Source organism: Indicator indicator, chromosome 13, assembly GCF_027791375.1.
Source record: "Indicator indicator isolate 239-I01 chromosome 13, UM_Iind_1.1, whole genome shotgun sequence".
Classification (NCBI taxonomy): domain Eukaryota; kingdom Metazoa; phylum Chordata; class Aves; order Piciformes; family Indicatoridae; genus Indicator; species Indicator indicator.
This window is the reverse complement of record NC_072022.1, coordinates 29,339,283-29,455,264: the sequence shown is the minus strand read 5'-3', so window position 1 is coordinate 29,455,264 and position 115,982 is coordinate 29,339,283. Positions and strand designations below refer to the sequence as shown.

The 115,982-nt window shown below is 54.9% G+C and overlaps 5 protein-coding genes across 25 annotated transcripts; 2 read left to right on the top strand and 3 right to left on the bottom strand.

The window, feature by feature from the left end:
• Positions 1-7,731: 7,731 nt before the first annotated feature.
• On the bottom strand, positions 7,732-24,199 carry PPP1R7 (protein phosphatase 1 regulatory subunit 7). 5 transcript variants are annotated; one of them, XM_054385830.1, is made up of 11 exons: positions 24,152-24,199; positions 23,121-23,243; positions 23,017-23,019; positions 18,800-18,855; positions 17,746-17,811; positions 16,657-16,787; positions 15,658-15,820; positions 13,109-13,225; positions 11,483-11,587; positions 9,307-9,393; positions 7,732-8,104 (listed from the first exon to the last, which is right to left on the bottom strand). In XM_054385830.1, the coding sequence occupies exons 1-11, from the start codon at positions 24,192-24,194 to the stop codon at positions 7,928-7,930; spliced, it is 1,071 nt and encodes a 356-aa protein (XP_054241805.1). In that variant the 5' UTR covers positions 24,195-24,199; the 3' UTR covers positions 7,732-7,927. The 5 variants fall into 5 exon arrangements, with proteins under 5 accessions (XP_054241805.1, XP_054241801.1, XP_054241803.1 ...); XM_054385826.1 differs by lacking the exon at positions 23,017-23,019 and adding an exon at positions 23,411-23,488 and having other exon boundaries at positions 24,152-24,189; XM_054385828.1 differs by lacking the exon at positions 23,017-23,019.
• Positions 24,200-29,472: 5,273 nt separating this feature from the next.
• Positions 29,473-30,600, top strand: MTERF4 (mitochondrial transcription termination factor 4). Its single transcript, XM_054386225.1, has 3 exons — positions 29,473-29,689; positions 29,764-29,948; positions 30,054-30,600. The coding sequence occupies exons 1-3, from the start codon at positions 29,473-29,475 to the stop codon at positions 30,408-30,410; spliced, it is 759 nt and encodes a 252-aa protein (XP_054242200.1). The 3' UTR covers positions 30,411-30,600.
• A 1,988-nt stretch (positions 30,601-32,588) lies between these two features.
• SNED1 (sushi, nidogen and EGF like domains 1) lies at positions 32,589-53,519 on the bottom strand. Its single transcript, XM_054385782.1, has 33 exons — positions 53,316-53,519; positions 50,189-50,476; positions 49,369-49,509; positions 48,429-48,591; positions 47,481-47,606; positions 47,229-47,342; positions 46,341-46,454; positions 45,969-46,082; positions 45,727-45,843; positions 45,341-45,466; positions 44,961-45,065; positions 44,414-44,527; positions 43,326-43,442; positions 42,771-42,887; positions 42,569-42,685; positions 42,175-42,288; positions 41,918-42,091; positions 41,603-41,716; positions 40,570-40,683; positions 40,083-40,196; positions 39,881-39,994; positions 38,955-39,251; positions 37,580-37,763; positions 37,377-37,489; positions 36,589-36,867; positions 36,054-36,201; positions 35,611-35,693; positions 34,776-34,862; positions 34,419-34,535; positions 33,892-33,982; positions 33,259-33,339; positions 32,990-33,027; positions 32,589-32,626 (listed from the first exon to the last, which is right to left on the bottom strand). The coding sequence occupies exons 1-33, from the start codon at positions 53,517-53,519 to the stop codon at positions 32,589-32,591; spliced, it is 4,377 nt and encodes a 1,458-aa protein (XP_054241757.1).
• A 14,930-nt stretch (positions 53,520-68,449) lies between these two features.
• Positions 68,450-72,316, bottom strand: AGXT (alanine--glyoxylate aminotransferase). The gene is made up of 11 exons (XM_054386048.1): positions 72,137-72,316; positions 71,832-72,024; positions 71,435-71,499; positions 71,256-71,356; positions 70,967-71,037; positions 70,573-70,657; positions 70,213-70,308; positions 69,875-69,944; positions 69,670-69,765; positions 69,333-69,461; positions 68,450-68,557 (listed from the first exon to the last, which is right to left on the bottom strand). Exons 1-11 carry the CDS (start codon positions 72,299-72,301, stop codon positions 68,450-68,452), a joined length of 1,179 nt encoding a protein of 392 aa, XP_054242023.1. The 5' UTR covers positions 72,302-72,316.
• An 8,666-nt stretch (positions 72,317-80,982) lies between these two features.
• On the top strand, positions 80,983-114,313 carry KIF1A (kinesin family member 1A). Of its 17 annotated transcripts, none has more exons than XM_054385811.1 (48): positions 80,983-81,088; positions 85,579-85,655; positions 85,760-85,939; positions 86,418-86,483; positions 86,661-86,839; positions 87,183-87,294; positions 87,653-87,730; positions 88,297-88,362; positions 88,617-88,634; positions 88,984-89,059; positions 89,174-89,252; positions 89,506-89,648; positions 91,457-91,590; positions 92,231-92,310; positions 92,917-92,992; positions 95,108-95,187; positions 95,476-95,582; positions 96,200-96,283; positions 96,407-96,587; positions 96,668-96,740; positions 96,986-97,079; positions 97,200-97,348; positions 97,505-97,683; positions 97,773-97,910; positions 98,859-99,089; positions 102,472-102,590; positions 102,672-102,757; positions 103,071-103,209; positions 103,372-103,540; positions 103,879-103,969; positions 104,332-104,450; positions 104,630-104,685; positions 105,361-105,469; positions 105,577-105,643; positions 105,732-105,816; positions 106,141-106,246; positions 108,127-108,153; positions 111,001-111,115; positions 111,354-111,487; positions 111,604-111,665; positions 111,757-111,902; positions 112,165-112,377; positions 112,520-112,597; positions 112,871-112,995; positions 113,141-113,284; positions 113,389-113,581; positions 113,656-113,774; positions 114,271-114,313. In XM_054385811.1, exons 1-48 carry the CDS (start codon positions 80,983-80,985, stop codon positions 114,311-114,313), a joined length of 5,331 nt encoding a protein of 1,776 aa, XP_054241786.1. The 17 variants fall into 17 exon arrangements, with proteins under 17 accessions (XP_054241786.1, XP_054241784.1, XP_054241796.1 ...); XM_054385809.1 differs by having other exon boundaries at positions 98,835-99,089; XM_054385821.1 differs by lacking the exons at positions 98,859-99,089; positions 108,127-108,153 and adding exons at positions 90,062-90,088; positions 109,594-109,617.
• The last annotated feature ends 1,669 nt before the right edge of the window (positions 114,314-115,982 follow it).

Genomic DNA, 115,982 nt, shown 5'->3' with positions numbered 1-115,982 from the left:
ACTTTTTTCCACCTGCTTAGACATGGCTGTAACTGGTGACAGGAAAGAGCTAGGCCAGAATTGCAAGCTCCATTTAGTCTCTCTCCTCAAAATACACCAAATGGAAAAAGACATTTGGTGCTAGGAGGTTCCCTTCATGTGTTAGCCCCCAATGCTTTCCTTTGTCTCTGTGCGGCTTGTAAAGCAACTTTTTTCCACATGCTTAGACATGGCTGTAACTGGTGACAGGAAAGAGCTAGGCCAGAATTGCAAGCTCCATTTAGTCTCTCTCCTCAAAATACACCAAATGGAAAAAGAAATTTGGTGCTAGGAGGTTCCCTTCATGTGTTAGCCCCCAATGCTTTCCTTTGTCTCTGTACGACTTGTAAAGCAACTTTTTTCCACATGCTTAGACATGGCTGTAAATGGTGACAGGAAAGAGCTAGGCCAGAATTGCAAGCTCCATTTAGTCTCTCTCCTCAAAATACACCAAATGGAAAAAGACATTTGGTGCTAGGAGGTTCCCTTCATGTGTTAGCCCCCAATGCTTTCCTTTGTCTCTGTGCGCCTTGTAAAGCAACTTTTTTCCACCTGCTTAGACATGGCTGTAAATGGGGACAGGAAAGAGCTAGGCCAGAATTGCAAGCTCCATTTAGTCTCTCTCCTCAAAATACACCAAATGGAAAAAGACATTTGGTGCTAGGAGGTTCCCTTCATGTGTTAGCCCCCAATGCTTTTCTTTGTCTCTGTGCGGCTTGTAAAGCAACTTTTTTCCACATGCTTAGACATGGCTGTAACTGGTGACAGGAAAGAGCTAGGCCAGAATTGCAAGCTCCATTTAGTCTCTCTCCTCAAAATACACCAAATGGAAAAAGACATTTGGTGCTAGGAGGTTCCCTTCATGTGTTAGCCTCCAATGCTTTCCTTTGTCTCTGTGCGGCTTGTAAAGCAACTTTTTTCCACCTGATTAGACATGGCTGTAAATGGTGACAGGAAAGAGCTAGGCCAGAATTGCAAGCTCCATTTAGTCTCTCTCCTCAAAATACACCAAATGGAAAAAGACATTTGGTGCTAGGAGGTTCCCTTCATGTGTTAGCCCCCAATGCTTTCTTTGTCTCTGTGCAGCTGGTAAAGCAGCTTTTTTCCACCTGCTTAGACATGGCTGTAACTGGTGACAGGAAAGAGCTAGGCCAGAATTGCAAGCTCCATTTAGTCTCTCTCCTCAAAATACACCAAATGGAAAAAGACATTTGGTGCTAGGAGGTTCCCTTCATGTGTTAGCCCCCAATGCTTTCCTTTGTCTCTGTGCTGCTTGTAAAGCAACTTTTTTCCACCTGCTTAGACATGGCTGTAACTGGTGACAGGAAAGAGCTAGGCCAGAATTGCAAGCTCCATTTAGTCTCTCTCCTCAAAATACACCAAATGGAAAAAGAAATTTGGTGCTAGGAGGTTCCCTTCATGTCCTAGCCTCCAATGCTTTCCTTTGTCTCTGTGCGACTTCTAAAGCAAATTTTTTCCACCTGATTAGACATGGCTGTAACTGGTGACAGGAAAGAGCTAGCCCAGAATTGCAAGCTCCATTTAGTCTCTCTCCTCAAAATACACCAAATGGAAAAAGACATTTGGTGCTAGGAGGTTCCCTTCATGTGTTAGCCCCCAATGCTTTCCTTTGTCTCTGTGCGGCTTGTAAAGCAACTTTTTTCCACCTGATTAGACATGGCTGTAAATGGGGACAGGAAAGAGCTAGGCCAGAATTGCAAGCTCCATTTAGTCTCTCTCCTCAAAATACACCAAATGGAAAAAGAAATTTGGTGCTAGGAGGTTCCCTTCATGTGTTAGCCCCCAATGCTTCTCTTTGTCTCTGTACGGCTTGTAAAGCAACTTTTTTCCACATGCTTAGACATGGCTGTAAATGGGGACAGGAAAGAGCTAGGCCAGAATTGCAAGCTCCATTTAGTCTCCCTCCTCAAAATACACCAAATGGAAAAAGACATTTGGTGCTAGGAGGTTCCCTTCATGTGTTAGCCCCCAATGCTTTCCTTTGTCTCTGTGCGGCTTGTAAAGCAGCTTTTTTCCACCTGCTTAGACATGGCTGTAACTGGTGACAGGAAAGAGCTAGAACGGATTTGCAAGCTCCATTTAGTCTCTCTCCTCAAAACACACGAAATGGCTAAAGAAATTTGGTGCTAGGAGGTTCCCTTCATGTGTTAGCCCCAAATGCTTTTCTTTGTCTCTGTGCGGCTTGGAAAGCAACTTTTTTCCACCTGCTTAGACATGGCTGTAACTGGTGATAGGAAAGAGCTAGGCCAGAATTGCAAGCTCCATTTAGTCTCTCTCCTCAAAATACACCAAATGGAAAAAGACATTTGGTGCTAGGAGGTTCCCTTCATGTGTTAGCCTCCAATGCTTTCCTTTGTCTCTGTGCAGCTTGTAAAGCAACTTTTTTCCACCTGCTTAGACATGGCTGTAACTGGTGACAGGAAAGAGCTAGGCCAGAATTGCAAGCTCCATTTAGTCTCTCTCCTCAAAATACACCAAATGGAAAAAGACATTTGGTGCTAGGAGGTTCCCTTCATGTGTTAGCCCCCAATGCTTTTCTTTGTCTCTGTGCGGCTTGTAAAGCAACTTTTTTCCACCTGCTTAGACATGGCTGTAACTGGTGACAGGAAAGAGCTAGCCCAGAATTGCAAGCTCCATTTAGTCTCTCTCCTCAAAATACACCAAATGGAAAAAGAAATTTGGTGCTAGGAGGTTCCCTTCATGTGTTAGCCCCCAATGCTTTTCTTTGTCTCTGTACGGCTTGTAAAGCAACTTTTTTCCACATGCTTAGACATGGCTGTAACTGGTGACAGGAAAGAGCTAGGCCAGAATTGCAAGCTCCATTTAGTCTCTCTCCTCAAAATACACCAAATGGAAAAAGAAATTTGGTGTGTCAGTGTTTGTGGTTGAGGCCCAATACAAATCTGCAACTCTTTGTCAGGCAAAGCAGGAAAGGGAAAAAAAGAAAGCGTGACACAATCTTCAAAACCAAACCAAAACAGAACCCCAAAGCCATTTTCTGGAAGCCTCCTCCATTAACCCATCCAATGCTGAGATTCCCTTCCCCTGTGGCTGTTGGCTGCCCCAGAGCTGTGGAACATGAAGCAAGGCACCAGCCTGCGGGTACCTGCTGCCTTCTAGCCACCAAAACCGGAGCGTCAAGTCACTACCAATCCCAGAGCATACCCCAGACATAATAGGCATCCCAGAGGACCCCAAAACCTCATGGAGAACCCCGCATCAACTCCTTCAGGGCCCCCCAGGGATTCTCCAATGCAGATGCCCACAAAACCCCTTTGCATGCACCCAAAACCCCATTTGATACACCCAGGTCCATTTCAGGTACCCCCACACGCTTTTAATGCCCCCAGACTCACTGCAGATGACCCCAGAACCCCCTAACACTGCCCCAGGATCTTTTAGGGGGCCCCAGACCCCTTCTAGGTGTCCACAAAACCCCTTTAAATGCCAAAATAAACCCTTTCCCTGCCTCCAAACCCCCTTTGGAGGCCATTCAGAGTCTAGTTCCTGGGAGCGCTGGGCTTCTGGGAGGGCACTGGGAGGATGCTAGGGCCATACTGGGAGCACTGGAACAGGGGGTCACTGGGTATTACTGTCAGCACTGAAACCTCTTTTGGGACAGTGAGGCAGTCTGTGAAGACACCGGGGCCACACTGGGAGAGGCTAGGATGACACAGGGATCACTGGCAGAACTGGGAATGGAATCTGGGGGTTCCTTGGAGCACCGGGAAGGACTGGGAGGACACAGGGTGGTACTGGGAGCGCTTGGGGGAGATTTTGGAGTTAGTGGGAGCACTCCTGGGTCTGGCAGGGTACTGAGAAGGGGATCTGGGCTTCACTGGGACCGCCGGCTGGATCGAGGAGTCCTGGAGAGGGATTTTGCAATTACTGGGAACACTGGGAGAGACTGCAGGGCATTGGGGTCACACTGTAAGCACAGGGAGAGACTAGGAGAACATTTAATGGTACGGGGAGCAGAGCCCTCCTTACCGCTGCACACCAATACTGAATCCCACCCCACCCCTCACCGCTGCCGCTGGCCCGCTGGCCCCCGCTTGCCCCTGCCCGCCCACCCTTGCCCCCCGCTGCCGCTTCTTGCCGGCCCCCCACCTGCCCATTCAAATGGTCCCGACTCCAGGAGCCTGCCGACAGCTCCAGGAACCCACCCACAAGCAGGGCCAGGGCGCAGTCCTGTAGCTGCCACACAACAAACCAGCAGAGGCTGGCACTGACCTGATGCACAGCAGAGAGAGCAGAGGCCACAGGGAACCCGGTGCCCAGGACGCCATGCTGCTGAGGGCGGAGCCGTCTGGGTGAGAACGAAGCCGACATGATGGGGGCGGAGCCGACGCCGGGAGGGGGAATGATGACATCACGGGGGCGGAGCCAACGTCATGGGGGTGGGGACTATGTCATGGGGCGGAGCCGACGTCACGGGGGCGGAGCGTCGTAATTGGGGCGGAGCCGACGTGGAGAGGGCCGGCACCATCCTGGGGAGGGCTGGCGCCATCTCCCGGAGGGCGGTGTCGTCTTGGTGAGGGCCCACGCAATCTTGGTGTCCCGAGACTCGTTTACATGTCCCCAGACCCTCTTTGTCACCCTCTAAACACTTTTAGATGCCCCCAGCTCGCCTTTAGATGCCAGGGCAGACGTGGCTGGGAGTCCCGGGGATGCAGGGACACCGAAAGCCAAAACGAAACCTCGCCAAATCCTGCGGGACCCCTTCTCCCTCGAAAGGATAGAGGCTGGAAGGAACCGTGGCCGCTCAGCACCCTGTCAGACGCCGAGTCGAGGGCAAGCCATGACAATTGCGGGATGGAACGCATCCCGCATATGGAACACAGCACCGCACTACACAGCACCTGCGCTGCATCCATGGCAACGCTCGAGCCTGTGGCGCACGCGCACTGACAAAGCTGTGCTATGGCGCATGTGCCGAATCCATAGCAACAATCGCCTCTTAGTCTCCCTCCTCCTTTCCCCTAACAATTTAAAAGGCATTTCAAGCCTTCAGCGCACTTAGAATCGAGGCAATCAGCACGGAGGACTGGCGGGGCGGCACACGCCGCTGCACTACCGACGAGTATACACGCGGTGGCAGCCCCGAGCACCGAGAGAGCGGCACACGCCGCTGCTCTGCTGCAGTACCGACAAGTGCACACGCGGTGGCAGCACGGAGCACCGATAGGGCAGGGCATGCTTCTGCACGGCCGCAGTGCCGACGATTGAACACACGGTGGCAGCACTGAGTACTGACGGGGCATCTGCGCGTGGGGAGCTGCTCAGCTTGGCTCTGTCCGGAGTTCTTTCCGTTTAAATTTAGGAAGAAGCCCAACACCACACACACAAAGGAATATCCACTATTTTTAATTAATGCACACCGTTTATATCTATATTTCAAAACCCTATGTGGCTCTGCTTAGGATTTGTTTTTATATTCTTGAAGCCTTTATCCATAATAGAGGACATACAGATTTAAAAATCTTTTTTACACATAAATTAATACAGTTCTTCAGTATCTAATACAATTCTTCAATAGCTAGATAAAAATGAGAGCTTTTCTCTCTTGGAATACCTCACACTAATACACCTGGGGCTGCCCATTTTAATAGCAATAAAATTCAGTTACTTGTCCTTTAAGGGGCTTTTTTGCTACCCACTTAACGAAAACTGCTACAATAATTTCTCTAAAGTAAAAAATTCCATGATGGAGGTCTTAGTTAAAGCAATACTGCTGATCAGTCTCATCAGGACCAAGGCTACTCCCCATATCTGAAAACTTCCTTGTAAGAGATTGGTTGCTTGTTATGGTTTGATGTTGCTGGAACATGAAGCTGACAACTGACATCATTACCATGGCCATGCAGCATCAATTGGACCACAAGACTAGATAGAGGCTTCCTGTTTTCTTTCACACCTGAATGTGGAGCTGATTCCAAGCAATTTGACCTAACCCCTGTGTATGTGCTCAAATCCATGGCCTAGGAGACAGAGTTGAGAGACCTCACAGACCACCAGAGCCCTTCCAGTGACAGTATTGGGCATGGACACCACTGCCGGGTGGTGGCTGTGGTTAAGCAAAACTACTCTCAGAACATGTTAAGTGATTCCCAGAAGAAAAGTAAATATATAATAAGGTGACCAAATGCAAGAGGAGAGACTGCCAACATTAGACCCACAGAGCTGGAAGATGAACCAGCCTTCAGGATGCTGCAGGCATCTCAACTGTGGCAACTATCTCAACTGACCCTTTCTTTCCTTTCTCTCTCTCCTTTGCACTTGCAAATTTGTTGTCAGGCAAATAAAAGTTACTTGGTGCTTGACTCTATTTTGAGTCTTAATTCTGTTCCCTGGTCTCTGACCAGTGTGCAACAGAGAGACACAAGGTGACATGAAAAGCAGGGTGATAAGATGCAGGGAAATGGGCAAAGGTGGCACAGAAAGGGATGGGAAAAGGTAGGAGATTGGGGGATAGGGAAAGGAAGAACAGAAGGGGACCTGAAAAGAAGGGGACCAGAGGACGGGAAAAGGAGAGGGGAGAAGGGGACTACAAAAGGTGTGACACAGGGGAACAGGGAACTGAGGGATACAAGGGGACAGCAAAAGGTGGGACAGGAGCAAGACGTGCAGTTTTGAACCAGAGCACTTACTCAGCTGAGTAGCACACAAAGCAAAACATTCCAGGTTATAAACTGAAGAGCCTAGCCCCAGATTGCCTTTGTTTTGTGAGGGAGTGAGAGTCCTTGACGGGGTGGTAATCTCCCCCTACATCCTGGAGGGTGCCTGGCACAAGGATTTTGGGGTGCCACATAAGTTTAAAACACCATGCTTATCTCATACCCGCAGAAGAAGAGTTTCTGCTGGGTTTTTTACAGCTTTGATTAAAGTCCAGCTCTGCCTCCAAGATGCTGCCCACCAAGGGGCAGGCTGCCAGGCAGCAGCCCAGAGGACAATATAGGGTGCAGCAGGGATGACCATTGGAGCAGCCAACCTGCTGCTGCTCTTACAGACCCCAAGAAGTCCTCCTGAAGCTATGAGGGGGCTCCAAGACCCCCAAAAACATGTACCGGCAGCAGGAGCAGGGGAATCACCCCTGCTCAGCAGCATGGTGGGGTGCAGCTTCTACCATCAAGCCCATGTCACCCCACCACCTCCAGCAGCTTCTGTGGTATCTCAATTCACAGCAGAGCTGGGCTGGGCACATAAAAGGAAAACAGCCCACAAATGGAACCTCCAAAAGTTTCCACAGGGTCACCTTGTCCTCTTCAATGCTACTGGTTCTCCTGCTGAAGACAAACGGATTCATTCCAGGCTTCCAAAGATTCATATGCACATCAGATCAGAATGAATCAAAGCACCACCAAGAGCAAATTTTCAATCACCCTTCCCATTTATTTCTTCTTGCAGTTTTCTATTGTTTGACAGAGCAGCAGGATAGGATGCAGCTCTGACAGTGACTTGGGTGTCTCTTTCAGGCTCTGCCCCACATCAACAGCGTCTGCATCTTTTCACGCTTTGACAGACCAAGACTGGATCTGGCAGTGATGTCTGAAAGGATGTCACTAACCCAAAGCTGTGTCACAGAGCCAAAGGAAATCAGCAAGTGGCTCCAGGTGACTTCTGTCTGTGACAAACATATGCTGGCCAAACCTCCCCCATCAGTAAGAGGCAGAAACGGAGAGAAGTCTCCATATTAAGATTTAATAATAATAACAACAACATCTCAAAAACAATGAGTGTATTGTACACAATATCTGGTACTCAGTGCTTTTTGTTGACCATCTGCTCTGTGTCAGTGTACTGAAGACTTGGGCTGTGTGGTTAAGTGGATAAAAAACCCAGCTGGGACATTCCTCCAAGGAGGGCAGGAAGGAGCACAGCAGGAGGTTTAGAATCGAACAAAGGTGGCATCAATCTGCCGGACAGTGGGGAGAGCCAGCATGATTTTGCGCCGGTACTGGGGATCCTTCTGCAAGGGGTTTCGCTCCAGATAGACAGTTTCCAAGTTTTTGGCTCCTTTCAGTTCGTCCAGGTCACTCCAGCTCTCCACCAGGTTGTCATTCATCTGCAGGGCACATACAGGACAGGCTCACGCCAACAGGTACTTGCAAGCTAAGCCTGGTTAGCAGCAACCTCACCACAGCACCACCGCACAGGAGGATTTCTACAACCCCAGGGCAGTGGCACTGTACAGCCTTCATGCATGTGTGAAATGGCTCTGGCTATGTGATCCTTTTCCCCCTGGAACCTCCCAGCTCTGCTTTCCTGTCAGACATTCCAGGCAGGCCTCACTAACCATCCCCACACTCTCCCAGGGTAGTGACCAAATGCTCCACCCTTCTGAGAGTGTATCCAGGCCTTCAGCAACTTGGTTTACTGGCAGGTGTTCCTGCCAACAGCAGAGGGCTGGAACTGGATATCTTTTAAAGTCCCTTCCAACCAAATCATTTTATGAATCTATGAACTGGGATAAAACACCCTGCAAGACACTGAGACCGTCTCTTTACAACAGTGTCCCAGATGATCCACTGCATATTTAAGGGCTAGAAATGTTTACTGTCAAGCTCCCTGAACCAGGGATCAAGCCCAGGAGGTGCCTCACTGTTGGCACTGAAGAGGAATTCCCATGCAAAGGGATGATGCTCCAACTGCTGGCAACTTGGATACTTCAGCCATCCTTTGCTTTTGGATGCAGAGGCAGTAACTAAAGCAGTATCACCTTTAAACACTAACAGCAACAACAAAAAATAATAATTAAAAATAAAAAAAAAAAATCAATGGATCAGCTCTGTCCCACACTCAAGAACAATTTTTCCTCACCTTGGGCATCCACAGTGAAGTGGAAACTTTGTGCACTGTTTGCTGTGTGGCAGATAATCATAGAATGGGTTGGTCGCGCTGGAAGGGACATTAAAGATCACCCATCTCCAACCCCCTGCCGTAGGCAGGGACACCTCCCACCAGACCAGGTTGCTCAAGGCCTCATCCAGTCTGGCCTTGAACACCTCCAGGGAGGGGGTATCCCTGAAGACATTCAAGATCAAATTCGATGTGGGCCTGCGCAGCCTGATCTAGTTGGAGGCATCCCTGCTGACTGCAAGGGGGTTAAACAAGATGACCTTTGAGGGTCCCTCCCAACCCAGTGCAATCTGTGAATGTGAGCTTACTTAAAGACATAGATGTACACCACCCTCCCATTGCTCCTCCCCAGAAGGGTTTGTTCACTGCTGTAGGGACATTCCAGGGACAGTTCCATCCCGTGCTTACCCAGAACTCCTGCAGCTCTGTTAGGTGACTGACGTTCTCAATCCTCTTGATTCTGTTGGATGCAATGTCCAGCATTGTGAGTTTGTTCTAGACAAGCAAACACAAAAACATTAGACCAAGTTTCTTCCCATCTTCTCTCTCCCACTTTTTTCAAGCAGAGAGTTGGAAGCTGTGGGAAGCAAAGACAAATTATTGCCAGCTGTTTACATGCAGCACAAGAAATCTCTACTTGTGTATAGCAAGGAAGATTACTTTTAATTAAGCTGGGTTACTGACATCCCAGAAGCCATATGACAAAAATGAAAGCAATCACTAGCCTGATGGCAATTGCCAGCCAAGGGCTCCTAAAGACTGAGCCTTTCATCAGAACACATGAAGAAGAGGGATCCGTTAAAAACCAGATCACAAATGTCCTCTTCAGCAGCAGACTTGAACAAACTTTTTGCAGCAGAAAACTCAAGAGTTCCAGAAAAAGGTTTTTTCTGCCTTGCACAGAGTCAGCTAAGTTCCAGACTGTCTCTGCTCTGTGACAATACCATCTACTGTTGGCTGAGAATGAAAATGTTACAGGCTTCTCCAAATGGATATTAACACAAAGGAAAGCAACATGCCACAGTATGTCCCTCCTACTTCCAGCTCCAGTAGATGTCCTATCAAAAAGAATTGAGAGTTACCTACAAACTGCTGTGTAAAAGGCTGCAGCAGAGGCAGCCAGGCAGCTGCGGCCATCAGTCTTTCCATGGCTGAAGATTAGAATCATGGAATGGTTTGGGTTGGAAGGGACCTTAAAGATCATTCAATTCCAACTCCCCTGTCAACACCTCCCACCAGCCCAGCTTGCTCAAGGTCTTATCCAACCTGGGCTTGAACACCTCCAGGGAAGGGACATCCAACCTTCTTGAGCAGCCCGTTCCAGTGCCTCCTCACCCTCACTGGAATTTTTTCCTTATCTCCAATCTAAACCTCCCCTGTTCCAGCTCAAAGCCATTCCCCCTCTTTTTGTCACTACAAGCCCTCATCAAAAGTCTCTCACCCGTGCAGTAGCAATCCCCAGGGGAGCAGGAAGCCAGCTGAGGGCACAGAGGGACTGAGCTGGGGGGGCTCAGGTGGGCAACCCATGTCCTGCTACTTGTCCTCCCCCATACTAGCCACCAGCTAGTTCAAGCAAACCCCTTAGGTGTTTATTAGCCTTCATTATAGTATGCTAGAAGGATAATTAGCTTAGGCTTTTCCTGGAGGAGGGGGCAAGATCAGCAGCATCTGAATATGCAGGTTCCTAGGGCAGGCATCACTTAGCCTGCTTTGTGTCTTTCTTCACCCCCCTACCCACCCTCCCCCACCTTTATCTCTTCCCTAAGCAAAACTGCTCCGTGCAAGACCTTGTGCCTGGGGAAACGCAGTCTGGGGTGCTCAGGTCCTCTGAAGGCAGTGGTTAGGGCATGGGGACGCATAGAATCCTAGAATGGCTCAGGTTGTAAGGGATCATCTAACTCCAGCCTCCCTGCCATAGGCAGGGACACCTCTCAATTAGACTTGGCTGCTCAAAGCCTCATCCAATCTGACCTTGAACATCCCCCAGGGGAGGAGGCACCTGCAACCTCCCTGGGCAGCCTCTTCCAGAGTCTCACCACCCTCACACTGAAGAACTTTCTTCCTCAGCTCCACCCTAACCCTGCTGTTCAGCTTCAAACCATCCCCCCTTGGCCTGTCTCCAGACACCCTGAGGAAAAGTCCCTCTGCAGCCTTCCTGCAGGATCCCTTCAGGTACTGGAAGGCTCTAAGGTCCCTCTGGAGCCTTCTCTTCTCCAGACTGAACACCCCCAGCTCCCTCAGCCTGTACTCATAGAAAAGGTGCTCCAGCCCTTGGATCATCCTTGTAGCCCTCCTCTGGACTTGCTCCAACACCTTTGTGTCCTGGCATGAGCCAGGCTGCTGCATTAAGTGCATCTTGTGCTTCACCTCATCAAAGAAACAATTTACAACACAAGGAGGAGCTTCACTTACACAAGTTACCGTAATATAGCAAATACTTGGATCTTTGAGGTTTCTTCAAGGGACCCAGAACCCTACATGTAAGTGGGGAAAGCTGAGGAACAAAACCTTCCAGAAAAGCACAGCTACTGATAGAAGCATCTTAGGGTAACAGGTCAGTCACAGCTAGCAAGAGCCTGCTCACGTTGTTCTCCAGTCCCTCGATGACTTCGATGCCATTGTGGCTGAGGTACAGCTCACGCAGATTCACCAAGCTCTGCAGCCCCTCGATCTTGGTCAGGCGGTTGTTCTGAAAGTACAACAGTGCTTTAAGGGCATCCAAATAAACCAAACCCCAAGTGACTCACTTGAGAAAAGGCTCTTCTCTGAAGTATGGCTGGGAAGGGAAAATGGTCTGCTTGGGTCCACGCTGATGAGCTCAACTCATTTGAGCTTTGTACCACCAATGTGCAAGGAACGTCTATGGAACTCAAGTCTCTAAGCATAGAAGAATCAGATTCTGATCTTCCCATCAAAAGTTGTAGCCTGAAAGTTGCTACTTGGTGTCCTTACAAACAACAGGCTTACAGGCTACTATAATTCATTTCATAGATTCATCAAATCGTTTCAGTTGAAAGGGACCTTCAAGATCATCCAGTTCCAACCCCCACTTCCACCAGCTCAGGTTGCTCAAGGCCTCATCCAACCTGACCTTGAACACCTCCAGAGAGGGGGCATCCACAACCTCCCCAGGAAACCTGCTCCAGTGTCTCACCACCCTCATTGCAAGAGAACTTCTTCCTCACACCTTGTAGATTTTTAATGGAATGGCCACATGGTAAAAATGAAGAAGCTTCCCCTAAGCTCATTAAGGACAGACTGCATTTCCTGATTTATTAGAACATCAAGTGAGTGATAGCAGAGAAGTCATGTTCACGGTACTGGGCTCAGTGCCTTTTTTGTGAGGAGGGAAGAACTGTGAACAAGGTGGTGCCAAACGCAGTCTCTGTCCTTACACCTCACCAAAAAAAAAAAAAAAAAAAAAAAAAAAAGTTATTGTTGCCCCCAAACAACAGGAGATGCACTTCCTCACACCTAGCCTAGGCACAGGTTACTCACACCCCAATAAAGCAATCAGAACCATAGAGAACTGCTATGTGAAGAAGCAAGAAAAGAATTAACAGATAAACAGAAAAAATGCTAAACATTAAGTCGTTTAAGAAGCTTGTGTTAGCCATACATATATTAGGAAATCTATTTCAAGAAGGAAATGGGGGACAACACTCATTTCATAGATACACAGAATAGTTTGGGTTGGAAGGGACCTTGAAGATCATCCAGTTCAACCCCCTGCCACAGGCAGGGACACCCCCCTCCAGACCAGGTTGCTCAAGGCCTCATCCAGCCTGGCCTTGAATACCTCCAGGGGCATCAACAACAGAGCAACCTGTTCCAGTGTCTTCCCCACTAATTTCCTGTTCTCTCTTTCACAAAAAAAAAAAAAAATCAAATATCAAATATTCACTTTTTTTCCTGTTTTCAGTGTCTGTCAATCTCATTTGGGATGAAAGGATAAGAATAGAGAGCACAGAGAACATCACACTATCTTCCAGCAGAGGAGTCTGACTCCAACACTGAAGACCTGCTGATTCAGCAGAGCTTATGATAAATTCACAGAATGGTTTGGGTTGGAAGGGACCTTAAAGATTATCTAGTTCCAACCCCCACCTTCCACTAGACCAGGTTGCTGAAGGCCTCAGCCAACATGGCCTTGAACACCTCCAGGGAGGTGGTAAAGAAGGCTGTTGCAAACGGGACAAAGAGTCAGTACCTGTACGCTGAGCACAGTCAGGTTTGTCAGCGCATCCAGGTTCTGCAGCTTGGCGATTTTGTTCTTCCCAAGGAACAGGCTGTCAAGATTTGCCAAGGTGTCGACGTTTTCAATTGCCTGCAACATGACAACAGGAGACATTCACTGCTGTGATACACAACTCCAAATGTGTATCCAATTGCCTGGCATTTTGTAGCCTTGACCCATGGAGCTGCACACCTCAAGCCTGGGAATCCAACACAAGGTGTGCACACAGCAGGGCCCCCACAGCTGGACACAGCACTGCAGGTGAGGTGTCCCCAGAGCATAGGGGCAGAATCACTTCTCTGTATCTGCTGGTCACACTTTTTCTTATGCAGTCCACAATGCTGGCTTTTCACCCATCAACATCTTCAAGTCCTTCTCTGCAGGGCTGCTCTCAATCTCACCATCCCCCAGACTGGACTGATATCAAGGGTTGCCCTGACCTAGGTGTAGGACCTTGCACTTGGCTTATTGAGCTTCATGATCCACCTCAGCCCACTTGTCCAGCCTGTCCAGGTCCTGGATGGATCCTGTCCTTCAGTCTCATCACCAACAACATTCAGCTTGGTGTCATCTGCAGATTTGCTGAGGCTGCAAGGTTTCCACTTCATAAATGCAGCACAAATTTCTGCTGTTTACAAAAGCTGAAGTTTCCTTCTTTTCTACAAAGAGAAGTGTGCTTCCACAAGGCTTCAAATCCAAACAGCTCTTCTCCTGATTTGCTATCTCAGCATAACTGTTTTCCAGAGACTGTAAATGAGGAGTGCAACTTAGAGTGAAATGTACTCATCTGCTACAAGTATTTTCTGAAGTGCATAGAACTGAAAAAGATTCTAAAAAATTAATTCTTGTCTCTGCACATTACAAGTCTTTTGTGGCATCTCTTTCACCAGTTCTCTTACAAACTAGGCAAAACACAGAAAGGCATAGGTGAAAGACAGGAGAGACTGCTCAGAACTGCTTCTTTTTAAAGTGACACAGATTTTAAATCACCTCAATTGAAAAAGTCACGAACTGCACTGTATATACTGGAGAGGGACTTTTTACGAGGCCTTGTAGTGACAGGACAAGGGTCAATGGCTTTGAGCTGGAAAAGGGGAGATTGAGACAGGTGATTAGGAAAGAATTCTTGACAGTGAGGACGGGGAGACACTGAAACAGGTTCACAAATTGCATTGGGTTGGAAGGGACCCTCAAAGGTCATTCTGTCAAACACTCCTGCAGTCAGCAGGGACACCTCCAACTAAGGCAGGTCGGTCAGGGCCACACTGAGTCTGATCTTGAACGTCTCCAGGGACAAGGCATCAACCACATCCTGGGCAGCCTGTTCCAGTGTCTCACCATACTCACTGTGCAGAACTTCCTCCTGATGTCCAACCTAAATCTCCCCTGCTCCTATTCCAAACCATTGCCCCTCGTCCCGTCCCTACGAGCCCTTCTAAGCAGCCCACATTGCCCAAGGAGGCTGTGGATCCTCCCTCCCTGGAGGTGTTCAAGGCCAGGTTGGATGAGGCCTTGAGCAACGTGGTCTAGAGGGAGATGTCCCTGCCCATGGCAGGGGGGCTGGAACTGGATGATTTTTAAAGTCCCTTCCAACCCAAAATATCCTGTGATTCTATGAAAAGCAGTCAGTATGGTACAGTGCAGTTCAGAGCAAAGGCTCAAGAAGATCCTGTTCTGATAGAGACTGATGCAGCAAGTTATCAATTACAGGATTAAATTTGCATTCACTAATTTGATGGACACAGTGCCTGGCTCCAAGAAGGGAAAACAGTAATTGCTGCTTTTGATAGGCTTGGCTCTCTAGCAGATGGAAACCACACTCTGCAAAAGGAAACACACAGGGGATGCAGGAGAGAATTCATCAACAGTGATATAGTAGCCAAGTACTACGTGCATACTTAATTCAAGGATCCAGGATGTGCAGCTGAAGGAATTGATTTAGGGACCAGAACTCCAGACACTGTCTTACTGATAGAAGGAGATGCTTTAACCCTGATGGGTGGTAAACAGAGTGCAGCTGTGTAGAAAGGAAAACATAGATAGGGTAACTCCCAGTGGTCACTGTGACCTGTGGGGATTACGCAGTTACCTGATAACAAGAACAAAGCAAAAGCGAGGATAGAGGAATGTAGAATTATGGAATCCTTTATCTCTTGCCTGACGCTTGCTTAAGCCTTGGAAAAATATATGCGTTCGCGTGATACTTTCTCTCTGCAGCCAATCATGAATTTACAACTGTTGCTTGGACATACTAATGACCAATTACAAGCTGCCTTCTGATATTATGTTAACCTATATAAAGAAAAAGCTTTGCACAATAAACTGACACCTTGCTTGCATCAAGGAGCGTCCTGTCTCTCGCATCGTGGCATGCAGCAATAAGCAATTACACACTAAATTATTAGAACAACAGAAAGAACAAAATCACCAATAAAGGTCAATGAACTGCACTTTCAGAAAAGGCTAATCCCAAGCCACAGAACTCAAAACTCTCCAGCTATTATCACATAGAACAAGCCTACCCGAATTCGATTGGATCCCAACTCTAACATCTGTAGCATCTGCAAGTTGCTCAAATTCTCTATTTTGCTGATTTTGTTGTTGACAAGGAAGAGTTTTTTAAGTTGAGTGAGCCGATCTAGTCCTTCGATGTGTCGCAGAATGTTAAAGGAGATGTCCAAGATCCTGAAGGAAAACAAACCAAAGGTTTCTTCAGTCCATCATGCACAGATGATTCTGGAAGAGTCACTTGTAAATTGATGGGGAACCTCACTATCTGCAGAGATCAAGCACTTTGCTAGGCCTTGAGGCTAAAGGTCCTAAGTGTCATTTCTTTTGATCAGAAATGACAACTAAAATGGCTTTCAAAATACTTCTATAGTGTGCCAGGGGAAAAAAAACAGTGATCTGTTATGCATGCAGATGACAGGCATTATTTTGTCCAGCAGTGGAGCTGCCAATGTGAGACGACGCTAATTCATATTCCTTGGGAAAGATCCCTGCCTACAAAATCTGCCTATGAGAGGACAACACCAAGGCCTTATGTAAGCATGAGAAGTAGATCAGATCTCCTCGCCCTAGTGGGAAAAGTTTTGCAACATATCTCCAGAGTGATACCACTCCCAGAAACTGGGAAAAAAGCCTGCCAGAAACTCCTTCCCTAACACCCTTCCAAAACAGTCCCTATTGTCACCTGAAATCTCCTGCCAGTTTTTGCAGGAATAGAAAGCTGTCATACAGAGCAATGGCTACCAAAAGCAAGGGGGTCCTGAGTGCTTCCACACCTGCACAGGAACTGCACCCACCTACCACACTTGCTGCTTTACACAGCACATTTCATTTCCAGCTCCCTGCTTACTGCAGAGGTTTAGTAACAGTGGAGAACAGATTTTCCTTCACAGAGCACCCAAATGAGTCACGAGGAAGGCCTGGGTGATAAGCACTGGAATAAGTACAGTATGAGTAATTCAATGAGTAGCAAACCACCCTCAATCTCATTTTAGTAATTCCCCCAGACTCACTCAAGTTCCACCAGAGACTCCAAGTTCTCAATCTTCCGAATCTGATTGTCATAAAGATCCAGTTCGCGCAAAGTCTGCAACTGGTCCAGGTTTTCAATGTGCTTAATCAAATTCTGGCGGAGACACAGAGTCTAAGAATTGGGGAGAAGGTTAAAAGCAAACAGGAAAATGCATGAGTGACAGCGTGGAATGTCTTTTGGCATAAAAGCAACAAGGTTGAGGTTCCCTCCCTTAAGTTTTGCTGGGTTTTGTTAGTATTTTAAAATAGAATCTTTCCTTATATATTTCAACTCTAACAAAGGAAAATATCTTAGCACAAAGATGGTCAGACACTGTAACAGCAGCCCAGAGAGGCTGGAAATACCCAGGAGCTTCACTAGAGAAGGCTTTAAGCAACATGTTTTGAGCAGAGGTTTACTACAGACCTCCAGAGGTCCTTTCCAATCTACATAAATCACAGAATGGCTTAGGTTGGAAGGGACCTCAGAGATCATCTACTCCAACCTCCCTGCCGTGGGCAGGAACATCTCTTAACTAGACTTGGCTGCTCTAGGCCTCATCGAGCCTGACCTTGAACACCTCCAGGGAGGGGGCATCCACAACCTCCCCAGGCAACTTATTCCAGAGTCTCACCACCCTCATATAGAAGAATTTCCTCTCCCTCAGCTTCAAACCATTTCCCCTTGTCCTATCTCTACACACCTTCAAGACAAGTCGCTCCCCAGCCTTCCTGTAGGTTACCTTCAGGTATTGGAAGGCAGCTATAAGGCCCTCCCAGAGTCTTCTCTTTTCCAGGCTGAACAAGTCCAGCTCCCTCAGTCGGCCCTCATAACAGTGCTCCAGCTATGTTAAACCTGAATGTACTTCTTAGGATGAGTCCTCACGCATTGTCTCTCATCCACTTCCAAAAAGTACTTGCACAACCCCAAGGTTTTTATTACTACTTGACAAACGGGTAAAGCTACCTTCTTCAGTTAAACATGAAGTAAACTCATTAGGATCTCAGCCAAAAAGAGTCCTCTATCTGTCCTCTTACAGGTTAGATATGCAAAATCTCCAGTTCCAATAGACATTGCTTAGGGCTGTTACCTTCACTTTCTTGAGCACCTCAAATCCTTCAATCTTGCCAATTCGAAAATGATTCAAATCAACATCCTGAAAGAGAAATGGTGGGATCCAGCAAGTGTTTCAAAACCAATGCTGTTCATTAAAACTTCACTTCAAAGAGCTTGTGAAGATTGGATTTGGCACAAGATTTTATAAACCTGTGGTCTAAGTTTGTCAACTGCAAACACAGCATCTGCAAAAAGGCCACAACTCGTTCCTGAGTCTGAGCACTCACCAAACTTAGAAATCTTCTGCAGTAAATTCTGAATTTACTGAAACAGACAAGTTCTGCTGTCTAGCATGAATAAAGTGTTGCATAAAATTCTCTTACTCACTTTGCTAGGGCTTAACAGGAACATACTTTGCTATTTCCAGTTTGAGGCCTCAGATGAACAGGAACCACTGACAGTTCAAATAGTCTGGTGGTTCTGTTAAAGTTAGGTGTGCAGTGGCTATGTGTTGATCTAGTTCACATTCATGCTGTCCAGCCCCAGATGTTTGTTCTGCTGGTCAGTCAATCCAAGAAAAACTGAGCACTTCCTCACCCAAGCTCAAAAACTCCCAGGTAACAGGCTCACGAGGTTGCAGGTGCCAAAGCACGAGGCTGGTTAAGGTGCTGTGCCTTCTACAGTTGTGTACAGGGAGATGCTAGGTTATGGTTGGACTCAATGATCTTAAGGTCTTTTCCAACCAGGTGATTCTAAGATTCTAACCCACAGGGCTGACAGCAGCAATCAGTTCAGTAGATACTGCCACAAAAGCTCCCAGCCCATCCAGAATGCCTGCAGCACAGTCTCACTTTCAGTGCCTGCAACCTTCATTTACAATTCTAAGTTACTGACAAGATGTTTCAGCTGCTGATTAAGAATAAAAAACTTCCATTTCACCTCTAAAGGCTCTGAACCAATTCTGGGGAAGATTGTGGTAGCCAGCACCTTTGGGAGAATTAGATCTTCTAATCAGGTTTCAATACTTACCTTTGCCTACCTCTTCTTCCCACCCTATAAAGCCCCTAAGGACAAAAATCTGCTTTTACCTCAGCTTCTGGGTCCAGGCTAATTGTCTCCATGTCCACTGGTGTCTCTGCTTCTCCTGCAGGAGAAGCAAAATACTTTATAAACTTCTGCTGCCTGCTAAAGGCAAGATAACAACGGCTACCATTCAGGAAGATAAAGGGAGCAAATGCTTCTCAGAAGAAGAAACACAAAACACACAGTTCAGATATCCTGCCACATTAAAAATACATTTTGCCTATTTCCACTCTCATTGTGACAGCTAGGCATGAAAAAAAGCTTTCTAAGCAACAGAATTTAATGCCTAGATGCAAAAGAAAGAACAGCACCTTCCTCAGCCTGCCTGTGTGGGGCTGCCGAGTGCTGATTGCTTAAGATTGATGTGGGCAGGATTGCTTTGCTTTACAGTTAGGGCCAGCATCCCTCTGAAGAGACACAATTCAAAACTGTTTCCACCCCTCCTCCAACCTAAGAAAACGTGGCCAAGGAGGGATCTAAACTGTCTAGTGATAGTGCCAGGAATGACCAACTACCTCAGCAACCCCACTCTTCTGCTTTCTTTAATTAACTGGCAGTATTTATATCAATGTTGTGCATATTTTTGCATCAATCTCCCTTCTTTTGTTTGCTTGAATTCACTAATATGCTAGAAAACATTTGCTATCATACTACACAGTGTTGGGAAATGCCTTTCCAGCTCTGGAAGACAGCCCAATATTTGTTATGCTTCTATCACAGCACAAGAGGGAGTGAAGTCTACAGGATAAAGTCATGCTGAATAATTCATATCTGATTCCCATTAACTGAAGGTTGTGAGCTGCTTGCATCAATTTCCAAAGGAAGCCTAATTCAACTTTGCAAACCAGATCTAGAACATGCAAGCACTTCACATGTGTACCTCTCTATGTACTGCCAAAACCCCCAAGAACTTTAATTACAGGCAGATCCCAAAGGCTTTGCATTAATTCTTGTGTTACTGTATGCAAGCTCATTCATTAACCCAGAAGTAACAATTATTTTTCTAGTCTAATACCATTACAACACCCTTGTGAATGCCAGCTGTCCCTTAACTTAATGAGGGTTTCCCCTACTGCTCCTTGGCACTGTGAGTACCAACTTAAGGATGGACAGCACAAGCATTACAATTTTTAATATTGCCATCAAACTCCTTTTGATAGCTCCATTCACCATTATTTCCCTTGCTGATTCTGCTCTTGCCTGGGCAATCCAACCTGAAAAAGCACTAACTGAAGTAACTCACACAAGACTGAAAAGCAATGCTTTGCCACTCCTCTTTTAATATTCTTCATAGCAACAATTAGCAGGGAGCATAAATTGTGTTTGGGGGATGCAAAATGAGCTGGTAGCCTTGGTGACATTAAATGACAGCACAGAAATACCACAAAAACTGACAAGCATAACAAACCACAGAATCACAGAATGTTGCCTGCCAGCATTCTAGCAATGGACAACACTTGAATTTTTACATCTTCCTTCTCCATCAGGAGCTATGCACTTTGTCAGGGAGTGGGATACTCTATGCTGTTGCTACCAAGGATAAATTTCTTTGACTTCGAGGGTGCAAAGGGACCTCAAAGCTTAGCCAGTTCCAAACCCCCTGCCCTAAACCAGCCCAGGTTGCTCAAGGCCTCATCCAGCCTGGCGCTGAACACCTCCAGGGAGCAGGCAGCCACAGCCTCCCTGGGCAACCTGTGCCAGTTTCTCCCCACCCTCACTCTCAAGAATTTCTTCCTCATCTCCAGTCTCAATCTCCCCTCTCCCAGCTCAAAGTCATTGTCCCTCATCCTACCACTCCCAGCCCTCACCCAAAGCCCCTCCCCAGCTCTCCTGGAGCCTCTTCAGCTACTGGAAGGCTGCTCTGAGGTTTCCCTGGCTCATTCTCTTCTCCAAGCTGAACAGCCTCAACTGTCAACCAATATTTTATTTATGAACCATAGACAGAACACACCCTACACTGACCTTTCTACAATCACTTCAGAAATAGAACCACAATTTCACTTGCATGCAGCAAGCAAGGACAGTGCTTTAGCCCACAGTTTTTAATGCAGTGGGTTTCTCAAGAGAACAAACACTGCTCTGGCAGTACAGTTACTTAAGTGAATTTTGTGCCTGCAAGCCATAGAGCTTTGCAGATGTGGGGAAAAAACCTCACAAAAAAAACCCCAAATTCTGTAGTTCATTACATAACTTCACAGCATCACAATCATTTACAGCCACTAAAGGCCCAGCTATGCTTTTTTAACTGAATATACATGAAAAACATTATCAATAGCTAAGTTCGAAGCCTTCTAAACAGAGGCACTTCCTTGAAGAATTCCATCCCTCAGAGATTAGAATTCACCATTAAATAATGAATTTGAAATTTCAGCTGCTTGAGCTCCTTCTACTCATGATCTTCTGATGAAATATGTGGAAATATGTCTTCTCTTCTCCAGGCTGCACACCCCCAGCTCCCTCAGCCTGGCCTCACAGCAGAGCTGCTCCAGCCCTTGGATCACCTCTGTGGCTGCCTCTGGACTCTCTCCAGCAGCTCTGTGTGCTTCTCATGCTGGGGACACCAGAAACAGAGGCAGGATTGAAGGTAGCAGTCTCAGCAGAGCAGAATCAAAGGGCAGAATGCCCTCTCCTGCCCTGCTGACCACACTCTTCTGGATACAGCCCAGCACACAGCTGCCTGTTGGGCTGTGTGAGGGCACTCATGGTGAGCTTCTCATTAATCAACATCCCCAAGTCCTTTTCTTTATGTCTACTGAACGTGTTTTTTTCTGCTTTCATTTGAATTGAAAGCACATCATCTGAGGTATTTTCTTTAATAATGTAATTTCTGGGGGAACAACATAACAACATACATGATACAACCTCAACCAACCAGCTAAATGACATCACCTGAATGAAGGCTCCAAGTTACAGGCATGCGAAGAAAAACTGTGACAGCCTGACCCGCACAGTCCTATTAATCAGGTAGTGTTTCAGATGTACAAGGTGTGTGCTTGACATTTTTACAGTCACACTTTTTTTTTTTATTTATAGGGGTTTCTTTACATTCAACAGTGAATTAGACTTAGATAACAGTTAATTTAATCAGGAATGAGATTTAATTTTCATAATAATTTTAGTAGTTTACAAATTACTCTTGCAAATTCTCATGGGCAAGGCTAAGATTAGGAAGGCTCAGTAGACGCAGAGTAAAAAAGGATAAAAATTTTCTGCATTATTTCATTTCCATATCCACACCAGCAATAGCAGTGTGGATGCTATCTCATTTCTGACTACTAGCTAGCACCAGAAGCCCAGACCACATCAGGTCTTCAGAAATAGATCTGCTCTAATTCTATGCAAGCTACTGAGAAGCAAACCCTTCACAGAATGCCTTAGGTTGGAAGGGACCTTAGAGATCATCTACTCCAACCTTCCCCTCAAAGGTCGTTTTGTTCAACCCCACTGCAGTGAGCAGGGACCCCTCCAACAAGATCAGGATCTTTGCCTTCCAAAAGAATCCGACAACTCTTTAGGTAAAAAAATAAATACATTAAAGCAGAATTCTGAAAAGCTGCTTATGTTTATTTCTAAAGAATGTTTCCAGCGTCCTTCCACAGAGAGTTACGGCATCCACTGAAAAACAGAATGAATAAATCTGGTCTGCATTTTGATAGGAAAGATTTTGAAGAGAAATGTCGATGGATAAATAAAGAAGAAAATAAACAAAAAGTTTGGTATCAGTGGCCCCATAAAAAGAAGTCAGCTTAATTTTATCAATGAGAACACTATAATTTATTTATTTATAAAGAATATTGCTCTAGGGCAGATCCACTTTGTTCACTAACACTGATACAACCATCAGGCTGAGAAACCCGGGGCTGTTCAATGTGGAGAAGAGAAGACCAAGAAGAGATCTTATTAATGTTTATAAATATTTGAAAGCTGGCTGTCAAGAAGAAGGGGCCAGGCTCTTTTCAGTGGTGTCCTGTGACGATAGGACAAGGGGCAATGGACAGAAACTGGAACCCAGGAAGCTCCACCTCAACATGAGGAGAAACTTCTTTGGTGTGAGGGTACTGGAGCCCTGGAGCAGGCTGCCCGGAGAGGCTGTGGAGTCTCCTTCTCTGGAGACTTTCCAAACCCACCTGGAAGTGTCCCTGTGACCTGTGGTTACTCTGCTCTGGCAGTGGGGTTGGACTCGATCTTCAAAGGTCCCTTCCAACCCCCACCATTCTATGACTCTCTGATCAGGCAGCCATAAGAAACACAAAGGGCTGGTATGCACATGCTACTGCACACACGAGAAAGACACTTCCTGAGCCCACAGGTAGGTGGGGAAGGTACCTGCAGAGTTCTCGCCGTTCTGCTCATCCCTCAGGCTCTGCTGGCTGAGGTCTGTCACTAAGCGCACTGCCTGCTTCTTCCCTTCTTCATCCCCCGACTCCTCCGACTCGAGACGCTTATCAACTGCGTAAGAGCCATAACAGCAGAATTAGGCTATTTCCAGCAGTGGGTTGACGGGAAGAAGTAGCAAGCAGGTATAGTAACCAGGGTTCATATTTACCACTATGCAGTTAGTAGAAATCCTAAGTTAACCAAATGAAAGGTTTAGTCTTAAGTAAAAGGCCTCTTACCCCTTGTTTCTACTTTGATTTTGGATGCACTTTTTCCTCCCATCACATCTTCCTAAAACCAACAATCTGGGAAGAAGACTGGAGGAAAAAGGAAATTTCTTAGATCAATGAAGTGTAATTCCAAAGAGTATGGAAATGGAATTAGAACTATTACATTTTTTAAACTTTCAGAAAAAAATCAGTATCATGTACAACAGTACCAATGACACAAAAAGTGAGGGCATTAAAAAAAAAAAAAATTTAAAAGACCTCTGCAGATAAAAGCCATTGCCTCCCCAGAACAACCTGTGAGACCCCTTCACCATTTACCGAGATACAACTCTGGTAGGTCACCCTGACCCTGAGGACCTGAAGCTCCTCACTCCTCCTTCCCCCCGCCACTCACTCCCCTTCCATTATTTACTCTCTTCTCAAGGGGCGACGTCACGCAAGGTATTTTTGACGTATTACCTTCAGCTTTTTGCGTCACGGTCACAAATCGACCTCTTCCTCCACCTGTCTGGCGTGAAGCCCCCGGGGAGGGGGAAGGCATCACGCCATGCCCCAGACAGCACACGTCCTACCCCCCCACAGCTCAATGGCCAGCCAGGGCCCCGCTTCCCCCGGGGCAGCCGCCCTCGGCGTGCACACCCGGGGGCTGATGGGCCGCGGAGGGCCCACAAACCCCACCTCCCGCAGCCATCCCGCCGAACGGCACTGCCGGGGCGGCGAGCCGATTCGATCTCCGTAGCGGGTTCTCACCCTCCATCATCTCCTGTGGTCGCTCTCCGCTCCCCGCCGCCATATTGCTTCTCCTCTCACCGCCTCCTGCCGGAAACCGCCTCGGCCGCCATCGTAGCCAATCAGAGCCCACTAGTGGTGACAGACCGCAGCCAATCAAGCCCTGCAGGCGCTGCGCCGGGGCGGTGGGGAACCATTCTGGCCCCTGTCCATTGGTGCGCATGCGCGTCCCATGGCCTCATGGGAGCTGTAGTGGCCCTTGGCGGGAGGGGCAGAGAGAGGTCGTCAACTGGATACGGAGGGGGAAAATCTAAATCTCAATGTAATCTAAATCTGATTCAGTGAAATCCAGGATTGAACCGAAATGTATGCTAAAAGATCTGATTCTAAACTCCATCCATTCCAAGGAATCACTGTATAATTCATAAACTCATTCTGTCAAGATCACATAACAATGATAAAAGGCTTGACATGAAGACTGCAGGTTATAAGTAAACATTCTGATTTGAGAATAGTCTCTTCCTCTAAGAAATTAAACTGCTATTTTTGCAGCGCTGCTTCTCATCTCCTCCCAGTGTAGACCAGCCTGTTCTGGCTCCCCTTTGCTTTCGCAATGAACGACTGTGGTCAGCAGAGTTAGGAAGAGCTCATCTGGAGATCAGCGTGATGCTGCAGAAGTGGAAAAAATGGTCGTTTTGCTTACATGTCTCTATTTCTACAGCCACAGACATATATGCTGTCATAGCTGATGGAATCACACCAAAACGTCCCTTTTTCCCAACCTGATCCAGAGAGACTGGAAGTAAATAACATTCAAGTTTATTCAATTTTTGAGCCAGCCCAGCTGCAGAATGTGATGGTGCGCTCACTGGTGAGAGGAGTAGAAAAAATGGAGCAGAGGATTTACAGAGTCATAGAATGGTTTGAGATGGAACAGACCTTTAGAGGTCATCTAGTTCAACCACACTTCAGTGAGCAGGCACATCTTCAACTAGGTCAGTTTATTCAAAGCCCCAAACAACCTGACCTTGAATGTTTCCAAGGATGGGGCATCTAGCACTTCTCTGGGCAACCTGGGCCAGTGTTTCGCCACCCTCAGTGTAAAAAAATCAACTATGTTTACTGAAGTGGAGCACCATGGGACATAAGTAACCTCTGAGAAGCACTTGTCACTGGATGCAAGAATTGGCACATTCATTGTGCTGAGAGAAAATGCCTTGAGTCTTCCTGAGGGAAGGAGACAAGACACAAAGGCAGCAAGGAAAACATGAGCAGGGATTGTTTGCAGACCTTTTTATATCTATATTAAGTTTCTTCCAATTAAAAACATGTATTAACTAGTCAAGAAATATTTTTCTAAACAAGGACAGGAAAATGTGGGAGGGATACAGATTTGAAGGGTGGACTGCCCAGTGGATAAGAAATTTGCTGGGTGGTCATATCCAGAGGGTAGTGATCAATGGCTTGAAGTCCACATGGAGATCAGTGACAAGTGGTGTCCCTTGGGGGTCCATACTGGGACCTGTACTGTTTAATATTTTTATCAGTGCTACAGACAATACTATCGGCTGGAGGATGAAGTGATAGAAAACAGCCCTGCAGAAAAGGACTTAGGGGTGCTGGTGGATAAGAAGCTGGACATGAGCCAACAGTGTGTGCTTGCAGCCCAGAAGGCCAATGGCATCCTGAGCTGCATCAAAAGAAGCACCCAGGAGGTCAAGAGAGGTGATTCTGCCTCTCTGCTCTGCTGAGACTTCACCTGGAGTACTGTGTCCATCTCTAGAGCCCTCAACACAATAAAGACATGGACCTGACGGAGTGGGTCCAGAGGAAGGGCATGAAAATGGTCAGGGTGCTGGAGAACCTCTGCTACAACAGGCTGAAGGAACTGGCGTTGTTCAGCCTGGAGAAGAGTAGGCTCCAGGGAGACCTTAGAGCAGCCTTCCAGTAGCTGAAGGGGCTCCAGGAGAGCTGGGGAGGGACTTGGGACAAGGGTGCCAGGATGAGGGGCAATGGCTTTGAGCTGGAAATTTAGACCTCCTTTGGCAACCTGTTCCAGTGTCTCTGCACCCTCACTGGAAATAATTTCTTCCTAATCTCCAATCTGAATCTCCCCTCTTCCAGATTCAAGCCATTCCCTCTTGTTCTCTCACTACAAGCCTTTGTAAAAAGTCCCTTCTTGGATTTCTTGTAGCCCCTTCAGGTGCTGGAAGGCTGCTCTAAGGTCTCCCTGGCACCTTCTCTTCTCCAGGCTGAACAGCCCCAACTCTCACAGCCATAGGGGAACAGGCTCCCCTCCTCTGTTATGGAAGGAAAGTACAGGAAAGTTGCTCGAGACCTCACTAAAAGCCACACTTATATCAGTGTTTGGTTTAGGTTGCTTGTAGGAGTACAAACCTCTCCTCTTTGTAAGGAATTTAAATAATTTTAATGTGGCATTGTGCAAAATAACTCGAGTTTACTGCGAGTCAGGAGCTCATCTGACAGCTGAACTATTCTTTGTTCACAGATTGCATTGGTTGGAAGGGATCTTCAAAGGTCATCTTGTCTAATCTCCCTGCAGTCAGCAGGAACACCCTCAACTAGAGCAGGCTGTCCAGGGCCCAGGGCCCCATCAAGTCTGATGGCTGAACAGTCCAGCCTCTCCCAGTCTGTCTTCACAGGAGAGGTTCTCTAGCCCTCTGATCATCTTTGTGGCCTCCTCTGGGCCCACTCCACCAGCTCTCTGTCTCTCTTGTGTTGGGGGCCCCACAGTTGGACACAGTAAACCACAACTGCAATTCCCCATTAAGTCCCCCTCGCATATTTTGGAGTAAATTCCTTGCTCTGAGGTATGCAGGAATTACTTTGTACTTGGTAAAGGCACCACTATGTCCACATTCCCCTTGCCTGGGGTGCTGATGGAAGATGGTAGCCAAAGTGCTGCACCTTCTCTATGTCTGCTTTGCAGTGAGCATTCACAAACTGCAGTCAACACTTCTTTTAGACTTCTGATGGAGAAGCCCTTTTCCTAAACCCACCTTGAGTGTGTAGAGGGGCTTCATTACTCCAAACCTGCACAGTAGTCTTCTGCAAAGGGAGCTTTGTGTTATAAATAGAAATTCTTCTCCCTCAGCCATCTGCTTTTCTTGCTCAAATGTATGGTGTCGGGGATCACAATTGTCTCCAAGGTGATATAATTCTGATGCTATTCTTAATTATGGCACTAGAGGATGAATCATGCAGAAAGAAGAAGGGAATTTAGAAATGGCTATATTATTTATATCAAACTTGACTCTTAAATTCTTTGTCATCCTGCAGTAGCAGAGACATAGCAATATCCTCTGGAGAAACCAAAGGACCCTCCAAGTGAAGCTGGGATAAAAATAGAGTCCTGCAGGATTATAGCAGTGAGCTCTGATGCTTCTAAACAAAAACTAAACCAAAAAAAAAAAAAAAAAAAACCCACAACACAGACCAAAAAAAAAAAAAAAAAACAACAAAAAAAAAAACCAAAACAAACCAAGTGCTTGCCATCTTCCTGCACATTTGGGAGAGGAAAGGAGACCTGAAGTCTCTCTCCCAAGAGCACTGTAACATCCAGTGCAGCAATGCTGCCAGGCAGACCTGGGTTCATTTCCAGTTATCAAAATTAGGATCTATGTCTTGTTTATCTCATGTCTGAACAAGCCAAAATGTGACTGTCGGGTTGCTGTGATGCCACAGAGATTACCCAGATTCACACCTCTGTGTAGTAACACCTAGTTCTTTCCTCCTCTTTCAGCTTGAGTCATAGAATCATAAAATCATTTTGCCTTCTATTTAAAGCCTACATCAATTGTTTTAAATTTAAATGAAGAAAGCAGGAAGCTGTTGGCATAAGCATTCAAAATCCTAACAAATTCCATCTTTTACCAAAGAAAAACAGGTGCACTCGAATGGCACTGCAAATGACTTCCTTCTCTAGCTTAATTTCTAAATATGTATTATAGATCATAGAATCATAGAATTGATTTTGTTGGAAAAGACCTCGATCTAGTCTCGCTGTCAATCTAACACCACCAGGGGCACAAAACCATGTCCCAAAGTGCCATGTCCACGGTTTTCCCAAGTATTTCCAGGGAAAGCACCTTTCACGGAGATATCAAGGATGAAAACATTGTAATTGCTAAAAATGTCTCAATTTTACATCTTTGTCAGTGACATGCACAGTGGGATCGAGGTACCCGTAGCAAGTCTGCAGATGACACCAAACTGTGTGGCCCAATTGACAGTGCAGGAGGGAAGGGATCCATCCAGAGGGACCTGAACAGGCTGGAGAGGTGAGCACAAGCCAACCTCACGAAGTTCAACAAGGCCAAGTGCAAGGTCCTGCAGCTGGGTCAGGGCAATGCCAAGCCTGTACAGATCCGGGCTGGGCGATGAGTGGCTGGAGAGCAGCCTGGAGGAGATCTTGGGGGTGTCAGTTGGTGATGAAGTCCGCAGGAGCCAGCCATGGTTACTGGCAGCCCAGAGCCAGCTGTGTGCTGAGCTGCAGCCAGAGCAGGGAGAGCAGCAGCACAGGGAGGGGATTCTGCCCTCTGCTCTGCTCAGATCCCACCTGCAGCACTGCCTCCAGTTCTGGAGCCCCAGCACAAGAAGGACCTGGAGTGGCTGGAAAGGGTCCAGAGGCCACCAAGATGATGAGGGGCTGGATAACCTCCCCTGTGGGGCAGGCTGAGGGAGCTGGGGCTGTTCAGCCTGGAGAAGAGAAGGCTCCAGGGAGACCTCAGAGCAGCCTTCCAGTACCTGAAGGGGCTCCAGGAGAGCTGGGGAGGGACTTTGGACAAGGGCTGGGAGTGCCGGGTCGAGGGACAATGGCTTTGAGCTGGGAGAGGGGAGACTGAGACTGGAGAGGAGGAAGAAATTCTTCAGAGTGAGGGTGGGGAGAGACTGGAACAGGGAGACTGTGGCTGCCCCCTCCCTGGAGGTGTTCAAGGCCAGGCTGGATGAAGCCTTGGGCAACTTCTGGGAAGTGTCCCTGCCCATGGCAGGGGGCTGGAAATAGATAATCTTTCGGGTCCCTTCCAACCTAGCCATTGTATGATTCCATGATAAAACGCATTCCATAGCTTCATCGTGGCTAAGCTTGCGCCTTGCACGGGGCCCGCCGCTGTGCCGTGACCCTTCCAAGGGCGGAGCGCGACGCGGCCCCATGCGGCTCCTCCCCGCGACGGCCACGCTTGCGCGAGGCCATGGCTGGGCGGATGCTGTGGTGCTGCGGTCGGGCGGGATGGGGCCCAGGGCCCCGCTGCCTCCCCGCAGCTGCCGGGCTGTGCCCCCGCCGCAGCTGTCGGGAGGCGGCGGGGCCGTGGCCCAGGCCCATGGGCTTCAGCGAGGAGCAGGCCCGGCGACTCCTGGGGCTACAGCCGCAGCTCTCCCCGGAGCGCCAGGAGGCGGCGGCGGCGCAGCTGCTGCTGCTGGGGCTCAGCACCGAGGCCGCCCTCGACCTGCTGGAGCGGAGCCCGGCACTGCTGAGGCTGCCGACGGAGCGGCTGCGGGCGCGGGCCGATGAGCTGCGGCGCCTGGGACTCGCTGGAGGTAGGGCGGCGCGTCGGCGGCGGGGTGGCGGCGGGGCCTGTCCCCGGCCGGCCCGCTCAGCTTGGTGCCCGCAGGTCAGCTGCAGCGGGCGGTGAGCCGCTGCCCCCAGCTCTTCACCGTGCCCCGGCGGCGGATGGCGGCTGCGGTGCGGCTGCTGCGGGAGCAGTGTCTCTTCACGGCGGAGCAGTTGAGGGAGGTGCTGGGGACCAGCCCCGCTGTGCTCCTGCAGGAGCCACGCCTGCTCCACCACCACTTCCAGGTGAGGGCTGCCCGTTGCGGGGACCGCACGCTGGGAACGCGTCCGGCGTGGCGGAGTGCGTCGCGGGGCCAGGGCCCCGCCTTAGCCGCCCTGTCCCGCCCGCAGTATGCCTACTTCAGGATGGGGGTTCAGCAGAAGGAGATGGTGAAAGCCCGGCTCTTCCAAATGCCGTTCACCGAGCTCAGGAACCGGCACAGCTTCCTGGAGCGGCGGGGGCTGTACCAGACCCCGTACAAAGGCCAGAGCCAAACCAGTAACCCAATACTGAAGAGCGTCCTTCAGCTACCAGAGAAAGAATTCTTGGAGAGCTTGGCTTGTGCCACCCCAGAGGAGTATGAGGTCTTCAAGAAGATGCTGGCTAGAGAAGAGGAGGGTGAAGAAGAGGAGGAGGACAGTGATGCACTATACACAGTGGAAACTGATGTCTTGGATAGCGAAAGAATTAAAACAGCCTGGAAGTGAGGAGGTGAAAGACCAAGGTGCCTGAACTCTGCCCTGCTAGTGTAGTCCCTTGCCCCATTGTGCTCATGGGTGCTCTGGGCCACCACTGCCCACCAAGAGCTGCAAGCCTTGGCAGCTGCAGGGCTCTGAGTGCAGGGCCCTGCTGAGGGGCAGCAACAGCTCTCATTTCTGAATATAACCACTTCTTTTCTCCTCATAAATCAATTACTTTAAAAATTATCCAGTTTTGATAAAGAGTTTTTATTAAAAAAAGAAATCAAATTCAAAGAGCTAATTTATTTCCAAGGCTAGGTCAGGACCTGAAAGCTCCATTCCATACTGTGCTTGTTGTGGGGTGAGAGGTGGAGGCTGCTGGGCTGGCTTGCAGAACCATGCTGTCCTCTGGCTGCAGGCCCAGAGAGGTGCTGAAAGTGGACTGTCCCATGGCGGGGCCATCTCTGCCTTCATGACTCATGGTGGTCTGGTGGCTGACGAGGTAGAGATGCAAAGGCATTTCTAACCACAGGCCCAAAACCTCACTCGCAGATAGCAGAAGCTATTCTGGCTTTCCCCTTGCCTCGCTCTCCCAGGCAAGGGCAGGCTTCTCATGCAGGGGGGAAGATAGGACACCTGTGCTCACCTTGCAGCAGGGGAGCTGGAGCAGGATTAGTCAGCCTTGGAAGAAAACAAGTCATGTCCATCCCTATTCTTGTCCAGGAGCAGAGCTAGAGCCCGTGGAGGAAGGGAGCATCACACTGACCAGCTGGTCATGGCTTTTTCTTCTTCCTGCTCCCAGGCTCCTGCTGGCTGCCTCAGCAGCCATTTCTGTGGGATGAGTGCTCTTACAGTGCTCCTGGGAGGGAGACAGTAGTGCCAGAAGCACCAAAACTCCCAGACCTCTTCCACTTCGAGAACATCTTCCAGGCTGCAGCTTGACACACATGGCTGAACAGCAAAGCACCATGGCAGTGCTGCTGGGAGGAGAGAGGGCTGCCATGCCACCATGCCCCCCAGGCTGCTGGGGGGAAAATGCTCTAACCCTAACTACAATATATCTCTGGTATGGATTCATTTAGAATATACGCTGTGTACCTGATACATAAATCTATGTTTAAACTAGCACTGTCCTACAAACTCACAAAAAACTAAGAATGTTTCTAGGCTATGTTTCTTCCTTCCTGTCCTGCTGCAGCTGGTAGGGCAGCCACTGTGTGCTGCTCTCTCTAAACAACACAGTGCTGGCCTCTAGGCAGCAGCTGGTGGCATGGGGAATGCAAACACTAGGAGCAGTTCAGGGGCATGGGACAAGGAGCTTGTTTTGTCACCAAGCCCATGCTGGGGATGATCCAGTCAGAACAAGCGCAATGTTGCACCTCAGCTGACAAATTTCACCCTACAGCTCACTTTTTAAATTCTATGTGCTCTATTGGTTTCAGAGCTGAAAATTTGGTTTAAATTCTTTACAGGGATTGTTTACAAAGCAAATTTAAAAAACGAACACACAAGCAAAACCCCAGGCAGTAGAAGCTCCCCCAGTTTCCCCCACTGGAGGAGAGGAGACGAGGATGTACATCTACTGCCCATGCTTGGCTCGCTGCTCAGTGGAGCTGCTCACCATTTCTTACTGGTTGGGTCAGTGTAATGGCCAACAGTGGGAGGCACTCCACCATAATTTCTTGCCCCTGTTTCGAACCGTCACACTGGTCTGCACAGGGAAGGTCTTCTCCTCCCTATTTCTGTGGGTCACATCTTAGGTGATAGCTAAAGCTTTTTGGTCTGCATTAAACTGCTTTATTTGGAGGTTATTGTTAATTTATAACCTTGGGTTATGGAAACAGGTTGGTGCAGATGCTTTTGGGAGAGCCAGGCTGCGACCTGCCAGTGCTTGAGCAGAGCTAGGAGCCCATCCGTCATGCAGAGTGACAGTGACAAGGGGGCGAGAGCAGGGCCGATGCTCTTGGGGGCAGACAGCCAGCTGCTGTGATACACTGGTGTCCAGTTCCTGGCGGGCCGAGAAGTGGCTGGAGTGAGGCAAGCCAGAGCGAGGGCAGAGCTGGTCTGGTAGAGGGAAGGGAGCGCTGCTCAGCACACCTATCCAGCTGTGAGTCTGGCAGGGAGAGGCTGATGCCAAGTGGAAAGGTTCCCCCACAGTGTTCAACCCAGTGGGCAGATATGATCCTCCTGGTGTTTCAAAAGCCCTTAGATGTGGAAAGATGAAGCTTCTACTGCTTTGAGCCCTGTGAAAGAGCAGGAAGAGAATAAGCTGGTGTGCAGAACCCCCAAAAGCCCCACAGCTGCCTCTTCCCACCCTGCACATCCATCTTGGGTGGGGAGAAAGGGGACATTGTCCCCTCCAAGGCTCCAGCCTTTGCCTTGCACTAGCAAGGCAGCACCCAGGCCCTTTCTATGCAGGACTCTGTTGGTGGGGCTGCAGGGAAGCAGAGCAAGCCATAGTCACGTATCCAGACTTGACCAGCACAGCAGCTAAAGAACCCTTGTACCCCCTTGCTGTGGCAGTGTGAGCCTGGGCTGCCGTCTCACCTCCATCCTTCGCCTCCCCAACACCCTGCAGCTGAGGAAGGCCTGGAGCAGATACTTACTCTGTGGCTTCTTCAGTGTGTGACTGTTGGTTGGTTTTCTGAAAGGGAGAAGAGTGCCATCAGTCCTGCAGCTGCTCACAGAGGGCAGGCAGAGCTGGCATCTGAGTCTTGGTTGTGTATTCCTCATACTCTGTTCTGCACAGGGTACCTGCTCCCCCCTCCCACGTCTATCCCTAGCTTGGGTACCCCACAAATGCTGTGTGGCACTGGCTGGCTGCATATTCCTGCCCCAGGCAGGCCAGTGCTCAGTGTGCTGCTGCCAGCTGTACCTGTTGGTGGTCTTAGAAGCAGTGCTCTCGCAGCTCTCCTTGTAACAGACATCCTGGTGTACCTTGTAGACTCTCCTGAAACTGCACACACAGAAGAGGGTGAGTTGTAGAGAACAATAGGGATAGATCTGCTTTTAGGAGTGCAAGGGGGGAGTCTTGAGTGCCTACTCCATTCCCTTTCAAGCTGCAGTAACTGGCCTTGGTAGGAAGAGGCCTGAGCTCACACAGCTGGGCCCTTCCATCACAGGAAGGCTGGGGGAACAGGGGGCAGAGCAGAGGCCCCCCTGCCATGACCTGGCATTACAGTAAGGCCTCAGCTTCCAGTGGAGAGGCAGCTAGGAGCTGGGGGTCATACACATGAAATACAACCTTGCTGCCACATAAGTGGCTAACACTGCTATAGGGCTGTCATTTCAGCATTTCACCCTGTGCTGAAATGCAGCTGGCAGGGCAGAACTGGAGGCTTGAGGGCACACAAGGCTTCTCAGCCTGTACTGGAGAAGAGGCAGCTGCAGCCATGGTCTGAGGCAGCCTCACACTCACTCTCCTTTCCCCAGGGCTGAGCTGCATGAAGAAATCCCTGGCTCTGAGCACAAGGGGCAAGGGGGAGCACAACCCACAGGCAGTACTCACAGGTAGTGGCAGGTGCCTCCTTCCCACACGGGGAATGACCTGGTTTCCAAGTACAGCCGTGTGCAGGAGTGTGGCACCTTCTTGCAGGCTGCTCGGGGAACAGGAGAGGGGAGCTATCAACAAGCCTACCTCTCACCCTGCCTGCCCCCATGGCAAGGGGCCAGTGAGGCCCCTCTGGCTTCTCCTGTGCTCTCTTGGAGGGTTGAGCTCAACAGAGCTGAGTTGTGAGGAGAAGCAGAGCCCCCAGCCTCATGGTGCCCAGAGGACTACATGGGCAGGGCAGAAGCCAGGCTCCCAGATGTACCTAAACTGGCAAAGGCTGAGCCCAGCCCCTCTCTCTGCTGTTGACACAGCACAGCCCTGTGTAGTCTGGGAATGGTCGGAGCCCCTCAGCTATGAGGGCCTAGGTGTTGGCATAGTGTGCTCAATGCCCTATGCAACCTGTGGCTGGGACTGCTGTCCCTGTGGGCACACGCCATCTGCCTGCGGGCCAGAGCGCAGGACTCGGGCAGCAGTGCAACACTCACCTAGCTCACAGAGCTGGCCCTTGAACCCCGGGGGGCAGTCACAATGGTAAGATTCAGCGTCCCTGGTGCAGGTGCCTCCATTCCTGCAGGGGCTCACAGAGCAGTTGCGCTCCTCACCTGCAAAATACACAGCTGTCACACCCCAGGGCCACAGTGGAGCCCTGCCCAGCCCCCTGGCATGTCCAGGTGCTCCAGGGGAAAGCTCAAGTGGGCAAGCAGGGATGGGAGAGCTAGTAGAGGCCCACTTGTGTACCTCCTGGCAGGGTAAGAGGAGAGCAGCTGGTGCCAAGCATTCCACCTACCTGCAGGGCCCAGATTGGACTCCTGCTGTTCATATGCCCCCCTCCCTGGACTTACTCTTGCTCTTTGCCTTGTGCAGCTGCAGCATCAGACTGCCCTGGTTGGACATCTCCACGTTCTCCAGCTTCACTGGAGCCTCTAGCTCTGGGCAACAAGAGGATCATGTCACCTGCAACCAGGGCCAGACCCAAAGACAGCCTCTCTAACAGGATCCAGTCTGCCTGCAGCATCAGAGGGCTGATCAGGCCTGAGGCAGTGGTTTAGCCCTTCCCACTTGGCACCCCTAGAGTTAGGGGGTGGACACCTTGCCCTTCCTGGAGGGCTGTGGGAACACTAGGGAGGCAGGGGCAGAGACAATGCATCCAGGCCTGCTGTCAGGAGTGCCAGGCCTCTTCGTCACCCCATGACAATGGGGCTTCCAGGCCTAATGGGGTATCTTGGGCTGGCACTTGTATCTCTGATGTTCCTGAGATGGCAAACAAGGGGCTGGTCCTGGGCTAGTGAGGTCTTCTTGCCCAGGTGCCCTCCTTGAGTGCAAGTGGCACTTGGCAGTAGGAGCTCAGACTGCTGGGTAGGCAGGGATTGGAGGGTCACTGCACTTGGAGGAGCTCTAAGGGCTGCTGGCAATGGAGAAAGCCAGCCCATGCTGCAGCCGGTACTGCCTTACATCAGCAAGGGTCCCTTCTGGGCCCCCCCAGCTGGCTGTGCACCATCTCTCTGCCTGGGCAGAGGTCTAGCAAATAGGGCTGATGTTTATCTGCCTAGAGAGAGATAAAAGGGCTCTGTGCTCCACTATCTCTCCCCCAGCCCTGCATCAGCCTGTCCTGGGCATGAGGCACAGGAGATGGCACTAGGTGACAGGAACAGGCCAGAAAGGCAGCAGAGGACTTACGTGTTTTCACAATGATGGATTTGTCCAGTGCAGTGCCAAACCTGGCACTGATCCTCCCTCTGCCATCCACCAGCTCAGTGAACCTGGCACAGGAGAATCATTAGGTATGGAGCACTGTAGGGACCCCAGGCCAGCCACCTCAAGCGCTAGGGCAGGAAGCAGCTGGATAAAGCACTCTGGTGGCATCTGGGTCAGTTTAAGTCGTGCAGGCAGTGTGGGGGGTAACCTGCTAGGAAGGCAACCTGCTCAGAAGGCAAAGGCCTTCCTGGCTCAGGATTCTAGTGGGTGGGCAAAACACACAACCCAGCAGGAACACGGCTTGACCACATGTGCAGGCTTGACCACATGTGCAGCGAGACAGGAGCTGGGAAAAGGGGCTGTGCTCAGCCCAACACTTGGGCCAAGTGCTGGTGGAGAGCCAGGAGCGCTGGAGCAATGCCTACCTGGGAGTTGGCGAGGGCTCCTCAGCTGTGCCACGATCCGCAAGCAAGCGGAGCTCGGGCAGGAAAGCTGGGGGCAGCCTGTTGCGCAGCATCCGGGGGTTAGGTTTAGCTTGGCTCCAGCGTCTCTCCAAAGACCCATCCCTCTGCACTGCAGAGCAAAGGGTTAGGCTCAGCAGGAGGCAGGCTGCAAGTCAGCACAGCAACCCAGCCACCAGTCCCCTTGTCCCCAGGCTGTCATTTAGGACTGTGTGCGCTCTCCACACACCTGGACTGTGAGTGACAATCCCAGTGAAGCATCACTGAGCTGTAACTCCACTAACAGAGGCAGCACACCACCACACACACCTCCCTCTGCAAGGGGGCCTGCTCCTGTCCCCACAGCTTGCTGCAGGCACCCAGTTTTAGAGCAGCAGGTCCCCATGCAATCATTACTCTGTTGATCAATTCATTTCCTACCCCCTGCCCTGCTTCCTTGTTACCCCATCCCCTCCCCTTGTGCTGAAGCAACCCCAGCTGTGCTGAGCTGGGCACTCACAGGTGGTGACGTAGAGGTGGATGGGCTCGCTGTGCACCTGGCCTTGCTCCGTGCTCTGCACAGCCGTCAGGGACAGGCGGTACCGCTGCCCAGGGAGCAGGTCCCGCACCGTGTAGGACACCAGCTTCCCATTGGGCACGTAGCGGCTCTTCACGCTCTGGCTGGTGGTGACATTGATGATGTAGCCCTCCACAGTGCCAGCAGGTGGCTGCTCCCACGTCATGGACACAGAAGTGACGGTGACACGGGAGGCAGTGAGATTTTGTGGGGGAAGAGGCCCTGGGGCAGGCAGAAGAGGAGAGAAAAGTGGTCAGCACTGGTGTCCCTGAATGATAATTGCCCTGCTTGCTCACACACCACCTTACAAGCATGCCAGGGCCCCAGCTTGCTTGGTCATGCCTCAGCTGCGCAAGACATCAAGAGATGCTCAGCACTGGGTCCCTGCCAAGGCAAGCAGAGCCCCATTGTGCTCTGCAATTCAGGTCTTGACCTCACCCCTCCAGCTGCTGCACAGCAGGGAATGGAATCAGGCCCACGTGAGCTCCACATGGGGCTGAGCTTGTACTGATCTTGAACAGTGAACAGCATCTGGCAAGGGAGGGTGTGTCTTGCCTGCCCTTGCTGAGCATGATCTGCACACCTACCCACCGTGCTGGCCAGACAGACTGACAGCTTTCGCACCTTCCTCTCCCTGCAGCTCCTGCTGGCTATGTGCCACGGCTGCCCTGTGCCTGCCAAGCCCCAGGGCCCCTGCAGTGGTGAGGGGTGGTGAAGGCAACCCCACTCACTAGTCCACACGTGAAAGGGGGCTGTAGCCAGACTCTCTGAGAGGTGGTCTTCCATCCCCAGGCCACTCAGTGTAGTGACGTGAACAACATACTTCTCTCCTGGCTGCAGGTCCCTGCAGAAGAGGAAGGCAAGGTGGGAAGAGATGAGCTGGGCAACCCAGGAGGGCCATCTGGCCTGGTGCCCACCTGCCAGCCCCACTCACAGGAAGGTGTACTTGGCCACGCTGCTGTTCAGCTCCACAGTGCGGCCCACCAGGTCTCCCGGCTGGCGTATGGAGACACGCACCCTACTGACAGTGGAGTGCTTGAGCCTGTGCAGAGCCCACTGCACCACGATGGTGCTGGCTGTCACGTTCACGATCTCAAAGCCTTCTACCGGACGCGGTCCTAGCCGGAGAAAGTTGGAGGGGGCTGCAGCCAGCTACTGGTCATCATGGGTTGCCTCATCCCTTCCTTGTGCCCCAGCAGGGGGGTTCCTGCTTGCTCCTCCAGACTAGCTCCCTCCAAGGGAGCAGCTCAGAGCCACCTGTCCTGCTGGACTTCACTTTCCCATCCTCACTTCCTGCAGACAGGTGGGAGGCACACCTGTCTGCCTGCCCACAAGGCCTTGTACCATCTCTGTGGCACCCATGGGGCTTCTCTACCCCCAGCCACCCATCACCAGCTCCAATGGGTCTGCAGTGCCTAGGCCTGGCCCTGAGCCCATCACACACCACAAGCTGCTATCCTGAGCCTTGTTCTTATGGCCCCTACGTCTGGCCCTGGCTCAAGACCTCTTGAATTGCTGTGGCCAGGGGCTCAGACCTGTTCTGTCCTGAGCACCACACCTGCCACCTTCTGTTCTGGGTTTCACTCAGTAGCAGCCTAGTGGAGGTGGATGTTGTGGGCTTTCCTGCCACCATCCCCCTCTTGTTAGAGGCAGCTTTTCTATATCTAATTCCCTCCATGATCAACGGATGCTGTTTCTACCCTCACCTGCCCTAGAAAGCAGGATCACAGTGACTGCACCTGCCCATGCCCCACAGAGGCACTAATGTGTCCTCTTCCCTCCACCAACAGTATAGAGATCCCAATAGCTTCTGCCCTCTCTAACACATCTGCATGCCAAGGAAATAGGAGGACAAGGCAACTCGCCCAGGGGCTTGTTAGCAGAGATCACCCAGCCCTGCTGCTTGACTGGCACAGGTGCTTCTCCAGTTCAGCCTAGCAGCGCTGGTGACCCACACTACCCTGGGCCCAGCCACAAAGAGTAACCAGTGCAGCAGCTGCAGCCTGGCCCTGATGAACAGGATCCCAGCGTGGGCCCTACTGCTATCTCCCTTATCAGACCCTGGGCAGGGGCCCGGTGAGCCACAGCAGGGGTTCCTTTTTACTCACAAAGAAAAAAAGCAATTCTCTGTGCCAAGCACTTTCCAAAGGCCCCCAGTTGGATTTTAGGACGTGTACCACCAAATCCGCCAGGTTTCAGCACGGGCCCAGGCTGCAGCTGGAGCTGGCGGCAGGGAGAAGGCACAAGCCCTGGTGCCTGCCAGGGCTATGCCTGCTCAAGCCCGCAATCCCCTTGGGGATGCTACTCACTAGTGCGTGTGGTGAGCATGATGGGCCTGCTGATATCATTCTTGTTGTTCACGTTGCGTTTGACTGAAAAGACAGAAATATTGTAGGCTCTGCCAGAGGCGAGTGCCCGCAATTGGTGGGCAGAACGACTTCGGTCCACAAAATCTGTCCTGCGGTAAGAGCCGTCGAGGGATACGTACGTCACGGCGTAGCCGTCAATCAGCTGCCTGGCGGCTGCGTCCTCAGGTGGATGCCAAGAAATCAACACACCAGTGTCCTCCACCCTTTCCACCTTTAATGAGGTTGGTGGCAGCAATTCTTCAGAGTGTGGGCAAAAGCAAACAGGAGAGGTAATGCCATGAATCTTTAGAGAACAGACCCTGGCAGCAAGAGACAGAGCAGCAGCAATGCAAGATGGAGCCCTTGCTCTCTCCCTCAGCGTGCCTGGTAGGGACCCTGTAGGCACCAGCCACCACTGGCCCAGCAGACATGGAAGGAACCAGACTGCCAGGGGCGTTCCCAACCACTGTGCCCTGGCAGCACCAGCAGCTGAGCACTTGCCACTAGCTACTGGGCCTATGACACCAGTGAGACACAACGAGGGGCTCCAAGGAGGCTGGTGCCAGCATCAAGAGGCTTTCCTCAGATGCTTGGGTCTCCCCTCCTAAGGGCTGCCAAAGGATTGCTGTCATTGCAGGGAGCCAGGTACCTGCCCCCAGAATACTTGTGCGGAGCCTGGCACCCACGGCAGCAGCTCAGCACACCACCACCCATCTGTGGCATCAGTGGGGCCCAGGCTACCCCCATGGAGATGAGGTCCCATTCCTGCCTGCTTCAAGAACAGCTGCTGGTCCCAGACAGCGTCAAGCCCCTTGTGGGCGATGGCCACCACTAGGCCAGCATCGAGCCACACACCATGTCCTGGTGCCACTGCTGAGGGCCTTTACCTTTTTCACAGCTCTTGCCTGTGTAGCTGACTTTGCAGGTGCAGCTGTGGGTGCCATTGCCAGCCAGGCAGTAGCCTCTGCTCCCACAGGGGCTGGAGAAGCATGGGTCACTAGCTGCGGGAGAGGTGCCAGGTCCGGCAGTGTCAGCAGTGCTGGATGGCCAAGTGGCCACTCTGCACCCAGCTACCCTGCCCCACCTCACCTGTCTCGCAGTGGTAGCCGAAGAAACCCTCTGGGCACAGGCAGAGGTAGGAGCCCCTGTAGCTTTCACACTCCCCTCCATTTTGACAGGGGCCTGACTCACAGGCATCCACTTCTGGAGGCAAGAGGAAACCAGTGATGAGCAGGGGCCTGGGCACGCTGGCAGCCAACTCCCACAGGTGAGCGACAGCAGTGACCCCCTCAATGGGCATGCAGCCCAGGGCTAGAATCCCACCCAAGCACTGTGGTAGCTGCAACCCCGGGCTTTCGAAAGAGGATCCATCACTGACAGACCTCTTGTTCCCTGCTGCCTCCCCACCCAAGCAGTTTCAGCTCCGATACTGAAATGGCAGGCAGGCATTCAGGGTGATGGCTTGGGGTCAAGGTGACCAAGAGAGCAACCACCTGCCTGGCTCAGTGCCAGGCTTCACCATGTCCCAGTCCCCACAATCCAGCCTCCCCCTGCCCTGGGAAAGGAGTGTCCTTACCTGTTTCACAATGGGTCCCCACAAAGCCCTCAGGACAGTAGCAAGTAAAGGACCCAGGGAGGTCCTGGCAGGTCCCACTGTTCTTACAGGGCTCTGACTGGCACTCGTTGACATCTGAGGAGCAGTGGGAGAACAGGTGCCAGCTCAGCACAGTAACAAGGCTGATGACAGGGGGCATAGAGGCGCAGCATTTCTCCCACAGAACACTACATCTTGCTGTTCCCAAAGTCTACCAGCCAGGAACAGCTCCTGAGGCCTTTGGGAGCCCAACTCCGCACACCTGCCCCTGCGCAGGTGCTGTGGCAAGAGACGGACATAGGGACATGTCTACAGGAACACTTGGGGATGGCTGACAGCATGGAGCTGTGCAAAGAGGTCCCATATGGTGCTAGAGGCACATACTCCCTCCTCTAACTTCAGCAGGCATCCCACCTTCTCCCACTACCATCCTTTGCTGGGCTCTGGGGAGCCAGGCTAGAGCCACCTGTCAGTCCCACCAGCCCCTGTGCTGCCTGCCCTCCCTCTCTCAACAAGCGCTCACATGTGCACACGCAGGAGCGCAGCACAACCAAAAATGTCACCTCAGGCTGCTTTTCCCCACTGCCTCCTGGCCAATAACTCTGGAGCCATACAGAGCACTTCCATCTAGATCCAGAGATTCAGAGCTTATCTGCACAGGCTTAACCCATCAGGAGAATTCACTGCCCCGTCAGTGATGTAGATGCCCACACAGCATCCATAAGGGACACAAGTAGCACACGTTCTGCACAGGTTTGCCCTTGCTGCCTGACTGGGAGCAGCGTCTCCCCACGGCCACATCCCACAGTTGGGCAGGGCTCTGGGACAGGAGCCCTAACCACAGGTGGATCTAAGGGCACAGACAGAAGACTGAAGCCAGCACACAGCCACGGGCAGCCCAGCTCCCAGCTGTGGGGCTTATGCCTGCTGTCATTCCACAGGGGCTGGGGGGCAAGGAAGAGTTTGCTATGGCTGCCTGCAGCAGCCCCAGAGCACAGGTGGCATGGTCTCTTACCCAGCTCACAGTGCTGGCCAGCATAGCCTGGCTCACACAGGCACAGGAACTCGGCGATGCGGTCCTTGCACTGCCCGCCATTCATACAGGGCTGGGACTGGCACTCATTGATTTCTGAAGGCATTTGAGAGACAAGGCGAGAGATGTGAGCACCAGGCAGGGGACAGAGGTCCCTGGGCAGGGACTGTGTCTGCAGATGTGGGCAGGGGAGAACTAGAGTATACACATCCTGGGGTCACCAAGCAACAGTAATAACCACAGCCCAGAGCTGTACCAGGGCAGTACCCCAGGGCTCAGCCACCCCATGGTGCTCACCATCACATTCAGGGGGGTCACTCCAGATGCCTGGCAGGTGGCAAACACGGGGGTGGTTGTGCTGGCTGAGGGTGTAGCCTGGCTCACACTGGTATTCAGCCAGTGAGCCCACCTTGGTGGAGTTAAAAGATGCCTGGGCATGTTTCACCTCGCTGGGGATACCACAATCAACCTCTGGGGAAAGACAAGGGGAGTGAGTGGGGCCCACAGAGACATCCTGAGCCCCAGGTGAGGCAGGGGCAGTACAAGGCCCTTACCAGACTGGCAGTGCTTCCCTACATAGCCCATAGGGCACATGCAAGTATAGTCCCCACCAAGGTCCTGGCAAGTAGCACCATTCTCACAGGGGCTAAGGAAGCACAGGGAGGGCACTAAAACAACAGCAGAGAAGAGTGACTGGTGGGGAGATGGCAGCACCCTGAAACAAAAGCCACGCCCCTCTTCTCCCTCCAGTAGCAATCCCATGCCCTCTGCTAGGGTGCAAGCTGGAGCACTTGGAACTACAGGGAAGGAGATTCAAAGCAGAGCCGAGAGCCTGGATGCCTTCCCAGGTGGCCCCGACACGTCCCCGGGCGTCCCCTGCAGCACCCCAGGCCGCCCCAACACCTCCCCAGGCAGCCCCTGGCACTGGGGGCTGCTGCTCACACCTACCAATCTCGCAGTGGCGGCCAGCATAGCCCAGGGGACAGTCGCACTTGTACTTGCCAATGTAGTGGAAGCAGGTGCCCCCGTTCTGACAGGGACCCGAGGCGCAGGGGTCCGGCTTACCTGGGGGCAGAGGGCAGATGAGGGGTGAGCAGCGCAGGGGACAAGTGCCAGCTCTCCTCCCCAGGCAGGGGCCAAGGGGCCATACCGATCTCGCAGTGCTTGCCAGTGAAGCGGTAGGGGCAGGTGCAGTGGTAGTCGCCATCCGCCTCCCTGCAGGTGCCCCCATTGCGGCAGGGCCCTGTGCTGCAGAGCTGTGGCTTGGCTGCGGAGAGAGCACCGAGTGGGCATCACCCACTGCTGCCACCTCCTGCCAGCACCCCACCAAACCCCTTGGCTGCAGGAAGCCAAGCAAGCCACATCTCAGTGGCCACAGTGAACAACATCTGTAAAGGCAGCTGCTGGGGCCTTGAGGGGCACAGGCACATGGTGCCACAGGACTGAGGGCTGCTCTTGAAGCCAGAAGCTCAGCAGTGTAACAGAACACCATTGCTGAGGCTGCTGTGCAGGAAACAGCTGGATTGGCTGATGTGGCTGTCAGGAGCTATGGAAGGAGCCATGCAACCCTCCCTGCTGCAGGATAACCTGCAATCACTTCTAGCTGCAGCTCAGCAATCAGCTGCTCACCTCCCACAATGGTCCAAACTCTTCTCCCACCCCCTGCCAGGTGCGCTAGGGTCAGCAGGTAGCCCTGTGCAGGTACCTTTCTCACAGTGCTTGCCAAGGAAGCCTTGAGGACACTCGCAGGTGTATGAGTCATCATGAACCTCACAGGACCCCCCATTCAGGCAGGGCTCCGAGTCACAGGGGGATGGCATTGCTGCAAAGCCAAACACAGGACTTTTTACAAGGGCTTGTTGTGATAGGACGAGAGGGAATGGATTTAAGATTGAGGAAGGTAGATTTAGATTGGATATTAGAAAGAAACTCTTTCCAAGGCGGGTGGGGAGACACTGGAACAGGTTGCCCAGGAAGGCTGTGGATGCCCTGTTCCTGGAGGTGTTCAAGGCCACACTGGATGAGGCCTTGAGCAAACTAGGCTAGTGCGAGGTGTCCCTGCCCATGGCAGGGACTTTGGAACTAGATGATCTTTAAGGTCCCTTCCAGCCCAAATCATCCTGTGAATTTATGTTGTTATGGTTTGGAGCTGAAGCTTTAGCCTAGTGTCTTAGTCATAAACAAGAAACTTTCTGGACATCTTTGATTAAAAGTTAAATAAATTACCATTGGATACAGAAGAAAAACTGATTTATCTACATCATTCCATTCCCTTGCTGACTAGAATAAAGTTTGCTGCACAAACTATCCTTTTCACTTCTCTCTGTGATTCTGCTTTGCATTGTTCCCTTACCCCTTTTCTGACCTTCTGCTGGCTGAACTGACTTGTGCTGTATCTCTGAAGGTACCAGGGAAAGGAGAAGGCTGCAAGCAGCCCTCTGTGCTACACAAGGGGGTGTGTAGTTCTGTACAAGGGAATCCTTGTATTTGTTTTTCTGAATTGTAAATATATGTAAATATATTTTGCACATATTCACTGCATTTTATACTTCTAGATTTCAGTTTACCTTTTGTAAATACAACTTTCATTTTGCTTCTGAGTTTCATTTTTTCAGGGAGTTTACTCTGGGGGTAAATTCCAGTTAGTGGGGGGGGTAATTTCAGCCCACCACAGATGTACAGCTGGAGTGCAAGGGCTGTTCCCCTGTTGATGACAGTGCTCCCTGTCCACCTGCCCAGCCCTGACATGCATCCCTCCCGGGCTGGTCATGCAGCTCTGCGGGGGACACTCACTGTGGTTGGTGCTGTAGTCAGTGTGGCAGACGCAGAGGTAACTCCCGCCATACTCCATGCAGTAGCCACCATCTGGGCACTGCGTGTTCATGCTGCATGGTGTGGTGGTGATTTCTGCAAACACATGGCCAGTGCCAGCCTCTGTCAGCTGGTGGTAAGACACCCAGCCAGCTGGCTGGCCAGAAACAGGGGTTTAACTTTGCAGGGTCTGATGAGACAGGAGAAACCCTCTGCACCACAGATTGTGTGAGGGGCAAGAGGCAGCCTGGATGCCCAACAAGCTTCATAGGGGGAGTACACAAAAGCTGTGGTTCTCTCCCCGCCCAGGGAAGCTGGCCTGGGCAAAGCACAGCTCTAGGAGTATTGAAGATGGAAGTGTTGCTTCCCCTCCAGAGGACACTATTTCCAGGCTCAGATTCAGTCTGTGCCCCTGGTACCAGGCTAGGCTCAGGAACAGGGAAAATGTCTCCTTGCTTGTCGACAGCCTGGCCTGGCTCAGACATTTCAGTGGGGGAACAAACACAGCAAAAAAGAAGTCTTCACCTACCAAATTCACAGAGGAGACCAAAAAACCCAGGTGGGCACTGGCAGACAGTGATGTTCCCCTCCAAGCAACTGCCCCCATTGCGACACTCGCAGCCATCCAAGAGCTCTGCAAGAGTGACCAGAGCTATCCAGGACCCTTCCTGCTTGCAGTGCTGGCAAACAGACTTGCCAGATGCCACCCATGGGAGGAGTTCAGGTGGGTGGCAGCCCTGAATCCTCCACTCCCCAAACAGCCAGGTACAGCCTCCAGCAGGATGAACCCTCTGCTCAGTCCAGGAGCCTTGAACAGGCTTTCCAGGGCTGCTGCTGCTCCCTTTCAGGAGTGCAAGGGCTGCCCCCAGAGATGCTACTATCCCACCAGAGAGACTCCCTAGTACTCACTGTCTCGACAGTCCTGCCCAGTGTAGCCCTCCTGGCACTCGCAGATGTAGCCCTGCTCCGTCTCCAGGCAGCTGCCTGCATTCTGGCATGGATGGGAGAGGCAGGCACTGGGCATGCGGGGCCCACCTGTAGGGAAGAAGGATGCTGAACCACAATCATCCCATCCCAGGGCTAGAACACTCTCCTGTTCTGGGGGATCTGGGGCAGAACTAGTCTAACCCAGAATCTTGAGAGACACCCCACCACAGCCAGGCAGTGCCACTGGAAGGAGCTCCCTCCTGGCAGCACCACATGCATGCCAGCTTATGGAGGCACCTATGGCTGACACAGCCTCTTTTTAGCCAACTAGCTCCTATGCCAGGCTGGTGAGGTGTGTGCCCACTCACCATACTGGCAGTTGCTGCCATAATAACCCGGGGAGCAAGTGCAGATGTATCGGCCGGGGCGGATGTAGTTGCAGGTCTGTCGGTTCCGGCAGCTCCGGTCCTCGCAGGAGGACAAGTCTGGTGGGGGAAAGCAAAGGGGGGATGAGCAGAGCCCAGGCCCAGGAGAGAAGCCACAATGGCCAGCAGAACACAGAGGGACAGTCTGTGACAGGGTCATCCAGGGTGCAGGCAGGAGCAGACACCTGTCTCGCAGCGCTGTCCCACGAAGGGCTCCAGGCACATGCAGGAGTAGTTATTGACCAGGTCGATGCAGTGCCCACCATTCAGGCATGGGCTGGACTCACACTCGTTGACCTCTGCAAGGGGAGGCCAGGAGGGGCGGTCAGGCCATGCACAAGCGCTGCTGGGCTGCTGGTTCACCCGCTGCCTCCCATCCTGGAGGATGCTCAGGAGGTGGGAGGTGAGTCAGGAAAAAAAACAAACAGTCAGCACCACTGGCAACACTAAGTGCTCCTCTCCCAGAACTATAGCCAGAGGTGAAGCAGGGTGGGAAAGCAGCTTGCCAGGGCATGAAGTGTCACCATCTCCCCCTCACACTTGCTTCTGCCACCCACCTGTCTGGCAGTCTGCTCCTGTGTACCCTGGCTGGCACAAGCATGCTGCTGTCCCATTTGCCACCTGGCACGTCCCATTGTTCTGGCACATCTTGCTCTCACATGACAACTCTTCTGCGGTGGAACACCAAAAAAAAAAAAAAAAAAAAAAAGGGAGAAGGGGAGTTGGGGAAGATCAACCCAGGCACAGGATTGGCACATGGCATACCCTGCACACATGGTGATGGCTGGGGCTGGGCAGAAAGCATAGCTCCAAGCCACCAAAGATCCCTCCGGCAGGAAACAGTGGCTGCAAGCCTGGCTGCACCTCTTCCCCAAATCCTTCCTTGGGCAGCTCAGCCCTTTCATCCTCCTGTGTATCTTGGACGCTAGCGTGATGTGCCAGGCATTTCTCTCTCCCCTCCTTGAGAATCAATTCCCTGCTTGCCTTCTCCACCAGTGCAGAGGCCCACTGAGAGCCAAATGCTTTGGTGGCACTTCCACCAGTGGGCAGAGGCCAGCAGTGGTGGAAGCCAGCTAACATGGCCCCTTTTGGGCACTGGGAGAGTCCCTGCTGGCTTTGAAAGGCTCAGGAGCAGGGCATCACCTGCAAAAGCAGGGCCTCTGAGGCTTCTGTTGAAGCACTAAGCGCCAGCCTTTCTCAGAGGAGCAGTTCTGGGGAAAGGCACTGGCAGCAGCACTGAGGCAAGCCCCCAGAGCGGTGGGCTGCCAGCAGCAGGAAGGGCTCATGGCCAGAACAAAGTTTCCTCTGCTTGCAGCAACGTGAAATCCCAGCTGGCTGTCCTAAATTGCTCCAGCCCAGCAGCTTCCACAGGAGCCCCAGTCTCTAAGAGCCCCAAGACTGGGGTAGCAGAGACAGCCCCACCGAGCCAGCAGCCCCACACTCACCAGTCTCACAGCTGGCACCTCTGAAGCCCAGTGGACACCTGCAGCTGAAGCTGCCAGCACCATTGAGGCAGGTGGCTCCGTTCTGACATGGGTGGGAGAGACATTCATCCACATCTGAAATAGAGTCCCAGGTGGGGCAAGAGCTCAGGGCTGGGACAGCTCAGGGGGCAGACTGTCAGCACACAGCAGCGGTAGCAGGAACAAGACATATTCCATGTGGCAAAGCACTGGGAGCACAAGGCCAGCACTCACCAACATGGCACCTCTTCCCAGTAAAGCCAGCCAGGCAGGAGCAAGTGTAGGAGGGGTTCCCTGTGATGCAGTCCTCAATACACTTCCCCCCATTCAGGCAGGGCCGAAGGGTCAGGCAGACAGAGGCTGTGGGGACAGGTGGTGTCCCCTCATTAGTCCCTGCCCCAACAGGGCTCACCTGCCACCCTCCAACCACACCAGTACCAGGGGCTGTTGTCACATACACCCAGCCCCCCAGTGTGCTTATGGGGGCTGCCTGCCTCACAGCACAGCAGGGTGTGGTCCTCATAGTGGAGACAGAAGGCTGTACAGCATCAGCCCTGCTGGCCAGGGGGGACAAGGGTACACTTCACTTATCACCCAGGGCAGAGGGCAAGGCAGACAGGAGAGTCCATGTACAGCAAACCCACCACTAACATGGGACACACACAGATCACAGGTGGGACAAGATGTCTGGGGGAGGAAGTTGGGATGAGGAATGGGAGGCCAACAGCTCTGCGTAAGATGTATCAGGACCCCCAGAGTGGGAAGCATGGCCCAGCCCTAGGGCCCCAGCCCCACAGGGCTCCTGTGATGCCTCCCCAGATGGTGCCAGCCCCTCATGCCCTGTCTGGAAGAAGACCAGGAAGTCCTTCCTGTGCACTGTCGTCTCCTTCCCAGCCTCCCTCATTGCTCCCCGCAGGCTCTTTTTGCCTCAGTCTTCCGTCTTCCTCCCCGTTTTCTCTCCCAGTCCCTTCCCAGCCCCAGGGCACCTGTGGGTGCCATCCCCAGCCACCACAGGCACTGAGGACAGTCCCCTGCCATGGCTGTTCTTCCCTCCCTCCCCAAGGCCTTCAAAGCCATATCCTCCACACCGCAGAGGTGGGGGTTGAGGCAAGGAAAGATGGGGCTGGAGAACAGTGTGGGGTTGGGTTGGGAGTTAAATAAACCTAACTGCTGTCCTCTTACTTGTGTTGCTGCAGCCCCCCACTTGCACCTGGGCATCATCGATTCTGAACACCCAGCGCCCGGGGATACCCACATTTGTCGTCATCTCCACGTCAGCGATGTCATCGGTGCGGGATCCGGGGATGTTGAAGTAGCGCTTTCCATCACCAGCATTAAACCCTGCCTGGGGAGAAGGGCAGAGGGCAAGCAGGCATCACTAGCACACAGGGCAATGTGGCTGCAGCACAAGGGCTCATCTTTCCTGCCACTCCACAGCAGCACCACCCAGACCAGCCGTTCCCTTCCACGTGCCACTGGCCAGCTCTCAGCATTGCCCACATGGCAGGAAGGCAGCTGACACAAGGGGCACCACAGCCACCCCTCCCTTGGGATCCAAAACCCATTGGGCCTCCTCTCCACCTACAGCACCCTGCCTGCTGCTGGCTAGCGAGCAGGGAGCCAAACACGGACCAGCTGCTGGGAAACGCACATATCCAAAGGGGCACTGGGGTTTTGTGGGTGTGGATATTGGCTTGTTTTCCCTTAAACACAACAACACACAGATGCAAATACAAGTACAAGTGAAAGCTGTGCTGGCTGCAGCAGCTGCTCTTAAAGGCTGAGGTTAGGAAAGAAAAGAGACTATGAGGCAGCAGCCAAGTCAAAGACTTGTGGTTTCAGGATAACAAAGTCCCCTGTATGGTCTTGGCTTTGGGAGCCAGAGCACACATATTTAACAGCTTTAAAAACAAAACAAAAACCCAACCCAAACCAACAAAAAAAAAAAAACCAAAAAAAAACAAAAAACAAACAAACACACACACAACGAAAAAAAACAACAAAACCACACAACAACAAAACCTGGCAAACCAATCCAGAAGGAGGCTTTCCACCTCCAAAAACCCAAAACAGGAGCTTCAAGCTTGCAGAGTAATCTCTGGGGGCCACGTTAACAGCTTACCTGTGCTGCGATGCCACCAAGCCCAGCCAAGTCCCCCCCACTGCTGGCATGCATACCCGTGGTCCAAGTAATGGACTCATAGTTGAAGATGGTGAAGGAGAGCCTGCCATCTGTGATAAGGATGATTTGGAAAGTGTTTACCTGCAGCAGGGAGGGCAAGAAAGCAGTGAGAGGGCAGGAGAGAGGCAGGCAAGTCAGCTAAACAACTGGTCAGAAAATAAATGATAGAGCATTTAGAAGTGTTTCTTTGAGCCCCAGTCTTCCTCTGCTAGGAAAGGCAGTTGGGCTTAATCATTTTTAACCCTAAGGTCAAAACCTTAAAACCGCAACCCAACCCAACACTGCACCGCACAGAGCAGAACAGCTTGCTTCTCCTACTAAGGGAGCAGGGAAAGTGAGGAGAACAGCATCCCAGCCTGTATCAGGAACAGTGTGACCAGCAGGACCAGGCCAGTGAATGTTCCCCTGTACTTGGCACTGGTAAGGCCACACCTCAAATGCTTGTTTTAGTTTTGGGACCTTCACTCCAAGGACTTTCAAGGGCCTGGAGAACAGGGCTGGTGAGGAGCAGCTGAGGAACCTGGGGGTGTTTGGTCTGCAGGAAGCTCAGGGGAGACCTCATTGCTCTCTACAGCTCCCCGAAAGGAGGCTGGAGTGAGGCGGGGTTTTTCCCTCTTTACCCCCACTGGCAGCACCTTGCTCCACGTGGCAGAAGTGCCACCACCATGGAAGGCACCAAAGCTCTGATGGGATACTCCTGCTGAAAGAGAAAAGATAACCCTGCCCCTAATCTGATGGCTGCTTTGTGCCAGCTACTCACAGGCGAGAAGGAATTGCCTCCGAAGAAGGTGACTCGGTACCAGGTGGCGATGAAAACCCACCGTGCAGAGAACTCCGGGAACTCAGGGAAGTACTGCACGATGTCCCTGCTGGCTCTCTCCAGGATGGGCTGCTCAGTGCTCTCCCGGTAATACACATCACCTGCCCGCCGGTTGTCAACATCTGCCCAGAAAGCAGCCACCACGCGACGGTCCTTGGAGATGGGGAAGGCCACCGGCGTGAACTGGGAAACCTCCTTCAGGAACGAGATGATCCCATTGTTGTTCACCTACGGAGAGGGAGGGAAAGAAATAGGCAGCCATGGCTGATTCCTGCTGCCAGCAGGAATCCATGTTTCAGAAGTGCTTTCCCTTTCACCTTCCTTCCCCCCACCTCCCCCCTTCCACAAATATTGGAGCACTTCTTCCTGCCCTTGGAAGCAGAGACTAACCCTGGCGCCGGCAGTCCCCCATCCCAGCCGCACGCTCGCTGGAGCCCAGCTGCAGGGAGGCAGCGCCTGAACAAACCCAGCCCTGTTCTGCGCTGCAGCCCGGCCAAGGAAAGGGAAAACAGCTGAGAAAACTGTGGTGGCCCCAGCGCTTTAAATAAACAGCGCCCAGCACGCTCGGCTAGCTCACACTGGTTCTCCTGGTGGAGACAGGAGGCTGTTTCCTTTGCTCCCTGCTCTCTTACGGCTCACAGGCAGCCTGCAGCGCTGGGGTCTAGAATGAGGTATTAGTGCCACCCTCCCAGCAGGGGGAAGGTCTTGCCTGAAAGCAGGCAACCACCAGCATTGGCCGGGTAGGGGAGTGGAGAACTCTGCCAGGCAGCAATCCATCCACCAGCGTGCGCTGTGCTCTGAGTGAGCTAAGGAGAGAAGTGGAGGTAAAAGGCTCACGAAACCAGGTGACCAAGTGGCACCATCCAATGCAAAGCACCCTGTGCTGGCTGGACCTCAGCAGGCTGCTTTCTTTAAAATCAAGGGATGCCAGACACATGAGGCAAGCTCTGAGCTCTTCCCCACCGCTAAATAAATGGGGCAGTTAGGGCCCTGGACACCCAACCCAAGCATATGCAGTGGAGGTGGCCATCAGCCCAGGGAAGGAAGCTGCAGATAGTGGATGCTGCTGCCTGGCTTGGGGATACAGTGGGAGCAAGAAAAGGCTGGAAAACCTCTGCCTGCACTGCTGTCTGAGCTTTCATCCTGAGCCCCCAAACTCCCCGGACGAATTCCAGCACCCTCACACAGTGGCAACCCCAGCAGGGCAGGTAGCTCCCCGTCACTATTCCTCTGCCCACAGTGCTGCCCCCAATTGATAGCAGGATAAGCAAGGAACAAACAGGTGCCCAGCTGTGTTCCCTGGTGTGCAAAGGTCAGCTCCAGCAGCACCAGCCTGGCAAGCCCCTGAACTGCAGGGTAGGAAAGGGGGAGCATGGCACAGTCAAAAGGCTCTTGAGTACAGAGAACAGCCTTGGTGTGCAGGAGCAGGCAGTAGCATCACTCACGTGCTGACAAGGAGCTGGGAGACAGCATCCTGCCAGGGGCCATTCTGAAGGCAGCATGCCTGCACACCAGCTGCCCACATGCCCAGGCAGGGGGTGACTCAGCTGCAACAGCCTTGTTCAGTGCTTGGGGAGGGTCCCTGGTCCCCGAGGAGGTTCTCCAGCCCTTCCATTTGAATATGGGGCAGCCCTTGCTGTGAATACGGGGAAGAGGATTCCAGTTTCCCAAAGCCTCCGTAACCCCGTGGTGTTTGTGGAGGAACATTCTTCCCATGATTAAAGCAAGATGGGAGAGAGCTGGAGCCAAGAAGGTTTTTTTGTTGTTGTTGTTGTTCCTGGTTTTTGCAAAAGAGAAGGCAGCTCTTGAGAATTAAGGTTTCCAGGTGAGTCCAGCCTCAAGCCAGCTCCCCCAAGTCAGTGGCTCCCTAGTGAGAAGCAGTCCTGGCACACAGACCCCCATACTGGTAACAGGTAAGAAGGCCCTGCAGAGCCAAGGGAGGTCTCAGTTCAGGGAGGACGATGCACTACCCTCTGACCCCTGCGGCCTCTTCCAGAGCTGTGCCATGAGTCCTATATGGGATGGCCATCAAATCACCTAGCTCTCCCAGTTTCTTCTATGCCCACTGTGGCTCAAGCCCCAAAGCCAGGTCCCTCCTGATGGCAAAGCTAGTGCTTTTATCAGGGAAAAAAAAAAAAAAACAACAGCAAGGTCCTCCTGCCCTCAGCCAAGGCAAGTTCAGCTCCAAAATGGCACCGAAGCAATGCCCATCCCATGTCTCACCAGCCAGCTCTGGACCATCAGGCAGTCCAGAGCAAACCAAGGAGAAGAAAAGGGACCAGGTTACCAGAGGATTCACTGCACCATGTGGGAACCAGCACGGGGAGCACAGATCCCCACCCTAGGCCACAACACTTGCATTTGGAGCCAGCACCACCGAAAATGCTCTGGGGACAACTGGGCACTCAGGGCTGCTCCTCTGCCAGATGGCCACAGCCATGGGGAACACGATGGGCCAGGCTCAAGCTCTCCAGCTGCAATCCCCTGTGAAGGGCTTGGGGGCTGCGAAAGAGCATGTCGGCAAAGGTCCCAGCAGCGCGGCCACGCCGGTGGGCACAGGGAGAAGAAAAGGAGTGGGATGCACCAAGTGGCCACCCAAGTCCGCTGCAGCAGAAGTCAACGGGCGGCTGTGTTTATTCTGCATCGCACCCAGTGCCCCATAGCTGCCTGCTCCTTGTTGAGGGCTGCCGTCCAGAGCCCACAGCACAGTCGCTCCGAGCTCTTGCCTTCCAGCTTTGCCCAGTTCCCCAGAACTGGGACCCCCACGTCAGGCTGCTGCCGGGGCCGGTCCCATGGGGCACGGGGATCTCTGGCTCTAGCGCCGCAGGGCCGGACCCCTCACTGCAGCACTCGGGGCAGCCCCGGCCCTTCCGACCCAGGGCCCCGTCAGCCCTCCGCCCGCCCGCCCTAGGCACGCCGTTATTCCTGACGCTCGCAGAGAAACGGGGACCGCCCGACGGCCCCTGGGGAAGTTCAGCCCCGTTCCGACCCGTCCGACCAGTGCCGCAGTTTACAAATACAATGACCGGCCCCAGGGGAGGCCGCCACGCCGCCTCCCGCTACTCACGTAGAGGCCGGTGTGCCCCGCGCCGAAGAATGGGAAGGGGACGGCGAGGGGCCGCAGCTCGGAGCCGCCGTCATCCTGCTTCCCCGTGGCGGCGTCGCCCTGCGCGGGCCCGAAGGGGTAGAAATCCGCCAGGGGCACCAGGCCGACCGCCCACAGCCACTCGCCCAGGGCCACCAGCACAGCCCAGCCCGCCAGGCCCCGCATGGCCGCTGGGACCCGTGGCTCGCCTCTCACGCCGAAGCCGGCCACCGCGGCATGGCAGCAGAAAGGCGGCGGGCACAGAGCGGAGCGTTCGGAGTGGCAGCCTCAGCCACAGGCGCCCCCCACAACCCCACACAGGACTGGCGCGCGCACCCCTCATCCAATTGGCTCCGCCCGCCGCTGCTTATTTGCATAGGCCCGGCTCGGCCAGCCAATGGGCGCTGGACGCGCCGGGAGGGGAGTCAAAGGGCGGTGTGTGCAAATGAGAAGGCGGGGCTTCAGAAGAAGCTCCGCTCTCAGGAGTGGGTGTTTTGTCCCTCTGCGGGGAGCTGTGGAGCGGAGAGGGGAGTGTACCCCTAACGCCTTTCTCATCCCAAGCCCCGCCTGGGGAGACCCCTCACCGTCCCCTCATCCCCCCAAGAGGAAGAAGCAGTCCACCGCAGGATACGCTGGCTTTGGAGCCCCCACTCTAGCACCAGCTGCTCTCCCCAGCTGCAGTGCAGCAGGTCCCCTCTGTTCTTTAAAATATGGGACTGGAGCGGGGCGGGGGAAGTCAGAGGGAAGGAAAAGATGTTATTTGCTGGGGCTTTTTTCCTTCCTCCCCTCCCCCTTTTTTTTTTCAGGTGCTAAAAATATTATCTGGAAATTCTTTTCAGGAATGCCGTGTTTTAAGTTACACTTTAGGCTCAAGGGCCTCTTTGTCTATGAAGGAAAAATAGCAACCTGCACCCACCCTACATTTGTCATCAACAGCTGGCTTTATATCAAGAGGTCCCAAGACTCCCAGAAAACTAGGGGGCCTGCCCCCGGGAGATCCCACTAAAACTCGTGACTGGTTTTGAAAGTTAATTGGACATTAACTGATAGTTAATGACAGGTGATGCCCACACTACCATGGGGTAGATGCTAGGGTGAGGCATCCAGCTGGCACCTGAGTGCATCTTGGGGGAAATGTGACAGGGATCCCCATCCAGCCTGGTCCAGGGTCCTGGCAAAAAGGGGAGGGCTGTTGCTTGCTCCTGGACATTGGGATGATGTGGGAATTCTGTCCCTGGCTCCAGGGGTTTTCCATGCTGTTCCACACCCCCACTGTATAAATATCTTCTGCTGCAACCATTGCGAGGTACATTTGAAAAGGGGACAAGGAACAAATTATATAAAGAGCCAAGCAGAGGAGCAAACAACAGTGGGTCTGGGCTAGGACTGGCCACGGACACTGCCATGGAAAGTTTGCCTCACTGGGGGACCAGCTCTGCCATCAGCGTGAGAGAGCTCTCAAAATCCTCATCCATGTGTTGCTGACTGCCCCAAGGGGTGGAGATCATCCAAGAGTCCAAGAGTGAGGTTGGGCAGAGGTCCAAGAGTGAGGTTGGGCATAGGGGGGACCTTGTGGACAGTAGAGATGCAACACTCAGAGCAAAGCTATGGGTCTCTGAAATGCCCTTGGGGCAGCATGACTCCCCTGGCTCCCTCAGCACTGGGACTCCCCCTCCCCCAGAGTGGCCCTAAAGCCAGACTTCGAGATCTTGCTCAACCCCTTGAGATGCCAGGGCACCTTGGCCAGCAGCGACACTCTAGGACCAAATGTCCTGCAGGCAACCAGTTCTCACTGAGCCCTGTTGCTGAACACAGCAAGGCATCCTTGTCCCTTTAAAAATCTCCTGCAAGAAAATGTTAAAAGGAAAAGAGAAGGGGGAAAAAAAAGAGGAAAATCCAAAATAAATAAACAGCCACATCCGGATTTCTCCCTTGAGACACTAATAAAGGTTTTATGAGTTTGATATGAATTACCCTCCTCAGCCATTTACAGCTGAGCTTCTGGAAGGCATTAGGCTGCTTACCCCCTCCCCAGCCTGGGGGTGTCAGGGTGCCGCGTGAGGGAGCACAGCAAGGCACTGTCACCCTCTCCACACAGCCCATCTGCGGCTCTGGGACGTGCCAGCTGAGAGCCATCTCTTCTGGGGAGCGAATGGAGGAGGAGGGTCTTCTGGCTGTCCCCATCTGCCACTCACACCCAGGAGAGTGAGCTCCTCACTCCCATGGCTGCGGCGGGCCCCGCCTTGTGTCATACGCTCCCAAATGTTCTGTCGCCTGTCTCTATGGTACCATGCCAGGCCCTGCTGCAAGTTCATATCCCAAGGGATATGGGGACACTGTGACATCAACCTGCCCAGCCCTGCACTGGGATAATCCCCGCAGGGGCCATCATGGATTCCTGCCGCGGGTTTTCTCTCCGGAGATGGGCAGGGCAGGCAGGAGGGAGCAGCCCTGCCAGCAGGCATCCCGAGCATGAGGAAAGGATTTTCTTCCAGGCAGGCTTCGCACGGGAAAGCACTGCAGCACTCCCCCTGCACCATCCCAGGCCAGCTCCCCAGCATGCTAAATTGAAAGCAGCAAGCTGAGCTGAGCAGGGAAAACAGCTGTGGGCCCCTGCCAGCAGCCATTTCCTCTGGGCCAGGAGCTGGAGCCGGTGCAAAGCCAGGCTCTGTGCTGGGAAGGCTGGGAGCAACCCTTTCCCCACACCATCCAGCCAAGCTCTGGTCACTGCAACCCACTCCCTCTCCAGGAGCAAATGCCCCTTTCCTCCTCCCACAGCTGTCTTTAGGGTGTCCAGCTTCTCAGTGGCCTCCAAAATAGGGCCAGGACCCCTTGTGCCCACTCTGAGGGGTGTGTTTGGTCATGCTGGAGTGGGAACTGTTCAGGTCCTGGGTGGCATCCTAAAGTGCTCATCCCAGGCTTCTCCTGCCTTTATTGGCCCCACTATGAAATGCCTTGGCACAGTTCCTAGCAGGGTCTGAACCTGATGTTTCCTCCTGGGCTCTGCAGGCACTTGGCAAGAGAGTAGAGGAGGCCACCAGGAGCCAGGCTGGCTGCAAGGCAAGCTTGCCCACTGCAAGGTTGCATCAGAAGGTGGATGCTCCAAGAGTGAGGGATGAAGACAGAGGTCTTTTGGTCAACCCCAAGCCTGACTCCCCAGCACCACAGCACTGAGATTGCCCCAAATTCATAGGCAGTCATTCCTCAGTTCCTCCTGGCTGCTTCTCACAGCCCTGGGATCACTCATCACTGCCCAGGAAAAGCAGCCCTGGAAAACCATTGGGGAAGAGCACAAAGCCCTCCCCACCCCCTCCCCACCAGGCTCTGAGCGTTTCAGGGTGGGAAGGGGTATGTGCAGAAAGGACCTGGGGAGCTATTAATGATCCAGAGAGCGTTGAGCATGGATTCTTTCGGGTGGAGGAGCCTGCAGGTCAGCACATGGTTTGGATTTGGATCCCTCTCCCTTCTAGCTAATTAGGTCAAGTGCAGAGATTGTTCCCTGTGCTTGTGAAACACGTGCACAGCACAAGCATCACCTCCTGTCCAGGGGAGCTGCCCCTGGGGACTCTCCCTCCCTGGGGCAGATGAGAGAGCCAGGTAGTGCAGGGAGGTGCATGGGCTTTTACAGGGGATCCAAGGTTTTAAGGAGGTGGTTTGAGCTGGTTGTCTGGCCTGAGTTCAAAGAATGCACACATAAATACTGGTGGTGGGATGGGGCTGGAGGGCAGCCAGTAGGAAGGAGGTTACTGCATGCAGCTCCCACACCCCCTGTGCTGCCTGAGCCCTCCACAGTGCCTAGCTCTGTCCTCCAGCTCTGCAGGGCCATGGGAACAGAGGAAACCCCTTCCCCTCTGCTGCTCACTCACCTCCCCTCACCACTCTGGCACCCCCTGAACCACGGGGTTGCAAGTCAGCTGAGCTTCAGGTGGCAGTGTCACTGCTTGGTGGCAATCTCATCCCCAACCTTGCCCCAGCCAGTGGAGCCCCAAGTGAGCAGAAGGAAATAGTGCTCAGGATCTCCAGGTTCCCCTAACCCTACCCCCTCCTCAGGGTGGCAGTTTAGGGATTATCAGTGGTGCCGGGGGAGCTAGGTGGTACCACGAGCATGCAGGAGAGGAGCTGCAGCCGTGCTCATGACCGGTGACACGGGTGCGAATGGGAACGTGGGACCATTGGCATGGGCACAAATCTCATTTCCTGGAGGAAAGCCCAAGGCTTTCTCCTCAACACTGCAAAGCCAAGCTTTTGAAATGCTGAGTGTTCTGCTGGCTCTAGAGGGATGGGGATGTCACCAGGGAGTACTCCTGCCACCGCGTGGCTTGAGGGGCCATCCTGCCAGCTCCCTCACACTAGTCCCTGGCCCTGTCATTCAGCCTGGGGGAGGACAGGCATGCAGTGCTTCACGCACAGATTCCTCTGGCTCCTGGTGCAGTCCCAGCACAGGGGACAGTGCTGAAACCAGGAGGCCAGGCTGAAACTGGTGCCTGGCAAAGTCCCATCTCTGTGTAGGGTTCCTGGCAGCAGGCAACTCAGGTGGACGCAAGACCTGAAACCTGCTGTGAACCCATGCCAGCAAGTTCAGCAGCTCCCAGGGCTGAGGCTGGCCATGAACGCCTCCAGCATCGCAGCGTGGCATCAGAAAGCAACACCAGATTTCCCAGTCCAGCTGAAAGCTCCTGGGACGTTCTGCTGCTTTGATTACTTGACAGATCATGTTTTTTAAATTATTGCTGTATAAATATTTACAAGCTTTTACAAGAGCCATGCTTTGAACAACAGGCCATAGCAGAGGAAGAAGAGGGGAGGAGGTTGGACGCTGGATTGCTCCATTCCTGCTTTGCAGGTCTGCTCAGGGTTGAGTGTGACCGATGGGGGATGCTGCGCTATACCCATGGCCAGAGCTCAGGGGTGATGCACACTGGGGGCTGACAACCCACCCAAATGAAAGGTGGGGGGTTGATGTGGTCTTGCCCCTTCTCCTCACTTCCTCAGCTTTTTTCTCCCTAGGGATCAGAGATCAGCCAAGGACTGGCCAGGGACAGAGCTGCCTGCTGCGGGTTGCTGGCCAGTACTGGCAGCCCCATGCCACTTTGCATACATTCCCAGTCTTGTCCCTGGCGTCCTTGCCTGGCCAGGTCTGAAACTACCTCCCATGGCCACCTTGAGCCGAGAAAGTCCCTTTGCCACCCTGCCACTGGGCAGCAAGGGGGGGATGTGGCTGCTCATGATTTGGAGACCACTCTTCTGTTACCTGCTCCTGCTCCGGGCACAGCTCCTCCACTCCCTGCTCCCAATCCATCACCTCACAGAGGCCTCCTACCCTTGCACCTCAGGCTGGGTCAGAGAGGAGGCGGTAGGTGCTGGAAGCCTTTGTCAGTCTTCCAGAGAGAGAAGGGGATGGGCTGGGGGGCTCTAAGGGCCACTGCAGCCTCTGCATTGGCTCCCGAAACGTGGGGAGCAAGGCTGTGGGCATAGTGGCTGCAGAAAAGACCCCTGCTGTCATGAGGATCTTCCTTGCTGGCCTTGGCCTCTTCCCCAGGACTGTTGCTGGGGCTTTTGAGAAGGGTGAGGGTGAGCTCCCCATGCTCCCCTCCCCCACCCACAGATGGGATTCGCAACCCAGTCTTTTGTTTTCCACTGAGCTCAGCAGAAATTCACCCAGAAGGTCAGTGACCAGAAAAAGGGACGATCCATCATTAAATAAATTGTTTTCATTTCCCAGGATAGAGGAGAGGAAAAGGAGGGGGAGGTGTTGTGTTGGAGCAGGACTGTAAAAAAATAAAGAGCACAAGGCAGGAGAACCACCTCTGTGCTCCCTGCTGTTAGCAGCCTCAGCTCCTTCCCTGCACTCTTGCAGGGTTTTCACAGCCAAAGTTCTTCCTGTCACTACAATAATTAATTATTTCTTTCCTAGCATTTTTTTTTCTCTCAATAAACAGCCTCTTTTGAAATGTCACTGGGGTAGCCAAGACTGCAGCTGAGCCCTGGCCCAGAGGGAGGAAGCAGGGCTGGGGGAGCATGCGGATGTGGGGGTGCTGCAGACCAGCATGTGTGTGCAGGAACAGCGGGCATCTGCGGGGCACTCAGGGGGGCACTCTGCGGGAGCATTCTGTGGGGGGCCCTCTGTGGGGGGCACTCCACTGGAGCCTGCACTCACCACTGGGACTCTGAAATCATCTCCTGGACAAACAGGCAGGAGGTTCCTCTCCACCTCCCTCCATCTGGGTGCCCCACTGAACTTCCCCTCACACTCCTGCTCTCCCACTCCTCTGTGTGGTCCCCTGCAGCCCCAGGGCTGGGCTTTGAAATCTTTTGCAAAGAGCCCCTTTTTGCCAAAATAAACAGCCTGTCATGTTACATTACTCTCCCTTCCTCTCTGTCTCCCCTTCCTGCCTCTCCACTCCACATCCCAACCTTTTGCCATGGACCATGCTGCTCCTGGTGACCTCCTGCCTGTGGCCAGAAGTGGTGCTGGGGCCAGTACAGAGCCCGTATGCTGTGGCAGTGCACCACCTACCTCCCTCTGCCCTGCCAGGTCCCAGCTCTGCCAGCTCAAACTCCTTATGTCTTTCTGCTGGCATCTTGCAGGCTTTGGGGCTCATCAGTAATGCTGTACACAGTGCCCTATGGAGTGGAGAACTGAGAGGGACTCTGGGCACTTGCTGCAGCTCCCTTGCCCACCCTGTGCTACATCAAGTGCTCCCATGCCCCTGGGTTTTTCCATCTCTTTTACTTGCCCTTGCTTTTCTTTTTGGGTTGTTTTCTTTCTCTTTTGCTCTTCTTTCTAACAGAGCAAAAACTCATAGAACCATAAAATACTGAGATGGAAAATGAGTGATTAGCTCATTCAGCTCAGCCCCTCTGCCAGTGCCAGGCTGTTCCCCACCAGCCTCCCAGTAACTGGGCCAGACAAACACCACACTCCAGCCATGCCTTCCATGGCCCAACAGACCTTCTTGCTAGGACATTTCCCTCCATGTTTTGCCTCCAACAGAGATGTGGCATGTTTGAGCCTGTGGTTGGGTTACGGGCTGCTGCCCTCACTACCCATCCCTGCACTGTGCCTGGCTGTGCTGCTCACCCTCACATGCAGTGCTGCTCCTCTGCACAAGATGGAGCTTCTGCTGTCTCCCCACCACCCCAGCGTGCACAAATCCCCCTCCATGGCAGCCCCTCTCCCTCCTGCTAGGGAGAGGTTGTCTGCCTTGGACTACCACGACGGCTCCCAGCTCAAACGCTCCTGGGGCAGCAGGCAGGGAAGCCAGTGGGCGCAAGGTAGCTTCATACTTCATGGTCCCTATGCACAGGTCACAGCATAAAGCAAGCATCCCCCAGCAGGTGGAGTGCAGGCAGGAACCAGACTTGCCACACTGAGCTGCCTGCTTGGCCCTGGTGGCCACCCTCCTGCTTTGGAGAGCAACCCACTTCTGCACCCCAACACCCCCCTGCTGATCTGCCTCCCCAGCATGGAGTGCCAGGCAACATCTGGCAGCACTTCTGGTTGCTCCAGCCTCTCTCAGCTGGCAATCTGTCTTGCCAGCTGTGCTCCCAGCCACCACCATGCTGCAGCCAGCTCTTCCTTCTTCTGCTGTACCTGTGGTAGGGCCACTGCCGGCACTGTCTGGTAGCAGTGGGCTGGCTGCTGTTCCAGAGCCTGTGTCCAGCCCCTGCCAGCAGCGGGGAGGAAGGGGAAAGGGTAGGAGGAAGGGGAGAGGGAAACAAGAGAGAAGAAGGGAGAAGAGGAAGGAGAAAGGGGAAATGAGAAAGAGGAAGAAGGAGAAGGTGGTTAGACACTGGAACAGGTTGCCCAAGGATGTTGTGGCTGCCCCCTCCCTGGAGGTGTCCAAGGCCAGGTTGGATGAAGCCTTGAGCAACCTGGGATCATAGAATCATAGAATCAGTCAGGGTTGGAAGGGACCCCAAGGCTCATCCAGTGCCAACCCCCTTGCCATGGGCAGGGACACCTCACACTACATCAGCCTGGCCAGAGCCTCATCCAGCCTGGCCTTAAACACCTCCAGGGATGGGGCCTCAACCACCTCCCTGGACAACCCATTCCAGCCTCTCACCACTCTCATGGGGAAGAACTTCTTCCTCACATCCAGCCTGAATCTCCCCAATTCCATCTTTATTCCACTCCCCGTAGTCCTATCACTACCTGATATCCTAAAAAGTCCCTCCCCAATTTTCTTGTAGGCCCCCTTCAGATACTGGAAAGCCACAATAAGGTCACCTCGGAGCCTTCTCTTCTCCAGACTGAACAGCCCCAACTCTTTCAGTCTCTCCTCATAGTGCTCCATGGTGCTCCAGCCCTCTGATCATCCTGGTGGCCCTCCTCTGGACACCTTCCAGCATGTCCATATCCCTCTTGTAATAGGGGCTCCAGAACTGGATACAGTACTCCAGGTGGGGTCTCACCAGAGCTGAGTAGAAGGGGAGAATCACCTCCCTTGACCTGCTGGCCACACTTCTCCTGATGCAGCCCAGGATCTGGTTGGCTTTCTGGGCTGCAAGTGCACACTGAGAGCTCATGCTGAGCTTCTCGTCCACCAGCACCCCCAAGTCCCTCTCCTCAGGGCTGCTTTCCAGCCAGTCCCTGCCCAGCCTGGATTTGTGCTTGAGATTGCCTCGACCCAGCTGCAGGACCTTGCACTTGGTCTTGTTGAACCTCATGAGGTTGGCTTGTGCTCACCTCTCCAGCCTGTCCAGGTCCCTCTGGATGGATCCCTTCCCTCCAGCATGTCTGCTGTACCACACAGCTTGGTGTCATCAGAAAACTTGCTGAGGGTGCATTCAATGCCTCTGTCCATATCACTGACAAAGATGTTGAACAAGACTGGTCCCAGGACTGAGCCTGAGGGACTCCGCTTGTCCCTGGCCTCCCCTGGGACATGGAGCCATTGACAGCCACTCTTTGGGTGTGGCCATCAAGCCAGTTCTGTATCCATCTTGTGGTCCACCCATCAAACCCATGTGTCACCAGTTTGGAGACCAGGAGGTGGTGTGGGACAGTGTGGAAGGCTTTGCTCAGGTCCAGGTCAATGACATCAGTTGCTCTCCCCTCATCTATTAATGTTGTCACCTGTGGGATGGTGGGAGGTGTCTCTGCCCATGGCAAGGTGACTGTAACTGGATGATCTTTAAGGTCCCTTCCAACCCAAACCATTCTATGATTCTATGAGAAGAAGAAGGGGAAGGAAGAAAGAGAAAGGGGAAATGGGAAAGAGGAAAGGGGGAATGGGAAAGGGGAAAAAGAAGGAGGAAGTTGAATCATGAAAGAGAAGGGGAAGGAGGCAAGAGAGGAGAGAGAGGGAGGAAGAGGAAAAGACAAAGGAGGATGGGGAAAAAGGAAGGGGAAAAGAGAAGAGAGGAGGGGGAAAGGCACCGGTTTGTGAGAAGGGGCAGAGGTCAGCAGTTTGCAGCATCCACCTCTCAACAGTGGCATCTGGAGGTCTGCAAAGTGCAGTGCCAAAGGCAGTGAGAAACTGGTGGAGTCACATGCAGCACTGGACATCTGCAGCAGTGGGAGCAGGGAAGCAGGGTGTGCAGTGATGGCAGTGATGGGAGCAGGGCAGCAGGGAGCCTTCTCTTCTCCAGGCTGAACACCCCTAACTATCTCAGCCTTTATACACATGGCAGGACTGCCAACTATCTGATCACTCTTGTGAGCCTTCTCAGGACACCTTTCTTTTGTTCAGTGGGGACACTGCAGGCAGTGCTTCAGGTGTGGTCTGACCAGCACTGAGCAGAGTGGGACAATTTCTCTATTGCTGCTGGTATGCCTTTGGTGATGCAGCCCAGCACCCTGCTGGCTTTTTTACCACTGCAGCTCATTGTTCACTCGTGCTCAGTTTGGTGTCCACCAGGAATCCCAGGTCCCTTTCTGGAGGGCCAGGTGGATCCCAGTCTGAGCTGCATCCCAGGGTTATGTATACATGGAGGTGGGCTTCATCCAGGAGGTTTGTCTGGGCAAGTGGCATTGAGAGCTGCCCACATCTGCAGGCCGGACCCTGACCATGGGCTGGGCCTGAGAGCTGGGCTGGTCACTTACATGGCAGGTGTGGGGTCTTGCAGCTGTCCCACAGCCACCACTGCATGTCCTGGATCTAGAAAGAGCCTGCTCTCAGCTCCTGTGGGCACAACACAAGTTCAGAGCAGCCCTGCCCTGGCAGCCCCAGGCAGACAGGCTGGGGCAGGAGGGTGGTGGTTTGCCTTCATCTGGCACAGGTTGTGAGGGGATGCTGCTGGGGCTGAGTGGTAGGAGGGTCCACAGCATTGTCCTGGCACAACCCATGGGCTGAGCATCTCTTGTCACCCTGCGGCATTGCCAGGGGGTATCATGGTGTGACTCAGTGCCCCAGCCTGGATCTGCCCTAGGGGCACACGATGCTTCCAGCAGCTCTCCCTGGCACTGGCCCAGCAGTGGTTCTTGTCAACACCCAGCTGCAGTTTCCCTCCCCCTGTCCTGTACCGGCTCCCAGCCCTGCTCTCCCTGCTGACATATTGTTACTCCTGTTACTATGAGCAGATTTGGAATGGTGGTGGAGCTGCAGTGGCAGCCAGCACTTCTCACTGGCACAGCTCTCCAGGGACTGACTTGGAAGACCAGATCAGCACAGTTAGGTGTGATAGAGCAAGGAGGTGGTGCACGATGCCTGGTTCCAGTCAAAGTCCTCCAGCACCTCAAAGAGCTCCTTGTTTCAGCCATCATGAGCTGCCAATGCTGCTTCCTGGTCCAGCCAGGTGCCTACACCATCATGGCACTTCCTCAGCCAGAAGCTGCCTCCAGCACAGCTGGGGAGCCCAGCTTGGTGGTGGTCCCTGTGCAAGTGGGCTAAGGTTTAAGTTCCCAGGCATATGACCCACCCAAAGCCTGCCCAAGTGAGTGAGCACCCTGCAATGGGCTAAGTCTGGCTTTATGCTAGGCTAAGAAGGAGGAGATGCAGATTTCTTCTTGATGTCCCATTGCAGCAGAATTATCCTTGGGCATCTTCACTCTGGGCTGATGGCACCCTCTTTGGTGGGTGGCAGCTCCATGCAGCTTTCACGGATCCCCATGGTTAGTCCCCAGGGAGGGTTTGCTCAGAGAGCTGGTGTGTTTGGCTCGCCCTAACCACCCCCCAGTCTCTCCTGGCCTCTAAGTGCCCCCTGCTACCTGGAGTAGGATATTTGGAGCTGGAAGTGCATCAGGGGTGGACTGGGACCTCGAGGCATGAGTCTGACCCTGTGCACACATGAGCCTCAGCTGAGAGCAGCGGCCCCAGGAAGGGAAAGGAACTCTGGGAACAGCCGTAAAGATCCCATCAGCCTCTTTGTCCATTTCCATCTCCAAAAGTGCTTCTTGAAGTAAATCTCAGACCTAATGGAAAGGGAAACCTGAGGGGACCTCATATCTGAAAAAGTTTCTTAACATAGCCTCAGGAAGCTCATCATTCCCTCCTTCCTCCATAGCCAAGCCAGACCCCTTCATCTTGCTCTACCCTCATAACCTGAGGCCTTTGCTCATCCCTTTTTCTTGGACCACGTTGTTTTTCTTGGCACTGTTCAGCCACCCAGCAGCATGGCCCTGTTTGACCACTCAGGGCTCCCTGCTGTGCCTACACCTGATGGCTTGGTCCTGAGTCCCCTCCTCCAAAACCACCTCGGCAGGGTTTGGAGAATGGCTTTTGCTGGAGAACCACAGCCAAACCATAGCACTGGAAAAGGCTGAGTTGAGTGGGGTGTGCTGACAGGCATTGTGGCACAGATCTGGTTTAGCCTGTGGGACTGGCGGTGGTAACCTAAACAGAGTCAGACCCTCTTCATCTAGGTGACTTTAGCACCAAAAATAGGCAGGAAGATGCCAGGGAGGTCTCCCTGCTGATCCACAGCGGCTGGAAGTCTGTCCACTTTGACATTATCCCTGTGGTGATGAGATGGCAGGAGCCACTCTGGCTCAGGGGGTGTCAGAGTGAAGGCCACAGGAGAGGACGATTTCATCCTGCCCCTCCCGGCTGTGGGAGGTGGGCAGCTTGGCTACATGCAGGGCGAGGAGACCTCACGCCAAGGATCCCCCTTGGCTGGCAGCACTGCTGGCTGTGGGCAAAAAGTGGGTGGGAAAGTGGATGGACATGTCAATAGGTGGGTGAAGTCATCCCCTTGTGATGCCCAGACCAAGTGCACTGTGTTGGGGACAAAATCTCAGCCAGATTTCAGGCAGCTCAAGGAAAGAGAAAGGGCTGCAGCTGAAGGAGTCCCTGCAAATTGTTTGCAGGAGCTCAAGCATGGTCATGCAGATGGTGGCAGCTCCCAGCTCAAGGGTCAGGAGCAATCCTGGGTCCCTAGCAGCAGCAGAGTGATGAGGTATCTCCCAAGGTGCTTGGCCCCTCCTTGGCGTCCAGTCCTTCTGCTCTGGGGTAGCATGCAGACCTCCCCACTGCACACAGGGGAGCACAGAGCTGTTCTCCTCCCCAGAGGATTGACAGGACCTGGACATCTCTGTCTACAGGCTCCTGGTGATTCTCCTCCACTGCCTGGTCACCCAGCACGTGCCCCACTTTCTGCATCTGGATGAGAACTTCCTCTAAGGAGAGGCCACACACCTTGCTTCCCTTTACTGTAAGGTGGGGAGCTTTGCCAGGCAGAGACAGCGAGCTGTAGGGACAGGGAGCTGTAGAGACAGGGAGCACCAGAGACAAAGAGCTGTAGGGATGAGGAGCTGTAGAGACAGGGAACAGCAGAGACAGGGAGCTACAGAGACAGGGAACAGCAGAGACAGGGAGCTGTACAGACAGGGAGCTGTAGAGACAGGGAGCTGTAGGGACAGGGAGCTGTAGGGACAGGGAGCTATAAAGAGGGAGCTGCAGAGACAGGGAGCTGTAGAGACAGGGAGCAGCAGAGAGAGATCTGTAGAGACAGGGATCTGTAGATGCAGGGAGCTGTAGAGAAAGGGAGCTGCAGAGACAAGGAGCTGTAGAGGCAGGGAGCTTTAGAGACAGGGAGCAGCAGAGACAGGGAGCTGTAGAGACAGGGAGCTGCAGAGACTGGGATCTGCAGAGACAGGGAGCTGTAGAGAAAGGGAGCTTCAGAGACATGGAGCTGTAGAGACAGGGAGCTGTAGAGAAGGGGAGCTTCAGAGACATGGAGCTGTAGAGACAGGGAGCTGTAGAGATAGGGAGCAACAGAGACAGGGAGCTGCAGAGACAGGGAGCTGCAGAGTGGTAGCTGCAGAGACAGGGAGCTGTAGAGAAGGGGAGCTTCAGAGACATGGAGCTGTAGAGACAGGGAGCTGTAGAGATAGGGAGCAACAGAGACAGAGAGCTGTAGAGATAGGGAGCAACAGAGACAGGGAGCTGCAGAGACAGGGAGCGGTAGAGAAGGGGAGCTGTAGAGAAGGGGAGCTGTAGTGACAGGGAGCTGCAGAGACAGGGAGCAGGAGAGACATGGAGCTGCAGAGACAGGGAGCTGTAGAGAGAGGGAGCTGTAGAGAAGGGGAGCTGTAGAGAGGGAGCTGTAGAGAAGGGGAGCTTCAGAGACATGGAGCTGTAGAGACAGGGAGCTGCAGAGACAGGGAGCAGCAGAGACAGGGAGCTGTAGAGACAGGGAGCTGTAGAGAAGGAGAGCTGTAGAGACAGGGATGAGCAGAGACATGGAGCTGTAGAGACTGAGCGCTATAGAGACAGGGAGCTGTAGAGACAGGGAGCAGCAGAGAGGGAGCTGTAGAGAAGGGGAGCTGTAGAGACAGGGATGAGCAGAGACATGGAGCTGTAGAGACTGAGAGCTATAGAGACGAGGAGCTGTAGAGACAGGGAGCAGCAGAGACAGGGAGCTGTAGAGACAGGGAGCTGTAGAGACTGGGGGCTGCAGAGACAGGGAGTTGCAGAGACAGGGAGCTGTAGAGGGGGAGTTGTAAGACAGGGAACAGCAAAGACAGGGAGCAGCAGAGACAGGGAGCTGTAGAGACTGGGAGCTATAGAGACTGGGAGTTGCAGAGACTGGGAGCTGCAGAGACAGGGAGCAGCAGAGACAGGGAGCTGTAGAGACAGGGAGCAGTAGAGACAGGGAGCTGTAAAGACTGGGGTCTGCAGAGACAGGGAGTTGCAGAGAGAGGGAGCTGTAGAGAGGGAGTTGTAAGGGAACAGCAAAGACGGGGAGCTGCAGAGACAGGGAGCAGCAGAAACAGGGAGCAGCAGAGACACGGAACAGCAGAGACAGGGAGCTGTAGAGACTGGGAGCTGCAGAGACAGGGAGCTGTAGAGACAGGGAGCTGCAGAGTGGTAGCTGCAGAGACAGGGAGCTGTAGAGAAGGGGAGCTTCAGAGACATGGAGCTGTAGAGACAGGGAGCTGTAGAGATAGGGAGCAACAGAGACAGGGAGCTGTAGAGATAGGGAGCTGTAGAGAAGGGGAGCTGTAGAGACAGGGAGCTGTAGAGTAGGGGAGCTGTAGAGACAGGGAGCTGTAGAGACAGGGAACAGCAGAGACAGGGAGCAGCAGAGACACGGAACAGCAGAGACAAGGAGCAGCAGAGACAGGGAGCAGCAGAGACAGGGAGCAGCAGAGACAGGGAACAGCATGCTGTCATGTCACTTTATTGAGGAGAGCTGGCACCGGGGAGCGAGGTCATGTCTCTTGTGGCTGTGCTGGGGTACATGGTCTCTGGTCTCCACCTGCAGAGCTGGGCTCCGAGGCAGGTGTTTCATCCCAGGGAACCTAATCTGGGGAAGGATGGCTGGCACCCTGTGCTGCTGGGCTCTGGCAAAGGGACAGCTGAGAGTGATTGTGGTGAGAGGGAAGGGACCTGTGGTTGGATCCTGCATCCAGCCAGTGTGCTTGCAGTGGGGGCTGCCATGCCATGCACTGGGGCTGGGGAAAGAGGAGCTGGGTGGCAGGCGATCCGGGTGAGGAATGACTCTGCGTGGGGGACCCGAAGAGGGGGTTTTGAGTCACATCCTGTGTTCGCCGAGCTGCAGTCCTCACCTCCATGTCCCCTGCTCTTCCAGCTCTGGCTTGGGTTGCAGAGTGTTGCAGCGTTTCCTGCCAGCATCTGAGGGAGGGAGTGGAGTCCCTCTGCTTGCCAGCTGCCTGCAGCCAGGCACGGAGGGAAGTGCTGGGCCCCCCCACACTGTTGCAGGGCTGCTCACAGACTGCTGCGGTGGCAGCGCCCGAGGGCATCTCGCAGGGCACGCAGCAGACGGTCCACATTGCACCTGGTCGAGTTGCAGCCCATGAGCCCGATTCGCAGGACCTGGGAGGAGAAGGATGTCTGCAGCGCCCGCTCTTGCGGCCACCCCCCTGCCAGGGGAGCGGCCAGCGGCAGAGTGCAGGGCTCCCCTGCGGAGCAGGGGACACAACAGGAGTGGCCATGTGCATGGCTGGGCAGGAGCAGGGGTGCACAGCTCCCTGATCGCTCCTACCTAATGTGTGCTTCTTCGAAGCCGTGCCACCCTGCTAGCGACACTAGTGATGTGCAGGGTTATGCAGTTACCTGCAGCAGCTGGGGGTGTTTAGGAGCCCCTGTGCATTGCTGGAGGTGGGGGTGTGTGTTTAGGAGCCCCTGTGCATTGCTGGAGGTGGGGGTGTGTTTAGGAGTCCCTGTGCATTGCTGGAGGTGGGGGGGTGTTTAGAAGTCCTTCTGCATTGCTGGAGGTGGGAGGTGTGTTTAGGAGCCCTTCTGCATTGCTGGAGGTGGGGGGTGTGTTTAGGAGTCCTTCTGCATTGCTGGAGGTGGGGGGTATGTTTAGGAGCCCCTCTGCATTGCTGGAGGTGGGGGGTGTGTTTAGGAGTCCTTCTGCATTGCTGGAGGTGGGGGGTGTGTTTAAGAGCCCTTCTGCATTGCTGGAGGTGGGGGGTGTGTTTAGGAGCCCTTCTGCATTGCTGGAGGCTGTGTGATGCATCCAGACCTGTATGTGTCATTTTCACCAGCCAGCAGCAGCTACTTGTGGGGTCTGCTGCTGATAGATGTGGCCACAGCTGGGTTCAGTGCCTGGATGTGGTCAGTGGGAGGGAAGGATGCTGCCCACCTTGCCCACAGAAGGACCTAGGCCCCCAGCAATCTCGATGGCATGGTTGTCCATGAGAAAGGCTACTATATCCTTCCAGTTGTAACCCTTGGGCACCTTGACAGTGGTGATGGTGGGAAGTCTTGCCTTCTGGGGAAGAGAGAAACTGGGTTAAACCTGCAGCTCCTGGCTGTGGCCCTGGCCCCCACTAAGCCCGTAGCCTGCCAGGAGAGAGCATTACTGGAGGAGGAGTTTTTCTCCATCATCAAAACCTGCCCAGGCATATCTCCATCCACTCAAGACCATGTCCTCCTCATCCTGCCTCTGCACCACAGGGTTGGGCTTGCCCCACACCCACCTCCTCCTTCACAAAGAGCTCAAGACCCAGATCATGCAGGCCCTGGCACAGCTGGACGCAGTTAGCCTGGTGCTGCTCCCATGAGCTCTCCAGACCCTGTGGGCAGAGAGGAGGGAGAAGGTCATTGCTTCTGGGGGGGACCTCCTGGCACCCACCATTCCCCCAAGCACTGCCAGTGCCCCCCTGCCTGCCCAGTGCCGCTCACCAGTTCCACCAGCATGGCTAAGCCTTCTCGCAGGCTGAAGAAGCTGTTGATGGGTGCTGTGTGGTGGTACCTGCAAAACCCAAGGGGCACCCAGGTAGGCTCAGTCGGGCCTGTGGCAGAGCTGACTCCAGCTTGTGATGGGGTAAGCTGGGGCACAGCATCTTCCCTCCTCTTCAACCAGCACAGAGGGGATGCAACCCGGGACCACTTTGTGACCAACAGACAGGGTGATGGGGAGACAGGGCCTGAGCCCTACAGGGCAGGCAGCTCCCAGGCTGGGGCAAAGGGTGTGGGTGCAGGTGGCCGTGGCCCTCTGCCCTGGCACTGCCTGCACTCACCTCCGTGGCTCCTCGTCACAGCCCCAGTAGTTTGCCAGCCAGCCCATGTCCAGGTAGAAGGACAAGGGCTTTGTCTTCCTCCTTAGCATCTTCTCCCTGGCAAAGTAGAGTGCTGGGTAGAAGCTGGACCTTGACCTCACCAGCTCTAGGGTGGGATCAGTCCTATGGGAGGGCCCCTAAAGCAGGCACAGAGGCTGGCCCGAGTGCCCATCACTGCCCAGGGATAGGTTGGGCTCTGACCCCACAGAGCTGCTCCTGGGTATGTGGGGCTAGAGCTGAAGACTGGCACAACAGAGAGGATTATAGCCTCCCCCCAGCCTCACTGCATTTCCCTCTATAGTGGGACAGGGTTCCTCTCACCTGGCTCGCTTGCTGAAGGAGATGAGGGCACTGCCAGGGGGGACATTGAGGACTTTCTGAGACCCTGAGTACAGAACATCAATCTCTGTTTGAGAGAGGAAGCAGCTGCTTAGTGAACTGGGGGCGCCATTTGGAACACACCCCCAGCTGGCTGCAAGTGGTGAATGGTAAGCACAGAGTGGCACACACTGCAGGTCCTGTTGCGTTTGGCCTGCTTTGAGGGACACCCCAGCATTGTTGATGGTCCTCCAGAGGGCTCTGTAGCTGCAGATGGACCAGTTTCTAGTGCTGCTAGCCTGAAACATGGTTGTAGAACTCATCCCACCACCTACCCTGCCTTGCCCAGAAGTGAGCTCTCTTGCTCCCCAGGTGCCTCTGATGCACTGTCTCTTACCCTGCTGGTCCATGAAGATGGGGGCTCCCCCAAGTGATGCCACCGCATCCACGAGTAGCAGACAGCCATGCCTGTAGGAGTACAAAGCTTGGCTTGATGTCTCTGTGGCCTCCTCTTGCCACTGCTAGGCCCCAAATCCTGATTCTCCTGAGGCTGTTTCACTGGTGTCAGCTGCTTCCAGCACAGCAGAGCCAGAGGAGAACTCGGGGCATGAAAATCCCTGTGCCACAATCCCCAGTGGCAACTTGGGCATGCTGCCAGCCCCTGTAGATGCCCACCACACACTGACCGGTGGCACAGCTCGCCCAGCCCCTCCAGCGGCTGCAGCACTCCAGTGGAGGACTCGCCGTGAGTGATGAAGAGCACTGAGGGCTTGTGGTGCACCAGGCCCTGCATGAAATACAGATGAAGGTGATGGCCCCCAGGGATAGTTCATCCTTACCACCCCACACCATGGCCGGCACTCACCTCCTCTATGTCCCACGGAGTGAAGTACTCACCCGGTGGCTTCAGCAGCTCGTGGACTTTGGCTCCTGGGAAGGGTTTGGGAAGAGGGTGGTGAGATTTGGGCATACCTCCCACTAGGCAGCAACTTATACCACAAGGGAGTTGATTGTACATGAACCGGGAGCACAGCTGCCCACCAGGGTCTGACCTCCTGCAGATTTGCCCAGTGGGAAAGCCATGACCACCATCAATGGAGGGACATCACTTTGGAAAGAAACCTGGCGCGCTTCTGGGCTGCAGAAGCCATGCCACTAATCACTGCTGCTGGGACTGCAAGCCAGGGATCACATTCTGGCATCCCACCTGCAAGCCCAGTCCCCTGAGCCCCATCAGCACCATCCAGCTATCTCCAGCCTACCTAATCTCCTGGCGATGTCGGCAGCGCGTTGTCCCCAGATGCCATTGATGGCCACCAGCGCAGTGTCACCGTGCTCCAGCAGGTTCAGGAGGGCAGCCTCCATGGCACAGTGGCCAGTGCCACTGATGGCCAAGGTCAGCTGGTTCTGTGTCTGGAAGGCATACTGGATGCCTGCCTTGATCTCATCCATCACCTGTGGCAGCAGGGGACCCGCTGACATCACTGCCGCCCTCCTCATTCCAGCAGAGCCCTTCTTGGAAGGGCGAGGGAGAGAAGGGGAGGAAGGCTGGGTTGAGGCAGCTCACCTGCAGCACCTCAGGGTGCATATGGCCCAGGAGCTGTCGGCCCCCTGCAGCCAGTATGCGGGGGGGCACATTGCTGGGCCCCGGCCCCAGCAGCAACCTTTCTGGCACAGCCAGGGGCCGAAGCAGCCCCTGGGGTGGGGGAACACGGAGCAAGCTGGTGGCCATTCCCAGGAGCCGAGCCCAGAGCAGAGGAGTAGTGGAGGCTGCCCTCACACTGGCCAGCACCGCACCACGACACATTCTGTGCCAGCAGTCCCCAACACCGCCGTGGACCCTGACCCTGGGTCTTGGTGCCTCCCCACCACTGGCCTGGACTCTGCCCCTGGCCACCTCCTCATCCAGTTAATGTGCCACCAGCACTGCCCCTGCTGTCTCAAGCCCCCTCAGTTTGAGGATTCCTCCCTTGCTAGTGCTGCAGGGGGGCTGCTCCCCAGGCATGCCAGCCTCTGTTACTGGAAAGCACTTGTGCAGGACACTGTGGTTGATGGTTTCCAATGCTGTCATAGCAGGTGGGATTCCTGCTCCTGGGTATGCAACTCCCATGTGGCATGGGGTGGTTGTGCTGGGAGTGGCTTGGCACAGCTGCCACAGTCACTAATATTCCAGCAGTACAAAGCTCTGTCAGCTAGGTCTCACTGATCAAGGAGCTGCCCTGTAGAAGGACACTGGAAGACCAATGGATGTCATCTATCTGGACTTCGGTAAAGCCTTGGGCACAGTCCCCCACAACTGGAGGTGTTTAAGGCCAGGCTGGATGAGACCTTGAAGAGTCTGGTCTAGTGAAAAGTGTCTCTGCCCATGGCAGGGGGTTGGAGCTAGATGATCTTTAAGGTGCCTTCCAACCCAAACCATTCTATGAACAGCCTTCTCTCTAAACTGAAGAGAGTTGGATTTGATGGGTGAACTGTCCAGTGGATAAGGAATTGGTTGGATGGTTCCATCCAAAGACTAGTGGTCAACAGCTCGATATCCAGATGAAGACAGGTGACAAGTGGTGTCACTCAAGGGTCTGTATTGGGACAAGTGCTGTTCAATGTCTTCAGCACTGATACAGTCTGAGACTGAGGCACCTTCAGCAGGTCTGCAGATGATACCATGCTGAGTGGTGTGGTTGATAAGGCTGAGGGACAGGATACAATCTGGAGGGACCTGGACTGTCTGGAGAGGTGGGCTGAGAAGAACCTCCTGAGATTCATTAAGGCAAAGTGCAAGGTCAGGGCAACACTCAACATCAGTCCGGGATGGGGGTGATGAGATTGAGAGCAGCCCTGTAGAGAAGGACTTGAGGATGCTGGTGGGGGAGAAGCTGGACAGGAGCCAGCAATGGGCACTGGCAGCACGAAAGGCCAAGGGCAGCCTGGGCTGCATCCAAAGCAGTGTGGCCAGAGCTGGAGAGAGAGGATCCTGCCCCTCTGCTCTGCTCTGGGAAGACCTCACCTGCAGTTCTGTGTCCTGCTGTGGGGCTCCAACACAAGAATGATGTGGACCTGATGGAGAGGGTCCAGAGGAGGCTGCTAACACAAGAATAATGTGGACCTGATGGAGAGGGTCCAGAGGAAGCTGCTACGATCTGGGGGCTGGAGTACCTCTCCTAAAGACAGACTGGGAGAGTTGGGGCTGTTCAGCCTGGGGAAGAGAAGGCTCCAGGGAGACCTTAGAGCTGCATTTCAATATCTGAAGGGGACCTCCAGGCAGGCTGGGGAGGAACTGCTCAGAAGGGCCTGTGGGGATAGGATGGGGAGCAATGGTTTGGAATTGTAGCAGGGCAGAGTTAGGTCGGACATCAGGAGGAAATTCTGCACAGTGAGGATGCGGAGACACTGGAACAGGTGGCCCAGAGAGGTGGTGAAAGCCCCATACTTAGAGACATTCCAGAGCAAGATTAAGAGGGCCCTGAGCAGCCTGCTCTAGTTGGAGGTGTCCCTGCTGACTGCAGGGGGGTTGGGCAAGGTGATCCTCAAGGCTCCCTTTCAACCCAATGCATTCTATGATTCTGTGATTCTCTGACACCTGGCTCAATGACAGCTACCTAGAGGAGACATCATTGGGATGGTTTGCACAAGGGCAGACAGCAGTACTCTGTGAGCTCAGCCTGGTTCACAGACATCACAGCATGTCCTGGTGATGCCACAGACCAATGTGTGCCTCTTCAGTACACCCTGTCACTGTCCACATGTGCCCACAATCCATTGTATCATGCCCGTCCTCAGGCATGTTCTCTGCTATCTGTACTCAGAAATGCAAACCAGCTGCCTGCTGCCAGCTTCTGGCAAGACCAGGAGTGGGTCCATGGCCAGAGGTGCCAGTCAGTGATCAAAGCTTTGGTCTCAAAATGACAGTTATGAGGTGGAAGAGCTAGCACTGGTGGCTGGTGCTGAAGACACGTTTAACAGGCATGTCAGACTGGCAATGGTGCCAGGCAAGAGCACTTCTGCCCAGGCAGCCCAATAATCTGAGAGGAGCTGGGAGCCAGTGTGGCTGACACAACATATGGATGATGGAAACCATGGTTAGTCTTGGGGACTTCTGCCCAGTCATCTTCTACTAAAGTGAGGATCATAAGTCCTGATGTCCTAAGAGGTTCCAAGCCAGCCCCTTCCTGCTCCTCTGGCTGGGAAGACTCTCCCTGCTGCGGTTGCTGCCGGATGCTCATGGCGTCCCTGAAAACGGTCCCTAAGGCACCGGCAGGAAAGACCTGCTGGACACCCACCACCGCTGTGGGTGGATGGATGAAGACCCCTCGGCTGCCTGTCTTCCAAGGAGGCTTGTGCAAAGGCTGGGGCAGGGAGGGGACGTGTGACCTCATGGCTGGCTTGGAGGGGCGAGGGAGAATGCGCTGCTGGAAACAGCTGGCAGGAAAGGCGTCATCTGCTTTCTGCGATGGGCTCAATTCCCCAGCGCAGATGGATGGGAGCCTGCCGTGTCGCCGGGTTGCGGGGCGGGGGGCTCACCGGGCTGGGAGCTGAAGCAGCTCCACATCGGGGATGAATGCCGGCAGGCGAGGGCTGCCGGAGCCTGGGGGCCCAGGGCTGGCTCCGGAGGGGGGACCACGGTGCTGACGGGAGGCTCAGGGGAGACAGTTCCCGAGGCAGGGTGCCGGCGGGACAGGGGTACCGCACCCGGGGAAGCCGGGCTGGGGGGAGGGCGGTTGCCGGGCGATGGTTGCCAGGTGACCTGGGGGCCCCGCCCCTGCCCACGCCCTTGCAGCCGATTCCGCTGCGCGGACCAGGGATGGGGGGGTGGGATGCGCTGACGTCACCGTTCCATCCCCAGCTTGCGTTCTCTCGGTTCCCCCTCTGCCCCGGGCGGCGGCGGCGGCCAACCAGCGCGCGGGGCGGGGCGGGCGGGCACCGCAGGGGCGGGGCTGCTTCCATCCGCACCGGCACCGACACCGGCACCGCACGGCGCGGCTCGGCTTCATGCCCGCGCTCTCCAGCCGCGGCTGAGCGCTGCGCTCCGCCGAACCGGGCACAGACACAGGTAGGAACAGACGGCACGGTGCCAGACCGGGCAACCCCGCCACGCCGGACGCTGGCTGAGGAGGGGTCCCAGTGCTTGCCGCCCCTCTCGGCCCCGACAGCAGCGAGGCGTGGCGTTGGGAGGTCCGGCGGGGCTGGGGGCCTGCGGCTGGCCGCCATTTTGCGGGGAACCCCGAGGCGCGGGGGAGGGAGGCCGGGCCGGAGAGGTCTTCCCGCGGGTTCCCGTCGCGGTCTCCGGTGGGTGCCGCCCCAGCTTCCAGAAGGATCTTGCCGCCGGGAGTGGGGGAATGGGGGGGGGGGGGGGGGGGACTCGTTGGGGACGGGGTGAGGCCTCTGCACCCTCGCTACGAGGCTGGGGCGGGGAGGGCGAGGATGCCGTCCCTGCAGCTCGTGAGAGGCGACACACGGAGCCCTCGTCACCCCCGAGGCAGCTCCGCTATCCCCTGGGGGCAGGTGTCGCTGCCTGGGAAGCTGAGACATCCTTCACGGTGCTGAACAGCATCATGATGCTGGAAGAAGCCGCGGGCGTCCCTGGGGCTGTCATGGGTGGGGATGGGCTCACAAAGCTGCTGCCAAGCCGAGGCTCTTGCTTTCTGCTGCTGAGCTTGCACTTGCAGACAACTAGGCAAGGGCTGCAATGTCACTGTGGGCCAGCGCTGATGGCTTCTCGCCGGAGGATGAGGTGGTTTCTGGGTGGAGGGGCAGGTGCGGAACCCTGCACTTGGGCACCCTGGCTCCCAGGGAGCAGCCTCGCACCTCTCCTGTTGCCTTCCTCCTCTGCCCTTCCTCTTCCCACATGGGTCAGCATCTCCCCTCCTGGGCCTCACAGACCCAGGAGTCTCCTGCCTGCTGAGGTCCCACGCCCCCTGCGCAGGGCTTGGGGAGGACAGGGAACCAGCTGAGCATCAACTTTGTCACCCTATGGCCATCCTTCCAGTCGGTGGTGCCCAGAACAGCCCCTTAGGTGGTGGCTTTGGTGGCACAGAGACGCAGGGGGAGGGACAGTAGACTTCCTTCCAGGGTACAGTCAGGGATGTGGTAGTCTCTGCTGTCCACACACACTGCTGTTGACCTCCATTTTGAATGGGAGGTTGCAGCTGTTACTGGCACAGATGCTACCACCAGGCCCTTTCCTCCCTATGTGTGACCACAGCTGCAGCCCCCAAAACCTTGGGAGGTATTGGGACCTGTGTTCCAGCCCCCATCGCTGGCTTCCCACCCCTCTTTGTATCCAGCCATGCTGGTAACCTGCCAGAGCTCATTGCCTTTTCTATGCAGCTTTTCCCTGCAGTGGGTTTTAGCATCCAGGAGAGGATGGAGACAACGGGCAACAGACTGTGAGTGGCCTTACCTTTGTAGCAGTAACAGGGAACTGGCTGACAACAAGTAGGACCAACTGCCTTAAATTTGCTACCTGCAAATTTAATCCACATTGAAACTCCCAACAAGCTTCAAACACTGCCCTGAAGCCGTGTTCCCCATTGAGGTGGAAGTGAGGTGAAGGAGGCACAGGGCCGACAGACATGATGGCATAAGGGAAACAGAGGGGATGAATTTCAGCTGGGGATGGCAGGGCTCCAGCCCCTGCCCTGGGCTGTCCTCCAGGCTGCTTCCTCAGCTGCAGGTACTGTTCCAGGGAAAACTGCACCGTCACGGTCCCTTGCACTGTGCAGGGCAGGACACAAGTGAAGAGCTGCCACGGGATTTGCTGTCATGCACAGATAGTGCCTCATCATCTGGGCCAGCTGCCTCCAGTGTCCGTCACTGTTCTTGTTGTCCCCAAACAGCAGGCAGGGTCCCACAATCCCAGATGGAGCTGAAAGGGCCCTGACGAGGGGTGCAGGTTAAGGGCTCCTTCAAACAAAGCTTATCAGAAGTTGAGGACACTGTGACTTGGGAGGCACATCCAGATGCAGTGATCCCCCTTGCCACTGAGATGACTTGGGGATGCTCTCAGACAAAAGAGAGCATGGCCTGCAGCCACAGTGAGGTGGCCTCTGCCCCATGCTGTGCACAGGGATTGTGGTGTCCTGCCTGTGCCACCCCACGTTAGCATTATCCAGCCCTGCAGCAGAGCACAGGCTGCCTGGCGTGTCCCTGCAGCATCCTTAAGGAAAGAATTTGCTGTAGATGGCACTTGGGGAAAGTGATTCCTGTCCCACTGGCCACCTCATAGCCATGGCAGAGAGGGCTGTCAGTCAATAACTCTCGTTAGTTAATCTCAGCTGATCCAGTTAATCATTGCTCTCTTTCACTCATTGCCAGGGGCTAGAGGATGCATCAGTAGGGATGGGCAGAGCATAGTGGGCTGCACAAAAAATGCAGAAAGAGATGCTCTGCAGAGCTGGAGACAGGCCTGGATGTTCCCCTGGCACCATGGCCCCAGGGACTCTGCTGCCCTCCTCAGCTGTCTACTTTGTGCGTGGGAGTGGCCCAGGGAAGGAGCAGGGAGCACGGCCGAGCTGGTGGCCTGCTCCCAGTGGAAGGCTGATAGCAGCCTATTGAATTTCTCTCGATGGCAGATTAAGCAGGCAGAGCGGAATGGCTGTCCCTAGGCAGAGCAGGATGGCTGGGCTTGAGCCGCCTGCTTACCCCTGCCCTGCCTGCCCACAGCCTGTCTGCAGCATTCCCTCTCTCCATGGGATGGTGATGTGGGTGCTGGCCCCAGCTGGTGGTGCTGCCATGTCACCGTGCGTGCAGGTCCAATTCCTGACCAAAACAGGAAAGTGAGAGCTGGAGGAAGGAGAGCTGAGCTCGGGACATAGTGCTGCCTGGAGTCTGCACTGCTGTGCAGAGGTGGACCAAGAGAGCTGCGGGTGAGCAGGAGGGAAGGAGTAAGGTGCTGGCTGAGGGAGCTGGAGGGGATGGATGGAGACAGAAAATGGAGCTTGCAGCTCTGCAGCAGGGAATGTGGGCAGGGAGAGGAGCCCATGGTGTTGAGCTAGGTGGGCCAGATGGCTTGCTGGGAATACACTGGGATGTGGGCAGTAGGATGGCAGGCAGAGAGGAAAGGTTCAGCTGATGAAGAGGGGGCTTCTCACAGCCAGTGGGGTTGGGCTGGGGGTGGCACTGGTGTAGGGCTGAGCAGGCCCTCTTGGCAGCAGGGGCCAAGCAGCTACTGATGGAGGGCATGCAGCAAGACATGATGCCTGGAAAATTGGGATGAAGGAGAAATTGGAGCTCCTTTGTGAGACGTGATAGGGCTGGGGAGGCTGTGATGGGAATGGCACAAGGGCAGCAGTCAACCTGGGTGGGGTTGCTGATGGATGTGGCGGCCTGGTGACAGTGTCTCTTGCTGAGGGCTGTGCTGCAAGGTGGGAGTCCAGGAACCTGACCCACCCACTTTGCATCCTTTGGATCTGGAGAAACTGCAGTGCTAATCGGGGGGTGGAGAGTGAAGCACAGTTGACATGGGCAGTTTTCAGGTGCTGCGTGGGATTTAGCCTGACAACAGATCCATTGTTCCTGAGCACCAGCAGTGTCACAGGGTGGGGCAGCTTGAGCTGACTGCCTTGTTAGGATGCAGCCCTTCCACCCAGGAATATATCCCATTGTTTCATGGGAAAGCTGACTTGTTCATTCCCCTTTGGCAAGGAGTCTTGTTTAATTTTCGTTTTCTCCGCGATCTGAGAAAGCAGCAGAGTGCCTTTTGGCATGCAGCAGCCTGCCCACTGGCTCAGGGACTCCACGCTTGTGTCAAGCACCCACTTAATGCACACTCAGAAAAACCTGAGACTGAATGCTTGGGTTGGTGGGATTTAAGGGTGGGATTGCTGGCTGAGCACACTGGGGGCTCCAGTGATATTTCAGCTGGGCAGTGAGAGGAGGGTTTGGGAATGATGGGAGAAGATTTGTCCTCTTCTTGCTGTCAGGGATGCAGTCTTGCTTCTAAAACAGGTGAAGCATTTTTGAAAGACAGCACTGAGCTTATAATACTTTCTGGCTGCAAAGTTTTCCACCAAGACATGAATATACCTGCCTTTTTGCAGAGCATATATTGATTTGCTTTCCACCTCCTTTGGATATGAAACCAGAGCTATCAAACCTCAGTTAATTTTAAAGGCATCCCCCTCTCTTGGGACACTTTCCGTTCTGTGGGTTTATGGGTTTTTTCCTCCTTTGCCTTACAAATTCAGCTGTATTTTTAATTTCCACTGTAGTAAACGCATCTTGTGTTGAGGACCCGCTGCTCCACTTCCTCTCAGGTCATTGTCTGTGTAACCAGAGCTGTGCCTGATCTCCTCTGTATAGGAGAGAGCATCCTGCTGGCAAAGACCCGTCTCAGAAAGGCACATGGCATTTGCAAACACCCTTGCAGGAGTCCTGCTGGCAGGGATGCAGGAGGAGCTGATGACTGCCCATGCTGTGGGGTGCTGAGCTCCTGTTCTGCTGGCAGGAGCCAGGGAGCAGGAGATGGGCAGAAGAGGGGATGGATTCTAGAAGCCAGAAATCGATTTTGTCAGGGCTGATGCCATAGGACCCAGTGGTCAAGGGAAGGACCCCAGTGTCCTTTTCAGTACTTGTGAGGCTTAACTGGGGCTTGGGAAAGGTGGGAGTTGCTGCAGAAAGCCTGCACAGGACTGCTGGAATGAGCTATGTCTCTGAAAGGTGTTAAAGAGCAGTTGTGAGCTTGTGATTAATGATTTAAAAAGGAGTGGAAAACACTGGTGACCTGGGAGCTCCTGCAAGGTGCGATTTGCACCAGCTTGTTGGCTGGTGCTGCTCCTGCTGACTCTGTGCTTCTGCTTTTGCCAGGAGCTGAACAAATAACAAATAGCAGTGGCTGTGTTCAGCAGCTGCCTCCTTTCTCACATGGATGCCATAGTTCTTCTGCTCCTCCTCCACATGGTCCTGTTGCCTGGTCCCCGCTCTGCGGAGGCTGGAGTGGAGGCAGGAGGCTTGGGTGATGGACAGGAGCTTTTGGGCTTGCTTTCAGGTGAGGGTCTGCCTGCTGAGTGCTGCTGGCACGCAGGGATGGAAACACTGCTCCTTGGGGCCGTGCTGATACTGACAGTGCCAACATGTCCCTCTCACCTGCTGTGGGCGCCTATGGAGTGATGCTGCAGGGTGATGTAAACTATGGGTGCAGCCCTAGGGTAAGGGCAGGGATGTCTCCTGGGACTGATCAGGGAGTTCTGACCTGAGATATGAGGGGTAAGTGGGAGAGGCCAAATGCAGGCAGGCTGAGGAACAAAGCAAAATGTCACTTTTCTTACAGAGCAGGGGAGACCCTGTGGCACAGACTCTCTGTTTGTGTTTCCAGTGCAGCCACGAGGTGGGGACCTGGGTGTGAGCTTTCCTAACCTTGTCCTCCCTCCTTGCAGCACAGCCACTGCTCCCTGCCAACAGGACCCCCCAGCTGGAGCCATGGCAGGGGCGTCGGTGAAGGTAGCGGTGCGCGTCCGGCCCTTCAACTCCCGGGAGATGAGCCGGGAATCCAAGTGCATCATCCAGATGTCAGGAAGCACCACCAGTGAGTGCCGCTCTTGAGGGCTGGGGGGCCCAGAAAGGCTTTGGCTGCTGCCTGGGGAGGAGTGCGTGTGGTCTGGCCTCAGCAGCAAGCACTGGGCTGCTGACATCTTTGCTGTTGTTTGGAGGAGGGCATCTATGGGTGGATGTCACCTTTCCCACAAGGAAATGTAGTCCTGCTGCTGAAACAGCAGTAGTCATGTCTGTGTAGCACTGAGCCCTTGGGTTTTGGTGATACTGAATGGGGGAACATCCCAGGGCAGGCAACAGAGGAAGAAGAATGAGAAGAACTTGAAAATTCTGGTGTGTGGATGTCGGTTTCAGGGTGCCCAGCCCATGGTTCCCTGCCCAGGCGTGGAAGCTATGCACTGGCCAGTGACTGCTGATAGCACTGTATGGCTGGATACCATGCACTGTGGCTTGCTGGGACCCATTCCTGCTTCCATGGGGCCTGGAGCTGCAAGACAAGCAGGATGGAAGGGTAGGAGCACGGTTTGCCAAGGGAACAGTGTGCTTGAGGAGTGAAGATTTAGCATGGAGGCTTCTGACCAGTGTCCTGCCAGGAGCCTGTCTGGTATTTGCCCCTCTTTTAATAATGGCTGTTGGAAGTAAAGGGTGGGAAGGACACTCAAATCCCTCCTCCTTGGCTCTGGAAGCCTCCAGATGGGGCAGTGTCTAAAATAGCTCCCTCCCTGCCTGTCTGCCTGGGGCTTGCTGCGTCACTGGTGCTGGTGGGTGAAACACCGGCGCCAGCCACCCCCGCAGTGCGCACCGCCGGGCTGCCATGACAACCCCTGTGGGGAGGAAGAGGAGGGCACCCATGCATCCAGTGCAGCTCTTTGACCCCACTGGGCCCTACATTCACCCTGGGCCTGGGGAAGAAGGAATGAGGGGATCTGAGAGGCAATGTCTGCTGGTTTCTGGCATCTCAGGGGAGCTCTCCCTGCCTGGTTGTGCAGGGACCCTCCATCTGCCTGGGGTGTGGAGCTGCTCCCCTGGTAGCAGGGAAGGCTTTCCGGCCCTGGACAGGCAGGGCAGACATCCCTTCTGGCCCTGACTTGCAGGGGAACCTACCATGTCCCAGGTCCGGTCAAGAGCATCGGGCATCCCCCATCTCAACTGTGGCTGTGTTTTGTTAGAGTGATCTGCTCCTGCCCATCCTGCCAGCCCCAGACTTGCTCTGCAGCCCCCCACAGAGGGCTGGCAGGGCTGTGGGCAGGGGCAGTGTCCCGGCCAGCCCTTTGCTGACAGCAAGGTTTATCCTCTGTGAATAGACGAGCTGCCAGCTAATCCCCTCAGTGGGGGGTGGGTGCCAGGGGGGCTCTGATGCCTGGTTCCTCTGTAGCCAGGGGGAGTCAGATTCCCTTGCACGTATCAAGGCAGGGGACAAGCTTTGTGGTGGGCAGCAGGGGCTGGGAACCAGGACAGGAAGGGGTCAGCCTTTCTCTTGCCCTTCTCTTCTCCTCTAATATAGAGCTGCCACCTCCTCAGCTCACTGTGCCACAGCTGGCTGCCTGCCTGCCAACACTGCTGCTTTGTTCTCCTGGTCCCCCCTCTGGGGACCAGCCAGGGCACCAACACCCGAGCCCCTCTCCTGGCAGCTCTCATCAGGATGGCGAAGAAGGCACTGTGGCTTTCATTCCAGGAGGCCATTAATATGCTCTGGCCAGCGCCATGCCTCTGCAGGCTTTAAAGCACGGCAAATATTTTCTCTCCCATGCATCTTGGGTTTTATCTTTCTCAGTACTTGCCCATTCTGCTGGCTCTTTAGGGCAGAGACCAGGGCTATCTTCAGATGTTTTCCTCTTCCCCCTCTTGTCTGTATGTCTGTCTCCCCTTCCCCCTCCATTTTTTTCCTTTTTAATCCCCTTTGGCCAGAGCATGACTCTTTTGCAGCAGCTTTGCAGAATTCCTGAGGTGCCTGGTGACCAGAGAGGAAAAATCCCACCACCAGCAGCTTGGAGATGGGAATGCTGCTGGTCTCAGTGTGCTCCCTTCTCCCCTGTCTCCCATTCTCATGGCCTGCTGGGACAGCTGGGCAGCTGCAGCCTAGATACCCAGAGCTATCCTCAGCTGCTCCTCTGCCCTGTGCCTGGCATGGGCTGTCACTGGCATGCAAAACAGCTGCCTAGTGCAACCCCATCCTGCCTCCTCCTGGCTCTGCCTTTTTTTGGGTGGTGATGCTCCCGTTCACTCTAATGAGGGTCACCTTTGCAGGGCAGAGAAAGACCTGGGCTAGGGGGCTGTGTGGCATGGCAGAGCTGCCAGATGAACCCTGAGAGCCACTGGAGATGCTTCACCTGACTTCTTGCACGGCCTCTGCACCTGCTTCTCTTTGGCACAGCCACTCACGGGCCCTCGACACCCCAACCAGGCACCAGCAGGGATGGGTAGCCCCTGGGTCTCTGTGGTATAGAAAGGCAAGGTGCCCTTTCAGTCTGGATCTCAGCAGGACGGCCAGTTGCTGCAGAGGGATCACTTCCCAGCCCTTTCTCCTGAGGCAGCAGCTCTGGCTATAGTAATGATTCTGCCCTGGATGCAGAAGACATCCAGAGCATCGGAGTCGCACTGCCTCCAGGGTCCAGGCAGGCACGGAGCCAGTGCCCAGCTCCTCTGTGGTGCTGGAGTTGGCTCCTGCCCACAGTAAGGGGCATCCAAGCAGCACCATGCTGTGGTTTTGTGGTTGGTGGTGGATCCTGACCCTACTTCCCACCCTCCCCCTGCCTGTCTTGCTGCCTTTGCAGGCAGGGATAGGCAGGTCTCAGGCTAGAAGTGGTGCATCCCTTCTGGGGAAGAATCTGTCACAGAATCACAAAATCATAGAACAATAGAATTGTCTGAGTTGGAAAAGCCCTCTGAGAGCATGAGTCCAGCTGTCAGCTCACTAACCATGGCCCCAAGTGCCATGGCCACAGCTTTTTGAACACCTCCAGGGATGGGGACTCCACCACCTGGGCATTCTGTTCCAGTGCCTGACCACTCTTGCAGCAAAGAAATTTTTCCTCCTCTCCAACCTAACCCTCCCCTGGCACAATTTGAGGACATTTACTCTCCTTCTGTCACCTGAGACTAGGGAGCAGAGCCCAACCCCCACCTGGCTCCAGCCTCCTCTCAGGGAGCTGTAGAGAGCAATGAGGTCTCCCTCAGCCTCCTCTTCTCCACACTGAACATCCCCAGGTCCCTCAGCTGCTCCTCCCCAGTCCTGTTCTCCAGACCCTTCCCCAGCTTTGTTGCCTTTGGACCTGCTCCAGCCCCTCAGTGTCCTTCTTGGGGTGGGAGCCCCAAAACTGAACCCAGTACTCAAGGTGTGGCCTCCCCAGTGCCCAGTACAGGGCACAATCCCTGCCCTGCTCCTGCTGGTCACATCATTGCTGATCCAGGCTGGATGCTGCTGGCCTTCTTGGGCACCTGGGTACATGCTGACTCATGTTCAGCTGCTGTCAACCAGCACCCCTAGGTGCTTTTCTGCCAGGCAGTGGTGGCAGTGGAGGAGGACTTTGGAGCAGACAGCATCTGTATGTGTAATGCCATACACCAGGGCATCTGGCTTCACAGGGAGTGGGCTGCACCATGCCTGGAGGTTTTTGGGAGGGTCCCAGCTTGAATCCAGAGCAGATGCAAATCCTGGCCAAGCAGCAGTCCTGAAGCACGGCAAGGTTGGGGTTGCAGGGAATGGAGCTCTGTTGGCCTCTTCATCCCTGGCTGTGGCAAGGAGCATCTGGAGGCTGTGGGCACAGGAGCTGCATTGTGCCAGGCTGCAAGGTCATTCCAATGTTGCCTAACATGGCTGATGGCTGGATCTCGTGATCACCCCTCTGGTTTGGGTTTCTTCTGATGCATCTGTTCTTGCAGAAAAAAGCCACACTGCAAACACTCTACAGGAGGGGACCAAAAAGGCAGCGAATGAGGAAGAGAAATGATGCAGTCTCCAATTTCCATGGCAACGTCCTTTTCACCACAGGATGGGGAAAAGCAGGCTCTTGTTTCACTGTAGAGAGTCCTTAATCACCCTGCTGGGGCTAGGTACTGAAAAGGAGGCTCAGGAAAGGAGAGGCAGGAGCTGGAGAGGGCCTGGGGAGTCCTGATGGGGCTGCACCCGCTCCTGCCCCACAGTGCCAGGGTGTCTGGCTTTGGGTATGTGTCCTCCAGCTGTGGGGTGGAAGAAGGCTGTGATCCCCCTGTGCAGGTCTGGGCTCTCACAGGTAGCTGCTGAAGCAAGAAGGAGCCTGAAGGATGGAACCATCTCCTCCACACTGTGCCCAGCAGGACGTCTGGGCAAGGCTCTGCCCTGCTCTTGGTCTGATGCAGGCTCTGCTGGACATGGTGCCCAGCATTGCTGCTGGGACTGTTGGACTCTGGTGGCTGTGGGCCCATTTGTGCAGCTGGAGGGTCTTGGTTCCACTCTTCAGGACCGCTTTGTATTGAACCCCACTGCCCTTCCCTTCTCCTGAGTGGGATATGGGTGGCCTCATTCTCTCATCTGTTTGCCCCTAGCTATCCTGAACCCGAAGCAGCCCAAAGAGACACCAAAAAGCTTCAGTTTTGACTATTCCTACTGGTCCCACACCACGGTAAGTGGTGGGAGGTCTGAGCCCACCTGGAGTGCTAGGCTGCTCTGGGAAGAGGCAGGAGGACCTCCTTGCCACATTTCTCCTTGTTCTCCTCCTCTCTGCAGCCTGCAGACATCAACTATGCATCTCAGAAGCAAGTGTATCGGGACATAGGTGAGGAGATGTTGCAGCATGCCTTTGAAGGCTACAACGTCTGCATCTTTGCCTATGGGCAGACAGGGGCTGGAAAATCCTACACCATGATGGGGAAGCAGGAGAAGGACCAGCAAGGCATCATCCCACAGGTACCACCTGGTCCCAGCAGGATACTCAATGGAAAAGCGGCATGAGGAGTGAAGAGGGGAGCAGGTTGGGAGTGGGGCCAGGTGTACCACAGCCCTGCCATGGCAGTGACCTATCATGGCTCAGCTGGAGGGTGGAGGGACAGGGAGGGTCACGCTAGGCTGCTCTGAGCCCAGGTGATTTGCAGCCTGGCTGCACAAGGCCAGCATCTGTGGGCAGCAGGAGTCCCAGCACTGAGCTGCCGCTGGCTGCTCTGGCCAAGAGCTGCGAGGTGCTGGCTTAGCAGGGCGGCAAGGCGGGCCTCTGGGCATGCTGAACACTGGTATCAGCAGTGGGGGTTCTGCCAGCACCCCAGAAGCCATCCTGGCACTCAGGGGCTCTGATTTTTGGGGTGAGAAGGTATAAATCCCTGAGGGCTGAGTCCCCTGGGCAGGAGCAGCCTGGCTGGAAGCTGAGCAGCCTTGGCTCTTCTCTCCGCAGCTGTGTGAGGATCTCTTCTCCCGCATCAATGACACAACCAATGACAACATGTCCTACTCTGTGGAGGTAGGCACTCCCTTGCCTGCTAGTCTGGCTCCAGCCTCCCCCCTGGCTCTGCAAGCCATGCTACTGTACAGGTCTCTCTTTTGGGGGGTCCCAGCCTTGGGTGTGGGGTCGGCGAGCAGGGCCTGATTCTGCCTATGTGCTGCTAGCCACTAGCTCTGCCCATCCCCTCTACTCTAGGTGAGCTACATGGAGATATACTGTGAGCGCGTGAGGGACCTCCTGAACCCCAAGAACAAGGGGAACCTGCGGGTGAGGGAGCATCCCCTTATGGGCCCGTACGTTGAAGACCTTTCCAAGCTGGCTGTGACCTCCTACAATGACATCCAGGACCTCATGGACTCTGGGAACAAGGCCCGGTGAGTTGTGGCAGCAGGAGATGGCCAGGACTGGAGAGCCTGCAGACATTTCCAGAAGGTCCTGGCTAACTTCCTTGCTTTGCTAGCCTGGCTGCTCTGAAGGTGGGAGTCTCCTCCTGTATGAGCACTGGGTACCACCTCCTATTTTCACCTCACCTTAAAATGCCCTGGAGGTAGCAGGAGAAGCCTGGGCTTCTGCACATCTCCTCCCAGAGTCCTCTCCTATCCTGCAGACTTGCCTTCCCATCATGTATTCTGTCCTGAAATGAGTCCTGGCCCCATTGCCAGCCACTCCAGTGTCTCCTGCAGAGTGTCAGACCTCCCTGTCCCACTCTTCCCACAGCACAGTGGCTGCCACCAACATGAATGAGACCAGCAGCCGCTCCCATGCCGTGTTCAACATCATCTTCACGCAGAAGCGGCACGATGCCGAGACAGACATCACCACTGAGAAGGTGAGAGCAGAGCCCGAGGGACTGGGAGAACCTGCATGGACCTGGTAAGGGCTTCATGTCCTATTGACAGCACTTAGGATGAGATGGTGCAGCCTGATGGAGGGTGGGAACAGGATGGAGATAAGTCCCATGTGTGCTCTGGGCCCATGATCCTTCAAGGGACTGGCCCCTGGACAGGATATTTGGCAGCTTTTGCCCTCCTGCCATTCCTTCAAGGATGTTATCCCTGCTCCTGGCCAAATCCCACTGCCTTCAGAGCAGTGTCACTTGGCAAGAGATGTTTGTTCCCTCCTTGGCTCCATGCTGAGGCCTGGTTTACTGTGCCTGCTGGTGCCGACAGCCTCTTCTCTGCCTGCAGGTCAGCAAGATCAGCTTGGTGGACCTGGCAGGGAGTGAGCGAGCCGACTCCACTGGAGCAAAGGGCACGAGACTAAAGGTGAGAGCTGGCAGGAGGCTCTCTTCTGCCGGTGGAGATGTTGTGTCCTACCCCCTTGACCTCAGCTGTGACATCTCCTCTTTGCCTGCTTCCTTGCTGGCTGTGCTGCTAAAATCATTTGCATTGGTTTGAAGCTGAAGGAGAACAGGTTTAGACTGGATCTTAGGAAGAATTTCTTCAGTACAAGGGTGGCGAGACTCTGGAATTGGTTGCCCAGGTTGTGGATGCCCTCTCCCTAGGGATGTTCAAGGCCAAGTTGGATGAGGTCTTGAGCAGCCAAGTTTAGTAGAGAGGTGTCCCTGCTCATGGCGGAGGGGAGGAGGTTGGAGCAGATGAACTCTGAGGTCCGTTCCAACCTGAGCCGTTCTAAGACTCTGTGACCTGGTTTTGTTTGAAAGCTGCCCACTGCCAGTTCTACTAGGGTCCAGGAGTCCCTGCTGGGAGATGCTGGTTATCCAGGAGAGCTCTTTGCCCACCCTATGCTGTCCCCATCCCCCTGGTACTCTGGGCTTTAGTGTCTCTCTGAAATGGAGCCTGAGCGTCTGGGCCTTTCCTCTTTCCACCAGGAAGGAGCAAACATCAACAAGTCGTTGACCACACTGGGGAAAGTCATCTCTGCCCTGGCTGAAATGGTAGGTAGCTGGGGCACAGACAAGCAGCAGCACCATGGGGAAATGGGCTCAGCTCAGCAGAGGTGGGCTCAGCTCCCAGGGATGGAGCATCCCAGCTCTGAGGGATGGGCAGTTACATCCCAAGCTGTCTCAGGGCTTGGGTATGGCCACGAGCTCCCAAGGGCCCTGCACCCACTGCTGTCTTGGGAGACAGGGAGCTATGGTGGGTGCTGAGGAAGGGAGCAGCTCACTTAGTCTCTCCTCTTTCTTTACAGGACTCAGGGCCCAACAAGGTAGGTGTCCTGGCCAGGCTGGGTGAGGCAAGCGTTGGTTTTTAGCACAGTTGGGTGGGAGTGTGTCACAGGGTGGTTTTGGGGTGAGGCTTTACCTGGACCCAAGCCATGCTTCTCCTAGGGACTGGCAAAGGCCTCAGCGTCCCCATTACCCTCCTCACAGTACCTGGTGTTAAACACCCACCCTGGCCCAGGGAGAGCCCATGGAGCTGACCAGAGCTGCCTGAGGTTGCCATGGCTAGGCAAATCTATCCTCCTCTGAGTCCCCATGGCTGGGGACCAGCTGTCACCTTCCCTTAAAAGAGAGGAGGCAGTCTGACAGCTCTTCTCTTTGCTCTCCATGCCCCAGAACAAAAAGAAGAAGAAGACTGATTTCATCCCTTACCGGGACTCAGTACTCACCTGGCTGCTGCGGGAGAATCTGGGTGAGGACATGGGTGGGGATATGGGCTCAGTGGCAGGCATGGCTGCTGGGCAGAGGGTGATGGCTGGCACAGGAATCAGCACCTCCCTGAGGTGAGCGCATCTGTTCTGGGCAGGGGGCAACTCCAGGACAGCCATGGTTGCTGCTCTCAGCCCTGCTGACATCAACTACGATGAGACCCTTAGCACCCTCAGGTAGGAAGCAGTCCCCTTGTCTCCCCACAGTGGGACAGAGGGTGTCTCTGGAACGCCAGCACTGCCACATGTTCTCCTCATCTCTGTAGCAGCACTGGCTGGGGGGTGCAATCTCAGACAAGAGGCTGAGGGATTGTCCTGATGCTGGGATCCTCCAAAGGATTGTTTGCAGGAGGGGCTCATGGCACTCCTCCTTGCCCAGCAGCTGGGGATTTTCCCCTCTGCCACTGCTCAGGACCCTGTCCTTCCCCAGGTACGCTGACCGTGCCAAGCAGATCCGCTGCAATGCGGTCATCAACGAGGACCCCAACAACAAACTGATCCGGGAGCTGAAGGACGAGGTGGCACGGCTGCGTGACCTGCTCTACGCCCAGGGCCTGGGGGACATCATTGACAGTAGGTACCCCCCAGGACCCTCAGGCAATGGCTCCGGGCAGAGGCTAGCTGGAGTCCCCTCTGTGGGAAGACCGCAGCTGCCCTGCATCCTGCTCTGCCAGCCCTGTGGCAGCATTGCGCTGCCCGTGTGTGGCTGGGATGCCTCTGGTGAGCCCCTGTGCACGCATTCATGACCTGCAGCTCACTCCTGTGGGCAAGAGGAGCTACTTCGTACCCAGCAGACCTCCCCTTCTCCCTCTCTATCTCCCACCTTCAGCATCCTTTGTCCAGTAGAATTGCCAGGAAGAACTTTCTGGGGCTACAGCCACCCATGGCCTCCCCTCTGTGCTGTCGGATGCCCAGCTGAGATGAAGCCACTCTTGTTCTGTTCTCTCTCTTACCCTTGCTCCTTGCCCTCTCTCTCTCTCTCTTAGCCCATCCTGCTGCAGGAGGATCCAAATGTGTGTATTCCCCATCACTGGTACTCTCTGTTGCTTCACAGCTTTGGGAGGGGCACCTGTGCAGCATAGCGAAGGGCTCCCGTAGCCAGCCCCAGCCATTGCAGCGTGCTTGCCTGCAGGCTGGTTATCTCTAAGGAGCTGGCACAGGGGACGCTGGCAGAGTCGCAGTTAGCCTGTGGGCTTGGGATAGGACTCAGAGGGACCAGTGCCCATGAGGACTCCTTCCTCCATGCTGTCTTAATGTTTCCTGTCACTGCTGCTGCTTCTGCTTCTGCTGTGCTGAGGCTCGTCAGGACTGGAGCCCGGCATGACGCTTTGGCAGGCTGGCATAGTGCTCTGCTGATGGAGAGGTGTTGTGAGGACCAGGAGGGTTTTGCCTGTGGATAAGCACTATTGCCCCATCCTGCCCTGGGTCAGGCAGTGCTGCCAGGCTGCAGTGAGCCCCTTGAGGAGCTGGGGACCTGGCCTTTCCCCTCCTGGCTTGGCTTCCCTGGATGCAGGCTGATGGAGGTGGGCAACTAATGCTGCACCTGCTAACTTGTGCCTTGCCTGCTTCCAGCCCAGTGCTCCGTGCCCCTGTGACTTCTCAGGGCTGAAGGAGAATCTCTGATGTAGGGTCTGGTGGCAGCTGATGCTTGGGGTGCTGGCAGGCAAGTGCCACTGCCTATAACTGGGCATGTTATCCCCCTGCTCTCTGCTTTTTCTGTCTGCTTGGCTAAGGTGCTGCTCCAGTGGGCCAGAGGCTTGGGATCTATCAGCAAGGGGATCCCACAGCCCCTTCTGCTCTGCCCCCATGGCCCCTTTGTAGGATGGAGGGCCACTGCCTCTCCTCCCCTTCCTTTCTCATTCTCTGCTCCTAGATCCAGCTAGTCTGCACAGCTGGTCAGGGAAAGCCACCCAGGCTACATCTGCGGGAGGATGATAGGGGCAGGGGCATGTTCTTGGGGATCTTTTATTCCAGACCTGATGGCTGCAGGATCTGATGTTGCAAAAAGGAAAAAAAAAAAAAAAGAAAAAAGCATCCCCAAGAGCATGGGAAGGCTCCAGGGCTGTTCTAGCAGCTGCTTCCCAAAACAGCCCCATGCTCCTTGGGGGCTGCCAGGGCTGGGGGGGGGAGATGCGTGTGCCCGTGCCCTGCTGCTGCCTGTGCCTTCCCCTTTGACTTCTTGGCTTTCTTCTCTTTGCACCTGGCCACTCGATGGGGTTTTTCTTTCCCCAACAGCTTTTCTTGTCTGTGTCTTTCTCTTTCTCTATCCATTCCTCTCTGTGTGTCTTTCCCTGGCCTGTCCGTAGATGTGTCCGACCTTGAGAACAATAACAATGCCCGCGGGGCAGAGCTGAGTTACTGCCGTGACAATCTCTCCACAGTGACCAATGCCATCGCGGGGATCAGTCCCTCCTCCTCCCTGTCGGCCCTGTCCAGCCGTGCTGCCTCTGTTGCCAGCCTCCACGAGCGCATCATGTTTGCTCCAGGCAGCGAGGAGGCCATCGAACGGCTCAAGGTAGGATGCCAGCAGCTGGCAGGAGGGAGGGTTCAGCTCAGTGCTCTTGCTCTGAGGCTTGCGCAGCAGACTCAGTGTTTTCTGGAAACCCCTTATGGGTGATGCTGGTGGGACTCATGGAATGGGTTGGGTTGGAAGGGACCTGAAAGCACATCCAGCTCCAACCCCCTGAGAGCCCAGGTTGCTCAAGGCCTCATCCAGCCTGGCCTTGAACACCTCCAGGTATGGGTTAACACAATGCTGGAGGCACGACAGACCCAGAGCTACCCAGTGCTCTGGACTGCTGGATGGGAGAGAGTCTGGCATGGTGACATCCCCCTGGTGCTGCCACCCTCCCCATGGGTTGACTGCTGCCTTTGCCCTAAGGGATGGGCAGTCCTGGCTCAGGAAGGGTGCTTCCAGCTCAGCATAGTGCAGGAGCGGGCTGGCAGCAAGGAGTTGGAGAAGCTGCTCTGTGTGTCCTGCTCTTTGAAGACGGGGATGATGGAAAGATGCGGGTGAAACGCTGCCTCGGCTTGTTTAAACCAGCCTGAAACCGTGACCAGTGTCCTGCTGCAGCATGCTAGGCACAGCCTGGCAGAGCAGGCAGGTGTGCTGCCCATGGGATCTGCTAACCCCCTGCTAACTCCTCGCTTGCCAGGAAACGGAGAAGATCATCGCGGAGCTGAATGAGACATGGGAGGAAAAGCTGCGAAGAACAGAAGCAATCCGGATGGAGAGGTAGATGGGTTGGGATAGAAAGGGGATGTAACAGGATGGGGTTCCCCAGACATCTCCCTTCCTCTGCACTTCGCCTACAGCAGTTTGGCTCCTGCCATCCAGCCATACCTTGGCTGTCCCCTAGGCACCCCAGTCCCCACCATGTTGGCTTGCACCAATGTGGTCTGCTCTGAAGATGGGGCTGGGCTCTTTTCAGTGGTGCCAGTGATAGAACAACGGCCAACAGGTACAAACCAGAACACAGGAGGTTTCACTTGAACTTAAGGACAAACCCTCTCTCCTTTGAGGGTGACAGAGCACAGGAGCAGGCTGTCCAGAGAGGTCCTGGAGTCTCCTTCTCTGGAGTCTTTTAAAATCCACCTGGACATGTTCCTATGCAACCTGCTCTGGGTGACTCTGCTTTAACAGGAGGGTTGACCTAGGTGCTCTCCACAGGTCCCTTCCAACACCCACTATTATGTGAGAAACCCTCCTGAGGCACAGAGCTGAAGCAAGTCCTATGGCTGTGATCCATAGGGCAGACCTGTGGGCTTGTGTCCCATCCTCCGCTTGTCTAGGGCTAGCTCCAGAGGCTTTGACAGGCTTCTCTTTCCCTTGCTCTTTCAGGGAGGCGTTGCTGGCTGAAATGGGGGTGGCTATGAGGGAGGATGGAGGCACCTTGGGTGTTTTCTCTCCTAAAAAGGTAGGATCATCTTATTCTCTTCTTCCTGGCAAATGAAGGCTGGTTTGTATCCTTGCAGCACCCTTGTGACTTGCCCTTTTACTCCTGGCCAGCCCCAAACATTTCACTTGCCTCTTCCTGGCTCTGAAACCTATAGGGGAGTCCTGGCGTTGACCCCGCTGGGCACAAACATCAGGGGAAATGTGTCTAAAGATCCAGCCCCTGTTGCCTATGTGCTGTCCCTGTTCAGGTTAGGCTTTGCTGACAGTGGTTGTGTTGGGCTTCAGGATCAGCTTATCAAAATCCATGCTTTGGGGTATTTGACATTGCTGCCCCTGGAATCACAAGTCCTTGCTGAGAAATATGAGTGTGGAAATATTCCATACCTTTCGTTGCTTCCAGTATCCTGGAAAGTGCTTCCTAAGCAAATATTGGCCATGTCCCAAAGAGTCTGTGTGCCAGAGGACCCTGCCAAGCACCAGATACGGCACATTGCTGCCTCTCGCTTGGCTGTATGACCATCAAGGTGGGGATGTGCAGTTTGCCAACCCCGTGGATCCTTTAGAGCAGCATGGGCCGGCAGGAGCAAGTGCTCAGCTCTGCTGCACTGAGAGTGCTCTGAGAGCTCCCTGGCAGCTGATGCTGGTTGGCTTGGCGCTGTGTCTTAGCAGATACCTGTGTCCCTAGTTGAGGTGGTACCACTCAGTGATGAAGGCTCTGTGTGCCTTAGCATGGCTCTTAAAACAGATGTCTACACCATCATTTTTGTTTCTCGTTCTTGTCTCAGCTGCTGCCTTTTAGGACCCCAGACCTTTGTGTAGAAAGTGTGGGGGTTTATTCCCCAAAGCAGGTTGGTCCTGGAGGTGGGGCATTGCTGTGGTGTCTCCTTGCTCTTCAGCTGTCTGATGGGTGGAAACTGCTCTGACTTACGCAGTGGCTGCCAAGGAAAGCTGGCATGTACAGCCTGCAAACTCCCATTTCATAAGGGCAAAGCAGGGCAGGACTTTGTTGTCCTATCGCTAGGGTGGTCGCATCTCCAAGGAGCTCAGTGGAAGGCAGAGCATCTGTCTTCTATTAGCCAGCCTTGCAGATCTTGAGAAAACTTTCAGGCTGGAGTCTGGGGCCTGACGCTAAACTTTATGGCCAAATTCTTCCTGCCAGCCACTGTGGAGAAGAATCTGTGTTCCTCTTGACCTCCAGCTCTCCCACACTCCTTGGAGTGAGTCTGTCCTGACTGCAAGGGCTTGTAGCATTGGTGTGACAGGAAAACTTCTGCATGCTGGACTGAGAAGACATTTCTTGTGGTCTCTGTTCTTATTTCTGAGAAACTCAGAACTTTACCTACTGATACTTCCAGGACTTTGCCTGTTGCCTGAAGGTGCAAATACAGCAGCTTGTGATGGGGTGAGATAAGCTAGCTGCAGCTGGAGTGGTCAGTGGCCATGGGTGGAAATTCTCTCTCACCAAGAACAAAGTGATTTGTGACCCAGGGGAAGAAAGTGATGGGAGGGAACTGTTAGGAAGGAGACCAAGGGGTGAAATTCAGGCTGGAGATAATGGCTTCAGGCCTCCACTAGTTTTCACTGAACCTCTGCTCTGGGACCTGCTCTTTTGAGTGCTTCACCTGTCTTTGTACTGTTAGTGAAGGAAAATTGGCACTTGGAGTTCCTCTTATCCTGAACCAGCCACTACAGGTGACATGTCTCTGTCTCAGCTATGCTGCCCATGGTGGGGCTGGAGGCTGTGGTGAGGCAAGGGCAAGTGAGCAGAGTCCTGCCCCAGGAGACACTAAACCTTATCAGGGATTCTCCATGGTTGGTGTTTGACTCCATGGTGGGCCTCTTTGCAATACAAATTTTCAAAGGTAGCCCCGGGAAGGGTGCACAGGGCTTGGCCCCTTGAGGAGGACAGCAAGGAGGTGTATGGAGGCAGGTCATGCCCATCCTGACTGCTCAGTTTTCTGCAGTGTCCCCTGAAAAGTACCTGCCTGGGCATGTTGTCCTGGAGCTACAGAGGGCAGGAGAGCCTCTCCATGTGCAGAGTGAGGTGTTGCTGAGTTCCCACCTCCCTTGGGAAATTCTTCAGTGCCTGGGAACATGGAATGCACCAGAGTGACTCCTTGTTTGTCTTTCCCAGACACCCCACTTGGTCAACCTCAATGAGGACCCACTCATGTCTGAGTGTCTTCTCTACTACATTAAGGATGGGATAACAAGGTGAGAGCCATGTCCTGTGGAGCAGTGGGAGCCTAGCTTATATCTCAGTGCCTGACATGTCTGGGAGGACAGCAGGGTGAGAGCTATCCCCAGGCTGAACACTGTTTCCAGGGCACCCCCAAAACGCCATAGGCATGCGAGCAAAGTGTGTTCTGTTGGCGATCTTGCTGGGCACATTGGTCCTGCTGTGCATCAAGGCCGGCTCCTGTCAGTGCCAAGGGTGGCCTTGGGAGAGGCTCAGGGTGGGGCTGCTTTGAGGAAGCATTGAGATGAGTTTCCTTGTGGCAGGGTTGGCCGAGAAGACGCAGAGAAGAGGCAGGACATCGTTCTCAGTGGGCACTTCATCAAGGAGGAGCACTGCCTTTTCCGCAGTGACACCAGAACTGGTGGCGAAGGTATTCCTTGGCTGGAGGGGCTCTACCTCCCCTGGGACCCTGCTCCTTCTACATGTCCCCAGCACCTGCCCCAGCCCGAGGTCCTGCCCTCCTCAGATTCATGGGGCTCTCCTGCACAGCTGTGGCATCCCCTTGCTTCCAGAGCAAAATACAGCCCTCAGCTAGCTGGAGGGGAGCTTGTATAAGGCTACCATGGTGAGGCAACCCAGAGAGAAGGGGCAGGATGGAAGAGCAGGCCATAGATGATTTCCTCACCCAAGACACAGAATACAGCCTGCCTCCTAAGCTAGCAGGACCCTAGGGGTGAAAGGGCTGTGGGAGATGACCCTGGGAGATTGGATATGCCTGATGGAGGCCCTGATCTCCTCTCACATTCCAGTGTCCAGCCACTCTCAATCCTTGGGACTGCTCTGATTAACATGAGGTTGGCTGAGCCCTGTTGGTTGCCCAGGGTGTGGGTGCTGCTGGTGGGTACCTTGGTGTCCATCTCTCCACATCTGGGGTGCCAGCTGGGGCAGCTCTCCCTTTCTGAGGCTGCAGGAGCAGCAGGGCAGGAGATGCAGGATTTATCCCTCTGCTTCCACCTTTCCTCCCCTCCCTCTCTCCCCACGCCACAGTGATTGTGACCCTGGAGCCTTGCGAAGGTGCTGACACCTACGTGAATGGCAAAAAGGTGACGGAGCCCAGCATCCTGCGCTCAGGTGGGTCCCTGGAGCTGGCACACCAACCCTACTCTAACCCACCCCCATCTGTCCCACAGGGCCCTGCCTGCTGGCCCACATTAAAGCTGTCTCCTTTCCCCTGGCCCACCTGCGTCCCCATAGGGAACCGCATCATCATGGGCAAGAGCCACGTGTTCCGCTTCAACCACCCTGAGCAGGCTCGGCAGGAGCGGGAGCGGACCCCCTGTGCAGAGACCCCCGCCGAGCCCGTGGACTGGGCCTTTGCCCAGAGAGAACTGCTGGAGAAACAGGGCATTGACATGAAGCAGGAGATGGAGCAGCGGTGAGGGCATGGGCTGGAGCAATGGGGATCTGGGGATCCACCTCCAGGGTGGTCATTCTCTCCTTTCCTATTCCTCCCAGGCTCCAGGAACTGGAGGACCAGTACCGGAGGGAGCGAGAGGAGGCGAATTACCTTCTTGAGCAGCAGAGACTGGTAGGTGGCCAGGCCCTGGCTCCTTCTCAAGCTTCCCAGGCACGTCTGAGCCCTGGCAGAAGTTTGCATGGAGTGGCTCTGTGTCCTAAAAAGAAGGGCAAATCTGTTGTCCCTGAGGCTGTGCCCATAACATGGATCAAGAGAAGGGAGAAGGCTGGGCTCCTGCATGGGGGCAGGGAGAAGGACTATATGGCAGCGAGGTCACATCATGTGGGTAGCATCATCTCTCTCCATGCTTCCCCCAGGACTATGAGAGCAAATTGGAGGCTTTGCAGAAGCAGATGGACTCTAGATACTACCCTGAGGCAAATGAAGAAGAGGAAGAACCCGAGGATGAAGGTAAAGGGTGAATGCCACTACCAGATTTTGAAGCTCTCTGCAGGAGGAAGAAGAGTGGACCACAGGTCCCCTGGGCAGTGATGTTCTCCCTCCTGGCAGTGTCCCTCCATGTCCCCACAGTGCAGTGGACAGAGCGGGAGTTTGAGCTGGCCCTCTGGGCCTTTAGGAAGTGGAAGTGGTACCAATTCACCTCGCTTCGGGACCTGCTCTGGGGCAACGCCATCTTCCTCAAGGAAGCCAATGCCATCAGTGTGGAGCTGAAGAAGAAGGTGGGTGCCTGTGCCTCCTCTCTGGCTTTCTGTGGCACCCACTTCAGAGGCCACAAGCTTGGGCAGCGGTGGAGCTGAGGAGGGGATTGCTGAAGGTACCACCTGGAGCCTGCTGTCCTTCTGGGTGGCTCACTGTCCCCCTCTGCCCTTCTCCAGGTCCAGTTCCAGTTCGTGCTCCTCACAGACACTCTGTACTCACCTCTCCCTCCTGACCTGCTGCCTCCTGATGCTGCCAAGGACCGGGAGAAGAGACCATTCCCCCGGACCATTGTGGCGGTGGAGGTGCAGGATCAGAAGAATGGGGCAACACATTACTGGACCCTGGAGAAGCTGAGGTGGGCAAATGATGTCCATGCTGGGAAGGGCTTTGCCAGGCTCAGTCCAGTTTCTCACCGCTGCCCATGGCACCTGGCTCTGCCTGCAGGCAACGCCTGGACCTGATGCGCGAGATGTACGACCGAGCGGCAGAGGTGCCCTCCAGCGTCATGGAGGACTGTGACAATGTGGTGACCGGCGGGGACCCCTTCTATGACCGCTTCCCCTGGTTCAGGCTGGTGGGCAGGTGAGCGCCTTGGCTCCTTCTAGGCCCCACCCACAGCCCACAGGCTGCCTTTGCTTCTTGCAGGACCTGCAGCTGTCCATGGCTGCCGGGGTGGATGTGCTGCCCTCCCCGTGACACTCAGGGCCTGTTTTGCCTGCCACGGCTCTCCTCCATGTTGGCTGCTGGGACCCTGAGGGACTCCCGAGCCATCTCCTGCTGCCTGCCTTAACACCATGCTGCGAGGCAGGGGCTCTTGGCTGGCTGTGGTGGGAAGCAGGGGGCTGGGGCTGTCCATGGGCTGAGAACCTGTGCTGTCACCACGTCTGCCCCCATGGGCACGTGTCCCTGTGCACGTGTTCCCCCTGTGCACGTGTCCCTGTGCACGTGTCCCTGTGCACGTGTCGGTGTCCGAGCATCCGTCTGTCCTGTGTGTGCCGTGCGTCTCCGTGCGCTTCCCGCATGCCAGCTGGAAGGATGCAGTGCTGGAGACAAGGCTGGGCCACCTTGGAGAGGGGTGGGCAGGGGGAGCAGGAGTCCAAGCCACACGGCCCAATGAACAACACTGGCTGCGGAGGCATCATCCCTGTGTCACGGCACATGGAGAGATTCCTTTCAGTGGCAGGCGTGGCAGCAAGCCTTGTGCCACCTGCTTGGTCCCCATGTAGCCTAATGAGGGGAGTCCCCACTGTTTGTACCATTTCTTGGGTCACTCTTTTCTCTGCCCTTTATAGCCAACAGCTGTTGGTGGCTTCCTTTAGAGCTGCACTTGATGAGCAGGTCTTTATTTCCCAATATCCCTTGGTTTAAACAGAAAAAAATCCCACCCAAAAACCCAACCAATAAGAAAAAGCAAAAAACCCCAACCAAAAGCACAATTCCTGTTCTCAGTCTCTGTTTGGAACAGCTGGTGTTAACCTGTCTTCTATCTTGTTGTACTAACCTTAGTTCAGATATCTCTGGCTGCAACAGCTCTCCTCTTTTCAACACATGCATGAGCGAGCGCATGGCTGATCTCACCCCCTCCCCTACCTTCTCGAACCCCGACTCCGACATCACCGAGCCTGCTGACGAGCAGCACCAGGGGCAGGAGGAGGAGGAGGAGGCGGAGGACCTGGAGGAAGACATCTTTCCGGAGTGCCCGCTGTGTGATGGCCGGGATCCGTTTTACGACCGCTCCCCCCTGTTCAGTTTAGTAGGAAGGTTGGTGAGGTTTCAGGAGAGCATGCCGGGAAGGAACTTAGCTCTTTCACCTGAGGGGCCTGCTTCTGGACACCGCTCCCACCTCCCAGCGTCCCAGAGGCACAGGGGGTGGCTGGCCAGGCCCAGGGCACTCAGTGAGGTGCCCACTGAGGTAGGCGGCAGCAGGGGAGAGCAGGGAAGGTGGACAGCACCAGCTCTGCTGGAGACGGTTCAGGCAGGTCCCTCTTTGCAGTGGTCCCAAAAAGGAGAGTTCTGCTGCCTCTCCAGTACCAAATGAGACATATGGCTGTCTTGGTCCTGGGCATTTCTGTCCCAGGAAAGGCTTCTACCCAGTTTGAGGTGGCCCCCATGGTGCTGCTGGCTGGGGACATGCGGAGACTTTGAAGCCATGCATGCCTCTGGCATTAGCTTTGCTGTCCTGGCTGTGTTGGTCAGTGTGAGAACCTCCAGACCTGGCAGCTTGGATGTCCCTAGTGGTTGGGGGGGCAGAGCTGAGTCGAGTGAGGGAAGAGCTGAGCTCAGGAGGGAAAAGAGGGCTCTGTGAAAAGTGATATTTTCTCTTGCTATTCATACCCAGTGCTTGGCTTGGAGCCACCCCTGCCAGCTTGGCACAGGAGATGGTCAGGGAGGTGGTCGGGTGCAGGCTCCAACTCCACCTTGACTCTGGCCAAGGACAAACAACTTTGATTTCTCATACCTGTTGGCCAGGAGGCCCTGCTGGGCTCCATTTGCCTTGGCCTGCAGAAGCCCAAGAAGCCCTGAAAACCAGTTGTGCTGCCAAACCCAGTCGCAGTCTGCCCATCCCCAAAGAAGGATGTGGTGCTGTCAGCTCTGCTCTGGGGTTTTCCCCAGGGGATGTGCACCTAGAGCTGGTCCTGGAGCCTCTGTTCCAGGCAGGAGCCTGGGGGACTCATGGCAGTGAACCTCTCCCTGTGGAGGCTGCCCCAGTGGGGTGGAGGTGGAGCTTCTCTTCCTCCATGTGCTAAAGTCAGATTTATCCCTGCCAAGCAGGGAGCAGGCAGCGAGGTGAGGAAGAGGAGCAGTGCAGGCAGAGAGGATGGAGGTGGGGGTAAGAGTCCTGCAGCCTCAGACCGAAAGAGCTGGGTTCTTCCCCCACCCTTTTTTTCTTTTAATTTTTATTTTTTCCTTTTTTACTTATTTAAAACAACCCCAAAAATAAAAAACAAACAAACAACCTCCACAAAACTCTTGGGGGGCACCTCAAAAAACCCCCAGGAGGCCCTGCAGCAGCAGCCTCGCTCTGTGCTTGGCTCCCCGCACAGCAACTCCGCTGGCCACATTTCTTGTGAAGTGTGCTTGGATTGGTTTATGATTGGATCCTTGTCTTTGAGTTCTTTTTTTTTCTTTTTTTTTTTCTTTTTAGTTTTCTTGGTTTGTTTCATTTTGTTTTTGTTTTTGTTTTTGTTTTTGTTTTTTTAGCTACTGGCTCTATCCAAAGCTTTAGCAAAAATTGGGGTTATTTCCCTTTTGTCTTCCTTTGAAAAGGCTTTTCTTTGGTCTGAGCATGCCATCTTTGCACCTCACCAATCTTGTGGTTAGTGTCCCTGCCCTCCTTCCTCTAGTGACACACACACTTGTCCCCCTCCTGCCTGTCTGTTCCCATCCCCACCTTCCTCTTTCTTCCCTCTCCACTTCCTTGGCTTCAACACCAGCTGTCCTTCAATTTTGGGTGGGTGGGCACCCACAGATCCTGGTGCTTTTGAGACCTCCCCATGGTCTCAGAGCTTTGTCCCAGGCATGCAGTCCAGCTGGGCAGCCCTAGCAGGACTTTGCAGTCCCTGGTGGCCTCCAAAAAGAGATGTGGTGAGACAGGCCTGGCAGGAGACAGTGATGGGGCATTTACCTTTGCTTCCACAACTTGAGTCTTTGGAGATGCTTTGTGTGGAAAAAGCTTCAAGCAGCAGTTGGAGGTAAATGGGAGTCACCAGACCAGGGAGAACCTCTGGACTTGGGGACTCAGTCTGCAAATGTGGGAATGGAGTCTCCTGCAAGAGCCCCCTGGGCACTTTTGAGTGAAGCTGGATGTATTTACAGACACCTGCAAGGTGGGTACGTCGTGCATAGCACTGCCAGCCCCCTGGAGATGGAACCCTCATGGGAGCCTCCTGAAGCAGAAGTGTCCTAGCTGGCCCCAGCACCACCCCATCCCACGATACCTGAAAATGCTGCCTGTCAAGATGCTGAGGGGCACCCTGGGGAGGGGTGCTGGGCACCCTGCACCCTCTTGCTGAGAGTGGGGCCACCCCACAGGCAAGAGTAGTTGGCATCTCTCGGCAGGGATCTCAGTGCCAAAGGCTGCAGACATGACTTGTCGCTGCTGAGGGCATGGCACATTGCCAGTGCCAGAGCATTGCCAGAGTTCCAGGAAGACCATCAGATGGCAAGCCGGTTGGCAACAAGGTTAAGGAAGGTGGCAAGAGACAAAACACTTGAGAAACAGAGAGCAGTGGCCTATCAGGAGGTGCTAGCAGAGATGTGGTGCAGCCGTTATGTTGGACCTTGGTGTGGCACCGTGCGGCAGCAGCACCAGTGATCTGGATGCCACAGAGGACAGTGAGGAGGCTCAGACCTGCCACATGGGGAGTGGGCAGCTCCTTTCTCGTCCACAGGGGGAAGCTGGCCATGCTGTCCCTGTGACATGCTGGCAGGCAGCTTGGGACCCCACAGCTGCACAGGTGAAGGGATAAGACCAGGGGACACACACCATCTATGCTGGCAGCCATGCCATGCAGCCTCCCTCCCAGACAGGCAAAGGCCATGTGCAGCCACCAGTGGTCCTACAACACTGGGAGCAGAGCTGGGGCCAGAGCCCTGCTGGCAGGTTCATCTCTGGAGGCTTCTGTTCTCCAGCTAGGACCTCCTCTCCCCTTCTTTGCTCCTGGCCTTTACCTCCCTCTTCATCATCCCTTCCCACCTCTGCCTTGCCCCTGTCCCCCTCACGGTGACTCTGCAGCCGCCCCCCGAGTCATGTTGCAGCATCTCCTGCCCTAGTCCTCCGGCTCTCCACCGCAGAGAACGTCCTCTTCCCTCCCAGCTTCATGGTGGCACCAGCGCAGCCCCCTCCCCTCCCTGCCCAGCACAGAGGTGACAGCTGGAGAGGTAGGCAAGCCCTGTCTGCTTCGTGTGCTGCCCGCGGCGCGCTGCCCACCCGCCTGCCCGTGGCACGCTGCCCGCCTGCTGCCTGCCCTGCCCCTCAGCTGGCCCTGGCTGCCTTCTCTTAAGTTTTGCTTTGCAGCACTGTGGTCGCGCCGGGAGCGGTGTCCTGGGACCTCGGCCGCCGCCGGCCGCACCAGCTGTGCCAGGGGCCGGCGGGTGGGGGCAGTGACCCTCCCCCCGTTTGTGTGTCCCCCCTCTCCGGCAGGGCTTTCGTCTACCTGAGCAACCTGCTCTACCCCGTGCCCCTGGTGCACCGCGTGGCCATCGTCAGCGAGAAGGGTGAGGTGAAGGGCTTCCTGCGTGTGGCCGTTCAGGCCATCTCAGGTAGGAGTGAGACCCCACCCCAAACCTGCCCTTCGCCTGCCCCCCTCCTTCTGCGTTTCCTCACCCTAGTCCTTCCCCCAGCGGATGAAGAAGCCCCCGACTATGGCTCTGGTGTGCGGCAGTCGGGGATGGCTAAGATCTCCTTTGATGACCAGCACTTCGAGAAGGTAGGGCAGCAGCCAGCTCTCGGTGGGTGCCCGGGCACCGCAGGCCCTTGCTTGCCGCGGCAGTGGGAGCATGGGAATCGCTGGGCTTGCAGAGGTGCGGGCATCAGGCTGAAGGGCAGTGTGCTCCCAGCCTATTCAGTAGCCCCCAGCCCTCCGGCACTCATCACTGCAGCCTGCTCTTGCCCATGTCTCGGGCGGCTGCCGTGGGGTGGAGGGGAGATCTGGAGGTGCCCTGGTGTTTGAGTGGTGGTGGCAGCACAATCAGGATCACCTTGGGGATCACCAGCATCCCTGAGCCTCACTCCTGGCACAGTTCCAGTCGGAGTCGTGCCCAGCCGTGGGGATGTCTCGCTCGGGGACCTCCCAGGAGGAGCTGCGCATCGTAGAAGGGCAGGGACAGGTCAGCGACGTGGGTCCCTCTGCTGATGAAGTCAACAACAACACCTGTGCAGGTGAGGAGGTGCTGACAGGCAGCTGGAGAGTGGTCTTCAGTCTTGGCACCCAACCTGCTGTGCCTGCCCAAGGGTCAAAAGCCTGTTGCCCCCATGTGAGGCTGCTGGCAGACACGGAGGGGTTGACCCTTTTGCCTTTCTGAAACCATTACCTCCTCTCAGTGACCCCGGAGGACCTTCTCCTGGACAGCCCAGAGAAGCCTGCACCAGATGGGCTGCTGGAGACTGCTCTGGACCACTTAAAGCTGGGCAGCACCTTCACTTTCCGTGTGACAGTCCTGCAAGCCTCTAGCATCTCTGCAGAATATGCAGACATCTTCTGCCAGTTCAAGTGAGCCCTTCGGGCCTCCCAGCCCTACATCTCCTCCTCTGCTCTGGCCATCACTTTGGGGCTGGTGCTGAATGTCAGGGAGGCCCAGCTCCCCCACTTATGAGCCCTTCACGGCTGGGGAGGCAAAGCCAAGAGCTGCAGGGTGACTCCATGTGCTTGTCTGCTGCTTTGTTGGTTTGCTGGCAAAAGGCAGGTAGATGCTCTTGTCAGCTTGAGGGGTCCTGTGCCAGATGCCTTGGAGAGAGCAGGCTCTTGTTCCAGTCTCTGCCCTTTTTCCTCTCACTGTTCTGGCATGTCCCTGTCCCATAGCCCCTAAGCCACCTTCCTTCCCTCCACAGTTTCATCCATCGCCACGATGAGGCCTTTTCAACAGAGCCCTTGAAGAATACAGGACGGGGGCCGCCGCTGGGCTTCTATCATGTCCAAAATGTGAGTACCCCACCCCTGTCCACTCCCCCTCACCCCTGTGGCTGCTAGGGTCTCTGTGGGACCAATGGCTGGATCTTCTCCCCAGGGAAGCAGCTTCCTCCTGGCTTTCCCAGCCCGCCACAGCCTTAGACAAGGTGGATGTGTGAGAAAAAGTCCCAAATTGGCTGCCCTCCAACCAAAAAGGCTAGGATTTAATGGCAGTGTTCTTGGTGGGGGAGAGCATCCCCAGGCCATGGGGAAGAGGATGGGTGAGGGACACAGAGAATCAGGCAGGATTACACACTCCCACCTACCCAGGTCTGATGCCATCTGCATCCTTTTCCCAGATAAATTGTGCCATCAATGGCTCTTTCTCTTCTTAGATTGCTGTGGAGGTGACCAAGTCCTTCATTGAATACATCAAGAGCCAGCCAATTGTATTTGAAGTCTTTGGGCACTACCAGCAGCACCCCTTCCCACCCCTCTGCAAGGATGTCTTGAGGTGGGTGACCCTAGGCCACCCTTGGCCCCTGGGTGCCATGAGGGCACTTGGTGCATCTGGCTTCCTGGGGATTGAAGAATGGATTGGGTGGGGGCAGGTGAATCCCCAGCACATTAAGTGGAGTTGCCTGGGTTTAGGAGTCCATGTGGATGCTTTAACCAAGCTGGTTCTCTCTGCAGCCCTCTGAGACCATCCCGGCGCCACTTTCCTCGTGTGATGCCACTCTCCAAACCAGGTAGAGGATCTGGCCTCTTGCTCTTCTGTTTGCCCAAGACCCTGTTCCTTTTCCTCAGGGGGCCTAGTTAGGACTCCAGGGGTACCACAAAATTTAATCCAGACCAGAGCACCCGAACGCCCTTGGCACCAATTCCTGCATCACCTGACTGATACAGAGCCTCCTTCTTATCTCCCATGGAGTGGCAGGGAAGAGGCTGCCCACCCTGGATGGCTCAGCCAGCCACCCAGCATTGCAATCCTGCAGGGGCTGCAAGGTCCCTGACATGCTCTGGCTGCCAAGCCCCAGGGTGTTGGGTTTGGCTGAGTGCCACGGTTTGCTGTGTGGTCCCCACACCAGCTCTGGGGGAGTCTCCTGCTGGCTGTCCTGGAGCAGCTGTTCTCAGAGCCACTGTCCCTGAGCAGTGCCTGGAGCAGTGCTGCATGCTTTGGGATGTGGCCATGCTGAGGCTGTGGCCTCAAGGTGTGCGTTTTGGGGATAGGGGAGGCCAGCTGCATCCTGATGCCCTTGCTGCTCCACATTTGGCATGGGAGAAGGCAAGGGGTGGTCAGTGAGGTCCTGGGCTGTCCCCCTCTGTGCACTCCATCCCGCCTCCTCTGCCTGTCCCCTGCCATCTTCTGTCTCCAAAGATCATCAGCAAGCTCCCCTTGATTCTGTGTTTCTGACCCACCACAGTGCCTGCCACAAAGCTGAACACCATGACTCGGCCCAGCGCTGGCCCGTGCCAGTGCAAGTACGACCTGATGGTCTTCTTTGAGATCTGTGAGCTGGAGGCCAATGGCGAGTAAGTCCTGCCAGCAAGGGGAGCGGAGGGAGGGAGATTTGCCCGGCACTTGGCACCAGCCCCCAGGCTGCTGGAGCTCTGTGTCATGCTGCAATCCTATCTTCCAGCTACATCCCTGCTGTTGTGGACCACCGTGGAGGCATGCCGTGCCATGGGACTTTCCTCCTCCACCAGGTATTCCTTCCCCAAGGTTCACCCCTGGCTTGAGCTCCTGCCAGGGGCTGTGTTAACCTTCGTTTTCCTCTGGCCTGGTGGGTCTCAGGGCATCCAGAGGAGGATCACCGTCACCTTGGTGCATGAAACGGGCAGCCTCATCCGCTGGAAGGAAGTGCGGGAGCTGGTGGTGGGTAAGTTGAGCCAGGTCGGGTGGGCTGTGAGCAACCCCCAGCCCCCCGAGTTTCCAAGCATCTTCTGGGGCTGTTTCTCACCCACATTCCCACAGGGGGCTTTACGCCTCGTCTCCCCTCTGGCTATGTAGTGCCAGCAGGTGACACTGGGACACCACAGTGGCAGGATGCCTTGGTCCCAGCCACCCTGGCCCTGTGGGACCCAGTGCTAGGTGGCTGCTGCCTGGGAGGGGGGGTGCTGTGGGCAGATGAAGGCAGGTGGGCTGCCCCTGCCAACCCAGGGCCACCTTCTGTCACCTGAGCAGCCCTCTGCTGTGCTTGCAGGCCGTATCCGGAACACTCCAGAAGCAGACGAGTCTCTCATAGACCCCAACATCCTGTCCCTGAATATCCTCTCCTCTGGCTACATCAGTCCCTCCCAGGATGACCGGTATGTGCCACTTCTCTTGCTCTCTCCCCACTGTGGTGAAGGCTGGAAGGGGATGTAGGGAGCCCCTCTCTCCCCTGGGAGGGGACTCTCAGCCCCACCAGAGGGTTCTGCCAAATTGTTGCTGCCTTGAGGAGGTGCTTTTCTGGAGCTGCAGAGGGTTTTGGAGTTCAGAGGTGCCAACCTCCTTTCTTTTCCTCCATGAGGCCTCTCTGTGCCAGGTTTGGGCATTGCAGGGCATTTTGGTGAGGATTCTGCTCTTCAGCGGCAGCTGTGGCTGCCTGGTACAGAGAACTGGAGGGGCAGGTGCTATGGAAGGACATTCTGACCAGTGGCTGGAAGGGGACCTGCAAGGGCTGTTTGTCCTGTGTCCCAAACTCTCTGAGAGGCTGCTTGTTGCCCATGGCCAGTGCCTGTCTGCGTGTGCATGATGCACTAAATCCATGGCCCATCACTGCTGGAATACTCTGGGGACTCCTGTCCCTCCAATTCTGTCCCAGGGGGGCTGTGTTCCCAGGGGTTTGGCAGAGGTGTGGGAGCGGTGAGGCTGGAAGGATTTTACCTCCAGGATCTCCCCGGCTGAGTCCTGTTGTGGCAGCGGGGCAGTGGTGGCACGGAGGGCTGAGCTCTCCTCTGCACCAGGTGTGCTGGCAAAACACCAGGGGCTGGCAGGGGTTCCTGACCAGAATGTGCCTGTGTGGACAACCACAACATGACAGGGACAGTCGTTCGCAGCACTGGGAGCAGTGGGATCAGTCCTGGGCCGTGCACGTGGTGGTTGCTGGTGTAGGAGCATCCTGGTGTGGGGACAGCTTCTCCCCTCCTTCTCTTCAGGGTCACCACTGCCCCAGGGTGGCCTGTCCCGAGGCTGGGTGTTCTGTGTTCTGATGGAGGTCTGTATGGGAGGTGCCACCTTCCAGTGCTCCTGAGGCAGCTCCTGAGCACAGTGGAGCAGCAGACGTTGTGCCCAGGCAGCAGAGCTGAGTCACTGGGTCGGGTGTGCGTGCAAGTGTTGGCACAGTCACAGGGACAGTGGAGCAAGGCCAGGTGGGGATGGTCAGGTGAGGAGGCTCTGCCTGGGAGAGCTGTGATGCTTTTGCTGGGCTGCTGGGAGCTGGGTGGCTGTGGCACCCATGGGCCTCTGAAGTTGTGCTGATTTATGTCAGCTGCTGATCTGGCCAGCTGGTCCTGGGTACAGCAGATCAGATTTTTAGCATCTCTGGTGTAGCCTGGCAGGGGGGATGTGCCTTCTGCTCCTGTCTTTCCCCACACGTCCCTAAGGGCAAGGGGACAAAGGTCAGGCTGGGGGAATGCTGGAGGTGTGGAGAGAAGCAGGGAAAAGGGAGGCTCTCCTGTGAGCTCAGAGGGTCTGCGCCTCAGGGCCAGCCTCAGATGGCAGCTCTGTGCCAGCGTGCCCTGTACCCATCCCATGGCCATCCTGCCCAGGGCCAGGCAGGGAGACAAGGGTGCAGGAAGCCGAGGAGCGCTCGCCTCAAGCACCCCCACCCCGCTTCCACCCCCGCATGCAGGTACACTGCTTCGGCCTCAGCAGCCTGCCAGGGGGAGCAGAGGGAGGGTAGAGCCAGGGCCTGCTTCACCCTCCTCCCTGGCTGCTTGCGCTCCCTGCTTCGCTGCCCTACTCCATGGAGCCTCCATCGTCCACAGCAGCCCTGGCTCCCCTCTGCAGTCTCCTCAGTCCTCTGGAGCCACTGAGGAGAAGAGCAGGGGAGCGGTACGGCTCCCTCCCAGCACCCATCCATCCCTTCATTGGGTACCCAGGGAGAAGGCATGGGTGGCAGTGCCCAGGGTCCGCCCTCGCTCCTCTCTGCTGCTGCCACTGCCCCGAGCCCACACTAACATGTGACTGTTTTGTGTTTCCGCAGGCAGTTTCTTGATTCGGATATCCCTAGGTATTATTTGTTTCCATTGGTTTTTTTCCCACTCCCTCTTCTTCTCTTCCTTCTTTCTTTTTCCTCTCTCGCCTGGGCTCGCTCGCTCCCGCCAGAGGCGGCACTTGGACACCCAGACCCATCCCTCCACATGCCCCCTCCCTCCTGCCCTGGCACCTCTCTCTCACTGGCCCCTCCTGCTGTTGTCTGGGCCGCGCTCTCGCTGGCTGCTGCTGCCCCTCGCACGCCTGCGTCCCCATCGCCTGATTTGGTTTTTTTTTATCGCTTTTCCACTTCACTGCTCTCCCATCTCTCTGGCATCTGGCACCGAGTGTGCCACCCCCCCCACTGCCTCTCACCCCAGCCCCAGCTTGGCCCCTGGCACCACTTGGAGTAGCTGCAGGGTTGGTGCAGATCACAGAGGGGAGTTCAAGGTGCCTTGTCCAGGCACCTGGTGATGACAGCAGCACTGCTGGGCTGTGTGTTGGCACGCAGAGTGGCTGTCCGCCCTGGGCATGGCAGTGCTGTGGGCACAGATGCAGCACACGGGCAGTGTGTGTGTGTGTGGCAGGGGGCACATGGCCCACTCGTGATGGGGGCTGTATCCCTGTGTGCCTGGGGAGAGGAAGCTTCAGTGGCGACTGCAGGGTGAGCCTGGCATGAAGTGTGTGGGTGACAGCCACCCAGCCCAGAGGCTGCTGCCCATCTCTGAACAGGAGCATTGCCGAGGCACCAGAGGAGGGGCATCCTGTCACTGGACTGCATGGCAGAAGAAGAGAATGAGTCTGGGGGCTTCTGAGTCCCAGTGGATTCCAGAGCTTTGTGCCTGGGAGGTTGTCCTTATAGCAGCTAGAAGCTGGTCACACTCAGAGATGCCTGAGGGCAGAGTTATCCCTCCAGCAGCACCTTGTGCCCCCGCCAGGAGGCGCAGAGGGACAGATCCAGGCCCCTGCTGCAGGGGATGTGGGTTTATGCTGGCATTGCCCATGGGCTCTGATCACAGTGATGCTCCCTGTGGACCAGGGGATGGGCCAAGAAATGATCCCCCACTCTGTGGGTGGCAGTCAGATGGTTGATCCTGTCTCATGATGGGCACATTCCCAGGGGACCGTGCTAGCCAGGAGCTCCTTGCCCTTGGGATGGCAGCGACGGCCATGTTAAGGGTGTGGGGAGCACACATGGTCACTTCCCAGCTGCTGGACCAACGAGGAAGGTGGGAGGCAGAGGGGTTTCACCCAGGCAAGTAAACCTCTGTCTGCCCTTGCCAAGCTCCCTCTGGGCTCTGGTTCGGAGTCCAGCTGGGCCGCTTCAGCAGGCGGTGCTGACATGGGGCGAGTGCCCCTGCCAGGGGTTGCCCTTCCTCGTGGCCCTGCGCCAGCACCGCCGGGCACGGCTCTGACCTCTCGTCTCTCTGTGTCTGTACCTGTGTGTGTTTGTCCCTGGGTCGCCTTCCACTGGTAGCATTGCCTTGGGAAATGACACTAGGTATTTCACGCGCTCCCACTCGGGCTGGTCCCTCCTGCTTTTCTCTTTCTCCTCTGCCTCCTCCCTTTGCTTTTTGCTCTTTCCCACCTCCCTTGGAGATTCCTCTCCTCCTCCTCCTCCCTGGGGAACACTCTCTTCTCAAGTGACCTGTGTCTACAAGGCAATTCCTCTCCTTGGCTGTGTCTTATGCGGGGGTTTTGGGTGCACTTTGTACACCTCCAGAAAGCGTCGCTCTCCCTCTGCTGCTGCGGAGGCAGCTGAGAGCCTCTCCCTGGTCCCTCCAGCTGCCCTGGCTCATGTTCAAAGAGCCAGTCACCTGCCTGGGGGCTGCTTCTGGGATGTGTCAAAGCATCCTCGTGGAAGGTGTAGCTGAGCCACAGCTTCCTGCAGGTGCTCAACAGGAGCTGGAGCTGCAGCAGCTCTGTGTGGCTTTAGCCAGGCAGTGTCCTGTAAGCCCTAAGGCTGGCCTGCAGGGAGCTCAGGAGCAGGACAGGGGTGAAACAAGGATCCCCCATGCTCTCAAACCGGAGCTGCCTCCTGCTGTCCACACCCTTGATTGCTTGACCCGAAGAGGGTGGTGCTGCTCTTGCTCTGAGTGGCTGCACCATCCTCTGCAGGACCCTGAAGGCACCGGGTGACTGGGGATGGATGTCCCTCACTCCCAGCCTGGGAGCCACCGAAATGCACAGTGAGGGGAGTGAGGCAGCCCAGGGGGACTGGGGCTGGTGATTATGGCAGAGCAAGACCTTGGGGAGACAGCCTGACAGGGGCTAGCCACCAAACCACGGTGGTCCCTGGATTCCTCTGAGGCTCAGGGCTGACAGACAGGGGCTGGGGAAGGGGACCTGGCTGAAGGGGGGAGGGGGTGGTCTCCCAGGGTGGGGCTAGCAGCAGCCCCCTAGTGCTGAGCATCCTCCCTCCTTTCCCTTCTGGCCAGTGACAGCTGCTCCTGGAAGGGGCCAGGAGGTGCATGCCCTGGGCTGAATAGTGGGGACTTAACCCCAGTGTGCTGGGGGTGGCAGCTGCCCACTCTGAGCATAGAGGTGGGGCATGCACCCTCCTTCGCTCTTCTCTGCCTTCCCAGTCTGCCCTGCCTTGCCTGCATCCCAGCTGAGCCCCCACTCCTCCCACAGCCTCTCTTCCCCAAACCCCTGGTCCACTGGCCATTGGAGGGTGCTGCGTCTTCCTCCTGCTATGCCTTGTCCCCCTATGCCTTGAGCCTGTGTCCTCTGGAGTGGCTGTCCCCATCTGTCCCTCTGCGTGTGCATGTGCCTGTGTCCCTGCAGGGCTGCCACAGTGCTGCAGGGGGGACGCTGGCATCTTGCTCACTCCCCTGGGGCGATAGGGGGGGTTGCTTTACCACCTCCGTATCTTTTCTCCCAGGACTTTCTACCAGTTTGAGGCAGCATGGGACAGCTCCATGCACAACTCGCTGCTGCTCAACCGTGTCACCCCGTACCGGGAGAAAATCTACATCACCCTTTCTGCCTACATCGAGGCAAGGACCTTAGCTGGGGTCATTACAAAGCCTGGTACTGCCCCCACTGCTGAGGTGCAGCCAGCGTGAGCCACTCCTTATCTGGCACTGATGTTAACAGAGTGCAGGATTCAACCTGATATTTGGGGGCCTTATGGGACCCCAGGAGTGGAAATGGCTGGGCACCAGGGATGGGAGAGACCTGCTGGGCTGCCATGCTGCAGCCCCCTGATGCCTCCCCTTCCTTGCTCTGCTGCAGATGGAGAACTGCACCCAGCCTGCTGTCATCACCAAAGACTTCTGCATGGTTTTCTACTCCCGGGATGCCAAACTTCCTGCTTCCCGCTCCATCCGCAACCTTTTTGGCAGTGGCAGCCTGCGGGCTTCTGAGAGGTACTGAGATGCTGCTGCCTTTCTGGGAGAGGAGAGCCATCAGCCAGGGACTGGAGCCCTGCTGGGCCATGCCAGCATCCTGGGTCCAGTAACGCCTCATCCCCTTTTGCTCGCAGCAACCGCGTGACAGGAGTCTATGAGCTCAGCCTGTGCCGCGTGGCTGATGCTGGCAGCCCAGGTGAGTGCCAAGCCCCTACCCAGCTGCTCACCATGAGGCCAGGAGGCACAGCACAGCGGTTGGTGTCAGGGCTGTGTGTCTGTTCCCACAGGCATGCAGAGACGGCGTCGCCGTGTGCTAGACACCTCTGTAGCCTACGTGCGGGGAGAGGAGAACCTGGCTGGCTGGCGGCCCCGCAGCGACAGCCTCATCCTCGACCATCAATGGGAGCTGGAGAAACTCAGCCTCCTGCAAGAAGTAAGGGTCTGGCCTAGGAATGGGCCAAGGTGGTGCAATCTGCATCTCAGCCCCTCACTGGCTGTCTCAGTCTTCTCAGGTGTGGGAGGAGGCAGGAGTGGGGTTGTGCCACCAGTGTTGTCCTGTGCATTGCTGCTAGCTGGGTCCCAGCAGGCCCAAAGCTCATGAGCAGATGGGGCTCAGGAGGCCTGGAAAGCACTGTCCCTGAAAGGATGTGGGTGAGGACAAGGGCTCATCTCTGAGCCTGCCTGCCTCTGCCCAGGTGGAGAAGACAAGACACTACCTGCTCCTGCGTGAAAAGCTGGAGACGACCCAGCGCCTGGGCCTGGAGACCCTCTCCCCCTGCTCCAGTGAGGACTCTGAGTACCGAAGTACATCCTGCATCTCCTCCCCGATCTCTGCTGATGGAGCCCCTGAGGCCCGCACCTCTCCCCCTGACACCCCCAGTGAGAGGCAGAAAGAGCTGGCTGTAAAGGTACCGTCTTGCAGTATCTTCAGCTCATGGGGAGGAAGCTGGGAAGGGGTTCCCATGGGGTGGCAGGAGAAAGCCCAAGAGGAGCAGGAGGAGGACGGCAGAGGAAGGTGTCTCCAGCCCCATCCTCCTCCTCTTTCCACAGTGCCTGCGCCTGCTGACACACACCTTCAACAGGGAGTACAGCCACAGCCACGTCTGTGTCAGTGCCAGCGAGAGCAAGGTACTGCTGCTGGGGGGCAAGGGCCAAGAGGGATGCATGACTGGGGGGTACTGGCTGGGCAGGGACCAGATGGGCACCACGGTGCGAGTAGACCCTGCTCTGAGGTCCCTGCTTCCTCCACTTGCGCTGGTGTGCCCAGAGCTGGTGACACTTGGGACTGTGCCAGCAGAGGACCCCACCGGCCAGAGATCTTGCCTCTCCCCATATGAGCAGGCACCTTGTCCTTTGCCTGTGCCCAGCTTCGGGCAGAAACTCAGGTCCACACCTCCACAGCTGTCTGAAATGTCTGTGACCCTGATGAGAGACCCCTCTATGCCAGCTCTTGGAGTCACCACTCTCACCCCCTCCTCAACTTGCCCATCACTGGTGGAAGGACGCTACAACACCATGGAGATCAGGTAAGAGTCACAGAAGATGGCCAGGAGGTTCAGGGGACACCCCAGCGCTCCCCAAGCAGGGGAGCAGTACCGCTGGGATATGGTCTTGGTCAATGGCTGTTCCTAGCTGTCACTCTTTCTACATCCTGGCCTCCTTCCTCCCCAGACCTCCCCAGGTGTCCTCCAGGGCTGAAAGCCCTGACCTGGAGCCTGCAGTAGAAGGAGAGCAGAAGTCCCCAGCCTGCCGGCCTGAGGAAGACAAAGAGCCCCAGCGTTTGCTGGTGCCTGACATCCAGGAGATCCGTGTCAGGTGAGAGCAGCTGGGCCACCTCCTATGGACTGGGGGGGACTGTGCCCTACCATTGCCATCTCCTGGCAGCCTGTGTCCCACTCTGACCTCTGTCCCTTCTGCAGCCCCATCGTCTCCAAAAAGGGCTACTTGCACTTCCTGGAGCCCCACTCTAACGGGTGGGTGAAGCGCTTCGTGGTGGTCCGGCGCCCCTACGTATACATCTACAACTCGGACAAGGATGCGGTTGAGAGGGCCATACTCAACCTCTCCAAGGCCCAGGTGGAGTACAGTGAGGACCAGCAGGCCATGCTCAAGGTAAGGCCCCGGGAGACAGCTCTGCCCTCTGCAGCCCCCTGGGCAGTGACTCAGCCCTGGTTCTCCCCTAGCAGACCCCGAACACGTTTGCGGTGTGCACGGAGCACCGAGGCATCCTGCTGCAGGCAAGCAGTGACAAGGACATGCACGACTGGCTCTATGCCTTCAACCCCCTCCTGGCTGGGTCCATAAGGTACTGGGGGCAGCTGGGGGAATGGGAAGCCATTGGAGGGAGATCCATGAGCAACCAAGCATGCTCCCTGCCCTGCCCCCAGTGCTGTCCCAGCTGCAGTCCCTTGGCCAGCCATGGGCAGTACCTGCACACAGCTGTACCGGCTCTCAGCTGGCAGAAGCTGGACCCCATTAATCCTGATTTCAGCTCCTCACAACCCAGGGCCAGATCCCAGCTGGTACAGAGGCATTGTGCTGAGTTCAAAGCAACATCCATGCCTAGTGGCAGGGACACTGTCCCTTCACAGTTCTTGAGAGCATCTCAAGGGGCAGGGCTAGAGAAATAGGAACAAATGTACAGGAAACGTTGTGCTCTGGCTAAAGAGATATTAAACCCATGACCCTCCAGCTCTGGCTGGAGTCTAGCACCAGCCTGGAGCCAGGACACCAAACCCAGGGGACCACACCTCTTCCTATCTACATCTCTGACACCCTTTGTTCCTTGTTTTCCAAATCAGGTCTAAGCTGTCCAGAAGGAGAACAGCCCAGATGAGAATCTAACATGTAAAACACCCTCCACCTCATCCGTCTGCCAACAGGATCAAGATAGCTGATTCTGTCTCAAGATTCCCATGTTAATGTCTGATCTCTCACACCATCTGCTGCCCCAGCTGTCTGCTCCATGGAAGGATCTCTCGATTCACACCTTCATGGGGGAAACTTACTTCAGTTCATAGCTGCAAAAGTCAGGACCCGCCTGGGCAGGATTTCTTGTGTGCGTGCCATCTGCTGCTCATCCCTCAATGAGTGACCTTCATGTCACACCATCTGTAATGCTCCAGAAAGGTCCCCAGTGCTGGGGAGGGAGCCAGGAGGGCAGTTTCAGCTAAAAGCTGGTCTTTAGTTTACAGAGGTGGGAGTGTGGTAAAGCTTGGAGGTGGGAGAGCAGGAGGAATTGCTTCCATGTGACAGGAAAGGAGTAGTTTAGGTATGGTGATTTCCTCATTTGTTGGTGTTTCAGCAGGAGACGGCAGGGTAGGATCAGGTGTCTGTAGTTTAAGATGATATTTATAAAGTATTTATTTCTATTTACATCACAAAAATCCCATAAATTGGGTCCTGGCCCCTGGCCAACGCCTCCCCCAGGCAGGGGAGAGCCATGGAGGTAAGCCGAGGTCCTGGATATGCCTTCCCTGGGTCATCCCTGGTGTGTGCCCAGTAGCAGTGGACCCTCTCACCCTCACTACCCATCCTTCCCCAACCTCTGCTTTGCCCCCACTGCACCTTAAACTACTTCTGCCCTGAGTGCTGGCTGGAGAGCCCACCATGTCTTCCCAAAGGAGGCAATTCCTACCTGCCCCCTCTACCTCTGGGAAAGGGGAGCCTGCCATCTTGGCTGGCTGGGGCACCCATGCCCATGGCTCATCTCACTTTGGAGCCTGGCCCAGCTGGAGATAAAAAGAGGGCTCTGGGGACAGCTCTGCTTGTCACCGTGTGGAAGACGCTGAAGCACACAGACACCTCCATTCCCCTGGCCTGGGAGCCCAAGGGGCTTGTCCAAAGGGAAAGAGGTCTCTGTCTCCTAAGGCAGGACACCAAGAGGAGTGTGGAGGTTCAGGTAGCCACTTTCAAAGGCAGATGGGAAAGCTCCCCAGGCTCCAGCCACTTCCAATCCATGCTGGCCTTAGCCAGTTCCAATCCAATCTGACCATTCCAATCCACAGGATCCTTGTTGCGCTTTCCCCAAAGGGTGTCACTTCACATCCCTTCTCCTCCCAGCAGGAAGACAGACTCAAGCAGGTCAGAGGGGCAGGGGAGAGGCTGGCGTGGGAGTGCCAGGGTGGGGATGCGACTTCTTTTTCCTGTTGTAGCTGGCATTTTCTCACTTCTCTTCCCTGGCTGCAGAAGCGAGCACCCACTTCTTTCCCACCCTGCCCCCATCAGCTTGTTAATCTGGGGGGGCTTCCTGCTGCAGAGGTGGCTTTGCTGAAAAGTCCTTCTCCAGCCATCACCACTTCCCACTTCACCCAGAAGCACCTCCTCTCACCCATGCCGGGGATGCTTTCATTCAGGGCTTCCTGAGCTGGCACAGCTCTGGGCAGGAAGGAGAGCATCTTCCCCTAAGCATGTCCCGGGCACCCCCCAGCTTTGCTGTCACGCCTTCGCAGCTGCCCTCCCCTGGCACAGCGCGGCCCTGCCGTGCCTCCTTGCACTCTGTGCTGTGTGTGTG

Coding starts and splice junctions, on each gene's coding strand:
- AGXT (XM_054386048.1), bottom strand. CDS start 72,301: ATGGCCACCAGCTTGCTCCGTGTTCCCCCACCCCAGGGGCTGCTTCGG. Junction 71,038..71,255: donor CTGGGCGAGCTGTGCCACCG/GTCAGTGTGTGG, acceptor GTACTCCTACAG/GCATGGCTGTCTGCTACTCG. Junction 69,766..69,874: donor TAGCCATGCTGGTGGAACTG/GTGAGCGGCACT, acceptor CTCTGCCCACAG/GGTCTGGAGAGCTCATGGGA.
- PPP1R7 (XM_054385830.1), bottom strand. CDS start 24,194: ATGGCGGCGGGGAGCGGAGAGCGACCACAGGAGATGATGGAGG. Junction 17,812..18,799: donor GCCTGGACCCAGAAGCTGAG/GTAAAAGCAGAT, acceptor TTTCTCTTTCAG/GATGTTGATTTGAATCATTT. Junction 8,105..9,306: donor CAGAGCTGCAGGAGTTCTGG/GTAAGCACGGGA, acceptor TGTGCCCTGCAG/ATGAATGACAACCTGGTGGA.
- MTERF4 (XM_054386225.1), top strand. CDS start 29,473: ATGGGCTTCAGCGAGGAGCAGGCCCGGCGACTCCTGGGGCTACAGCCG. Junction 29,690..29,763: donor GCGCCTGGGACTCGCTGGAG/GTAGGGCGGCGC, acceptor TGGTGCCCGCAG/GTCAGCTGCAGCGGGCGGTG. Junction 29,949..30,053: donor TGCTCCACCACCACTTCCAG/GTGAGGGCTGCC, acceptor TCCCGCCCGCAG/TATGCCTACTTCAGGATGGG.
- KIF1A (XM_054385808.1), top strand. CDS start 80,983: ATGGCAGGGGCGTCGGTGAAGGTAGCGGTGCGCGTCCGGCCCTTCAAC. Junction 97,911..98,834: donor TGGTTCAGGCTGGTGGGCAG/GTGAGCGCCTTG, acceptor TACTAACCTTAG/TTCAGATATCTCTGGCTGCA. Junction 105,644..105,731: donor GGACTTTCCTCCTCCACCAG/GTATTCCTTCCC, acceptor GGTGGGTCTCAG/GGCATCCAGAGGAGGATCAC.
- SNED1 (XM_054385782.1), bottom strand. CDS start 53,519: ATGCGGGGCCTGGCGGGCTGGGCTGTGCTGGTGGCCCTGGGCGAGTGG. Junction 42,888..43,325: donor TGGCAAGCACTGTGAGAAAG/GTACCTGCACAG, acceptor CTCTCTCCGCAG/CCAAGCCACAGCTCTGCAGC. Junction 33,983..34,418: donor GGGCCAGCTCTGTGAGCTAG/GTGAGTGTTGCA, acceptor CTGTTCCCCGAG/CAGCCTGCAAGAAGGTGCCA.